The sequence below is a fragment of the Athene noctua genome, chromosome 4 (assembly GCF_965140245.1).
Source record: "Athene noctua chromosome 4, bAthNoc1.hap1.1, whole genome shotgun sequence".
NCBI lineage: Eukaryota > Metazoa > Chordata > Aves > Strigiformes > Strigidae > Athene > Athene noctua.
Window position 1 is genome coordinate 42,733,243 of NC_134040.1, and position 115,809 is coordinate 42,849,051.

General features: G+C 39.1%; 4 protein-coding genes across 14 annotated transcripts; 1 reads left to right on the forward strand and 3 right to left on the reverse strand.

The window, feature by feature from the left end:
* Nucleotides 1-4,824: 4,824 nt before the first annotated feature.
* LARP1B (La ribonucleoprotein 1B) lies at nt 4,825-38,120 on the reverse strand. Of its 3 annotated transcripts, XM_074905107.1 has the most exons (20): nt 37,528-38,120; nt 31,053-31,074; nt 29,510-29,571; nt 28,380-28,439; nt 24,562-24,730; nt 23,007-23,150; nt 20,503-20,646; nt 20,082-20,250; nt 16,166-16,310; nt 15,773-15,947; nt 14,772-14,944; nt 13,941-14,312; nt 12,085-12,208; nt 10,950-11,152; nt 10,449-10,555; nt 9,739-9,899; nt 9,302-9,446; nt 7,955-8,064; nt 7,607-7,734; nt 4,825-6,841 (listed from the first exon to the last, which is right to left on the reverse strand). In XM_074905107.1, the coding sequence occupies exons 1-20, from the start codon at nt 37,804-37,806 to the stop codon at nt 6,608-6,610; spliced, it is 3,126 nt and encodes a 1,041-aa protein (XP_074761208.1). In that variant the 5' UTR covers nt 37,807-38,120; the 3' UTR covers nt 4,825-6,607. The 3 variants fall into 3 exon arrangements, with proteins under 3 accessions (XP_074761208.1, XP_074761207.1, XP_074761205.1); XM_074905106.1 differs by lacking the exon at nt 31,053-31,074 and having other exon boundaries at nt 9,739-9,896; nt 10,950-11,161; nt 37,530-38,120; XM_074905104.1 differs by lacking the exon at nt 31,053-31,074 and having other exon boundaries at nt 10,950-11,161; nt 37,530-38,120.
* Nucleotides 38,121-42,537: 4,417 nt separating this feature from the next.
* ABHD18 (abhydrolase domain containing 18) lies at nt 42,538-67,134 on the reverse strand. Of its 5 annotated transcripts, XM_074905109.1 has the most exons (15): nt 64,241-65,394; nt 63,283-63,391; nt 59,983-60,067; nt 58,807-58,907; nt 58,447-58,483; nt 57,426-57,430; nt 56,989-57,067; nt 56,819-56,903; nt 56,031-56,058; nt 54,084-54,222; nt 52,011-52,100; nt 51,195-51,296; nt 48,666-49,044; nt 46,334-46,496; nt 42,538-45,306 (listed from the first exon to the last, which is right to left on the reverse strand). In XM_074905109.1, the coding sequence occupies exons 2-15, from the start codon at nt 63,372-63,374 to the stop codon at nt 45,255-45,257; spliced, it is 1,437 nt and encodes a 478-aa protein (XP_074761210.1). In that variant the 5' UTR covers nt 63,375-63,391; nt 64,241-65,394; the 3' UTR covers nt 42,538-45,254. The 5 variants fall into 5 exon arrangements, with proteins under 5 accessions (XP_074761210.1, XP_074761209.1, XP_074761213.1 ...); XM_074905108.1 differs by lacking the exons at nt 57,426-57,430; nt 58,447-58,483 and adding an exon at nt 66,741-67,134 and having other exon boundaries at nt 56,031-56,056; nt 56,817-56,903; nt 64,241-64,372; XM_074905112.1 differs by lacking the exons at nt 56,819-56,903; nt 56,989-57,067; nt 57,426-57,430; ... (3 more) ...; nt 63,283-63,391; nt 64,241-65,394 and adding an exon at nt 54,625-54,713.
* Nucleotides 67,135-67,541: 407 nt separating this feature from the next.
* Nucleotides 67,542-81,026, forward strand: MFSD8 (major facilitator superfamily domain containing 8). Of its 5 annotated transcripts, none has more exons than XM_074905113.1 (12): nt 67,542-67,716; nt 69,030-69,115; nt 70,136-70,179; nt 72,727-72,967; nt 73,255-73,368; nt 74,737-74,881; nt 75,520-75,593; nt 76,685-76,793; nt 77,886-78,020; nt 78,409-78,512; nt 78,611-78,870; nt 79,632-81,026. In XM_074905113.1, exons 1-12 carry the CDS (start codon nt 67,613-67,615, stop codon nt 79,845-79,847), a joined length of 1,632 nt encoding a protein of 543 aa, XP_074761214.1. In that variant the 5' UTR covers nt 67,542-67,612; the 3' UTR covers nt 79,848-81,026. The 5 variants fall into 5 exon arrangements, with proteins under 5 accessions (XP_074761214.1, XP_074761215.1, XP_074761217.1 ...); XM_074905114.1 differs by having other exon boundaries at nt 76,688-76,793; XM_074905116.1 differs by having other exon boundaries at nt 75,520-75,578.
* A 2,075-nt stretch (nt 81,027-83,101) lies between these two features.
* On the reverse strand, nt 83,102-101,252 carry PLK4 (polo like kinase 4). The gene is made up of 16 exons (XM_074903896.1): nt 101,129-101,252; nt 100,168-100,263; nt 99,067-99,162; nt 98,860-98,974; nt 95,895-96,924; nt 93,782-93,882; nt 91,869-92,248; nt 90,900-91,004; nt 90,430-90,532; nt 89,465-89,614; nt 88,414-88,544; nt 87,627-87,718; nt 87,110-87,251; nt 85,298-85,438; nt 84,302-84,408; nt 83,102-83,572 (listed from the first exon to the last, which is right to left on the reverse strand). Exons 1-16 carry the CDS (start codon nt 101,156-101,158, stop codon nt 83,473-83,475), a joined length of 2,919 nt encoding a protein of 972 aa, XP_074759997.1. The 5' UTR covers nt 101,159-101,252; the 3' UTR covers nt 83,102-83,472.
* Between the last annotated feature and the right edge of the window lie 14,557 nt (nt 101,253-115,809).

Genomic DNA, 115,809 nt, shown 5'->3' on the forward strand with positions numbered 1-115,809 from the left:
GTACAGTAAAAGGAGTATGTCTCGTGGCACTAATAGGACAAGAACGCTGGAGATCTGTACATAGGTATCACTCAACATATTGTAGAAATTTCACCGTCTGTTCTGCTAAATTTGTAACGGTGGCACTATTAAGTTCCTGACGTGCAGCTTTATGGCTTACATCTGTACCTCTGTTTGCAGATTGCACCTGTGATAAGTCTATAGTAACAGATTTGTAGATATACATTCCGTTGAACTGTAAACTCTGAAATTCCAGGGACTACTTCCTTTTTATTACTATCTGACTGAAAAAAGATTTATATTGATGTAAATGGAACAAATAAATAACAATCCTCCATTGAATCATGTGTAACTGGCGTGGCCTAGAAGGCAGGCTCTTCCTTGCATCTCCAGGCTTGGGATAGAACATTTCTATGACTAAAGCAGTAACAGCGCTGGAGCCGTTTCTTCCCAGGAGGGAGGTTACAGGTGCAGGTTCTTGTACTGGAGTCAGGCTCTGCTCCTCATCCCACACGGCCAGACACTGCCTCTGGGGCCGTGACCAGCCTCAAACAGCGGCGTCTGCCTGGGCAGACAGCAGAAGCCACCATGGGGTAAGGAGGCGCTTTCCTGCACAGGACAGGAGCTAGGAGTACTTAAGCACTGTTATTTATCTGGATGCTTCACAAGGGATTTTTTTTTTTTTTTTCCCAGACTGAATCTCCCTATAAAAGGTTTTACGCTACATTTACAGGGTGCCTTTCACAGCTTTTGTGCCAGCTGTTACACCTCATCATGGCGCCAAGGTGCACGGCTGTGGAGCAGGGAAAGAGGCTTTACCCAACTATCAGATAAGACCACTCGATTAAGTATCTTTTTTTTCCTCAGACTTCCACATAAAAATACACATACCCTGTGTTAGAGCTGCTACTGTACAAAGTCATGGCTGGAGGTTCTTAACACTTGTGCTGAGTTAGTCTGCTCTTGGCTTGTAACAGCTGTTAGTATTGCCACATCTGGCACAGCTGTATCATCAGCTCTTTATCATGCCTGTATCTGTTTTATGTAGAAGCTTCCTGCTAGAGAAAGAAGGGTAGTTTGACACAGGCCCCAGCACAGCTTTTCCTTTCCCTTGCTGTAGGATGTGCAGTGAAGTTTAATCACAGTGAAGTTACAGGAAGTTTTGTTGGGTTTTTTAAAAATCATTTCAAAAGAACTGCTAAGACTTTTACTTTCAGGGTTGGTTGAACAGCAAGATGGATAAAGGAGGAGTTTTGCTTTGAAGCAACTTAAAGGTAACTGTGAGCAATACAAAACTCATCCTTTGGCAGCAGTATGTTCCACAGACTTAATCTTGTGTTTTGATGTCAAGTGGATCTAAATTAACCTCATTCATCCTACATGCAGTCACTAGTGATTTAAAGCTGACAACCTAAAAAAAAAAGTGCTTTAAAGCAGACTAGAGCTTTCATGTTTATAAAAAGTTGACCTGTAACAAAGAATCATTTAGACTAACATCAGATGCAGCAAAACTTCAGTGCAATTAATACAATTTTATGGAGGTGTTCATCCTTACATACCACTTGCGTCAATCACTTGGTCAAAATTCAGTATGAGTTAAAATGACAGGCAGGTTGATACTGACAATGTGTTAAATCTTGTTTAAGCAACATAAGGGACTTGAAGGGAGTATTTCTCATCATCTTTAGAAAGAAAATACATTTCCAGTTTAATATACAACTTGTTTTCCCAGGCTAGACTTAGTGTTAAACTAGTTTGAGTAGTCATTTGTTTTGACACTTCTGCCTCATTTGTACACCGCTTCCCAAAAATGCCTTGTTGTGGCAGGAAATCTATTTTAAAACAGTAACATGTTGTTACTTGATCTGAGCATGAATTTCCACTGAGGACTACAGAATTATCCTTTCAGATGCTTGCATTTGTCTATATCTTGACTGAGCTACATCTACTTTTCCTTGGCTAAGGTTTAAATTTTCTGCCCTTCAGAGTCAGACACAGCATGTAAAAGCAGTTTGGCACTCTGCTTCTGATCTTGTTTCACTTTAAATTTCTTAGTTCTAAGCTATTTCTAACTTTTGTGTTTTTCTTCCTGCAAAATCATTTTGATTTTACTATCTTCATTGTAAAGGTCAAGGAAAGTTAAATCTTACTTATGCTTTGGGTGTCTCTGATAATTGTTTTATCTACAATAAAAGTTTGTGGGGTTTTTTTTTCTTCCTCCAGGGAATACATGCATTGTTGTGTAGAATAGTTAAAAATACTGATCAAGACCTAGTGCTTTGAATATAATGGTCTTCCTGGCTCTGCTAGGGGGTTGGTTTTATTTTTTAGGACAAAGATGTGTAGATTTTTATGAAATGTAACTCACTAGTTCAGCCACTCAGTACTTAAGTGATGCTGAAGTTCATTTATTAAGCTCCAAGCATGTTTGAGGTGAAATCCCGTGGCCTCAGAGTCCTTCCTGCAGTCTTGGTTCTCTCCCATTTTAATGTTGGAGACTGAAGTGTAGGCTGTAGGCGAGGGCCCTGCCCTCACTGTTCTGTGTTGACTTGCTCCAGCATGAAAGGAATGATGCAAGTGGGGCTCTGGATTTGGCTATTCACACCTTTTCCTCCTTAACACTAGTAATAATGTAACTGGCCTTGAAGGATTATTTTTTTTATTTAGTTTCCATATTTAAGTATGAATGTTACTGGAAAATCCTTCCTTAATTTATGGTTAAAGATGAATGTTTACAGATCAGGTTCTCAGCTTGCTTTTGATGGCACAGGTGTGCCAAGTTTGGTTCAAATGCAGGTGAAGGGTTATTTACCTTAAAAACCAAAAAACCAACAAAGAAACCCAGAGTGTTCCTCACCTTTTCCCTTTGGGCATTCTTGTGCTTTTGTGTATTTTTTTCCTGTACCACAAGGCAGCTGTGTTAATGTTCCATTGAGGTCCAAGTCTGGCACTGCAACCTCTCCGCAAAATTTCATTAACAAATCAAATTTTTTCTAGTCTGGTTACAAAGTTTACTTGGGTTGTTTTTGTCTGTGACAGTCATACTTTAGCAACCTGTTGTGTTTTCTTGGTAAAGCCTACAAGTGTACACTCTGAACATCTAAAAATAAAGTCTCTTTTGGAGGTGTGAAGTCACTTGACCACAAGCATCTAGTTACTGTTTGTATAAAAACTCCCTTTCTCCTTTCACAGGAGTGAAATCCCTTTGCTTTTACATGTTTGAAGGCATGATTTTTTTTTTTTTAACTAGAAAGAAACCTCAACTAATGAGCTTTAAAGGTACTAACCAAGACACTACCTTAGAATTAGTAACAGAGATGTTTCAACTTCTTTTAAATGTTACAATGTTGCTATTTAAGTTGTACTGGGAAGTTTCTTGTTACTTAGGTCACACAACACTAACACCTCAGACAAGTTCAAAGCTGTAAATCCATTATAGGCTTAGGTTTTGGGGTTGGTCCATTTGCTGAATTTTCACAGTGGAGTTTGTGGAAGTGTTTGCAAAGGGAACTGCATTCCTTACACACACCCCCCCTCCCCAACCCAACCATCGGGGCTGAAGACAGCAAAGAACGCTTTTACGCTTACAGATAGAGCGTAGCAGTGGGATGCACCAGTGAAAGAACATCAGCTAACGCGTAGTCTCTTCCTCCATCGGAACCGAGGGAGCCGAGCTGGTGCCCTCAGTGCCGCAGTGCTGCCTGAAGCACCATCTGCAGGGTAGAGGCTGCAATGAATAGTGACTGCTTTCTAGTCACACTCCTGCTGTGTCTCCCACAGAAACCCAAATCCCTGTTGAACTTGGGGAGAAGCAGGTGTGCAGACAGGCTACTGCTGCTCATGACAGGAGAACATACCTGGTCTCCACTGGGAACAAGAGACATCCTGAGTCTGGCCTTCCTTCCCTTTTAAAAAGCCTTTAGGATCCAATATTTTGGAGCATGACAAAAAAAAAAATCTTACTGAGTTTGGGCAGAGTGTTTTGAAATATTTGTACAGCCATTTCTCAGCAGAAGAAATGAAGACAAACCTAAATGAAATTCTTTAAGCACCAGGGAGACTTTTTAGACAAGGAAAGGTCTAAGACTTGCCAAGTGTTCAGTAAGAAACTACTACTGGGATACAACCAGTCTTAAAGACAGATCAACTGAAGGTTGGCTTAAATGGACATAAAAGGCATCGGAAAGGATGTTGGACACATGTTCAAAGACAAATTTATGGCTCTGCAGCAGGTATGCCAGTTGTGGAAAGGTGATTAAGCACATTAAACCCTATAGAGAAACAAGCTGCTCAGCCAGCAAAGGCTTTGGGGTTTACCCTAAAACTCAAGGGTTTTGGTCTCAGCTGCATGTGCAAACAGCACTAACGCCAGTACCATATTTTCCAGCTATCTGCAAGGGGAGAGAGGGAAGAGTCAAGCCTAGGGGAAGTGAAAAGGGGCACCCCTGAAAGGCAGCCAGATCTGTGCACGGACTTGGGGGGGGGGGGGGGGGGGGGGGGTTGTCTTACTGTCCACCCAAACAAAGGGACACTGGCTAAGCAACCAGCCCTACAGAGGCCAACAGGGCAGAGAGCAGGTAAAGTATTCATGCTCTTTGCTTTCTGCCTTATTTATCATTCACCTGTCATGTTTTTCTTTGACAAATACCCAGCCATACGGAAAAAAAAAATGAATCGATACTGAAGCAAGCTGGCTCACTTTCTAAGAACCACTTCAGCCTTTAACAGGCTGCGTTTCCCTGACACCTTAGTGCACCACAGGCAACAAATTCACATGCAAATCTACAGCCTTAGCACTCTTGCAAGTTGTTTTTTAGGGAAAAAAGTTGATGTACAACACTATGAGGGTTTTTTTGGTTGTTTTTATAAAATTTGTCAAGATATCACAAAATTACACACACTAAAAGCTTAAATCTGCACATTTTCCAATGAAAAAGTGAAATATCTTCAGTCTATTTCTTGTATATACAATTTCAATCCAAATTTACATTCGCATCATTTTTTTGGATAGCAAAAGGCATGGATCAAACACAGGATTGAGATGTGTCACTTCAGCGTATTTATAGGATATTACTTAAATTATTGGTATGTGTTCATTTAAATTCATTTAGAACAGGCCACTTACAAAAGGCTCAATTTTATATTGAAATTATATTAACTGTGGGGAAGGCCACTGGTAAGAGACTTCCTTTACAATGCAAACATCCATAATGTGTTTAATTGAGATTCACAAGACAATGAGTGAAAAATTAATGGACTTGTTATAACCTCTGAGATCTGGTTCAGGTTTAAAACCCCATAGATGGCTGTGCAGTCAGTTAGGACACCTTCATGGATTAAGGCATTTGTGCTAGACAACTTTTTAACTTTACAGGTTAACTGAAGTCGTTTCTGCAGTTAACTAACAAAAAGCTGAAATTCTTCTCACCTACCCTTGGAAGAGAAAAGTTACTCATTCAGTTCTTTTTGAGTCTTTAAACAAAGTAATGAAGTTAAGAAATTACAGGATATAAACACTGCCATCTTTCAGATATGGAAATGGATTTGTATTTGAATAACTTACATTCAGTGAAATTTTATTTAGACCTGTCTGAAATTATGTAGGCTTAGCTAGCACAATTTAATCAGAACTTCATTCAGATATTGCAAAATAAAGCAAAAAAAAAAAAAATTTACAAGGAACACTTGTTTCCCTCCAACCTAATTTTTATTACTTGAAATATGGAGAAAAAAAAGTTAAAAAAATTATGCCTCTCCTGTTAAGAGTACTTCATAATCATAAGAGAATTCAAATGAAGACACCTCTCAAGCCAAGAATAATTTGAATAGCTTCCTATTTTAACAACCTGCACAAATGGTAGATGCTGTATGTTAATTTAAGACACTATGAAATCAACAGATCCATTTCCCCCTGTATTTTTCTGTTGCTTGAGTTATTAAGAACCAGTACTGAAGGAAATACCTGCAAAAGTATCTCAGTTATGTCCATTCAAACTCCATACTTAATAAAATACTAACTATGGAGACCCTGAAAAAAAATAGAAACTATGTCTTTAAATAGAATCCAGAAATGTAGTTTCATATATAGCTGCACATTCTCGAGTGTGCTTTTGCACAAAACCATCCTTTTTAATAGTTAGATTCAAGAGCAAACCAATCACATAGATCCTTCCTTTACATTTAAAACTCTACATATAATATTTTTTTTGCTTTGGTAAAATACACATAATGGGAAAATCTGGGTAAAGAAAGCACAGTAAATAACATGGGTATGTCATACCTTTTTTAAGAAATATGAGCTGAAATGTAAGGCATCCCCAAAGTATTTTTTGCATATGCAAGGAATGCAGTTCTTTGTAAACAAAAGCTTGAGGGAAGCAATACTGAAGCCAAGGAATCTTCCCTAGGGTCCTTCCGATGATCCCAAAACCAAGAGCAACTCTCCTAGGGTAAGTGTTTTGGAGCTAAATCCTGTGAAAAAAAAGAGAATCCAATCCTTTGTCTTCCTATGCGCTTTTAATCACGTATTTGACTGGCTCGCCTTGAAGATCTCCAAATTAAGAGAGTGAGCGAAGTTGATTTTTAAGGGCACAAGCCCATCTTATGTCTATTTTTCCGGAACATCACTTTCTATAGATTTTGTGGCAGCATGGCTACGGCCTACAGACGCTTGGACAGTATTCCCACTGGTAACGTTTCCCTGTGCCTGGGACTGACAGGCAGCCGTGGGCTTAGCGGCAAGAAGTGTTTTAGAAGAATTAGACTGATGTCTGCGATGACCTGAATCCTCACCTGTCGCAGCAACCGCCCTCTTCCTGCCAGGTTCTTCACTAATAGGAGGCTGAAAATAAACATTGGCAACCTGGTAAATGTTCTTCCTTTTCATATAAAGGATCAAAAAAGACAGAACATTCCATAATTAGGCCCCTGGTTCAGCCTAGTAATCTTAGTTATTCACAACTCATCGATGATATTCTAAAGTTTTCCTGGCCGGTTCACTACAAGTGCAAGTACCTGACATACTAAGGACTTTGAACAATCTTACAGCATTATTTAATTGTCGCTGCCCATACATCTGCCACACTCCTAGAAAACGGAGGATTAGAGAGGATGATGGTACTGCAGTGCATCATAACCCAGTTAGGGAAAGCAGGGCAGCACTATACTCTGGGATCACTCCACAGGAAGGATACATTGAATTTGGCATATTAAGTCTCAGCAAGGACAGTGCCATCACACTTCATTAAGAAATGCCAGTTGGGCATTAATTCATTTGCCAAATTCTTAAACCGTATAGAAGTGATCAGACTTACCAGATAACAAACAAGCTATTTTTTGCCATTTATTTCATTACGCAATGAAAAAGAATCGATACTTTTTACATTTTAGCCACCGTATCTCAGCACCATGCTTTGTTCAAAAAAGAATGTCTAGGAAAAAACCCTGCATTTTTCATTTGAATTTAGTTTTTTTAATCATGCTTTTCTAGTCATTGACAGGGTTTATAAAGCTGCCTTTCTGTGAAATGAAGTACTGTTCTCAGTTTACCTTGCAGTAAAAATAATTGTACACCAAATATTTCTTTAAAATAGGTATTGAAACTTACATCCACTCTGAAGTCCTCCAGTCTCTTAAATTTACTAAGATATTCTTGCAGTTTAGGGTCAATGGCTGGAGTCTTGTGCTGAGAGTATTTTAGATAAGCCCAAAATTTTTCCAGTCCATATAGCTGACCTAATAATAGAAAAAGATAATTTTAACAAGTTACAAAGGTGAGATTTAATTAAAAACTTAATTATTCACTGGTAACTCTGTTTAAGAGAACTGTAAAATAAAAGGAACATGAACAAAAGCTGCTCTTGGGTTAGTTAACAAGTCAGTGCGCCAAGGAATTGGGATTATCTCCCAACTGAAATCACCCCAGTGTGAGCAGTGACTGGCCTATGATAATTACCAGCTTCATAGTCTCTCTTCGTTTCTTCCTGGAAATCCTTGAATATTTCTTGCCTGAATTTCTTTTCTAGGCCATAGCTGTAAAATCTAAACAAGCATTCCAATCCGTACCTGTAACAAAACAAAGAGGTACAAAAATCTTATACGTACGCTCCTCATTCCCCAGAAGGATGCATGTTTTCAGTTTCTTTTTGCATTTAAGTAAATGGCACAGGCTCATTTTACCCTTCTCCTAAAAAACACTTCCTCTTCACATCAATTTCTATCAATCTATTGTTCTGAAACATCTTCACAAATAACCAAAACTGATTTAGGAAAGTCAGGTTGGTCCCACAGATCCACCTTACAAACTTACAGGTACTACACACACATGTACAAAATGAAGACAAACACTCCCATGTTTTCGGTACATTCGTATACAGTTTCAACATAAAACCACTCACAGTGGGTCAGACCAAAAGTCAGCCTAACCCACCATCAGCACAAACCCCAGCGTGCAGGGCAGGACTCAGTGTTCCCTCAGCTCCTGCACACACAATGCCAGGATTTCTGGCTCAGTATTTCATGAAGCTCTGGCTTTGGCTGCCACACCGTCACCAGAGCTGCCCTGGGCCTCTAGATAGCTGGGACCTCTTTCTCTTCTGCGTTCATCTGCTGCCACCTTAGTCCCCTTACAAGCCTCCTGAAGTCTCTCCTGGTGAATGTATCCTTGGATAATCGGAGAGCATCAAGAAAGCTCAGCACAGAGACATGAGGTATTACTGAAGCCACATTTGCACCCTGAGGACTGCAGTCTCAGACAACATACTGAACTTCAGGACTTCCACAGCTGGTACTTCCTCACTTGGCATTTAAAATGTTGAGCGACCTTGTCTCTTTGGCTAAGAGAAAGAGGCGGGGGGAACTGGGTGAGAAGAAGGGCATAATATCAAAGAGCTAAAGGGGCAGTGATGATTTCTTTGTGGTCATTTTTCTGTTATTTTTGTAAGGCAAGAAGCAGTTTGAACAAGTTGAATGAGGTTAAGAAATTCTTCACCTATGGAAGGAAGAATCTTATGAGAGTTAGTAAGTACAGAGCTGACTCGTCACGGTCACCAAGTGACAGGATTTTGTAGAATTCAGGACCAATTACAAGTCAGGAAATGTGACACATTTAGCTATTTATCTGCAAATACATGCAAACTGATTTTTGGTATTAAAACAACTTATGCAGACTGCTATTTTAAAGATTTACAAAGAGTGAAAGTCAATACTAAAAATGTTCACTTCAGATATATGTAAACTTCACAGTCATTAAAACAAATGGTAAGACCTCAACAGTTATTAACTTCCAGGAAAAAGCGAATACCTGTAGTGTTCTTTTGCATCATCTAGAGCAAGTTGTTTGAATTCTTCATACATTTTCTTGTTAAAGTGATCTCTCAGAAAAAAGGACCAGAAACGAAAGAGTGTGTTCATTTCTTGGGACTGACCAATTCCCAACCGTTTCCTCTCTGGGAAAAAAAAAAGAAAGGAAAAAAAACCAAAAAGCAGAATATTTTCAAGTGCTTTTCCATTAGCGATACACACATAAGATCTTTCAGTAACTTAAAACATGTTTGAGGGTAATTTTTTTGTCAGGGAACGTAAATGGAATGCAGAGCTCATGAAATAGAAACATCAAATAAATTTTATTTGCCTTTCACAGGAAAAATTAAGGATAAGGAACAATGTGGAGAAAACTGGTATCAGATGACATCTGGTAATTTCTAACTAAAATTTCAGGAAGTGCATTTAGCAGCTTACCCATTAGACACCTTCGACGATATTTGTGGTACACCTGTTGAGTAAAGCCATTTTCCTTTAACAATTCATGAGAAGGATGCTGAAATTTTGGAAGAGAATTTGGGGTACACCCATAACTTCCTGCTAGTGGAGCTCCTTCTGAAGGCGAAGCATTAGAACTGCTGAAAAAAAAAAAAACAAAACCACAAAAATCACCCAACCTATTTCTGTCCCATAAAGAGTGCTTTTCTATAGAATCTGTTTTCAACCATTCTACTAAGACTATCTAAGAACTACCCAAGAGCTGTCAGAACAGTACAGTCACCTTGTGACCACTACAGTGCATGCCTGCTGTCCCAGTCATCTGTTTTCTGGTGCACCTCAAGAAAATCAGATTCTGTACCAGTATGTCAAAAAAAGGGCAGTTTTGGGTGATGTTAATTAAACATTACTGTAATGCCTGATTTTAAATAACTACTTGAAAGCAAAATTACCAAAGCGAACATCAGCACTTCAAGCAATATTAGGGCTACCATATCATCGATCAACAAACAACGTTGTGACCATAGTCAGCCTAGCTAGCTTACTTCTGTAGCCTTCTGTCTGTCTTGACTGCTCTTTTCTTGCTTCCACTGCATTTGTAAATTGTCCTTTATCGTAGCCTATTTCTCCATTAGCAGTGAGAACTAACGACATTGCAAACCATTTTTCTACAACAACAAAAAAATTACCTCACAGAGGAAGTTCTTGGCCTGTGGTCTCTGGAATCCATCACCCAACCAACATGGCATTCTAAGGGAGGGTTTGTACTGTGTCGTGTTTTTCTTTTTCTTGGAGTCTAAGAAAGTAAATGAAGTATTTATTTCCCTAAATTGATTTCACTCATTCTCTCCCTCTTAAAACAAAGTTCTAAAAATTTTAATATCCAAACACATTATAAAGTCACAACACTCCAGTTTCATAACCTAAAGATTAGTCTTACATAACAAATTTAAAATCTTTAGACATTACACTTTTTTGGCAAGGACTTTTAAGAAATGTCACAGAGAAAACTCGGAAACCATTTGTAGAAATAAAAAAGAACGTATACAGTATATATTTTGAAGAGAAGCAGTAGAAAAAGTACAAGCATTTCGGTTTTTCACCTTTTCATTCTTGTTAAATCATATGCAGACACATGAATTTTATAGGCTTTTTCTAGTTTTCGAAAAATATGACATCTTTCCATTTACCTTTACGTCAATGGATCGTGCTTCTTTAACAACAGGGTAGAACCTGGGTGTTTTGTTGGGATCTTGTAGCCTTGGGGTACGAGGTGTTCGCGGGGTGAAGCCAGGGTGAACGCTGGGGGAATCTGGAACTGCTGTTGGCAGTGATCGAGCTATTGCTGCTGTCGGAGGCACTTCAATACTTAACAAATCACAAGCCAGCTCCTCTGCTAAATCTACAGGCAGGAAGGAGAAAACATATGTTTTTCAAAAGAGACTTCAGGATTTCAAAGCCTAAAGTCCACTAGTATCTAGTATCTTAAAGGCCTGTTTCAAGTGAATTACATCAATCCCAAAGGACAATCAAATTAACAAAAGCACTTGGTGTAGAAGCAGTACAAACTGCTCAAAACTATGAAATAATGCTTCAAGCATGTCTTTGCTAGAAAATTCAAACTCATGTCTTTCTTACCTGCTTGTTCTTATGTATCTACACTAGCAACGTAATGGAAAATAAACACTGGAGAAAGAGCAACCACATTCTCACTTCTTGGCGAGATGGTGGGTTTAGTGAAGTGGTTTCTTCAACTACTTCAAAGATGCTATTTAGCATGTATCCTAGTAAATGTTAATACTACTACTGTATCAGAAATACCTCAAAAGATAAGATGTAGACATTGTGACTATTCAGTAAGGTTCTAATACAAGTAGAAAATTATTCTAACCTCACTTCATTCTATCCCTAGTTCCCATAAAATACTAGTTTCTAGAAAATATTTCACAACATCACTAGTTTTGGGGGGTTTTGGTGGGGTTTTCTGGTGGTTTTTGGAGTTGGCTTTGGGTTTTGTTTCTTTTTTTACACATTGTAAATGCTAGGTTACACAAAAGGCACATGGTGTTGGTTTATGGTGACAACAAAATAGAACACTGCCTACTGATGCTCATATATATCCTGCAAAGTATGAGTACTATCTTCCAATTCAATGGAAACCATGCTACTGGTGAACAATTGACAATTTTAAAAATTATCAAAGAAAAAGCCCCTTGGACTGCTGACTGGACCAAAATTAAAATATTACACAAGCAGAAAGAGTTACAACACCTACAAAGTTGTTCTTTAGTACAGAGATCAAAAAAACAAATACATATTATTTACCTTTCTGTAACCCTGGAGGTCCTGGAAGAACTTCTTGGGTTGGATCAGCAACTGGTTCTGGTGCAAGATTATAAAATTCCTCCTTACTAATGAGATTTAGCTTCTTAAAGTTCTCGATCTCTTGCTGAATTAGAGAAAGCAAATTGTAAGCACAAAGCAGAATAACACCATCCTGAGAAACAGGTGACTTTCATAAAAGAGAAAATAAGCAAACCAGAATTGACACACAACTACCCATATACAGCCAGTACAGATTTCTTTTGAGGAAGATGGAAGGTGTCTCTAGCATATGCTGTAAAAAGGTTGCCATGAACATGGTATAAAACCTAAGGCAGCTCCCACTGCACTAGCTGAAAGAAACAGTTACACCAACAAATGGGTCAATGGAGATAGGTAAGATCCTGCCCCTTGCCAAGCCCAAAACCATCCTCCTGCAGTAAGCATGCCCAGGAAGGTACCAGCAATTTAGGGGAGCAGAAGAGGCCCTGCTTTCTTCCTCTGGCTACATCTAAAGAAAAGCCAGTATTTGTAAACAAAGCGTTCAGCTTTTTTTTTTTTTTTTTTTTCTCCTTTTTTTCCTTTTTTTTTTTTTTTTTTTTTACTGGTGGCTTCAACTGCAAAAAGACAGGATTTTCCAAGTTGTGTGGCAGCATCTCAAATCACTCATGCCCCTACTCAGCTGAAAGTGGGGTGGAACGTGTGTGTGTGCATGCTGTCTGAAAAATCTTTGTTGAAATCATTGTCAAGAACATGACAGCAACAAAACCAAAAATATTTTCTCTTGCTGTGTGCTATTTCTCACTGTCCTCTTACAGTTTGCTGGTTTTCTTGGTCTATTTGTTTTTTAATAAAAAACTCCATATTCTGAATTCTACTTTTATTTCTTGCTCTTATTCTTATCATTAATTTCTGTCTTTGTCAGCTCTTTTTTGTACCCACATGCTCCATTTGTCCTTTAAGCTATTTCCTCTCTCCCCCACCCCCCAACCCACCTTTGCCCTTGTATAGAGATAAGCTCCTTCCCCTCACTGCTCAGTGTTTAGGTAACTTTATATTTCTACATGCATAATAGCTGCTAGTGATACTGTGGGATTGCCTACCGAGGCGTCACTCCCTGGGCTCCCTTGCACAAAAGGGGTTTCTTAATAAACCAACAGCAATAAGTGGCAGGACTGCAGCGTGCCACGTTGACCTCTGCCTGTGCAGTGCTGGAGTTCAACTCATCTGTAATTTTACAGCTGCTTAGTCTATTTTAAAAAATAATTATTAAAAAAATAAAAATCACAAAGCTGACAGTCTCCTTGCAAACTTTGAAAGCCTTGAAGACAAGGACTCATGCACAGTCTAAGAAATAAAAGGGTTTCTATAATAAAGTAAGGTATACAATCCAAAGTTTCATTTGGTCACAGAGCTATCATTCTAACAAGCTACAAGGCAAACAGAACCTTAATATAAAACAACTTTAAAATGACTGTATTATCTTCCTCTCTTATTATCTCATCTCAGAAATGTGCCCCCTTCCCCTCTGGTAGGAGTTTGCAAATGTTATGAAACAAACTATTCATAGAACAATAAAACACTAGAAAAGTTGAAGCATCTCCAAAATGTTAAAAATAATTCTAAAAAATACACATTGAATGGTTTTGGTCAAGTCTGCGACAAGAAAAACTTGCTGGTTTTGCTTTCAACTGTTTAAAATATTATAAAAATAAAGAGAATTCAATAGACCTGTAAATTCAATTCCTGTCACTCTTTCTTTCAAGAGAGTGTAGCATTTTACAATGACAGCAGATGGCTGAGAGATTTGGAACTGTTTGGACAGGCATGATTTTCAGGTCAAACATGAAGAGACTTACCTTCATCATAGTGTCATTTTCACTCCGCTCCATCCATAAATCCTGTTCATAATAATATAAACCATCATTAATAACTTTAGCAAGTTCTGACGTAATTTTTGCACGGCATACGTGGTTTCCCGTACGATCTCCACCAGTATGTTTTCTCATATATGGTGGCGTCTGTGTTACAATCAATATCTTGTTTACGTCCTGATCATCAATTTCATAATCGGAATCACTGTCTGACCAATCAGTAAATTTATTCTTCCGACCTCGAATTTGTTCCATCTCTTCATCAAACAAAAAATCAAGTTCTTCTTGTTCTTGTTCCTCTGGACGTGGGGTTGGCTGTTGTTGGTCTGATGTTTGATCAGGTGTAGGAACGCTTTCCTAAATTGGAAAAGGTGATACATTTTGTATTTGAATTGGATAGTGATTACCCAAATGAGAGACAAATAGAACACTACAGAATATTTTCAATAAACAAAGTACAGGAATTAGAAACAATACAGACACTTTCAGATGTTTATTAAGTAAATTACTGTTCTAAATACTTCCCCCATAATATTTTAGAACAATTCTCAATGCACGTTACAATATATTTTTCAATAATCAACAAGTACAACTTTCCCTACACAGAAATAAAACCCCAGAGTATTTCCTTTTCATTTTATAGAGCTTTGGATCAGGATTTTAAATGCACTTAGCGAGAAGTACACATACTAACTGCATTGCATTATCAAGCACCACATGTTAAGACGTGAAAAATCTTGGTTTACAGTATAATCTGGAAGTTGGCAGGTTTTGCATTTCTTTATTTAAACATAACCTAAAGGTTTTTGATTTTACCTTTAGTTTGACTGTGGATGCACGATGCCTCTTCTTCACTTCTATCCAAGGTTCGGAGTCCAAATCAGGCAAACTTGTAGACAATCCTTTAGACATTGTCTGAAAATTACTTGTTTCAGTGTTTTCCTTTGGACTCAGCAGGCTTCCCAGTCTTGGAGAACTTGGTGCAGATTCTAGCAGTGGAAAACAGTAGTTCAGTTCCTGCTGTATGTTGTTTTGGTTTGTCTGAGTTTTTTTTGGTTTTGGTTTGTTTAATTTTTTTTAGCTGTTTCACTAGTCTTAACTGCAGCTACTATTTTTCTACCTTTCTAGTTAAATGTAGCACTGATCAGCAGAATTTATTTTCATTTTTAGGAGACAGCTTTTCACAGTTCACTCAATATTTTAGGAAAAGATCGATTCTAGCAACTTATTTATGCGGAAAGTTTCTAACAGTCTGAAAAAAATTACAGTGTTGTTCAGAGAACAAGAGCAACATCATTAGGGACATGTTTTCTCTACACCATTCCCTAGCTTTATTGGACGGGTGCCTAACTCAGTCTTCATTCTTCTCATTTAATTCCAGCCAACATTTTAGTAAAAGATTTCCTTGCCAAGGGTTGTCAGCAAACAAAGCCATGTCCTTACTAATAATGTGACTGAGATCCCCATCCAACACCAGGATGCACCAAGTAAAAAGTTACCTTTCAGCTGCTACCAAAAAGAAGCAGATTGTATGACTATCTTACGATTGCTCTTACTATTTGTACTCCTACTACTAAAGGACTGTTATCCCACCATACTATACTCTGGAGAATGGTCACAGCCATAGCACATAAGAGACATTTTTATCTACTTCACATCAGCCATGTGACTTGGCAACTGCAAGGCTGACAGGCATATCAGCTGAATAGACCATTACCAAATGTACAACGTCTATTATGAAATCAGTATCAAGAGGCAAACTTCCTAAGCTAGACAGACAGTCCTAAACTTATGTTTCTATAAAATAAATCCTTTACCAGTATGTGAGCCAAAAATTTGGCCTGGTATGAATTCTGGACAATTGATGAGCTGAGAAAAGTCAGTTGGTGTCAGACTGCATGGAGGAGGACCTGGAATTGGCCACTTTTCTGGATCAACCCTTTTTCTTATCCTGTGATCCACAGTTTCAACTTCTGTACTGTCCTTTAGGGCCTGTGTGACAAGCATATTTATTTATTTAAAAACCTCACATATCCAGCACCATCCACAACAGAAAAAAACCAACCCACAGACTTCGCCATTTATAGCCTCTTTCTAAAATCCTTGTCATTGCAAACAGAAGTCTTTCTTAACTTTGTAGCACGGGCTTTAAATGGCAGTACAAAATTAACCAAGTAACTTTCTACATCTGTACTTCTGAATTATTTTACCTCCAAAATGAGCGCAGCATTTGTCGTCAGAGCTTGCATCCGACGGAAGCTAGCGATCAATGAAACAGGCAGAAATCCTTGTTGGTCCATCTTTCTCCTCAGAAAGAAGTCTCTTTCCAAATTTTCTGTGCTGAAATAATACTCACTGCAGAAAGAAACATACAAATATGAGCCTATTACAGGTTAAAGAAAACCCTAAAATAGCAACTTAGAGATTCCTTGTTAAAGTCTTCCAATAAAAACAGAGCATTATTTGTCATCAAAAAAATCATTCAACAGGTGCATCATTATAAGCAAGACTTACAGAACAGCATGCATGCTCGACATATTAAGAAAGACTTATGATCCAGTACAGTACACAGGGGTATCAATCAAAGCCTTGTTACATTTGCACAGATGAACTCCATAAGGAAAAACTATGCTCTATTTTTCTTTCACCCATCCCCTCCCTTATTACTTACATGAACAGAAGGAAACAACATTTTCTTAGCCTCCATATAGATGAAGGACAACTACTGCTTACAGTCAGGGCATAACTTATTTCCCACACAGCAGTATCAGTGCACCTTCATCCTGAACTGTATCTTTTCTTTTCCCAGTTGCCAGTACATTAGGAGGTTTAAGTATCCTATCTGAGTGTTGAGGCACATATATGTACTCTGAATCATAACTTCAAGCATGCTTGTGGGAAGATGAGAAAACAAAAATAGTAATGTTGTATTTGTCATGAAACTGTACCAAAAGGCACAACAGTTCATGAAGAAAGGTAAAGTCTAAAAGAAGGGATGATATTTAGTGGATAAATTGAAGAAGGACAAGGACCATTTCAGGAACACCATAGAACAAGAGACGAGGGACACAGAAACAGCAGACACAAATCTTCTTAAACAATGAAGCTGCTCTATGAAACGATTAGGGTGTCAAGATGTTTATACTTAGTGAAGAGAAAAAGTAAAAATTCAAATCACGATCTGTCACACAAAGCAAGGGAATGAGAAAACATCCTATGAAAAAGAATAGAAAAAATCAATTTAATCACGATGACTAAAATCTAGACCTTTCACAGAGTTTACACATCATACCATGAATTTGCATATTACATCCAAGGAATACTACGCCTCATCAGGTTCAGGAAAACGCAGGGAGTGAAATATTTAATGGAGAGCAATTAAAATTCTATGACACACAAATAGAGGTAGTGCAAAAATAAAACAAGAGAGCATTAAAATGCTGAGGAAAAAAACCAGACATGCAAGTGTAAATAGAATTAATTCTCATTTCAACAAAGTATTGAATGCTGTCTCCACTGAAGTTGGTATCAAGGCCAAAGTAACCAAGAGGAGAGGACTCTGATGCCATCACTGACCCAAGGAAAAGCTTGATACCATTTTCTCTTAATTTTCAACAGCTAAAGAAATTTGAAGCAAAAGCTCTCTACATGAAACACTCAGCTCCAAAACAGAATGAATATAAAGTGTCAAAGTTGGACAATAAGACATACAACAAATGAAAACATCGCCATTAAAACAGAGCAAACAGAGAAGAGAATAAGGCTTTCAGAGAATTAAGCTCTTACTCAGAGCTAAGTAAACCGATCAGTGAAGCAACTGTGCACAAAGAGAAAGTTTCTTTCAAGAATATCCTGTTTACTGTACTGAACTGCTAGGCTTCTTTTCCCCTCCCAATCTAGAAGATAAGCAAGCACAAAAGCCATATATCAACATTTTACTAATGTTACCTTTACAGTCATACAGTAAAGGTAAAATCTTGTAACGATTCACCTAGTTAAAAATTCCACAAGCAGAAATGGACAATGACTGAACTTGTCTCAAACTGCCTCACTTGATGTCCATCACTCTAGAAAAAGGAATGTGAAAGACCATTAATGATAAATGAAGACAACGCACAAGTTTGCTCCAAGTAGAGGGACAAACCTAAACACACACACCCCCTCCAGCTTTTCTCTTCTTTTTCATTTTCCTCAGAATCCCTTCTCTTATTCTTGAATTGATGCAGACTTGGAAACATGTCTGAACTTTTATTTCTTTATTTTTTAAAGAAGGAGGACTTTAAACGGAGTTCTACTGCATGTTGCAGACTGAGTTACTAAGCACTGAAACTTTTCAGGCTGACTTCAGTCTGTAATCAAAAATGTTAAAGGTATTTTTGTATGCAATACAAATATTACTCTCTTGTACATCAGGCTGGTTCTTGGGACAAGTATAAACTGTTTTGACAGCAGTGTATTTCTTATTGTAATTACACATCAACCCAGTTGGACACAGTCTCTAAGATTTTTTCCCTATTAAGCAAGTAAACTGCTTTAAAATTCATCAATTCACTAGAATTCAAACCAGTCTCACTGCTCTAATAGATGCTGATTTATCTTGGACTCCACAAGGAACTCTGAGACCTAACAGTTCTGTGTAGCTTTATTCTGTATATACTTCCTTCTTTGGCATAATCACTTTGATAATTTGGTTATAAAATACTGAAGGCAGACAAAACCATCCTCATTCAGAAGCTAATAATAAGTAATTGATTCATAAAGTCTCTTTCCCATCGCTTTTAGTGTAAGAGAAGTGAATAGATAACAAAGCCTTTTTTTTTTTTTTTTTTAAAGAAGCATAAAAATAGTGAAGTTATGCTCTAAACCTGCTCAAGAATCTCCCTCTCTCTCATGGAAAGCAAACTCCATAATCAAACTGTCAGGAGTTTATATCAGACAAGCAACCAATGGCTTTGGTTAGCCAGCCATGCCAAGTCTTCTATTGACACCTGCCAACCTCCTGTTGCTAAAATAAAATACAAATATAACCAGAAGTCAGGTGTGACCAATGCTGTAACTGACATTTTTCTCAGCAGAGGGGGACATCATCATGTCCTACCTTAGAAGGTCTGGATTCTACACTGCATGCCCAGAAATCTGGCCAACAGTGGAGTGTCTGTGCTCCTCCCTCACTTGTCTGAGGACAGTGCAGGCCGATTATCCTGACATGGGGGTACATGTCCACTGTCAGGTCTCATAGGGGCCTGGCAGCAAGAGTAACAAAAAAGACTGCAATAGAAGTTTTGAAGTTGATAGCCACATGCCAGATACTTTCTGCCCTTAAAGAGGCTTTTTTCTTCCTTTTTGCGTCAACTGTAACAAAAGAAGCAAGAATAAAATAAGCAAGTTGCTTTATGGAATACAAGGGCAATCAAAAACCACCACAAAGGCATCGCAGAGAAATGCCGTTGCAAGCACAGAAGATGAAATATCTGCCAGTGGTGGAAACTGTCTCTTTAAAATGAACTAGTGGTTTCCAGGCCCTTTTTGACTTGTCTCCTGGTGATAATCAGTCTTCCAGATGGTTTCTCATTGCCTAATGGTGTACACGAGAAAGTAAACATTTCAGATTATTGAAAAATCAAGTATCATTGCAAAACTACTCTCTTTCAGTTAAATGTTTCAGGTGAAACACTCTGAAAACACAAAACTAACAGGACTTCTCAAAAGTGAAATTGAGAGCAAATAAGGGAAACGTCTAGCTACATCACCCAAGAAGAGCTTTATAGGCAAACAGACCAACAGTACTCAAAAAGCACAAGCTCAGAGACATCCATATCTCAATTACGTGACAACATAAAAAGAGGGCTATGTACCATAAATAAAGCAGGTATACAAGTTAGAGCCAGACTACAGCACAAGATGCAGAACAGCTTCCTTAAAATGCCTTCCCATTGCTCCAGTTTTTTCCACCCCACTAATCAGTAAATTCAAACCGACACTGGTAACCGTCAAATCAAAAAGTTAAATTGAAATGCCTTAATCTCCATCTTTATATGGATAATAAGGATTAAACAATGTTTGAAATGAGTTATTTTATCTTAACTAGATCTCTAAAAGTATTTGTACATTAAATAATCTACTTACATTTGATGTTTTATATATTCTTTGAGAAGTGCTTCATCCACAGAATACATCTGCACTCCTGTTCCATCACCATAGTAATACATCACACTAGCATTAAGCTCAGGTTGAAATACTTGGTCAGTTCCTTCACCATACAGCTCTTGATAACCAACTGAATATTCAAAGTTCACTTCAAAATAAAGAAGAACATAAAAGAAAGGTGATTAAAACTATTAAGTCCAGCAGACAAATATTCTAAGGCATGATACACGCTGCTATTTTTACTGTTGGTTTTCAGCATCTGATTTTAAAAAGACTCAACCTACTTGATCATATTAAGTTACAGGACATGTTCTTTGAGACAACTCTTACTTCATGTACAAACCGTAACATTATAAACATAATTTCAAAATTTTTGCTAAGCATCTACTTCTTTGCATACTTCTAGGGTTTCCTCTGCCTCGTCCTCTTCCTCTGCCTCTACCTCTTCCTCTGCCTCTGGAAAATCCTCGAACACTGCCACCCTCACTTCTCACGCTGCATACTTCATCATTATCATCTCTCTTTTCTCTATCACGACGCCAATCTACAAGAGAAAAAAAGCACAATACTTGCAATCATCATTAAATATTACAGTGCCAAAAAGTCCCCTGTAACACAGAGTTCTCAGCTGGTGCCCAGGCAATCTGCTGACTCAGTCCTGCTGGCTGAAGCAGGTCAGATCTGAAGCTACAAGGGTGAAACCAGGCCTAAAGGGCAAGCTGGGCAGAAGCTGTTAGCAATAAAGATGAGCAAATGGGCTTGACTAGCAATCAATCTCAAATGCTTCTGAAGCAACTGGGCACTCTGGTGCCAGCTCAGGGATGACAATACCTACAATTGGTTTGGGACAGGAATGAATGACCACGCAATTTTCCTTCCAGGCATGATAATATATTCTCCTTCTGTGGGCAACTCCCAGTACCTAGGAAGAGCTGCCAGCTCTTGATGATCCTGCTTGGGGTGAGATTTCCACAGCAGTGGCTCCCTGGGGCCTCCCTTTTGTTCCCAGAAGCAGCAGTGTACCACGCCCCTGACTGCCCATTTAACAGCAATCTTGATTCTCTCGTGGTCATGCCACAAACTGAGATTTTATGATAAGGACCCCATTTTGATAACACATGCAAATCTATGACGACTCTGTAAGGTTTTCATACAGATATGTGGGCTGCACATAGCAGAAGAGAGCAGCAGAAGAAGAAAGGAAAGCAAGCAGGTCCAAACCAGACCCAGAGACATTGGTTCCACTCACCACAAAACTTAAGAACAGGTGTAACTCTCACTTTAGTCATGAGAGAAAATGAAGCCCCTTCTCTTTTCCTAACATTCTCAGAGACTTCCATCTCCAGTCAGTCATGCTTGCTTAAAGTTTCTTTAAGTTGCAGTTGGATGGTCTTCCAGATGCCAGGGGACCTCTTTGTCAGAGCAATGCCTGGCGATACAGTCCCTACTTGATCAAACTGAGAGTTGCCAAATTTAACAAAGGTCTGACTAAAGATATGATTTGTTGTTCTTACTAGAAATCTTGTTTTACTAGCAACTATTTTTAATGAACCCTACAACAAAATACGTATGCTCATAAATTCAAGTTCCTGTACTTTATTTTCTGTCAAATAAGACTCTGAATTTATGAATAATCTGTATGCGTGTGTCTCACTGAGAATTTGGACCTTAGCCTTTGCACTTGCTACCCTCAACCTTAGAGGTCCAAATGCACAGGCATTATTTGAACTATTTCCTCAAATCAGTTTCATTTTTGAACTCTGAGTACATGTGGCTCAGACACATGCAGAAGTCCTACATACAACAGCAGCTTATGAAAGTGTTATATTTAAGCCTGAAACAAGTTTTTTATTTAAACAAGCCAACGTTCCTCAATGGCAAGAGATGTTTTACGTTCCCTCACTCTGAAACTGCTCGAGTCACTACAGCCTTGTGGTAGAGTTCATGCTACAAGTTTCTGGTCATTTGACTATTCTGAGGAATAACTGCTGAAGAAAGTGATACACTACTAAAAATCCTCCCTTGGCCTCTGTCCACTCCTCAGACATTCAGATCAAACCCTTACATCCATATTCCTAAAATGACTTCATAAACAAATCCCATCTCAGTAGCATCCAACACTTATTATAATGAGCATTTAAATTGTTAATGTATATTGCAATTTAAAAACTTAAATGCAAATACATAAATCAAAGGGTTACATTCAGCCTAAGATTTCTGCCATCTGACAAGCTGTATTCAGAACACCCAAGGACCAGAAGCAGTACCAGCCATGGTGCATTTCTTCCTCTGTTGTGCTAGTACAACTTTTTGCAAGGCGATACTGAGAAATAGGTCAGGGAACTGGGGGAACTGATCCAACTTAAAGGAAAAAAACAACATCAGTAGAATTGCCAAAGCAGAGTTCAAAGTGTAGGTCCACAAGCAATTGCTCTGGTAGTGACAAGCTGCAGCAATAGCAGTACAGCAGGACAGAGCAGACGCCTTATGAGACTATTTCCAAACTTTCTGCATCGTAAAGCTGTGGCCCAAGACTCACAGCCATGAAAAGAATAATATACGGTGCTCTGATTCAGAACACCAGCACACACTGTACAGACAGACAGTTTCCAAACTCAGTTACTCATCAGAATCAGTGATTGAGACATCACAACTCTGATCAATTTGTAAAAAGGTTTGAAAAAAATCTGACAGTAAGCGTTTAAACAAAACTTTTCAATTTAAAATTCATTAAACTACAGTATCATTTATTTATTGCTGGTTATTGGCAAATATTAACACTAGGTTTTACTTAGTACAGGCAAAGTCAAGCTTCAACATAAACTGCCAATCTAATGCCTATTCATGCAGTCTTATACTTTATTTGCCACCAATATGAAGACCCAGAGATTGAAAACTACTTACTTCTTGTCTCATTCCGCCTGTTGTTATGAGGTATTAGCTTGTTTGTTTCCAGCAGAAATCTTGAACTAGTTCGAGAGCCTGGTCTTTCTTGACTGTCTGACCGTACATCATCCAAGTGAAGTGGCACCCATTTCTGCTTGTTACCTTGAAAAGTTAATATATTACTCTTAATTATAGCACTACTTGAGGTATTAGCTCCTGAAAAGATTCTATAGAATTCTTCTTGTAGAACTAGCAACTACTAGTTAACTTCAAAGTTTAAAAACTGGAAGAAGCTTAACATTGAAATTTTAAGATACGATGAATGACTGAACAATAATAAATGCAGTAAACAGGAATTTCTCAAACTGAAAGGTAGCCTTACCTAAGCTTTAAATATATGAAATGAAGGTGAGCTTATTAATTTAACAAACTTTTAGATGTAAGCTCCGTTACCAAGAATTTATAGCTACATAACTTAAATATAGACAGTAAATTCATTACTATACAATTTCGCAGCCTGCATATGAAACTTAAAGGTAAAAAATAACATATCAAGTTGACTACTAAAATAAAGATTTCAATCACCAACTATAAAAATTTTCCTGAGAATTTAGCTGTGGTACTGTATTTTTACCCTGAGATATTCAGATTAGGTTAATTCATGTCCACCAAAAATTATGAGTAAAACTATTGTGTTGTAGGCTGGCCTAAAATATCTACTAATCATTTATTTAATGATAATATTTGCTGTTCAATACTTGATTGGTATTGTGGGCTTCATACCAAGAAATATAAGCAAATACATAAAGTGCGTTATTCACGCTGGGGGCAGGGGTGGAAATAGCTTCTACCTGTGGAATGCTTTGCTTTAAATTTCCATTTAGACTGAAAAAATTAAAAGCAATAAAGGATTTGGTTTTAAATATGTACATAGGAAGATTAACAAATCTAAACAACAAAGGTCTTTAGGATCTGAAGAAATATCAGCAGGGAAGCAAGAAAAAAAACAGCTGATGGCAGCAATATCTTAAAACCCTCTCAGATGTTTCTCCAGCCTACTCACGTCTAATGACCAAATGGGATACAGGTTTGCTTATTATTTTTAATGTAACAGATTGGATCAAAAGGAAGTGAATAACCTGGTTTAATTTTCAAGCGATCACTTCAAAGTGTAAGCTAATAGTAAAACATGAAAATTAAAATGTTAGTATATATAGTAACACACACATATATATGAAGTTAAATTAACACAGCGCTATCTAGTTCATGAAATAAAGATGTGAGAGACAATAACGGTTTGTACAGACATTCTAAAATTTTCCAGAAACTGTCAGAGCTCCATGGACCATCAGTAGAACATGAGCTGCTTTTTCCCCAGAATCCCTAACTGACTGAACAGAACACTCCAAAACTAGACAAAGGAAGCCTGGTTTAAACTTCCCAGCAGAAAGCAATATATCCTCCATCACCTAGAAAATGCAAAATATAAAAAGTTTCACCAATTCATTCAACTGGAATTAATGTAACTGTATCAATGGTGACTTACTGCATTACACATAGTGCCCAGACTGACCTTTTTTCCTTTGGTTATTAGTTTGAGCTTCATCTTCGCTAATATTATCTCCTGGACCATCTGGCTTTGCCTCCGGGTTGTCCTTGATTCCATTATTGCTTTTTTGATCAGATTTCTCCTCCTTTTCTCTTCTACTTGTTGGCTTCCTACTGTGACTTACAGTCTTACACTGCAAGAGATACCAGTAATTATTTCTGACAGTACAGCTGCTGGTAGCAAAAGGTATAAATTTCCTTTACCTATTAGAATTCCTTTATTATTACCTGTTCTCAACCTCTTAAGTAGGGTGAGTTTTAAGAACTGTGTTGTTTTGAAAAGTCTCATTTTAAATAGCTCTATTTTCTGCTAACTTGGCAAGACTATAAAAAGAATTTTTAGACTAAGGAAGGTTTTGTTTGGTTGGTTTTTAACTGAAGATGTAGAATTGTGGAGTGCACAACAATCACATTTCAATATCTCAAAATCGAAATTTATTTGATAAGAAAGAAATATTCACCAGTACCTACTGTTCAGACTGATTATCTTTAAAAAGCTGTGCTTAGAGAATACTGAATGGTAAACCAGAAATTGCCATGATGCTGTACAATCTCAACAGCATGCCAAATGTTCCTGTAAACTGTAAGGAGCCATAGGTCTTAACTCTGATATTTCTGTTCCACTAAACCAGAAGAACCAAAGACCAGAGGATGTGGAGATCTATGATTACAGATTTAATTTTTCCCACATTAGAATATGGCATTTACTGGGAACTGTGTGCCTTTGAGTAGTGCCAGCATTCTGCAGATCATCACTTCTTGGAAATCCCACAGAATAAAAGATTTCCAAGAAGGCAAAATGAACAGCATTTTAGCAACTAGTGGAAAGTTTCCTTCTTCTCTGGTATTGACACAGGCTGCTGGATGAAGTTATTGAGAGCAGCCTGTGGAGAAGGACTTGGAGGTACTGATGGATTAAAAGATAATATGAGCCCACAATGCACGCTCACAGGCCAGAAAGCCAGCCTGGCCTACATCAAGAGAAGTGTGGCCAGCAGGTCGAGGGAGGGGATTCTCCTCCTCCACTCTGCTCTTGTGAGACCCCACCTGGAGCGTTACTGTGTTCAGCTGTGGGGCCCCAACAGAAGGAGGACATGGACCTGCTCGAGTGGGTCCAGAGGAGGCCACAAAAATGCTCAGGGGGCTGGAGCACCTCCCCTGTGAGGACAGGCTGAGAGAGTTGGGGGTGTTCAGCCTGGAGAAGAGAAGGCTCTGGGGAGATGTTGTAGCTGCCTTCCAGTACTGAAAGGGGCTACAGGAAAGCTGGGGAGGGACTCTGCATCAGGGGGTGTAGGGATAGGATGAGGGGTAACAGTTTTAAACTGGCAGAGAGAAGATTCAGACTAGATATATGGAACAAATTTTTCTTTGAGAGTGATGAAACACTGGAATATGTGGCCCAGAGAGGTGGCAGATGCCCCATCCCTGGAAACATTCAAGGCCAGGTTGGACAGGGCCCTGAGCCACCTCATCTGGTTGAAAATGTCCCTGTTCATTGCAGAGGCATTGGACTAGATGACCTTTAAAGATCCCTTCCAACCCAAACCATTCTACGATTGAATATCTACCTGCAAAATTAGGCTTTGCAGACATTGCTGCCAAACAGAAAGAATTCTTTGAACCTGCTGGAGTACATACAGTAGACACTGCAGTACTATGCTGTAATTAGTTTGAACACAAAGCCTTCCCTTAGACAAATCAATTGAGACTAAATGCAAACTAGATGTAATGTGGTTTAATAGACACTACATGAATTTGTGTGCTGAAATTCTCACACACTTAAGTCAGAAAAGGTTAATTAACATCTATGCAATATAATCTAAACCATCTGGTAAAACAAAAAATCTTTTTAAAAATACTCTTGAAGCAGTCTATTTCAGACAGAAAACATCAAATGTGTATCTTCTTATGAAACACGACATATGTATCTCTTAGCCACTCTGTTTAGTACTGTACAGATATAATTAATTGTATCAAAATTTTATATAATAACCAAGTAGATGCTAAAGACCTGCAGTACTGAAAAGAATGCAAGAGATACAGGTGCACATTTTCTTAAGTCACTAAAATCAGTATTTCCAAAGAAAAAAAGAGATGCTGAAATAAGCATATTCTAGACTTAATCACAAATCAACACTGGCATTTACAAGTATTATTAAAGGATATAAAATTTAATCCTTTAAGCCTGTGAGGCTATTCAACCGCACAGATCTAAGCTTGACAGACCCTCTCCTTTTCTGAGCATCAGAACATGATAGAAAATATCATTATTTTTTGGACACAGTTACAGTTTCTCTGCACTCCATCTCACGTTACAACAGTAGGCTCTGAAGTTACAAACAAAAAGTATTGTATAGTGAAACTGACTACACAATCTTCAAGAGCATTTTTGAGCTATTAGACTGTAGCAAACAAAGAGGCTGTGCATCTGCAGCATAAAAAGCACAGATGAAATTCTTTCTAATCTTATGAGTAACTAAGGAAGCAGACTGATGCACAGCTGAGAGTTGCACACCTCTAATGCCACCAGATAAATTAGCAGCTTTAGGATGCAAATCATGCATCCTTCATGATATTGTTAAATATATCACCACTGTCTTCTTCTGAAGTGGTAGTCTCCCATTCACATCTCAGCAACTGACAATACTGATGGAGAAGCTTATAAATACTTTAAAAAAAAACCCAAACCAGAATCAAGGATCTTGTATAAACCACGATGGGATGTATGCACACACTAAAGTATTCTAACTGATATGTGAGCAACTGAATGAGCACTAATTTACTGGCATATAATTATTCGGGTTTTAAAGATCCTTCTAGCAACCTCAAAGATTTTCTTCGAGATCCTGTAGATCAAGCTACTAGAGGACACAAATTCTACCTAGCAGTAAACACATTGTGTCAAATCTACAGACATCTATAATTTTGACCTGCAGTGCTAAAAGGAGGTTAAGAACCTGAAAATGTTTTGCTGCTGATATAAACAACAAAGTTATGACAATCAATTGAGGGAGAAGGGAGGGTGTCTTAAACTGAGCCTGCGGGACAAATAACTCACGCCAAACTACCTTAATACACTCTTTTTCCCTTTTCATTTGGGCACTTTCAATTATACAATGCACACTGTTGAACCCAAATCTTCTGGCTTCCAGCACCAAGAAAACAGTAAAAGCATCACGGGGTGCTGAGGAACTAAAGCAAAGAGTGAAATGGCACCTCAGGGCTTGCCATAATCTGTGCTCTGTTCTTGTTTCAAATAGCGTAAAAGAGGTGTAAGATATATTATGCCCTTATCACTTGAGATAAAGTGAAAGGAAGATAATTTGATGGAGCAGATGTTAACTAAAGATCCAGCAAGGCAAAAATATATCAGAGTACTCAAGGATAGCTAAGTTGTCCTAAGACAACCTGCACAAAGCATTCTGAGCCACATGGGAGGGCAGCATATTAACAATCCCAAAGGCCTTCTCATCTGTGCATAAACTTCCTAAAGAGTAGAAAAGGGAAATACAAGTTTTAAAATGGTATACAGCATGTTTCTACCTACACATCCATGGCACACCACTAACGATAAGTGGGGTGTATATGTGTGGGCTTGTGAAGGGTTCGGAAATTCCATTACAGTGCAGACAGTTAAGCACAGACCAGTATCCTGAATTATTGACAAAATTTCTGTTAAAACCCTACAACACTCAAAGCACATTCTGGGGGGAATGGTATTAAGCAGAGAAGTCAATATGGTTTTTCAGAAAAACAATACTGAAGATAACAAAGGATACTTACTTCATTGTTTGCTATTTCGCTTGGTGTTGGCCAGTTTGTGATATCACCAAAATCACTAGCCTGCAAAGATGATGAACAGTTTATACTACTTCCTAGATTTAGTCCTTTTTAAAACATGGAAGTTGTCAGCCATGACTCAAATGGCCAGACTACCCCTTTGAGCAGAACTGTTACAAGTAGCAATTTCTAAAAACTGAGGAATACAACAGAAAACAAACAACTTTTGAAAACATAACATGATCGATTGTAGAAACAACTATTCATTGCAGTTACATCCAAATCAAGGTCCAATACATCTTAGCTTGTCATTAGTCTAACTGTCTAAAGAATGCCTTCATGAAGAAGTTCATTTTAAGTGGGCATAGCCAAAAAAAGCAAGCAAGCAAAATTTTCTACATTTTATTATAAAAGAAAATAAGAGTGCTTATGACTTTCATGTGAGCACACATGAAACAATTGTCACATTAAACGTTGTCTTACACATAGCTTCCTATGTGATTTAAAAGTATCTACCACTTAGAAGTCTTCTAGCTTTTGGAAGACTGAGCCAGGTATTATTCAGCCTAAAAAGGCTTGGCTGTACAAGATTTTAGAAACTTAATTTTTCAATAAAAAGATTCTGTGTCTCCTGTTGTCATAATGGTAATTTTATAACAGCACATAAAGCACACACAGCACGTAACATGCAAAAAGGATTCCCGAAACTGATCTAGCATCACCTGTGCTCAAGTGATTTTTCTTTGCAGTCCCTTCATATTTTTATATAATCCCATTGCTTTTTGAAACAAAAGTGACTTTCCTTATCCCTCATACACACACCATTTTAGCATCCCCTCTAATTTTAAATTTCTTAACTTTTCTCTGACTTCGTAATTATCATTACCAAGGCAGAACATAACACTGCTAGTTGCAATTTCAAAATATCTTGCTATCTATCTTCTTTAGGAATATCAGCTATTTACCATATTGAATATTTACAGCCAGAAATGCTCCTCTGAAATTATTTCATTTTCCTACCATAGTATCAGCTCAGCTATATCATAGTTTAGATTAAAAGGTTAAACTAACTGGGACTTTAACACAATCAGTTCAGCAACTCATAGCTAAATGTCCTTCCAGCAAATACATACCTTGCTGGATTTCCTTGTCCTGGGTTTTGCTGCTTTTATAACTTTAGTGGAATCTTCCAGTTCTGAAAAGGAAGACAAACATTTTCAAATGAAGAATTAGACTGCACTTTAAAAGATCATGGAAGGCATAATTTAATAACTCTGTTTAACTTCTATCATGCTACAAAGTTTTTTTGAGGCCTTGGGATTGAAGTCAATGAACATTCTCATAGAGTAACTAATAGTACATGACATTGAAAAACTCCCATTCATAATGATTGTAAATAATCTTGAAAACTAGGTGTACAGGATACTGTATAACACAGTATTTAAGCATTTGCTCAGCTATGAGGTGAAGACTATCTCAAAGCATTGGTATTTTAACCTCGTAAGTAGCAAAGAAAATGAGCCCCTGAAACACATTTAAAAAGTTATCCTATTAGAAGCTGTATTTATAAGATAAAATTAGTTTACGAAATATACCATTATGCACGCATGAAAAATAGATGCAATTACATGTGCATAAATTCCTAGTAATTTCCTTTTATAAGCAATTACTCAAGTCCCAAATAAAATTTAGCCATATTGCTCATAATCAAGCCAAAGCATTGGAAAAAACAAATATATAAGGAAAGATGAAAAGAGAAAATTACTGTAAAAATTACATTAAGGCTAATAAATTTTAATGTCCAAATTCCACAATGGATAGGTTTATGATAAATATGAACATTTGCAACAAAGCTGACACTCATACGTTTTCAGAATCATCCCGAATCAAGACCTAAATTTTATAATAGTGATCCCATCTGATCTCCTGAGCAAGAGTCCTTTATACCTCTACTAGTAATATCTGCCAAGAATTAATATAATGCTTGGAAATAACTCTCTCTCTTGTATATGGCAACATTAATGGGCCTGATGATCTAGGATCAATAACCTACACTGACTACATCTTTTAATACACGTGCAATTACCCTTCTGTATATGAATTTGATTTTCTTATTCAGGGCAATTTCTCCCTACCCATCTTAATTGTGTTCTGCTTTTTGCATTGGACATTCAGGAGGAAAAAAACCCACTAGTTTCAGGCAATTTTTCTTGGAGGTCAGAACTGAGACAGAGGAAATCACCTCTTAACTTCTGTTAAGCGCCGTTTCTGTTTTCCCAATGCATATTTTCCAACAGAGAAGTGGTCACAACCTTTCCTTGAAACTACTTATTATTTTATTGCAAGACAAACCTGAAACACTGAACATGACTGAAATCACTAGTGGATTATTATTTCATACAGGGATAACATCACCTCCTCAACCCTCATCTCTTTCACATCCAGTGACTAATCTTCCTTATCACAGCTTCACACTGAGAACCCCACCCTTGTGTCCCAGTGACTGAAAACCCTCTCTGTCTGCTTCCCGGAATATACAGTGAACGTTAGAAGCATAAACTAATGCATGCTCCATATTCCACTGTAAATTATATTAATATTGCCATATACAACTTGCACATCACAGAAGACATGTGAATTCTGTGACTCCTGATCAGCCTTTGACCTTTGCCACACCATTTACCAGCAGGTTCTTCTCCTCTCCTACAGACCTGCTTTTTAAAACAAAGACAAAACGTCCCCCCTCTCCTTCTTGTTATTCAGCCTCAATTAACATTAGACTGAGAGCTTTCAGAAACACATAGTGACTGTGTAATTCTAATTTTTACTTGTCATTCAATAGTAAACTAATTGCCCTTTACAAAACAAGACAAACAGCTGTAGAGGTGGAGTAGCAAACAAATTTGTAATTTTCTCCAACAAAACTGCCAATTATCCATAAAGGTAAACTGACTGGCCATAACATTTGTCCTCCAATAGTCTGTAAACACACATCTCTCTCTAGGTGTTCAATTACCTTACTGAAGCCCTTTTTTCCATCTCGCAGCACTTTTACTTAAATTGCTGCTGAAGGACTGCTCTGCCAGAACTTCTACTCCATGTGTCACCAGGGCGTAGTAAGGGATTCAAAAATAAAAGACTCAATGTCGCTGCACTATCTTAGTCATGGGATATTATTCCAGGCGGCAGGAGAGGCTATCTGAATCGAGGAGAATGAGACCCAACTCGTTTTAAGGAATCTCTCTTATCTGTATGTAGTAATCCAAGACTTGGAAGATGCATTTGCACACTAAATGAAAAGAAAATTAATATTAGGCAACACACCGCCTGGTTGATGATGCCAGAGATCTCACTGCACTACATACCTCACTACCCAAAAACAACGACAGAGTTTGCTGTCCTCCCAAAAGAGCCGTGCTCAAAACCAAATTTAACCGATCTTTCTTGACCAGCTTTCTGGGGCTTATCACATAGGAGTTGGATTTTAGTGTGAAGCATGAAAGGGAAGATAAAGGGGAAGAAAGAAAAAAAAAAAAAAAAAAAAAAGAGTTGGAGAGTAAAGGAGCAAAACATCAGATCACTTAAAGGTTTTACCCAGGTCACATCTGTTACATTGTAATGAAGGGGCCTAGAGACACTGTTCAAGGCAAAACTTACTCTAGAGTGTGTTTAGATAAAAGCTCTATGCTTAACATTACTCTGGTGTTTGGTTCCAACATTGTTTAACAGTGCTGAATACGCCAAATGGCACCTCTAGTATGTTTCTCCAGCAGAACCCAACAGGCCCTTGCAAATAAACTATTTCACTTATTGTTAATTCCAACCTAACTGTATTAAAATGGTTTATTCAGTCACATGCTACAAGGTAATCTGTTCAGTAACGGCATGCTGTGTTGATAAAAGAACTTAGTTATCTTCAGTTACTTTACTTTCTGGGTTTCAGCTCAGTTTTGAGAGGGTGAGGAAAAAACCCCAAAAACACAAAAATCAAGGATGAGAAAGTTGAAGTGCCAGTCATTATCTTTCAACTACCTAACTCCATCCAGTAAAGATGTCACCCACACGAAAATAGAAATCAGCCTTCAAAGCCATTTTTATTATGGTTCTTCCAAGCCTCTTAATACACCACATCCTAACACGAGATATTTTCTGCAGAAAAACATGGATGTGCAAACATGCCAAGTGGAGTATGTCAAGATACATGGGATGAAAACTCTGGAAAATGAAAGATGAATTTTGGAACCACCAAAATAGCAGCAATCCTCTGGGACAACGCCTGGGACATGGAAAAGCAGACTGGACACAGTGCAGAGATTAGAGAAGCAAAGTTTGTACATTATCACTGAGGTATCACTGATTACAAGACAAATTACATTTTCAGTAGTAGCACTTCAGAATGGATGAAGTTTGGCAAATAACTAATCAGCAAGTAATTTTCTCTGATGGAAGGGATGATATAGCCAATTTATTCTGAAAACAAAGTCTATTAATAAAAGGTGGTACACATTCTAGTTCTGATACAAACACAGTTTATGCTGTAAGGATTTCTAGACAATTTTCAATTTCCAGAATGCATGTGTGTTCCTTTCAGGAACAACATCACGTAAATACCAGAAGTGCTTCAGGAGGTGGCTGAAATCACCCAGCAGAACAGCTCTTCAAAACTTCAGTGGAACATGTTTGTTGAACTTGTACAACATTTTCTTTTCAATGCTCGGTTTGAAACTTCACAGTATAATCAATTTTTAAACAAGGTAAACTATACTTAAACCTCTTTTTTCAATAGATAAATGTGCAAGTCTTGCAAACATGACAAAACAGTCCCTTGGAGTATATCATAATTTAAACCTAGAGGATAGATTTAGATCCCCAAAAAACCCCCAACATCTATCACACAAAATTACATACACAACTAAAATACAGACAGCAGGTTTGTAAAGATAATGTTTTTAATCCCTTCAGGGTTGAGGTAACTGTCAATGTTGTATCTTCTGATAATTCTTTAAATAATTTTTAAAAGCTGCTATTAAAACACTCAGGGAATTGATAAGAATATCTGCCTTAGATACAACAAAAAAAATTCATAACCAGATCGTTTACCAATTTACTAAACAAAAGCTTGCTATTCCTAGTAACACAGCACACCTTTACTAAACTGTAAATTTACAACCTGTTTTGGTAACAGACTAAAGCAAATTAAGTTATACAATAGCACTACAGCGCTCTGCTGCCAAAATATCAAGCGGATAAAAGGTGTTCTTTGATGCCCAGAAATAAATGCAACGAGGAAAGACAAACCAACAATATAGAAGACTGAAGTGTGCAGTTATTTTAACTCACTACATCATTCAAGCACACTAGGAAGTAAACCCACTTTAACTACTTATGCAGCACAGGTATTTTGCTTCAGTGAATACTTTCATAAATTTCACAAACAATTTTTGAATAATTATCTAATCATAGAATCATAGCATGCTTTAGGTTGGAAGGAATCTTAAAGACCATCTAGTCCCAACCCCTCTACCATGGGCAGGAACACCTTCCCCCAGCCCAGGTTGCTCCAAGCCCCGTCCAACCCGGCCTGGAACACTGCCAGGGAGGGGGCAGCCACAGCTGCTCTGGGAAACCTGTGCCAGTGTCTCACCACCCTCACAGGGAAGAATTTCTTCTAAGATCTCATCTGAATCTGCCCTCTTTCAGTTACAAACCATCACCCCTCATCCTATCCCTACACCCCCTGATGCAGAGTCCCTCCCCACCTTTCCTGTAGCCCCTTTCAGTACTGGGAGGCTGCTATGAGGTGCCCCTGGAGCCTTCTCTTCTCCAGGCTGAGCAACCCCAACTCTCTCAGCCTGTCCTCACAGGGGGGTGCTCCAGCCCCCTGAGCATCTTTGTGGCCTCCTCTGGACCCGCTTGAGCAGGTCCGTGTCCTTCTTCTGTTGGGGCCCCAGAGCTGGGCACAGCACTGCAGGTGGGGTCTCATGGGAGCAGAGCAGAGAAAGAGAATCCCGTCTCTTGACCTGCTGGCCACAATGAATCATTAGAGACCCGCATCAGCTGTACAAATCACAAAGACTAGAGAACTCATCATTCAGATTCCCTTTTGCAAGCTTACAAAAAGGGCAGCTCTTTAGGTTTCATCAAAACAAGTGGGAAAACTTTCATAATAAAATTATTTCAACAACTCCATTCTGGGCAGATTGTTTATATGAAGGAAGGGTAACCAGCCTCTTCTATGAGAGCCCAGCTCTGAGGGGTAGCTGAGGAAAAACAAGACTCAGAGGAGAGACAAGGAATACAGGACTAATACTGTGTTGTTCCGCAGTTTCCGTACAGACACATCTTGTTGGCTCAATTTTAAAAAAAACTTATCTTGTCACCTTGTAAAATTTATCTACAGGATTATAAAGGATTTTTTCCTTGCAACCGTTCCTCTCCTATTACTCACAGATCTTCACCTTGAAGAACTGGAGACTTACTGCAATATATTGGCTGGGTGCTACGAGGGAAGGCAAGGGGAAGAAGACACACCGCCAAAGTACCTTTCATCATTTGACAGCCTATGCTAAAGCTAACTCCCTGTGTTCAAGATCACTGGGATTAGACAGAAGTTTATTAATTTCACTAGCAATTTTATACTGCTACGAGTCTTTCTCCATGAGTTAAATGCAGATTAGGATGTAAAAGTAGCTGTGTAATTCTGAAATTGGTCTGTTTAAAAGAGAAGTTTAATAAAAGGCTTAGTCAGAAACACTGGACTGTGGTAACAAACATACCATGAAAAATTCAACTGTTTACATCAGGTGTTTGATTTACTATAACATGATTAAAATCTACTAACATATGTGAGACAAAAATGTAAGAAGTCCTAGTAATAATATTTTGACCGAATTTTTCTGTCAAGAACTTTAAACCTTTTACAGTACTTTATTCCTTCTAGTGTCGGGTGACCTTAACAGTTTCTTTCAGAAAGAAGAGTCAGGTTTGCCTCTGCTACAAACTAATACTATGCTAAATTGAAAGTCGAAAGATGACACACAGACTGGGATCAATTTTCTCAAGTGTTTTAACTATCACTGAACATACCATACGTGCACGTCTCAGGAAACTTTCAACAAATTAAGCCAGGATCAACAAGTCAAACAGGATTCAGTCACTACTTTGATGTGAGATTCTTTTACGTTTTATTATCCTCTTTACGGATAGTTTTACATTCCATCCCAGCAGTATTTCTGCTCATCTACTTATTATTTCACATGACTAATTTCCATACTACTACATTCATAAGGGCCTTGTGTGACTGATTTTGCTTTGCCAACATGCAATTAGTTAGTTCAGAATACATCCCTCGTTGCAGATGGAGGCACACGGCAATCCCTTCCTTCAAACAGCCAGGAAAGACCAGCTGCTTTGCCTTTCACAAGGAAAAGAGAGGTGGCACCTTCACGGTGCTTTTGGTGGTGGCCAAACCAAAACACGCACCCTGGTACGTGTTCCTCACTGATGCCATTACCAGCAACAGTGACTCCCATATTTGCTCAGTTATACACTTGCCACTGAAAAAGATGCTCCGGTGCAGCTATTAAACTACTCAGTTTAGTATTAATCTGATAAATGATAAGCACAATTTTTATGCAGAAGAAAAATAAAGTTCTCTGAAATCATCAAATCAACCATATAATAGGCACAGTGTATGAACTCACTGCCTCTTTTCCCCTCCTTCCTTCAACAACTATTTGTGTGTTTTATCTTAAGTGGAAAAGTAAACTGTACAGAAGGTGAAGCACGAGGTGCTAATGCAACAAAAGAAGCTTTTCCAATGCTTCTGATGTACCTTTATTATTACTGCCACAGCAAGGCAAACGAGTGACAAGTTCTCTTTCATGCATGGGCAAGACCACAAGCTGCTGCCAGGCAAGCCAAATTGTAGAAGCTACGCATAAATAGGTATTTATGAGTGCGTCAGTACACACAAACAAAACAGTCAAGATGATAAAGATGACTATATATGTTGCCAAAAGGTTTGATCTTCAGCTAAGTAGAGATTCTGTGGTCTGGAGAACTCTTTTGCTTGCATGACCTGTGCACTTGAAACTATAAATTATATATTTCTCTTTGTGCAGGAAGTACATATTTAATTCAAGGATAAAAGTGACTGTGAGATCACAAAAAGGTTTGTCAGGTGCCTTCAGGAGCAAGTGCCGAGATTGAAATTCTCAGGAAACACAGGTTGAAATACGTATTTTGAGGTCAGCGGTTTACTTCCAGCCAAGAACAATACTGCAGGAAGCTGCTAACTTTTCCGAACTCTGTTACTAGCCTAAGCATAAAACCTGGCCATTTCAAGTCAGGTCTTCAATGACCAACTCTGTAAAAGGTCGGTATGGAGCCTATGAAGTAGCTTTCTCTTACGTGTAGCGATTAAAGGCCAGAAAATTATACCACGGCTACTCTCGCTCCATGTCTTTCTACATAAACGATTTGAATCCTGACAGCAGGCAAACTGACTACTTTTGTTAACGTTTAAAGCCTCTGCAATCCAAATCTTCTGGAAAGCAAAACCAAGTAACGGATCGTACAGAAGGCCTTGCTATATAATTAGGCAAAAAAGACCTGCGGTAAAGCAACCGGGATTTAGCAATATTTCTACAGAAAAGCAAAGCGAGACAAGTAGCTTACCAGCCCCCTTTGCCCGTACTGGAGCCCAGCGCCGTGCGGGGCTCGCCGGGGGCGACCCTGTGCAAGCCCCGGGAGCCCGCAGCCAGCACAGCGGCTCCCTCACCCTGACGGCGTCCCCCACCACCACGCCGAGCCGCCCCGCTCTTGGCCGCCGTTCCCCGGCCCCGAGGCGGCGGGCGGACCCCCCCTCCCCTCGCTCGCCTCCCTCCTCTGCCCATGTATGTCAAAAGCCGGAGCGCCCGGCTCGGCTCCCGCGGGGCTGGCGCCGTCGGCCGACCCGCTCCCGGGCCCTGCTCCGGCTGCGCGCTGCCCGCCCTGGGGAGCGGGGAGAAACACGCGCGTTTCGTTCCTAAACCAAAACAAAACCAAAACCAAGCCCCAACCAGAACACCGGGCAGCGCCCGGCCCGCTGCCCGCACTTTCCCCCCGCCGCCGCCTCCCCGCGCCCGGCCCGGCCCGGCCCGGCCGCCACACCTGGGTCCTGCGGGACGAGCTGCCCGCCCGCCGCGGGTGGGGAAGGGCTGTCCCGCGCGGGTCTGCGCCTCGTCCACGGGTTCTCCTTGGGCGGCGGGGCTTCCTCCGCCGCCCGCCGTCGGCCGCCCTCCTCCGCGGCCTCCTCCCCGCGGGGCGAGCCGGGCTCCGGCCGCTGGGGCTCCTCCGACTCCCGGGGCCGGCTGACGGCCGGGCTGCCGCCCTCGGCGCCCCAGACCCGCCGCTCGGCGGGCGCCGCCGACACCTGCGCCGCGGACATGCCCTGCCGCCCGCCGCGAGGGGCCGCCAAGCCGGGGCGGCCGCAGGGAAGCCAAGGCGGGGAGGGGGGGGGGCCGAGGGGGCGGCCCGCCTCCTCCCCTCGCCGCCGCCCCGCCCCGCCCCGCCGGCCGAGGCGCCGGGAGATCCCCTGTCAGCTCCCCCCGGCAGGGCCGGGCCGCGCCGCCGCTCGCTCCCTCCTTCCCCTCAGCCGCTCACTCAGCCAGCGCCCCGCGCAGCGCAACCCGTTCCCCGAGAAGGGGAGAAGCGAGCGAGAGCCACCCGCGCCGAGCGGAGCCCCAGCCGAGCCGAGCCGAGCCGCCGGAGGGCGAGGAGGCGCTGCCGGCCCCGCTGCGCCTCGGCCGCCCGGCGCGGCCCCGCCCGGCCCTGCCCGCCTGGAGGGGGGTGCGCGGGCGGCGGCCGCCGGAGCCGCCGGGCGAGGGGCGGGGCCTGACCGGGAGGGGGCACCCCCGTGCGTGATGACATCAGAGGCCGCGCTCGAGCGCGGCGGCGCGAGTGCCGGCCCAGCGCCAGTGGCGGGCCGGCGGCAGCTTCGGCGGCGCGGCGAGCGCGCCCTGTTTGTTAGAGAACTTTGTTGTTTGTTGCAGTTCAGCACCTTTGCTCGTAACGTTCCCCCCTTCCGACCTTGCGCTAATTAGAAAGTAAGGAAAAAATAAACCCCAAACCCGACCTTCCCTTAGGTGGCCGAGCGGGCGGGCAGTCACCCACAGGCACCCCCCGCACACGGACGAAGCAACCCGGCGCCCCTCGCTACTGCTACAAACCAGAATAATACTGCCCCGCAGCTGCTTCAGAGCTTGGAAAACCTCATCTGAACCGGTGGTTATTTATTTATTTACTATCAAGTCTACTTCGGCTGAAAGCAAAGGGAGGCGAAGAGGGCAGACACAAGGCAGAGCGGCCGCTGCGCTCCTGCTCTCCCTTAGGCACGCCCAGGTAAAGCCGGTTTAAGCTCTCAAGTACCGCTTCCTGGACAGGCCGTTTCTGTAGGTCTTTCCCGTACTTGTACAACACAACGAAGGGCTCGAAATACTGCAGGCGGGTGAAGACATGTCGCTGAAGGGAAGCAGCACTGCCAGCCCAGGGAACACGTTCAAGGGGTACATGAGAACACACCCAGGTCCAAGCAGTGAGGGAATTGCCCATCATTTAAGCGTAGCAACAGACTGGTACCTTCGCTAGCACACCACATCTCCTCTACCTTCCTACTTCCTGCCAAAGATCTCCCAGAAGTCATCTTGTAGCACACATGCACCCGTACCAGGCATGATGGGTTCGTTAGGAGGCTACACCCCCGCTTCTGCCCCTGTGTCATCCCAGAACCGCTATGGTCACAGAGCAAGGAAAGCCACCAAAGCGTGAAATTCATCACCCTTTTCCCTCTTTGCAGTCTTCTCGAGCTCCCATAATTCTCCTTGGTTACACCTTAAGACACCCTTTCCTCTCCTGTTTCTTGCATACAACTCTTGGCCCTGTTTTACTCCGTTGCTTATAAAAGATCTTCCAAAAAAAAATTTCCAACATCTTCAATGAACAAAGCAAATTATTAAATAGGCTTTTATAAAGCTAGTGAAATATTTTTAAAGTAGCGTCACAAGTAACCAAACTTCCAGTGCTCTGCAGCAGCAAAATAGGTTCTGTTTTGGGGTAACATTATTCTCTGCTTTAATGAGATTGTATGCAGTTTTACCCCTTCATCAGATTAAAACCCACACACCCCCCCCCAAAATCCCAACAAACTCCCATTATAGCCCACGCTTCTTCAGGCAGTTTTTAGGATTATTCTGGAATGGTGGAACAGAAGCCATCTCCTGTAACACCAAGCACTTCAACTGTCCCAACTGGCAGAAGATGCTGGTGGATGCCTCCCTCCCAGGCAGAGTGGTCAGGTGCGATGAGATCAGATCACTTGGTGGAAGCCCAGGCCTACCTCAAAGAAGAAACCCCCCAGGTGCTTGCTGCTTTGTTTCAGATATTTGGAAATTAATGACCTTTTGTGGGAAAGGCTTGAAATTAAAACATCTACCGCAATTGTGATGCTATGATAAGCAAACCACATAGATATTTTCATGCACATTTCTGTAACTGCATACTTAAGCTCCAAACATGGTAATAAGGGAGGAATTTCTCTTTTCATATATAGAAAAAAAAAATTACTATTTCTTCCAAGCACTTTTTGTACAAAAAGTGACGTGTGTATTCTTTCATCATTTTAAATTTATACCAAGAGGAAGAAAAAATAAAGTAGAATGATTAAAATGAAAGCAAATCTTCAAACTCTTAGAAGCATTTTTCTTTGCAACTCAGAACTCAATTTTTTCTCATGCAAAAAATTTGCAAGTCAAGGACATACCAATTGCATATTGCAGTGACAAATTTATTTAAAAGGGAGGAAAGCATTCTTAGTGAATAATCCTGACTGGGAAAAAAAGTCACTGTCTGTATACGTTTACATCTGCATTCCCCAAAACAGGAGTATCGGTCACACTACCTGTTCAAAACAGCTTTCACATCTTTGATTTGGTTTCCCAAACTCAGAAGTTAAGCAGAGGTTAGAGTGATATGAAAGTACAGAGGCCCTACCTAAGTGACTGGTAAGAGGGGGATTAATGTCCTGTTTCCTCTTTTTCTCGTACAAGCATTAGAAGATAAGGAAGCAGGTGTTTTAAGTCAGCCAGGACTTCAGGAACACTGCAATACTGCAGTGCAGGAACCTGAACAGACCAGGCAAAAAGCAGAAAACTGATTAATTAACTGCGGGGGGAGGCAAAAACACCAGTAAAGGTGACCAGTCACATGGCAGCTTGAGAGGTTTTTTACCTACTTGTTTTGATAAATTTGTGGTAGTAGAAGGCTTACTGTATACTTTATTAGACGGACTGGGCCTGGAGAGTATCTATAAAAAGCTTTTACAGTTGTGTAAGACTCATCCTTGACTCTTTGTCCACTTTGTATCATCCCTCTTGTTACTTTCTAGCAGGGCAAGTCAGACTTTCTTGGCAAAACTCACAGTACTTTTTCCTTTAAGTGCACAGTATTTAAAAAGCTCATGTTTGAAAAAGAGGCTGATTTACACTGCATGAAACCAACAGAATAACAGTCATTACAAGCTACTTTACATTTTAGAGTTTATGTTTTATCTTGTGTAGAAGCATCCCAGTACACCAGGAAACAGTGCAAATTATAGTGTTGCATAATATAGTAGCATTTTACTCATGTAAAAGGGTTTTTTTGAGGAATTACGTGCCTACAGACCATACAAACCTCCTTTCAATACTATATAACTTATCATTACAGCCAAGCTGACAGAGAACCTGACAGTTTAAGATAAAGAAACTTCCCTGCCCAACCAACCGTAATTAAGATCAACATTTTTTTAAAAATGACACAAGACAGAAAGAACATTAAAAAAAAAAAAATTAACTGCCTCAAAATGTTAGCAGCTACCAAGCAAAAATAGCATTCTGAGGACCCAAGGATTTTCACTTTCTAATCTACTGTTTGAAGACTATCTATATAAATGCATATGACATTCCAATAGGAAAAAGCAACAAGACTCCATTCCTTCATATAATGGTACCTTTTTGCAGATGTTCTAAATAAAAAATGAATGATCTATCCTTGCTTAAAAAAAAATAAATTGCAGTGCAGTCACTTTTGAGGGGGGTGTTTTTTGGAATTCAGGAAAAAAAGAATTACAAAAAGCTCCACTTGACAATGATTAGATGCATTCTATTCTAGATGGTGATCAGCACTGAGGTGCCAGGAGAGAAACAAAAACAAAACACTAAAAAAAAATTACCTGGGTTACTCACAGGTAGCAGGCCAGACCTAACCTCCTACTACCCTGAGCCTTTCCTTCCAAATGTAGAGAAAACGCACTCCCCGCTCTGTTTGTCCTCCTGGTGTTTTGGCAGTGTTAGTATTAGTATGCAGAGGTGTTACCACGGCCTTCACTTTTCAGACAGTGTAACTAGGCACCAAAAGAAAACTGACGGCATCTTGGACCATGTACAACTGGCAGGATTCAGTCAGAATGGCTGCTCCAATTCCACAGAGTAAGTCACAACAAACTTTCAAGTTTTTTTTTTTCGCATATAAACATCACCAAGACTCAGAGATGCACCTGCTGGTTACACTTGCAGCTACCTGTTCAAAGCAGCTGTTCAGCAGTCATGTGATACTCCCATTCATATGACAGATGATGAAATGGCCTCCTCTTCTCCCAGCAGAAGCCCTCCAAAACCCTAACACCACCTTCCCACCTTGCAAGAGCAACCATCAACAGCAAGGGCTGCTGGGCAGTCCTACAAGATGCTGTGAGTTGATGATGGTACCACACACCCTTGCTTGGAACATAGCAGCAAGCGGGAAGAAGTTGTACAGATTTTGGACCCTTTTAAAAGTAGAAGGGATTTTAAGTAAGTCCAAGCAATTCTAGCACAATGAAGCCATTGAAAAGTATAAAATTGAAATCACAACAGTATCTTAATTAAATGATATAAGGTTATTTTCTTTACTAGGTACTGCATGTAGAAAAACATGAAAATGGTATCACTGTTTGTTATGTGAGGTTTTTATCTTGTACTGTAGGTTAACTACTCTTCTTGTGCTACAGTACTAGCAGGAATAAAAAGGATTACAAGATGACAGCGAGATGCATTTTAAATTCCTGTTAACAAGAAAGAAAAAACCCTCACACTTAATTGTTTTTTCAGGATTTTTATTGGAAAACATTAGAACCAAAAAATTACCAAGGCCAGTTTTACAATAAATTTAAGACATACAGAATGGTTTACCTGCTATTTAGATTTAGTGCAGGAACCTTATTCCAATATTTTTCTCATGCAATTGCTGGATTAAAATCACATTCTCATTTAACATCAAAATGGATTACTAATAATGCTTTCTTATGATTTAACCTTAAAATCTGGTTTAAAAAGTCAGTTTTGCAAAGGTTAAAAACATTTCCACAGCAAGATTCCCCCCTTCACAGACCAGCTAATACTTGCCTGTGTCTGATAACTGGCAGAATAGACCACAGAGCTCATTTTTCCTTTTTGTTATTCTAACCCGAGAAATTTCTTAAATGCTTCTTACTGGGCTTTCATATTTGGCAATGTCACTTTCATTACATAGCAAAGTGTGATTTCTCATTCTTGTCGGAGACCAGTCTTTCACTACTTATCCCAAAAGACACTCTCACAAACAGGAGTTACATTAGCATAAATCTGCTTCTGTGAATAGTAGGCCCCTTTGGCAAGTTAAACCTTGTTAGTAATACCATCAGAACACTAACCTCAGGATGTCAAGTTCCCATCAGTTGTGTAATTCCTAGTATTGTGCGCTTTGAAAATATTTACTTTGGCATGTTATACTTTGTAGCATAGAGAAATTGATTTTTTTGTGCTTACTCCCCGCCTTACAAAATCTGTCTTTTCTCTTCCATTTATTCAAGCCCTTTCCCTTGCCACCAGTTATCTCCCTTTCTCATAGCTGCAACAGAAACAGGACATAAAGCACAGAAATACATTTAAAACGTGAGATCAAAAAAAAGTTGATGAGCAGCAAACAATGCAGTCTTGTAAAACACTCTTAGTTGATGAATGAGCTTGTAAAACGCAAACCCTGTAAATCTTTTGGTAGAGCATCCAGGCCTTCAATTTTAAATTTGTAGGTTTACTTATATTTCATTTCAAACCTTCCACCATTCAGTGTTTTACTACATTTAAATGCACTAGTCACTTCATACTTGCTCCCAATATATAGAAAACCAACACGGTCTAAAGAAAAGATGAAAAACCACTTGAAACAAACAATTTAACTTCCAACAAAATACAACTTCTTTTCCATTTTCAGTAAATTTGTATGTTAAATAATTTGGCTTATTAAAAATTGTTGCATTTCAGTTTTACCTAATCTTATCTGATTTTCAAGTGAACCATGATTTCAGCAGTTACCACTCCTGTCTAACTAAATTTCAAGAGAATATATCTATATAGACTCGAATTTTGTTTGCTTCATACTTTGCCTATTAAAAACCATTATGCTAACCATGGAGATCAATGAAGTGCTTGATTTGAAAGGTGAGAAGTCACATATCCTGAGAAATGGCTGGATTTTTCTGTTTGTTTCTGTGTAACTCTGGTCATTACTGTACTAAAATTAATACTGAAATGTTCTGGGTTTTCCACTTCTCTGCTGACTAGTTTTAAAAGAATGTTACAGGAGATTAACACAAAATAAGATGTGGACAGATACCGTACACAGCTGATGCATGAAAACCTCTTATCCTACCATAGTTTGCTGGCATTTTGATCCCAAAAGAGGAAACAACAGACTCTGGATTCTCTTTAATGCATTCATAATCCTAAATTTTTATTTTTCTACCCATTAAAAAACTGTAAGGAGGTAACTTAATTGTTTTGATAACCCTTAGTTTCACATACATTTTTATTATTATATATTGAAACTGTATTTTCTATATCAGCACTGAGTGCACTTTAAAAAGGACCTCTGTTGAAATATCTTCAACAGGTCTTTATAGCACCATATAATCTCATGCTGATTTAACTGCTTAAAATCAGACTCTTTGTGCCACTGCTTCTACAGAAAAATGATTACATTCTTACTTACTCTGGCATTCTTAAAAAAAAAAAATCTAGAAGAAAAAGTTTGTTATCCAACTGAATGCATGTAAACAGTTAATTACTAGACATTTCATTTTCACTTATTCCAGTTTTGTGCAACTGATCAATGAGTTGCTATATGATTCCTCTGGAACAGCAATGTTTAATTCAGTAGCAGAAAAATCTCACGGACGCATTGAATGAAAGCGTCTCTCTCTTCACTGAATACTGAAAATTTCTTTTTACAAGATTTGATGCTGCCCCTTCTATTATAGCTAGTTTTCAATTCATACTAGAGAAAATTAGTGACAAACACAAGAGGCCAAGTGCTGGCAAAGCCACAGTACAACACAAGAGGAATAGCAAGGGGATACAGAGGCAAGAGGAAACCCAGGTACCCGGAACAAACTAGAAATACACTAAACGCAAGAGAGCATCTTCACTCTACAGCAAATTTTACATTCTTTCAATACTTAGCTTGTTTTCAGCTGATACACAATTCAGAATTTATCCAGAATTAAAAGAATACACAATGTAATTAAACATGAAGTACATGAACTATTCAACATGCTAGCAAATGCTGCCATTGCTTTTTCACAGGTAATACTGAAGCAAGTGTGTCAGAATGGCATTTGGTTGAAATTAAAGTAATGCTGGTACTTTACCATTTTTGATAATCGTTACCTAGAACAGTCAAAGTCAGTGACCATCTACTCAACGTTGCAAGAGCCTCGTTTTCCAAATATGAGTTCCAGTAAGCAGAAGTACGAATGAGATCAGTTTGAACACATTATAGAGATTTTTAAACTGCATATTTCTGAAGAAAGCGGTCAAATGCATCATAAATCGCTTGTCTAAAACAAGGGAAAAAAGAAGATAATTTGTATAATTTGGGAAAGGACAGATATAGAAGTGGTGTATTTCCATATATTTACAAAGCTATCATCAGAATTTCAAAACAGCATTCAATAAAAACAGGGTATTAGATGGTCTTTCCTCCTTCACTTATTTCTGGATCTCTCACTTCAATCCAGTAATATATTTATGTTTCAGGAAGGAGTGGGACTGTTTACCAACCTATGCAAATATTAATGAATTAGTGCAAATGTTAATGAATTAGGAGTTTTCTACACAAACATGTCAGGAAATGGGTCAAAGAAACATGCATAATTTATAATTTTTGGGCAACTGTCATAAAATAAGGCTGAAGCTTTAAATAGCATTAAGCTAGTGGTTAGTGTACCTTGACCGGGTATATTGCTATTCCTTTTTTGTTGTTGCTTAGACTTCCTAAATGGGATGTACACTCTTACTAATTCCTTGTATTTTAAAATTAACAGCACAAACATTTAACTTTTCAAAACTAAGGCACTGCATTTATATAACTGATTTATATAACTGTCTTCAGAAAGTCAATTCCTAGTACTGCTAAGGCAAGAATTCATGCAAGTACTAAGCATCTGCAGTCAAGCTTATATTTTAATTCTCATCTTAATTCTCATCTTCAGTTGTGAGTTTTTTTTTAGTTCTCAGAAGACATTTGCAAAAACACTACCGCTGCACAACACAAACGGTCACTGCTTAAAAATATTTTCTAGCGTCCAGTGAACAGACTTAACTAAAAGCTTTTATAAGAAAATAAGAGTGAGAAGGATCATTCTCCTGCCATTGGCTTACTGAACAAGCTGAGTTATACTGCACCTCATAAAACGGAAATGCTGACGTTCTCTTTAAATTATTTCAGATCCAATAACTTGTTCTTCAAGGCAGTATTTGGTATTTGTTGCTTTAGAGTAATTGCAGACTTGCTTTTAGAAAAAAAAAAAAAGTGTCTCAAAATCATGGTTCTCAACTATTTTTAAACTTTCTTCTTTACCTTACCTAAAGAGTCCTTGTTTGAAGAGGTAGGCACTGACATGACCTCCATCCAGATACCTGATTTCACATCCAGGCCAGATTTCTTGAAGACTGCGCACCCCAGTTCGAGGAATATATGCATCTTCCTTAGCTTGTACAACTATGATTAAACTTGGGTCAACAGGAACTAAAGAAAAACAATCAGAATTTAATTAATCTATGGTAAGAAATAGAAACATGTCAGCTGCTCTCTAGTTCTAAAACAATTAAAATTATTCCAAGCTTTAACAAAGTTGTATTTTCTAAAGTCTCCAGCAGAATATATTTGGGTTTTGACATTACAGTAGTGTGGCCCTAAGTAGAAAAACAAACTAATCAATCCCCTTCCCTCCCTTAAGGCAGAAAACTTCACAAGTCTTTGAGGAATGATAGGAGAATTGTCTTTCCTCTTGTCAGCAAAACTCTCCAGCATCCAGGTAAGTTTTCAAAGATCTCTTTTTTTCAGTGAAAAGAACTAGGAGACATCTGAAATTCGATAGCACAGAAGCTTCATAAAATTTTTTTCCCTCAAGGAGAGGAGAAAAGGCAACTTTTCATATGAAAGGTCAAAGTGCAGTGTTCACTTTCTATGCTGCTTCCTACATGTTTTAATTACCACATAAAAATCCCAGCATACTGTTATATATATTTATTACTCATAACCAGAACTGCACCAATCAGATTACTGACTAACAGGAACAACATCAAAATGATGCTAAACACAGAACAGCTCTCCTCCACAAAGAATGTATGTGCTACGGTAAAGAGTGACCAGCCAAGATATTTGACAGTGGGGTGTGACAAATAATTTAAAGCCTCTCCTTTCATATATACTAGATCATGTATAGAGGATATGTAATGCTAAGATAGGCTCGGGTCTTCCATTCAACTTTCCATGGAATCTGAATGTTAGGCAGATTTTCTGACACTCCTCTCTAGACATGCTCCAAGGATACCCTAGCAGGGGATGCAATGTTTGCCAGAGGATGGAGAGACCTGTGAGACAATTGATACGAAGGTCTACATCACTTTGACAAGTGCATTAGGATCACAGATCCTCTTAAGTTTCAAGACAGGTCAATGCTTTAGCTAAGCGATACCTGGATAAGTGTCTAGATATACCAGAATGTCTGTACTTAGAATAAAGCTTACAGGTTTTTTTTTTCTGTATACTGAAATAACTTTTAAAGCTTTAAGGAAAGCACTTCATGCAAGTACTACGCATCTGCAGTCAAGCTTATATTTTAATTCTCATCTTCAGTTGTGAGGTTTTTTTTAGTTCTCAGAAGACATTTGCAAAAACACTATTTGTCACAGAACAACCCCAGCTAGCAGTGATCTGGGGCACTGTCCAAGTCAAGAAATCTATGCTAGTGTAGAAATCTGGATATTTGGGTTTTTTTGACATTTACCAGTGGAGTACTGAATGACAGAATTAAAAAATGATGTGGCACAGGGTCTCAGGATCAAGAATGTTTTGACACTCAAAGACAACTCTTGTCAGAAACCTGTCTGAAATTGAAGTATGTTCTAGTACATGCTGAGAATCCTCAGTGGGTACACACACAGTTGAACCATTTTTTCTGAATGGACAACCACAAAAGCAATTCCAAGCCCTCACTTCCAGCAAAACCCTTTCAGTCAGCTTTAGGAAGAAATCACTTGCTGCATTGCCTGCAAGTGGGTCACTGAAAGGGATTTGTCCTAGCTGCCACAAAACCCAGGTTCATCAGAGTTAAGGTTTGCTGAGCTACAGCTCCCTCTGCATGATACCTATGCCTGTCTTGGGAAACACTATATTCACCAGACCACATCTTCCCAGAAGGACTTCTGTGCATTTTCACTGATCACACTTGTCTAAAAGTAGCATTTGGTTCTCAGCTATGTACGCCACTCTCTATGTGAAGTCAGATTTCTGCTTTATGAGATTTACTTGAATCTGCCTGAAAAACCTTATTAGCAGATTAATTAGATCTAGATAGTAACAACATCACACAGATGCTTTTTCTTTCAAATAATACAAATTTATACTAACTCGTATCTGAAAGTAGCCGCAGCAAGGCAGGAAAAAATGAGCAAGGATACTGAAAGGCAAATTTTTAATTCACTTTATCATTGTTTGCCCATTAAGAAGAATGAGAAAAACAATGAGGCAACGGAGTGATAAATTGATGCTACTGAATAACATTCAAGATATTTTCATATTTTAACCAAGGTGCCAGCAGGTTTACACAACGGAGAATGAAAAAAATACCTTTCCTTCCATCATATTTTATTTGGTTTTCCAAACTGCACATTAAAACAAATAAATCCATACCTGAGAAGTTAGCTACATGGGTACATTCATCCATTACTCCTTTCATGAACCTTAAGGATTCTCTCTGTAAAGTGTCACTCTTTCTTCTTTTATTTATCCTCTGTCCTTGTTGGCTGGTTAAGTTTTTATTGCTGTTGCTACTGGTTGAAAATGTTTGATTTATGCACTGCATTTTAGGAGAATCTTGTATTAAGAGTCTTTCTGATGAGGCACTTAAAGTACTTTTATTTGTGGTAAAGCTATGAACAGCTTCTGTAGATACAGTCTTGTTTGAGGAATCAAGGTCAAACATTCTGGAAGTCATGTCCACATCCTCCAGACTGTTCACACTGTCAGGGAAGTTTTTAACAAAGTCTTGTCCCATTTTGAAAGAATCCGTCTAAACAAAGACAACAGGTCATTCATTAAGAGTTTCTCTTTTAAACCAGTTGGTTAATCTTATTTTTAAGATCAACTCAATATGAAAAAAAAAGCTATAAACAGCACTGCTCACAGTACTTGTTATTTTCAGCCTTCATATCACTCAATTAATTAAATCCTGACCATCATAACCTCTTGATAATTTAATTCTACATTTCTGTCAGCTTATATAAAATGCAGGAAGTACTTATATGTGGTAGCTTATGATACAAACATTTGTCTGTTTTTAAATCTGTATTAAACTGAATTTATAATTGCAGTAATTTAAGCTTAAATTTCTGGGCAAATAACTCATAAAAGCTATGCATTTTTCAGATTTTTTTTCCCCACTCTCAAAAGAGCAGTAATATCTTTTTGGCGAAGTATTAAAAAATTAACACTTACAGCACTTTTTCACAAACACAAAAGATAGGCAATAGCAATAAATAGATGTGACCAGGTCTAATGTTAGGTTTAGGACTGAAAAATCCACTGTCTCTATAGTATTAGGAAGACACAAGCTGAAAATCTTGCATTGTTTTTTCTTTTCATGTTAGAATCATGGAGTCATTTAGGTTGGAAAAGACCCGTAAGATCATTAAGTCCAACCCTTAACCTGGCTGCCAAGTCCACCACTGAACCATGTCTCTAAGTGCCACATCTACACGACTTTTAAATACCTGCAGGGATGGTACCACTTCCCTGGGCAGCCTGGGCTGTTTCCTCTTGTCCTATTGCTTGTGACTTGGGAAAAGAGACCAAAACCACCTCACTACAACCTGCTTTCAGGTAGCTGTAGAGGGTGATGAGGTCTCCCCTCAGCCTCCTCTTCTCCAGACTAAACCCCCCCAGTTCCCTCAGCCGCTCCCCGTACAACCTGTGCTCCAGACCCTGCACCAGCTCCGTTGCCCTTCTCTGGACACGCTCGAGTCATTCAATGTCCTTTTTGGAGTGAGGGGCCCAAAACTGAACACAGAAATCGAGGTGCGGCCTCACCAGTGCCGAGTACAGGGGTCAGATCCCTTCCCTGTCCCTGCTGGCCACGCTATTGCTGACACAAGCCAGGATGCCATTGGCCTTCTTGGCCACCTGGGCACACTGCTGGCTCCTGTTCAGCCGGCTGTCAATCAACACCCCCAGGTCCCTCTCTGACTGGCAGCTCTCCAGCCACTCCTCCCCAAGACTGTAGTGTCACATAGGGTGGTTGTGACCCAGGTGCAGGACCCAGCACTGAGCCTTGAAGACTTCCGTCTGCTCCACCAGTCTTCCTGGAGTTTATTTTACTTCAAAATGGCAAGCGCCTAAGTAACTACCTACACCACAGCCCCTCTTCTCCTCTTTGAAAAAGCACTGTCACAAAGCAAAGAATTTTAGGAAAAAGGTTTTTTTATCAGAATTGGCTAAAGACAGTGTTGCAACATATGAGCAATTCTCAAAAAGTTATCACTCCAGTCTAGATGAGTGGCAAGGCAACAAAATTCCCCTTGGGAAGAGTCTTTCAACCATAGTCAAAAAGAGTCAGGAAGAAGCAAAAAAAAAAGCAGACAAATTATATTTCATAAGGAACAAGAAAGTAATTACAAAAGTTCTACCTCATGTTTACTCCAACCTCCTGTGGAATAAAGTGTAAAGCTCAGGAAGGGCTTGCATCACACACAAAGAGACCTAGCACTTTAAATAAACTAGACAATAACTTAACATTGCTACCCATTAATAATATTCGACAGCATGGAATATTTGAAAGCAGTTACTTCAAAGGGCAATAAATCATGTTTTTATATTTGCATGCCAGGCTACTGGCTTTCGAGACTATAAAGCCAGCTACTGGGAAATATTATTTACAGTTTCAGTGTTTTGACCAAATTAATTTTATGTTGTAGATTACACTGTGTGGTCATGGAAAAAACTTGTATCATGGGCTATACTTACATTATACAATCAAAATATTAGCTTCTGTTTTTTGGAAGGATTTCCTTCAAAGATTAAATTTATCAAAACCATAAGGAAACAAGAGGCAAGCATGTTTTAGGTAACAATTGGCTACTTCTACTGGAAGTAAAAAGAAGTTAGATTATTTGTTAGACATGCACATGTAAATATTAACAAATAGGGAAAATAAACTATACTTACACCACAGTATTCAAGCATTTGAATGATTTCTTCTTCATAAACAGTTTGTGTAAAATACTGTTTCTCTAGCTCTCTCCAGTTCACTGCCTTGCTCAACACACCCTGAAGATTATAAACACAAGTGTCCAGTACACAAGTAAAACCCTGAGATCACTCTAAAATAATGATACACAGAATATTTATCTGTTCCTCTCTGTAACTTGATTTTTCCAGTGGAATTCTGCCCAAGTTTCCAGATAACCCTTAGAATTACTGGAATCAAAGCATAAGCACTTATTGTAATATAGGACATGGAAACCCACCTCCTTTTAAAAAACAAGCTAAAAAAAAGAAAAAAGAAAAGTAACAAAAAAGAAGCAAAACCCAGTCCACTTAGGGCTTACACACACCTAGACTGGGCTAAACCAACAATGTGTGTCAAAGCCGGTCTATTCATTCACCTACCTCGGCAGCAGTAGTGAAAACATGGCAGTAGCAGCATTATTACGTGACTACTTAAGCCAGGCTTTGTGCAGAGGAATACATGTTTTCACAGCTTGCTCCCTCACTCTCCCACATTCAGACCAGGACTCATTGTCCCACAGACCAGCCCCAGCCCCTAATGTGGTACAAGACCCACTGCAGTAGCTCAAAGCGACCCTCCTTATCATCGGTGGTCTATCGTGAGCAGGAAGGGGGAGTTTGTCACTAGTCACTAATAGAGGCCGAAGGGTGATGAAATGCCCTAACTGAAAAGGTGAATGTGGCCAACCTAAACCTTTTAGCTTGCAAATCTGATTACATTCTAGTATATTACCAAAATTAGATGTTAATTACCGTAGTGAAGACTGCAGAAGCTGTTGACCAGGAAAGACACGGAATCAATGGCAATGGTTTAGGCCAGTTTGTCACTGCCAGTGAAGCCATCTAGAATCAAAGGCACTTATTACACACTTTAATGTGGAATTCACAATATGGTAAAAATAACTCTCTCACCTTCAATGTATTTTTGACAGTGAAGGACTATGACAGTTGGATATACTTTCACCTATATAGAAGATACAGACTACTCTTCAGTATTTCCCTAACAATAAACATTGCTCTGGATAGGACTAATTTCAAGGCTGAATGGGTTTTTGTTATAAGAATTCCCAACGGAATACTCATTCTGAGCTTTTACTTGTTTAGAACCATGAAAAACATCTGTAAAGCCTTTTCATCAAGCTCCTGCAGGCTTATTTCAAGGCAAAATGAAAGCAATCTACAAGAAGGACTATTAAAATTCTATACATTTAAAATTTGCACGCTGGAAACAAAATGTGGAGGAAAAGTAATTCAGCATGTTGACTCTTTTTCTGTCCTTTAAAGTTTAAATTATCACTTTTTCATCAGTTCTCAGAACACAAATTTGTGAATATTTTGTTCATCCCAGAAAAAAACAGAGCAAAGAAGCTCAATGTACAGAAGTTCCTTATATGGTATGCTCCTGACAAGTTATTTTATTGCTCTAAACTGAAAATAGTGTAAACCCCTTTATAAAATACCCCATGTCTGCGGATGGATACAACTGAACTATAATTCTAATTATTTCTTATTAATAAAAAGTTACAAGGACACCACATATCTATGTGCTGGTAGCCAGAAAGTCTGACTACTTTCTTCTTAGCTCCAGCTCTCCCCATCAGTAGAACTGAATTATTGCTACCTACCTTCTGTTGTAAAACACATTCTACAGATGATCAACATTAAATATGATTTATTTCCCCGGTTTTAAATTGTATCAGAAGACCTATAAGTAAGTCAGGACTAGCCGGAAATGTATCTTCCTGGACTAAGAAAAAAATGTCAAAGTAGTTTCCAAACTCACTCTCTCAGATCCTGCCTTCTTCTATACCCCCACTGTGTATGACCCTTGGTATAGGATACAGTGCTCAATTATTCCCATAGCATCTGCACAGCATCGAAGTGTCCTGCACAGTTAGTGGTGTATATACCAGTTTGAGAATTCCAATCCAACTTCCAAATAAGACAGGGAAGGCACGTTTAACATAGAACTTGTTGTTTCATCAGTGACGTTTATGTGAATCAAAGGCACTTTGTACATTTATGACATTTTTTACATTTACACAGTCATAAAATTGTGCTTTGGGGGAAAATTATTTTCCTTTCAGTAGACATTACCATTACCAACATTATTTATTTAGCTCCTAACAACAAACAAACAAGAATCAGCAAAACAAATGTATATTGTTTTAATAAGCTTCATACCTGTGTCTCACAGACCAGTGATTATCTGTAGACACAAGCAGTAATATTTTAACTGTGTATTAGTCTTTCAAGCATCTTACTAATACACTGCTGTATTAGTTTGAATATGCACCACGTCATACACAAAATGTTATCCACCCCACCACAGAAATCTTCTCTAATCAATACCAATGACTGGGGAAAACACAGATGAATTGAGAACAGGACACCAAAAGTCACCTCAATTACAACATGCCTACAAAAAGCAGGCATTTCATACAGTGCATTCAAACACAAAAGTTCAAGCAAGAAGAATGGAGAAAAAGAGGGAGAACTAGCAATTGATCAGTACAGACATTCTTTCAGAAAACATTTCTCCACCCCTTGTGGAAAAAAAGATAATTATGTGAGAAGCTTACATTTTTATTAAGCCTGTCAGGAGACAGCTGACAAAGGGCTCTGATTTGTCAACACTTATTGAGGATTATACTAATTTAGCACCACAGAACATGAGAATTGCAAATAATTTGTTTCTCATGACTCTAAATGTTTATTTTAAAGTACTTCTGAGAGGAACACTATAAACCAAATTATTTCCATATGCTAAATGATCAAATGAGAAGTTAAAACAAAAATTACTGAACAGGAAATATAAAAGCTTACATGTCCTCCCATGGATATTCCAGTCATCCCTAGCGGTCCATAGCCTTCTCTCTCTAGCCAGTGCAAAAGAGCTGCCGATTCTAGTACAAGAGCTCCTCCCATCACAAACAGGTCCGAGACATTTTTTAAACATGACCGTCTTTTCTCCCCAAAAAAGGAAAATATAGGATTTATTTTCTAGGATTAGATTTTGACAGTTCTCATAATTCTATACTTTTATACAAAGCCTGATCACAGTCCCAGAGAATTTTGGAGCTGAACTCTTGTTGATTAAACAGGAGAAAAAGCAAGTCCAGATTCTCTGGCACCTGTACTTTTTCATCTAAATGAGAACTAGAAACAAGACACCTGCTAAGCTTCTAATGTTATGTCACTGACAGTCTGGTCTTCTAGAAACAGATATTACCAACATTAGAATCTCATTGGTAGTCATCTTCTGTTATAAAGTATCTTTTAGAAACAGAATCAAAGTGATACAGTCCTAGACATACACTATCTCACCGGCAGAAAAAGTCCTTTTTTTCTTTTTTTTCTTATTTACCTGTTTTACATCACTGAAAAATTGCACACAACATTTGAAGAGCAATCAGTATGTCAGCTTTGGAAGCACTCATCAGTGTCACTGTAAGACTGAAATTGTGAAGGGGGAAGTTTGTCACGGTACTGAGAAATTCATGGAGTACTGCAAAGCATTAAAACACAGAAGAAACAAAGAAAAAAGTAGAAAGCCATTCAACTGAACCATCAGAGGGACTCTAAAAAGTGACAAAAAAAAAGGTATTTTACAGAGCAATTAATACACCTCTAATGTGGGGAGGGGGGCTGTGTATTTTCAGTCTCACACAGCCAGGCTACAGAAGGCTCTGGGCCTCTTCTGCCAGCACACAATCACATTTGAGACACTCTAAAGTGCAAGGACAAAGCTTACCGTGCAAGCCGCAGGAGGAATGAACATAGCTGCTGCAGACCAGTATTTATAGGCTAATGTAATTCTTTCCTACAGCTCTGAGATTCCTCAGCCCTCTCCAGCTGCTATATTTATTAAACACTGTTACTAGCGTATTAACTAAAACCACTGCTGCTGCTTTGTAACCTTGTATTGAAGAGGGACGGTTACTGGTCAGGGTTATTAGACTGAGCACTCCCCTTTCAAAGAATCCTTCTCTACATTGTGCATTACTAAGCTGTCAAGACAGATAACTGAGAACAGAGTTAGAAATATCCTTGCCAAAATATTTAATTTATTCTTCTGCATCAGATCCTCAGTAACTGGAAAAAAAAGCCACCACTGGATGTATTCCAGCACACACTCTCTCATGTAACTTTCTTATAATCTTACACTTCTAAATGCAATAATCAATATATATATTACTCCAGTGGTTCAGAAAATGTGAAAAGCAAAAAAACAGGACTGCCTAATTAGGCTTTTAAATTCACATTTAAGAAACTCACTGAGGAAACCAAGTCCTGTAAAATACTGAATATCGCAGTTTCCACTAACAAACAAGCAACACCAAATTTATTTACATGTCTGTGGTCCCCTTAAAATATCTTGGAAAAACAGAATCTTAGCAATTATAACAGGCAAGCACACTATCTGAACAAAGATTATTCATAGTTGACTGAAATACAATTGCAGCATTTGTACATGCACAGTTGTGAATCAGGAAAATAAACTGATATTTGCTTGCATTCACACTCATCTCACGCTACACTGCAAGTTCATCGGGTCCAAAATTTCCTGATCACTGTGATCTCTTAATACAAAAAATGTCAACGCAGCCTAGCAAAGGGTAGACAATTTCACATTAGCAGGTTACATTTGGTCCATGCTTGAGACTTTTTTTTCTTAATAAGCTACCAAAGCTTATACCACTTTGAGCTTCTCGAGAAAAAAAAAAGGTATTTTGAAAAGACAGTATCTGTGAATGTAATGGTAATACTTACAATTGATCCTTAGGTTTTCTACAGCCATGTAGAAGACTCAAGTTAAAGAAAGTAAAAAGATTATATATAAAAACTGGTAATTAAAGTAAAAAATAAAGTAAAATTAAATAAATCATATACATAAATAGCACACTGATTAATTAAAATTTGGGACTTGAATTTCGAATGTTTAACTGGAACTAAATCAAGTTAAATGTAGTTTGATGATGTAGTTCACAACGTAAGATTTTACCTCTGTCAGGTATATGGGTAGGAAAAAAGTTACTGATGAGCTAATGACAGGACAGAACTTAACTTTTTTTTTAAATCAATCTTAAATGGTAGCAGTAAGTTTCTCAAAAGTACCTGAGGTGTCAAAGGGTTGCATCTCAGAAGGGAAGACAGGAGAGGCAACTCTCTTTTCTGTCGATTAATGCATTCAGAAGTCACACAGTATGATGGAGAATGAATGTACAGTTGCACTCTGTCATGACTAAAGGAATCCTATCAGTACTTTGATCGGTACACAGGTCCATATCAGAACTTTTATTCTAATAACTACAATAAGAAGCTGTAGAAGACATTTTCAAAAAACCTCAGAAAAGCGATACTTGGTGTAAAAGTAGCATGTTACACTAACTGTGTTCCACATCGTGTTTTGCGCAATAGTCATACTTTGTTCTTTGCTTCTGTCCACGGAGAAGTGCACTGGAAATTGATCCACAAGGTAGATATTATACCAGTGATACATCTTCTACCTTCTGGAGAGAATGCTGAGAATAAGTATCTTGATTTTCGCAAAAGGATATAATAAGGATTTTCTAGCAATAGGGAAGCCATACAGGCTTCTTTAATCATTGGACGTGCCATTAATGTGCGCCTCCTCCAGAAGTGCTAAAGATAAGATGTACAAAGATATATTAAGATACAATCTGATTAATTTCTCAATTTCAAACAATTTTACATTTTACATACTCACATGATCTCCAGTGCCTGCTAAATGAATGCACACAGGTCTATGCTTGCTATTCCATCTTCTGGGTATGATGAACTGAAATCTATGAGAAACAAACACCTATTTTAGCATAAAGAGTATATTTATTTACAAGCTGCACCAGAAAAATTAATCTTAAAAAAGAGTATTTTTGTAACCTATCCAGGCAAACTGCCTGCGATTCAGCAATATCATTTTTCACAAACACATCCAGCAAAGAAAGGAATCCTAAAGTGGGACAGAATAAATGCCAAACAAGAAAAGGAGCCAAGCTGAAAGATCATGTTCCTAAAAAAGACCACTACCTCATCATCACAAATTAAATATTGCAGAGTAGAGAAACGGAACTTCAGATGAAGAGTAGCCTAAACAAGTATCACTAGCTCTCCTAGGCAGCACTGCTGTTTTTCTCCCGAGGGCACAACGGCTGAAATTGAAGATTAAGATGAGCAATATATTTTAAGTTTTTAAAAAATCAAAAATTCAACATAAAAACCATGTTGGCTGGCTTGGGCTGGGATAGAGTTAGTTTTCTTCATAGTAGCTGGTATGGGGCAATGTTTTGGGTCTGTGCTGAAAACTATTCTATACACTCAACATCAATCACTTAATGTCTTCTGCTGCTACTCAAGTAATTTACAGTCTAACTACTGTGAAAAAAAAAAATCCTTTCTGAACCATTAGTATTTTCCCCACAAGATGGAGCACTGTTACCTACAGCAGTGTTACACTTCAGAAAAAAATATTCACACAATGCAGAACGATCTTAAGGGAAAACTGTAGAGCATTTCAAAACTGTAACAAAACTGTCCAATGTAACAATCAACATAACTTGACTACAAACTGTAAGAGAATATAGATAAGGAAACGATCAGTAGTACATTTTTCAGTATGGTACTAATTATTCCAATAATATTAAGAGACAGTTTCGTTCTCTAACCAATGGAGAGGTGGAAGAGAACTGATCTTTTGACTATCAAACTTCTGACACTCTTTAGTGTTGCATGTTTAAATACACATAAAACCACCAACCAGTAATATCGATAAAACTGACAAGGCCAGTATCAACTTGAACTGACAATCTTTTAAATTATTAAACAAAGCTTGGGAAAAAAAAATCCATCATGAAAGCTTTAGCTCTAAACTAAAAGCAAACAGAAATTATGCTCCATTGTAAACCAGTGCTAGTGTAAAACCAGCAAAAATGCCATTGCATATCTTCTGATCATTAGGGAACATCCAGCTTTCTATGAGAACTTTTTTTTTGGCTTGCCAAGTAAGAAAGACATCAGATTGTCTTGCTGCAATTATGAGTACTACTTCAGTACACATATAGTATTTTTGTATTCAGTGTAAATGGAAGGCTGGAATGGTTCCTTCAAATACAATATAACATGCTTCTTTCGTATAACAGCTTCTCCCGCTACATATAAAACAAACAACTACTGTCCTGGCTATAGTATCCTTCATTTCCAGCATCCTGCTTATTTGGAAAAAAACAAAGAAATAATTTTTAAAACCCAAGGTATTCCATAGCTTTGTGCAATACGATTTCTACACTCAAGAAAAAGAAGTCCCCTCGCAAAGGACATACACATAGATTAAACAATCACATGAATAACATTTATTTTCACTTCTGAGATCAAAATTATTTCCACACATTAGTACAAAAAAAGAGTTTGAAATATTTTACAGATAATTTGTATTACAATAAATTAGCTTCACAATAAAATTACTTGTAGACCATTCTTCTTTCTCTGCAGTACTAGTTTCAGAAAGAAAATACCACTTGGCTTCTCTTACCTTGCTACAAGAGATTCGACTGGCAGGATACCTGGGACATAATGAGCTAACGGGGAAATGAAATGCCCCTCGAGGATTTTACAGTCAGATTGCTCCTCAACCTACAAAGAGAATGGGATGATAGCAGTATGTTTCACATCAGTGTTTAACTTGCTCAGTTAACAAGCAAATCTCTCAAAGAAGAATAATTTGTTACAGGACACAAAGGTACTTAAAAACCCCAAAGCTAAGGTCTATTTCAAATACAGGGATACACGTATTATCAGAGTCAAAACATTTGTTTCAAACTTTGCTTTTATTAAATGACCTATAAAAGGAATCAAGGAATAAGGTTTAGTGCTGTCCCATAATACATACTAAGTTTCAAGCATTTTTTGAGCTTTAAGATCTGACATCCCACTCCCCAACTATTGTATTACTGGGAAAAAAATAAAACAGTATCCATACAGCCACTGCTTTATTTTCTCAGTTTCATTCCATTCTCCACTAGTAGCTAACATGACTGTTCATTTTCCCCTCCCTTCCAACCCCACATCCTATTTTTGCCATTGTCTCCTATTTCTACCCACTGCAGTTCAACTAAAAAGAAAAAGAGTATCAAAACAGCAAACTGTTAAAACAGTTAAGCTTGCTACATCACAGACCTACAGTACATTTATTTGACTTTAGAACTACTGTTCATTTCTGACCCCCTATTCACACTTTCTGGGTTGAAAAGTCTTCAGGGCAACGATTACTTGTATCTGCACACCTCACCTGGAAGCACAGAGCCTCCTTTTCCCAATCAAGAGCATTTCACATTACATTGATTTCTTTTACCTCTACAGCCTCACTTCCTCTTCCCTCACAGATAAATTCTAATGTGCTTTTCTTGATACAGAGCAACAGGGAACACCAGTGAAGTCAGTTGGTGCCATCTGTTAGGGAAGTGGTGACCAGCAAAAGCTAACTGAACATTGTCAGAGGTGCATTCACTACTCCAACTCCATGTACTCCCTCGCAGCAAGTCATGCTGGGATAATGTCAGAGATCAGGAAAATATAGATTCACATAACATCAAGATTAAATTCTTCTATCGTATAAAAACAGCCTTGTAAGTACTAAGTTGATTTCACTTTCATATACCATCAGGACAATAAATTTTGTTAAACTGCATCATCTCTTGCTTTTAAGTACCTTGTCAATGAACACTGGGTAATCTTTCGAAACCAGCGTCTGGCATTTTTCCCTGTTTCCAATAATTTTTCTGAATTCAAATATTCTGTTGAAAGGAAACAAGTAGAGAAGATTCAACTTTTAATCTAAAAAAAAGAGAAGATATATATTTTTAAAACGTCAGGAGCTAAAGTAAGCCACAAAGAAAACAAAATTTAGGAAGCCAGCTTTGTGTTTACAGATTAATCAGGCTACCATAGGGTAGATAGAGAAGAATGTTTTTGAGTTTAAAAAAAAGGCTCAGGTACATTACTTGCAGTTGCACAGCTCTTAAATAGTATTTTACACCTGATATGTTGAAAACTTCAAGTTATTTTTCAGTGCTAAATTAAGACATAGCAACCTCCTACACTTACACATCCTTGTAGCCACATTGGGGCAATACAGACTGAACAGGTGAAAAACATGCTGTACTGCCAACACCAAAGCGTAGCTGCCAATGATCTGAAGTGTAGCTGGAAACAAGTTAGTAGCAGCACTTCGGGCAGTTCATGAATGACACCAACAGGAGGGTGAGGTTGACAGTTGGAAGGTAGTGCTACCATTTGGAGTGACCTGGATACACTGGAGGTCAACAAACATGCTACAGCTCAACAATAAAACTGCAAAGTCTTACACCTAGGACAGGACAGCCCCATGCAACAATACAGGCTGGGAACTTCCCAGCTAGGTAGCAGCCCTGCAGGTAAAGGCATGGGGTTTCTCCAGAGTCAGCAGCACATCCTTGCAGCTAAGACCAATGGCATACCCTCCGCATTTAGCAAAAGGGCAGCCAGCAGGTCAAGGGAAGGGGGTTTGCACTGCCTGGTGAACAGAAGGCTGAGGGGCAAATCTAGTTGCAGTCTTCTGCCACTTAAATGGGCTGTAGAGTCTTACAGAGAAAATGAAACAAGACTCAGAAGTATATGGTGAGAGGACAAGAGGCAATGGTTGCATGTTGCAACAAGAAAATCCTACTGGAAGTGAAAGATTTTCTTCACAGTGACAGAAAAGATTGCCCAGAGAAACTGAATATTTTCCATCCTCAAGGGACTTTCAAAACTCAAATGGATGAGGTGCCAAGTGGCTTGAATCAGCTAGGAAGTTCTCTTTGTTCTGAACAGGGATTTGGAATAGATGCCCTCAAGTTGGCCCTATCAACCTTAAATACTCTATGATAAGAATAACATGCTCATTCTTATGGTTGTAAATACACACAACAATGTCACCTGAACAACTAGACCCACAGATTTGGGTGGAAAGTATAGATAGAACAGTAACTAGCATGACCTGTTCACCTCCCTGACACCAGAGAAAACCAAACCAAAAGGACAAAGAAAATCCAGTTTATCACCATATCAAAAATAGCTCTACCATATAGCCTTTGATTTTCTTATACAGAACAGTAAGTACTGCTGAGAAAATAAAAGATATAAGATGTGAGCAAGCAGGGCAAGCTAAATAAAGTTTTGCTTGACACTGAATTCTCAAAAAACACTGCATTTATGTATTTCCTCTGAAGTTAGGATACTAAAGGCTAAATCTTGCACATGTTGAGAATTTCAACTCTTGCTAGTGAGTTGAGGATAAAGCACTAGGATATAAACAGTCATCACCTCAACAGTGTGCACATAAAACTTCAGATTACATCTAGGCAGGGTAGTCTGTAATATCAGCCAAGCTCAGTTGTTTGAAGCGTAAGAAATTTAATAAGTTCTTCTAATGGAGCTTTACAGTGATCAGTTAAAGAAAAAAAAGACAACACTGACACCGTTTCTGGCATGACAGGACACGCATACTAGGGAGTGATACTCCCTCCTCCCACCAGCCAGTGTGAGGAGTCAGGAGGCGGTGTTCTTCATCCAGGTGAAGCTAGGCTGCTGGGGAACAGTTCATCTTCTTCCCATTCAGAGAAATACCTAGAACAAATTCTTCTTCCACTTTTCAGACCAGCAAGCCTGCCTCATGTTTCCCCCACACATTTTGATCTCATGTGAGAGGTTTTTTCCCCACTATGGAAAAGGAAGAGCCATAGTTGATACCATTAGTACTATGAGCAATGCTTCTTTACTACTGTTTGACATTAGTGTGATTACCCTTATAGACCTCATGCAAGAGAAAAGCCTTGCCTACCATTGCAATAGCTGACAGCAGAATTAGTCAGAAGTTTCCCTATATAGATAACAACTGTGTTGAGGGGAGATGGGGATGGAGGGGAGTGAAACTTCATAATGTCTCACCAATAAATAAAGTTTTTAAGAGATGGTTTTGATAACATTAAAACGTCCCATTTCAGATACATACACACAACCAGAATACAGAAATGCTGCAATAAAATTAAAAGCACACTTTTTTTTTTGCTTATTCCAACAAAACTAAAGTAAGCATTTAAAAAATCCAGCATTCTCATTCTGCAGGAAAGTCTGCTACTTCAAAAAAATCAGCTGAAGACATACAAAGCAATCCAAGTGCCATTTCTACACGAGATGTTTCACTTGGACTTAAAAATGAAAGACAACCCCCCCCATAACTCCACTGCCATCCAGAGTGAACAAAATTTTCTTTCAGTATCTTGTTTTAAATTTTCTTTATTGATTTTTCAAATACATAAGAATTAGCTTACTAAATGCAGATTTATAATTTCCTATTTAAATATTATATGATCCAGAAAAAAATATATATTCAGTCACTTCATTTTTAAACTTAAGAAATGTAAGTTGTCAACTTCCAGGTGTTACTTGTAATAACAACAAAAATCAGCAAATATCTAAAAATTAAAGAGATATTTCCATTTTTTTCTTATTTTCAAAACATCTGAAAAGAATGAGTTAACTACTTTGGGCTACAAGAGAAACTTTTGATTACATCTTACACTTTTAAAGCTCATTATTATTAAGCAGATACAGAAAGCTAGCAAGATCCTCTTTAACATTAAACTGAACAATTCCTCTGCAAAAATTCAGCAAGTCTGGTGTTTAGAAAACACTTTCAGAGATGCTGCCTGAAGTATGTTATCATATATGCACAAGTGAAAAATGTAATCAGACCCATATACATTCTCTGAAGAGCCTCTTTAAACACATTTAGCAAATCCCTTTAAGACTTTTTAAATCCAGTTCCTCCCTTGCTATGGAAACACATGACTTCCTGAACAAAACAAACTATAACACATCTGGGCGGGCTTTTTTAAATACAGGATAGTAACAACTGTTGGTACTTCAAAGGTTGTTTTTTTCTTTAAATACAAACTACTATTTATGTTGTTATTTTTTAACAAGTCACCTTTTCAGATCCTCTGGCTTTCCCCATCCTCTGATGAAAAGTTTAGTGAGGAGAAGCTTTCTGTACAAGACATCTAATTTACTTACACCCATTAGCAGCAAACTGACATCTAGAAAAAAGAACAGGTAAAAACAAGGCAGTTAAAGGGCTTAACTTCAGTGGCAAGTTCATTGATTGTTACACAAAGTAGGTTCTTATTCTCGTATTCATATTAAAGAAAAGCCATACCGGTTTATTCCGAGGAATCTAACCTTGACACTCAGGTCAATTCTTTTCATTTTAAACAAAATACAAAGGCAGTTAATACAAACTTTAGCTTTTTTAAGAAACTGGAATTCAGGAGTAGGAATTTAACGTGCTCAATATAACCAGAAATTTATTACATAATTGATGACAAGTTAACTAAAGAGGCACACAAGGTCACAGAACTACACCTTCAGCAAGTCCTAACTGCATCTTACTTGAACTGATAAAACAAAGAGCAGCATTGATCTCTGTCCGGTCAATATAGCTGTGATGGCAAAAAACTTTTCAGCCAACATGGGCTTTCATAAACACATCCTGGAATGAAAGCTTGAAATAGTATTTGGTTTTAAACTAGAAGACTAGATCTCTAGCTACGTAATTACTAGTTTACAAAAAAGAAAAAAAAGAGTAGCTCCCATCACTGATGCACAGAAAGCTTATTTTTGTAAACTTGTCTTCACTGGTGTCTTAAACATATACCCTAACCCTTATTTTTTCCACTCCTTTACAATTTTTGACAGCTCATTTCTTATGGTTTTGAAAGTGATGCTCCTGATGCCTTCAGGATAAAGTAAAAAGATTAAAAAAAAAAATCACACCATCAAAATCCTTGCCAGTATCATTTACCTTTCAGCAAATACACTACCTCAAATATAACTAAAGCCAACAAGATTTTAGACAAGCTAAGTATTATTTTCAAAGCAATACTTACTGAACAGGGAGCCACTACTGTCCTTTTCCAATGAGGAAGTAAGTAAAACCCGAAAAAAAAAATCAAATCTGGTTTCTTGGTCAGCCGGATACAGGTTATTCAACTAAAAAAAGGTCCAGGACCTGTGTACACCTAAGAAAACAACAGATTTAATAATCAAAGACTTAGTAAGTTACCTTCAACTATTTTATAGTATTTCCAGATTCCTCCATACTAAATGGTCTAAATAACTTCATCAGACTCCAAAATAATTAATGGGGTTTTTTCATTTTAAACCAAAGTTCATTTATTCTGCCACACTATACAGTCATTCTTCAGATAAAGTTGTCTGAACATAACAAGTTAAAATTGTGGTCAGATTAATAAATACATTCCTTTGCACTTCTAAAAAGCCAATACTTAGAATTAATATACAGAAAAAAGTAAATCACTAACACCTCAAGTAAGTTACTTTCAAAATAGAAATTACAGACATTGTAAGGTACTTCAACACTAGAACAGCTGACTGTGTGATCTTATGTGTGGTCTAATAGAATCACACCCTCAACACAATCTTCTTCCTTGCCCTCTCTGGAGATATCCATGTGCCATTGGGCAGTCAGATGGGAAATGTTTGCCAGTCTCCGCAAGGTCCACCCTCTGCTTTTTGGAGCGGGGAGACAGCTTGGTGTTTTCCTGATGCTAGAAGAGAACTGGGTGTGCAGAGAGGACCCTCTACAAGGCCAGGAAGACAGTTTAGAGTGAATGCACATAAGAGTAAATCTGTGCTGTCAAAAATACACTAAAACTAGATTTGCAGTTCTATCAGTATACCACTTACCAGTAATTGTGAAAAAAACGTTAATAAATGTTTTGATGTTTCACAAAGAAGCCTTGCATGTTTTGTTTAGTTGTTCTTTGGGGTTGGGGCTTTTTTTCCTCTGTGGCTTTTTGTTTGGTTTTGTTTTTAAAAATCCTCTCCAAAATAAAAGCCAAGTAAGAGAGAAAAGATGAAGATGTTGATTTTGCTGAGAGCTTGAAGGCTGGCATGATGAGCTCTCTCTGTTGCACGAAAGGAATGCCAAAACAAGTTTCTAGACAAGTACATTATATTTAAATGCAACATTGATTGAGGTGAAAGGGTTGGCTCATCCTGCATTGTATTTCATTGATTGAATAAAGGCTCTAAAGTAATTCAGGATATTTCAATTAATCAGGTTCTAAGATTAACCACTACTGGAAAGAGTACAGGAAACACTAAAACAAAGAAATATTTCAAGTACATGAAGCATGTTGCATAGAACTTCTCAGAAATATTACTGAGAGAAAGTAGGGGTCATTCTCCCATTTTGTTTATCAAAAGAGTAGGCCATGCTTCAAGTCACTGCCCATCAATGTTTACATGGAAAAACAATTACAAATACTTTTACTGTCAGAAAAGGCAAACCCAATTGCTGGAGGCTGAAGTTTTGTAACTTCACAGAAGAAGAAGGTATTTTAACAGTGAGAGTTTGAACTTGAGAAAAGAATCAGCAGAGCTTGTTTCGGAATGTGTCTGGATTTCCACCACTTGATACCGTATGTGTCACATCACAATCCCTTTCTGAGACAGGTCAGCTGAAAGCAGTGACCGGAGAGATACACACAACCTGCACAGTTGTGTAGCCCAAGAAACTGCACCTGTGTTATCAATATTCAACAAGTATATTGTTAACACAGTAAGCTTTACATAACTGTAAATTGTGAATAGAAATTGTATCACATACAAAAGCATATTAAGAAGTGATCCACTAAAAAAAAAAAAACAACCCCCAACCTACATTTTAAAATAGTATTTTCCAGACAAGAATACAAGGAAACCTAAAGATAAATTATAACTAGGCTCTTGTTCTAGGAAGTGTTTTTCTGTGCTTCCAGAATCCTCATACTGCACAAGTTTTTGGTGTGTACACTTGTTTCATAGAAACAGACCCAAAGATTCATCCAAACGCCAACATATAAAAGGTCAGCTATTCCTTTTTATCCAGGGCACGCAGCTTAAGTTACAAGAACACCACCACTGGAAAGTACATAAAGACTTTATTAAAAGGCCCAGTCTACTGCTTCTTTACATGGAAAAAGAAACAGCTCCCACCAGTAAGTCAATCTGAAAAAGCCAAAAAGGTGTAGCTATTTTACACGGCTGACTCCTTAACTTCCCTGTTCTACTACTTCTTTATTTCAAAAAAATCTCTCTTCCAGTTAACGTCGGGCCATGCTTTTTTTTTTTTTCATTTTCCCGCCAACAGAAGAAAGATTGCTTAAAAAAAAAAAAATCAAAATCAAAGAATTCACGGCAACAAGTCAGAAAGAAGCCCCACAACCATTTCACGCGGTGGGATGCAGAGAAGCCCGCGGATAAACAAAGCGGCCTAAGCCAGAAGCGTTCCACCGAGGGCCGAGCAGCTCCCTGCCCACCTGCCCTTCCTCCGCTCGCCCAGCACTCGGCTACCCGCCATGGGGAGCTCGCCCCAGCGCTTACCCGTCCAAAGTGCAGAGCTCTACAGGCGGTGCCGTGGCCGCCGCCACCTCCCCGGCGGCTGCGGAAACCCCCTCAGGCCGCCCCCAGCGGGACCCCACCGCGGGAAGGGGCGGGGGGGAGGCTCCCAGCGCCCCGTTCACGCCCCGAGGCGCGGCGGGGACACGGGCGCCCGCGCCTCCTCAGCCCCCGGAGGCGGCCCACCGGACACGGAGTCACCTCCTCCCGCGCCAGGACGGGGGCCGGTAGCCCGCCGCGGGGCGAGGCCGCCTCAGCCGGCGGTGGGGACGTGCCCGGGGCCGGGCACAGCCGGGAGGGGAGAGCCCCAGCGGGGCACAGCTCCTCCTCGCCCTCCGCTGAGGGCCGCACGGACACCAACCGCCGCTCCCCGAGCAAGCAGCCCCCCTTCCGCCCCGTCCCGTCCCGCCCCGTCCCGCGAAGGTCACTCACGCGGCGGCCGGCGCTGCTGGTGCCGGGGCACCACATGAATGGGCGGGCGGGAAGGGAGGGAGGGGGAGGGGGGGAAGGGGAGGGGTGGGGAAGGGCGGGGCCGGCCTCGCGGGCGGGCGGTCGCGCGCGCGCACGCACGCACTCACGCAGGCACCCGGCAGAGATGGGCGGGAAGCCGCTGGCCCCGCCCCGTGCACGTGACCGGCGGCGCCCCGCCCCGCCCCCTCAGCCCGCCGTGTCTCGCGCTCGGGCGGCCTCGCGGCGGTTGGTTGGCAGTCGGCGGCGGCGGCCCCGGCCCTCGCGCCCGGCCGGCAGCGCCCACCCGCAGCGGCAGCGCGCGCGCCCCCTGGCGGCGGCGGGCGGCCGGGGGTGGATCCCGGCGCGGATCCCGGCGCGGCGCGGCTCGGAAGAGGCCGCGGCTGGGAATGGCGGCCGCGCTCTCCAGTTCGGAGGTGGCTGCTGAGGGGCAGGAGCCGTTGCTGAGTCCCGGGGAGGCGGCGGCGGAGGAGGAGGAGGAGGCGGAGAGCAGGTAGGAGCGTGCTCCTTCCCGCGCCCCTCCTTCTTGTGCGGCGGGCGGAGGGTGTCTGCGCCAGCAGGGTGCCTCCCGTCCCTCCCGGCTCCGGGGGTTGAGGCGACACCCCGCGAGTCACCAGAGGAACCACCCGTGGGGGACGAGTCCCTCTCCCCCCTGCGTGGGTGCTTCACCCCGCAAGGGCAGCCCAGGGCTGGGGGAAGCTGCCCGCCTTCTGCAAGGAAAAAAACAGCTTCTTGGATGTGTGGAGGTGCCTGCTGCTGCCGTCCCTGCTGAAGTGTTCTCGTACTTGAAGCGCAACGCTTGATTCCACCAAAATCTTGAAAGTAACCAAACATGGCATATGCACAGCATATGCAAGAGTTTGAAGGACTTCTTCCTATGGACAATAAAATTACAAATTACGTTTATAAACATCGTTTATGTGGTTATAGTTTCACTGAACCCAGACAGTTGAATAGTGTAAACATTTCTGAAGAAATAAGCGTACAAATCACGCTGTGGAGTATGAGCTTTAAAATTGCACGTATGCCTAAATCTTACCTATGACCTATAAACAATGTTTATCAACTGCTTTATATATAAACTAGGTCTGCATCTTTTGGACAAAGATTATTTGTATTATATATAACATAGTATTATATATAACATATTATATAACATTATATATATGTTTAGAGTATTTCAAAACCAAAAGGAGGACGCTGAAATGTTCTGAAAAAGCACGTAGGTCTCAGAAGGTGTTTATGAATTTTAGAAAAATAACTTACAGCTCACAATGTTTGTAACTTCTGATTTTTTTTTTCAGCCCTTACAGTCTTCAGAAATCTGTTTTACACACATCTTTTACATTGTATAGTTAGTTTCTACTGGCTGTACCTTTTTGTCTAATCAATACTTGTTCAGGTTTGGGGGTTTTTTGCTTTAAAGTCACAGTTCTGAGAAGATGTCTGGAATTTTATGGTTTAACACACCTTTACCAGTGATGCTCTAAAGTGTCTATGCACAGAGACTGCAGAATTGAAGATGTCTTTAGGTAAAGATCTCTCTGTGTAACATTTGAATGCAATAGTACATGATAGCGTTTCTAATAGTTTTTTTGATTTTTCAAGCTAGTATTTTTTCAGTGAAAAGTTAGCTGGCTTCTGAAATAAATTTATTCATATTCTTTTGCTGTGTGGAAGTCCATTTCTGCATAACAATTTACACAGTTGTATTGAGAGGATTGTGAAAATGTTTTCAATACCCTGTGGAAACAACTAGGAGATAATCCGCTAATGATTTTTTTCTCTCTTCTGGTTTAAAAACAGGGATGTTGTGGAAACACAAGAGCATTATAAGAGCAGGTGGAGATCTATCTGGATTATGTATCTTACAATGTTTCTCAGTAGTGTAGGTGAGTAAAGACAGGTGGATTTCAATGTTACTTGCTTAATTAATATATTTTGGTTCGAAAAATACAGGGTTTTCTCGTTTTCAACTACCTAGCTCCTTTACTGCCACTGTTCTTTTATAACCTTAAAAAAGGTGCATTTTTTTGATTCTTCAGAAGGAAAGACATGACCAGCAAATCAAACAGAAAGTTACATTTAATAAGATAAGTTAAAAAATACTCTGTTTTGAAACTAAAGAACATGTTTCTTAAATCTTTGTTTTATTGCTTTGTAATGGTTTGGCATAAAAGGTAGTGACAGCGTAAGGTTATTGTTCATAACCAAACAAAACAAAGGTCATACTTTTATCATCCAAAGTGAAACTTCTAGGAATGACAATAGAAGTAACACTGAGTTCTTAAGAGGCAAGATCTTTGTGGGAATGTATGTTACCTGTTTCAAAATGTGTATGAGAACTTGTTTTCTCCTGTGGGATTTTGCATATCCACTGCAGAATGAATTACTGTTTCATTCCTAAATAACTGCCTCTGGGAACAAGACTTCTGGTGACTTTTGACTTCTGGTGATTTTCTGTGGGCCTATAAATGGTCTTGAATATCATGGGATACTTCATTGATTTTTTTTTGTTTGTTTAATTTGATGAATTAAAACATCTTTGATAATACAAATATGTCTGTATATCAAGAAATTCTTTTTACTCTGGGGACCTCGATGTCTTTCCACTGGGAGGAAAAATCCCGTGCAGTTTGCTTGGCACATCAGTTTCTTTACATAGGAGTTTTTTTGTTTTGTGTGTATGTACCTATAAATGTCCTTTTAAAAATGCTTCCTCCCATTAGGAGGAATTATCACTCCTTAAAAGCACATAATACGTAGTTTCTTCAGGTGACAGACTGATGCACAGTTTTAGACTATAATACACTGAGGAGCAGAGGAATGAACCTGTAATTGTTTCAGTAAAGCTAATTACCGATAAACATGACACATAAGTTAACTTCAATTATGTTTTTACCGCATTGCAGGTTTCTCGATTGTCATTATGTCTGTGTGGCCGTATCTTCAAGAGGTTTGTAAATCTGTTTTTTTTTAATTAATAAGAACAGAAAACTCCTGCTCGGGAAGTATGTAGTATAAAACTTGACATTTTATTTAGGAAAAGGGAAGTGTATGGTTATAAGAGACTAATTTTGCCATCTGCTGAGAAACTATTTCGTGTAAAATCTGTCAGATGATTTCCTGAATTGATAAAGGTACATCATAATCCAGAAATGTTTGATTTTCCTGTATAATTTCACTGTTTTCTTGAACAGTGAACCGGTAGAAATCTCTTTATTTGAATGCATTTGTAGTGTTAAAACATAATACACAAGGCTTGTCTGCATTTTGAAAAAAAAAAAAAAAGCTCAAGGAAGTTGCTCTGTAAATCACAGAATCACACAGAATCATTCAGGTTGGAAATCATCGAGTCTAACCATCAGCCCTACTCTACAAGTTCTCCCCTACACCATATCCCCAACATCTCATCTAAACGACCCTTAAACACACCCAGGGATGGTGACTCCACCACCTCCCTGGGCAGCCTGTTCCACTGTCTGACCGCTGTGAAAACTGTTTTCCTAATGTCCAGTCTAAACCTCCCCTGTTAGAGTTTAAAGCCATTCCCTCTTGTTCTGTCACTAATCACCTGTGAGAAGAGCCCAGCACCAACCTCTCTACAATGTCCTCTCAGTAGCTGTAGAGAGTGAAGAGGTCTCCCCTCAGCCTTCTCCTCCTCAAACTGAACAGTCCCAGCTCCTTCAATCTCTCCTCAGGATTTGTTCTCCAGGCCCTTCACCAGCTTCGTTGCCCTCCTCTGCACTCGCTCCAGCACCTCGATATCTCTCTCGTATTGAGGTGCCCAAAACCGGACACAATACTCCAGGTGTGGCCTCACCAGTGCAGAGCGCAGGGGGACTGTCACCTCCCTACTTCTGCTGGTCACACTATTTCTAACACAAGCCAGGATGCCGTTGGCTTTCTTGGCCACCCGGGCACACTGCCAGCTCATGTTCAGCTGCTTGTCAGTTAGAACCCCCAGATCCTTCTCTTCCAGACAGCTCTCCAGCCACACCTCCCCAGGCCTGTAGCCATGCAGGGGGTTGTTGTGGCCCAAGTGCAGGACCTGGCACTTGGCCTTGTTGAAGCTCATCCCGTTGACATTGACCCACCAATCCAATCTATCCAAGTCTCTCTGTAGAGCCTCCCTATCCTCATGCAGATCGACACTCCCGCTTAACTTGGGGTCATCTGCGAATTTACTGATGATACACTCTATGTCCTTATCAAGATCATCAATAAAGATGCTGAACAGAAATGGTCCCAACCCCAAGCCCTGAGGAACACCACTTGTGACTGGCTGCCAGCTGGATTTAGCTCCACTGACCACCACTCTCTGGGACTGTCCAGCCAGCCAGTGCTTGACTCATCAGACCGTTCGCTCATCCAGGCCATGGGCAGACAGTTTTTCTGTGAGAATTCTATGGGGAACTGTGTCAAATGCTTTTTGAAAATCCAGATATATAATATCCACATCTTTTCCCTCATCCAATAGTTGAGTTATTTTGTCATAGAAGGAGATCAGGTTTGTGAGGCAGGACCTGCCTTTCATAAACCCATGCTGACTGGGCCCGATCCCCTGGTTGTCCATTACATGACTTTTAATGGCACCCGAGATGATCTGCTCCATGACCTTCCCTGGCACTGAGGTCAGACTGACAGGTCTATAGTTTCCTGGATCCTCCTTTCTGCCTCTCTTGTAAATGGGTGTCACATTTGCCACCCTCCAGTCCAACGGGACCTCCCCAAATGTCAGATTGTTGCACATAGACCTTCTTGATATTCTTAGCAGGGAATTGCCTGTGTTCTTGGGTAGTGTTTTCAGATGGTTTGGGTTTTTTTTCTCTTTGTTATGTTCTTGTTAAAAGTGGCATTAAAGGTCTCTAAAACTTTAATTTAATCTGTGCCAGGATTTTACTGCTCCTGGAGTTGTAGAAGGCCACTTTCAAATGTGAATTTGGAAGAAGATACCCTGGGTAGGGTCCTAGAAGTATTGTTAAAATTGAGGTTAGTGCTGAATTCTTGGAGAAGAAAAGAAAATGCATCATAAGCCTTGTAAATCAAGACAGATTCAGGCATCTGCGGAGATGACTTGCTCCTGGCTTGTAAACTGCCCTACCTGTATGGGCTGTAGCTCGTAACATCTGCAGCGCCCTATGAAAACTGGAGTTTGCTGCAAGCCACTTCCAGTCTCAGAAGCAAAGCACTTTTTCTTGGTTTGCTGCATTGCTGGAGACAGTTAGCCAAAGTTTACTGCCCCAGAGAAAGTACTATGTGGAAACAACTGCTTCTGAGACCTAGAGTGGTTTGTTTATATTAAACATCGTGGAGTGCCATGCAGACACTTACTTGTTTAGCGATAGCTTAGGTTTGACACTGCGTTGCATAGTGTGATATACACTCAGAATTGCAGTGCAGAGTCTTAGGTATTTCAGGTACTGATTCTAAAATGGTTTTGTCGATATTATAAAATACTCTTAATACTTTACCCATAGAATTGGTTCATTTGTTTCCACAGATCGATCCAACAGCAGATGCGAGTTTCTTGGGTTGGATTATAGCTTCATACAGCATTGGCCAAATGGTTGCCTCTCCCCTCTTCGGCTTGTGGTCCAATTACAGGCCAAGGAGAGAACCTCTCGTTATTTCAACTGCTATTTCAGTAGCTGCTAATTGTCTTTATGCCTACGTCCACGTACCTCATTCACACAATAAATACTACATGCTGATTGCACGTGCCCTTGTGGGATTTGGAGCAGGTAATCACGGTAGAATTTACGTTTCTAAAAATTACTAAATTCTATGTCTTGTGTAAGATAGTTAACATATTTTAGTACCAGATTTACGATTGTGAATGGTAACTTATTACTTAACAAAGAGTTGGCCAATACTAGTTTATAATAAAATTATGCAATTGTGTGGAAATACTAGAGGAAGTGCTGGGTTTTATTTCCTTGCAAAATAAGAGCCCCCTAAAATAAATGCAACTCGATAATTTAAGAACATAATATTTACACGAACACTTTTCTGGTTTTATTTTTCTAAGGAAATGTGGCTGTAGTTCGATCATACATTGCGGGTGCCACTTCTCTTACGGAAAGAACAAGTGCCATGGCCAATACCAGTGCCTGCCAGGCAGTTGGCTTCATATTAGGACCAGGTAAATCTTCTTTCCTCATCCCCTAATACTTTTTAGGATGACATAGGGTGTTGGAAGTCAGAATCCTCAGCAGCTGTATGTTGGGGATTTTAAGGCATAAGTTGTCAGTAGTATCAAAATTGCATAAATGGGATCCACTCATATATACTTCTGTATGTCAATGTAAGTGAAATATTCTGGTCCAAAGAAATTCTAATTGTTTGTTGTTAAAAACTAGCTGGTTTGGATTGCTGACTGCAGGAAGAACAAGTTCCAAGATGCTCTCTTGTACCAGTAAATAGTCTATGTCCAATTGCACTTTATTCACGGAGAAGAGAATTTAACGTTACTGTACTTGGGCAAACATTTCCACCTTTTCGAAATGACTGAAAATTTCACCTTGCCTTCAATGTTGTAGAAAGTAACAGCCAACAGATCTTTCTGACCTTGTAGTGATGACCAGAGAATCTTCATATTGGAGAAAATTTTAAGACACAGCACTGGTGTTACAGAGAGAGCTAAGGGAGCAAAGAGCTCAAGGGATGTTTGTTAGATCAGGCATAAATATGGCTCCTGAGATAGTCTGTCTGCTTCGTGGGAGAAATGCATTAGACTTGCTTTGTGTTGTAAAGGGAGACCAGCAATTTTGCCCTAAGCAGCCTCTGCTGATGAGTTGTCTTCTATAGCTGGAGATAAAGATTATCCAATTAGTAGAGCTGAAGTGCTCTGCGTGGTTTTTTCTCCAGTGGATTATTACTGGTGCTGTTGATAGACCATTAGAGGCTCTACAGCAGCAAAAATCTGCATTCTTTGTGTGACTTGCAAAAAATATAAATTTAGGTAATTCCCTTTCCTAATTTGATAGGGACTCTCAGTCTGTTTCCTAACAGTAGTTAGCAAATTACCTGATTTTACAGTCTTCTGCTCTGCAACAATTTAAATTTTACCAAAAAAAAACCCCAACCCCCAACCAAACAACTTCTATTCCCTCTAGCTTGCCCTTGGCAGGAGGGATAGTCCAGTCCCAGGACCAAGGTTTTCCATGTAGAAGGAAGAAGAAAAAGTGAATCAGCTGTCTGCACATGGCCAAGAAAATTAACTACTGGTACACTCAGAATTCAGTTCCAGTTCTTTAAATGTCAGGCTGTTATTTATACAGTGTATTTGTATGTAACCAAGTAGTTTTCCGGCTAGTTGAGATCCCACTGGTTTCCATCAGTTTATTTACAGTAGGAGTCTCCTCAAAATGTAAAAGGTTTGACAGGTAAAATACTTAAATTTTGCTTAGCAATTAGAACAACTTTGCTTATGCAGTTTTATGTGTTTATATGTGTTCGAATATTTTCTTAATGATTCTCAAGATTTTCTTAATAAATTTATGTTTTGAAGTTTTTCAGACATGTTTTACACTTATTGGAGAAGAAGGAGTAACTTGGAATTTAATTCACCTTCAGCTGAACATGTATACGGCACCAGTTCTGTTTGGAGCTCTCTTAGGAGTTATTAATATTATTCTCATCTTTGTCATATTCAGGTAACCGAGACAAAAAAGAGAAGTATTCTACCTTGGTTAAGTGAGTGGCTTGTAACAACTAATATGCTGCTCAGAAGGAGGAGTAATAAGCCTAAAATTTGGAGTCCTAAATCTATAAGCTGTTACTTACTTTTCAGGATTTCTATCTCTTTAATACATATCTCTTTCATTATGCTCGTAAATTAATAATAGTGATGTTATGGCTAGAATGTAAAATGATTAAAACAGACAGAGCTGTTAGATTATTAGCTTAGCCTTGATATATTTTTAGTGTTGATGGTTTCTGCCCATGTTTTTTCTCTAAAGAGAAATAAGGTTAGCTTGTCTGTAGGGTTCTTACTGTCTGTGTCTTTCCTTTAAGAATCTTGAGGGAGGATTTTTATGTATTATAGCATTGGTGACAGGGAGGGGAGGAGAGAGATGCACACAGATATGTGATATTCTCCCACTGAGTATTTTCTTTTTGAATATGGTCGTGTTCACTGCAGTCAAGTGTGGACTACACAGATGATGGTTAAAGGAGCTGCAAATACTTATATTCCAAGGTTATGCCATTTAGAATTGTTTTAGTAGAAACTTGACTCAATAGTAGATCAAATAAATATGTGTATTAATGAAAACAGTTCTTAAATTTCTAGAGAGCATCGAGTGGATGACATGGGACGGCAGTGCAAGAGTGTCAATTTTGAAGGAGAAGGTACTGAAGGAGAAGGTATCTTATTTTTCTCGAAAGCTTACTCCGTGATGATAATTTTGAAGTGCTCTGTTATTATATACAAGCATTTAGACATATTCTAAAGTCTGATGGATTGGGAGCTCAAAGTGGAAAATAGGCTACATCTTTTTCTAACTGGTCCGAAAATTGTTTCATGTCCATGTTGTGTCCATCTGTGTCCATAGTGCTGTCTGGTAGCAAAGAACTTAAAAAAATACAGACTTTTCCAGATTTTCAGTCTGGAACTGTCTCTTCCAAGAGACAGGGCCAAGTGAATACGGACATTAAAAAAATCTCCCTTCTACTGTACAGTCATACTTCTCTTTTGTTCTGTATCATGCTGAGTAATATTGTTGTGTATCAGCTTTCACATATGGCATCTTATTAAAAGGTGTATGTTGGATAAGTAAATTCGGTCAGTGAGACTAAACTACAGTAATTGCCACATACAGTGCAACGGCTTATCTTCAACAGATACACTTTTTATACGCAGTTAAAAGTTTTTAAGGTGTTGTATCTTTTTCACTTGAAGAATAAAAAGTGTATGAAAGATGATCTTAAATCTCTTCTAAAATCTGTGAAGTCATCTGTTTCAGTATGGTTTTCTGTTTAAAAAGGGAACTGTTATGTGCACACCTCACATGGGTGTTTTGTGTATAATGGCCAGGTTAGAGGAACAAAGGCTCTGTGGCAGTGCAGAGAATTCTACTGTTGTGCACTTTTCACTTTGCAAGAGGAACAGAAAGTGGTTTGGTCTCCATTGTAAAACCATTTAAAGTCATTTGCTTGTTTTGCTGTCACTCAGGACTTGTCAGTCCCAGCATTACAGTGGGACAACAGATGGTATAACCAATTTGAAATAATTTTTTCCTCATTGTCAGAGGAATTGAATTTCAGCGGTTCTGTTTTGATTTAAAAACATTGTACTTAGACTGTTAAAATATAACTGCCTAGCTGCCCACCAACCTGCATGTTAAATACTTAACAGAGTAAGGAAATCATTACTGTTTGTAATTTGTGGTCATGTAAAAAAAAGCTCAGTTTGAAGCTCAGTTTGCTGTTTAGATTATTATTTTGTTTTGTTGCAGAAGATGGTGGTCTGGATCAGGACACAGAAGGAAACATTGACCATGTTGCTGTGGTGGCAATCAATTTTCTTTTCTTTGTCATCTTGTTTGTGTTCGCTGTCTTTGAAACGTAAGTTTGTCTATTTTCTCTCCAAATACTTAGACATACAATGTAGTTAGACTGGGTGTGCATGTACAGGTTTTTCTGTTGCACTCATTTCCTTCACTGTACTCTTCAGAAATAGAAGTCCAAAACTATATGCAATCAAACTGATGTATACTGATACAGAGTAGTGAATTAAAGGTCAGTAATAACTGAAAATATGTAGCATGCAGTCTGTAGAATATGAAACTGTAATGTAAAAGCTTTTGAATGGATGCAAACCCATATCCTCAATTTTTTAAGTGTTAAAAAAGTAGCTTAATTTGAGCTACCTGAAATCTTCAGAGAAAACTATCCTCACTTGAGTACCTTGTTCTATACTTTCTATTTTAATTTTATGTAATTTCTTAGTATGATTCTAATTAGCTCCAAGAGCTCCAGTGGAGCTTTTAGTAACAATTATTTTAGTAGTGACAAAACCAATTGTTTGATATAGCTAATGCAATTGTATTCTTAAATACACTATTTTACGTGACTTTTTTTTTTACCTAAAGAGATATGTTATTCACTCCCAAATTTTCTGTGTATAAGAAAATAAGTAAAACATCCCCTCAGACTGAAGTGTACTTCCTTTTTTAAATTTATAAAATACTTTGAGGATATAAGGTTTATCTTTAAGGTAGCTAAAATTTGTTTTAAGAATATGTCTCTGTCGTAACTGCATTAGTATTAGAAAGCTGAGTTCCTAGAGACTGGTTGGTTGCTAAAACTGAAACAGTATTAAATGTTTATTACTTTTATAGCCACAGGGTCTGATTTTTTTTTTTCCTCTCTATTACTGTTGCTTTACTTAAACTCCATCATCTTTTCATAAAATAGATTAATGATGCTTCAGAGTATGGCTGGTGTAATGCAATTGTGAATTTTGTCTAGTGGATTTAGTTTTAATAAATGATGCATGACAGAAGTAGTTCATAATTAGCCCATGTTTTCTGGTATGTCCATCAGGAGGAAAGGGTCTATACCACTGTGTTTGATATTTGGGACAATGTATGTATGGAAACAGCTGTATAGAAGAAACTTTTTTTTAATTAATGTCATTTTGTTCTGTCAATTTAGTATAGCTACTCCATTGACAATGGATATGTATTCCTGGACCAGGAAAGAAGCCGTTTTTTACAATGGAATAATCCTTAGTGTGGTTGGCATTGAATCGGTTATTGTTTTCATGGTGGTTAAGATGCTAGCTAAAAAGTAAGTTTTTTGGTGTTTATCAGAATTTTGTTAACTTATTTTACCTAAGTGTGAAAAGCTTTACAGCAAGGCCAAATCTGCATTACTTAGATCTTTTACTTGTTAATGAAGTTGGGTTTGCTATGTTAGTCAAGTACTTCCAGTTTTGACACAGCCATGATGTGGTTTATTCTGTTAACATAACCCCCTTCCTTGTTTGTCTTTTACCCTTGAGTCCCAAGGAAAACAGGTTTTAAGTTACTGTGATTTTGTAATGATTTTGTAATTTTTCATGCAGGTTTGTTGGTCAGGCATCTTTTCCACAAATTAATGGGCTATGTCATTAGAACCTTCATACATTTTACTTCAATTAACTGATATGTTTAGGTGTCATTTCATTGTTTGATAGGACTGGTGAACGTGCCATACTCCACGGAGGCTTACTGATTGTCTTGGTTGGCTTCTTTATCTTACTGCCTTGGGGGAAAAAACTACCAAATATCCAGTGGCAAGGTATAACCCAAGTCATACTGAACTATCGTTGGAATGCTTTAGTGAAAGCTTTATACAGTGTTTTTTTTCTTAACAGTACACATAACTTGTTTTTACAGAAATAAAGAACAACTCCATTCCCAGAACAGCTCCCACTGAAATGTTAATGCCTTTCTGGAGTTTGCAGGCAATGCAGCCTCCATCCAACCACACAGCAGAACCCGTGGGCTGCCCTGTCACACAGTCCTGGTGCCTCAATACTCCTGTGATCTATCTGGCCCAGTACATCAGCTCTGACATACTGATAGGACTGGGCTATCCGGTTTGTAATGTCATGTCCTACACTTTATACTCAAAAATTCTAGGACCAAAGCCTCAGGTAAGCATGATGCCTACACAGTGTATTTCATTTGCTCTCCAAGACTTGCACCTTCTTTATTAGAATGAGGGATCTAGCTGAAATTCCTTTTGAAACTTACTACTCTTTGGCTGGTGACAGTCAGGGCAGAAGTTTCCAGGAACTCTCATCTTTTTTAAAATCTGAGGTAAGTCCCTAGAGGAATTAGAAAGCAAGGCTTGTACTACAACTTACAGCAAATCTTGGTGAAAATTTCAGAGTGACTAAGCCCAAATCTTGTGGCTTTCACAACTGTCCTGGAAGAGTCATTTTTGTAACAACCAATTATATATTTGGTATATCAGTACAGAATATTGTTCCTCTTACTTGGTATGAGGAACTTTGTATGTTATACAAAGACTACAAATACTATGATAGCTCCAGTTACTGACATTTTACAGTGGTGAAACACATAGCAAGCTGATATTGCTACTTAAGAAAAAATTTTCTTCCTTTTTCATCACTTATCTCATTTTTTCCATGTTCTGTTTTGCTGTAAGAGATTCAATGGTTTGAGCCAAAATGCCTTTTTAGTAGAAATCTCTAGAGTACGTAGCTCAGTGGAGCCTTTGAATTAATGCACAGAGAAGCTGAGCAGTACTTTTGGAGACAAAGTAGTAATGATACGAAAGATAAGCAACTGCTTAAACGCTTCTAAATTTTCTGTTTAGGGTAATTGGTGGGAATTACTGGCAAACCAAATAATTCTTGTATCACTAACAGAAGCTTTTGATCTTCTGTAGGGTGTCTACATGGGATGGTTAACTGCCTCTGGAAGTGGAGCACGAATACTTGGGCCTGTTTTTGTGAGCCAAATATACACTCACCTGGGACCACGTTGGGCATTTAGCTTAATCTGTGGAGTAGTTGTAGTGTCTCTCTTACTCTTGGAGATAGTTTACAAGAGACTAATTGCATTTTCTGTGAGATACGGAAGGATGCAAGAAGAGAATTGTTAAATATGTATTTTAAAAAACCCATAAAAAACAAGTAAAACCAACCAGAAATAATTCTTAGTTATTACTACTTTTAAATGAGGAGTACCTAACCACTGACCTTGTTGGCTGTATGCTAAAAACTGTATACTTGTACTTACACATTGACAGAACACATAACTTGGTCATATCCTAATACATGGTTACATCTGCTGCTATAGCGCTTCTGCATTCTGCTTTCCTAGCAGCAGAGGTGGGGATGTGAACAAGTTAGATCAATACAATGGCACATTTGTGTACTGAATGCAGCTGTGAAGGTCACAGGTTACATGCATCCTTTCCAGAAAGAAGTAAAAGAAATATTATCTTGATTCTGTGAATCAGGATTAGTAACTCTTTTGTAACTACAAGATTAGTTGAGCTGCACGCACTTTGTATGGAAACATCACTACTTAAGTGAACCTTCTGATGTTGTTTGCTAGCTTGTAAGCACTGGCTAATACAAGGTGTCTGACTTTGGAAACTGTTAATGTATCAGTACGTCTTCTCCAGGATTTCAAATGGAGTGTGACGGAATCGTAGAGGAAGGCAGGTGCCTACTTCACAAGCAGCTGGTGTGGGATTTGGGTACTTGTTGGTTAAGAGCCACTGAAAATCACACCCTCTGTGGCTGTTACTTGAACTACAATGAACCAACTGTATGTGCAATTTTTCTTATACTGTTTTGCTGAATGCATTTTGTAGCAAGAAGGATAACCTGCACAGGGCTGAAATATGCACAGCTTTTCTTAACTTTACTACAAGGAGGAAATACTAAGCACGATAGTTTGCACTTCTGTTGTCATTTATGAGAATGAATGCACTGTGCTGAGCAACCAGGAAACTGGTTCCTTGGGTTTTGATTATTATCTGTAGACATGTATTTTTCTGAATTTACGTTTGAATCACTGTTTATTTTAAAAAGTAAAATAATAATTTTCCTTCATAATGGGGCCTAAGCTCATCGGTATGGGTTTATCTGTTTCAGTACTACTGGGGGAAAAAAAATTGGAGTAACTCCAGTATACGATTTGTAGCTGCTGTTTAATGTGTCTTAATATTTAATGCTTACTGAATTTAATAAATGTAATGAAATATTCTATGTAATTAATTGTTCAAACGCTAAAAGACTACTGAATTAAAAGATTATTTTTTCAATACTCACTGAAGGGAATACAGAAGTTTTATTCTCTCTCAGACTTTCCTGCTGCAGAATCACAACATGTTACGAGAAAGGACTTTGCTTTTATAAGCATTTCTTTTATATGCTAATTCATAATAAATAGTACTAGAAGTACTGTGTTTTGGTGGTGAAATCAGACTGCAAAATGAAGCACCAAGTTACAGCAATGAAAAGTTATTACTTCAGTCATGAGAAACTGGTGTTACTTTAGACCCAAGAAATAGGCAAGTTTTCAAAAAAGGCTAACATGGTTCAGATTTTGTGTTCTACAACTCAGTTTGTGCTCACTGTTAGGACAAAAGTATGTGTGTTGCAGGAGGTTTATTAATGGTGTTCTTCAGGCTAGCTGACTTGTAATTGAAGAGTGAGAAAATGTTTGGCTAGTTGGGGGGATTATTTTACCTGTAATTTATTTATAGAGTTAAAGATGAGATTCAAGTCTCTTCATCCACAGTGAATACCTCAAGAATAGAAAATACCCCTCAAAATGGGTAGCCCATGCACATTCACATGATTAAAATAAGAACGCAAGGTTTTAAGCTCTTTGGCCATGAGAGTTGTTTTTATTTTCCTAGGTCAGCTGTGTTATAGGTTATTACTCACTTGTTATGGATTACCATCCTCTTATTCTTACAAAACATGTTCTTGCAATTCACAGGTAGGGCTTCTGTTTTTTCTTTTTATTTGGGTTAGCAATGCAATGTAACTGCACTCAAGTCACACGGTTCCTTACAAGGTAGCTGATTGTTCTTTCTAAGCATTTATACCTTTCTGCCCTCTGGTGATAATGCAAGTTTTTAACATGCAGTGACAACCCACATCTTAGCAAGCTTGACTTGCTCCTTTAGAATTAAGATTAAATGACTAAAAGCATTCTAATAAAGCTGTATTTATGTGCATGTGCACATGTTTGTATCTACAGGTATATTCAAAAAACTATGTATGCCCTTATGCAGACTCTATGTGGTGTATCAAAGACTTGTAACAGTTAAGTTACTTTACCATGCTGTCATTCCAGCTGAGTAAGAATGTCCAAAATGAGAAAAATGAGAAGGTGCAGTTCTCAACTGAAAGAGCAGTTAAAAATTCCTTTTAGAGAATAATTTTTTTTAAGTGCTACCTGTGCATCTACCTTGATATTTCTAGTGCTAAATTTATTTGCAAGCTATGTCCTTGATTTGGACATGACAAAATAATCAAAATTGTCTCTAGTAGAGACTAGATTGATAAGGAGAACTGACTTGAAGTCACAGCTATTTCAGCTCCAAACTGAGCATTCAGATTCAAAAGACCTGTACTGGAACACCTCTTTCCTGAGGGTTTTACAGCTCAGACCGTTGTGCCTAGACCACATGCACAAGCCCAAGCCCCTGTCAGCTCCTCTGAAACTCTCCCCCCAACCTCCTTTTTGGATCCCACTCTTCCTCTCAACTTAAAAGAAATACATAATCTCTCCTACCTTATGAGGAAGTTGAAGGCTTAAGTATGAATATAAGCACCATCAGGAGTGTTAGCACACTGGAAGCAAAATGCTTAAAACCTGCTACTATTAATGTTACTTCATTTTGTTGCGATTCATGTGTAAAACGAGGTAAAAGTATCTAAAGTTAGTAAAATTCCTACAGAGTAACAAACTGAATCACTTCCTCCTGTCAAACATGCTCCTAGTTTTAGTCAGCCGTGGGCCAGAGGTAAATATTGAACATACAAACCACAGCACAATTTTTCAGTTCAGCAAGGTAGAAGTAACTTTGTGTACTTCGTGTTTTATACTGTTTCTCCCCAGGCTTCACCAGTCCTAAACTCCCAACATAAAATGCTCTAAGACAGCAGATCAGGATGAGCTTCTGCTATAAACTGAGCTTAATACTTAAGAGGAAAGGGCTCTCAAACCGTCACCTGAACATGAAAAACACATCTGGACAATTACCACTGCATTTTATTTTTTTTATAAAATGCTTGTGCAGGGAAGTTAATGCTGCTGCTACAAAAAATAAAAACAAGCAGTTATAAAACATATACATATTTACATATATTACTTGTAAGATGTAAAAATATAAGTTATTTACAGATACAGACACTTCAACAGCACAGATGCATTTTCCTTGATTGCTGGCAATGAGGAAGCAGTGGGAGAAGAAGAAAATACATGATTCAGATTATTTCCAAAAAAGTTGATGATACCTAGAACTAAGTTGCTCAAAGTTTTGCTTGAGCAAGTTTATCCATCATTTGGAGGAAAAAGCATGTTTTGTAAGATACATTACAAGCAGTTTGCCCCACAAACAGAGTAACCCTTCCCTTCCTATTTTTTTTATCAGCTTTCGGAAGAATTTCTGCATAAGCTGAGTAAGATCCGTCACTTTACTTGAAAGCCAGTGAGTGAGTTTATTAAGTTCTTGTGTCTCGACACCTGCTTTGCTTCAATCAGTGGGGACTAGCTGGATTGGTAAACATCACAAGAATAGAAGACAGACAGTGCAGCTTCTCTTTGATGTATTCTGGCAACTTATCATTTTCTCCATACCTAGAAAGGCAAATAAGCACAGAAAAACATTAGATGCTTGAAATAATTTGTTTTATTTCAGGGTAGTATAATTTTTTCAAAACTTGCCTGTAAATAGGCAAACCACTAAGCAGATTTTAAGTGTATCTAGATATATTAATTGGAGCTTGATGGGTTAAATCTAGGCCCCCCTTCTCTCTATGTATTTAGCCGAAAAAAGTGTTTCAGATGAATAAAATACCTAAACAATCTTTAAAGCTGCAATATCTGAACAGACTGTACACAACTGTCTCAAGCTTTGCACAGAGAGAGCATGTTACTGAGTTGCTATATTTGTATGGGAAGTGCCCACACTGTCCAAAAGATATGCAAAACTCCACCTGAGCACTTTGGGTCTAGGCATCACTGTTGACATGCTATCTCCATAATCTAGCAGTATCTTAAAAAAAAAAGATCGAAGCCTTACTTTTTTACCCATCCCTCTTAAATACTACACATGAATAGTGGCTATACTCTGGAGACCAAGTAGCTGTGGTCCCAGCTTTTTTTAATTCATTTGTTATCCAGAGTTCAATCTATAGATGTTTCTATTTATTAAGCTTATATAAGCTAATCAACTGAGAAGTGATTGAAAAGCTAAGTTTTAATATTTACAAAACAAAATGAATAGCAGCTATGAAGTTCACCTTAGGTATAACAGCCTTGCACTGACAGTGAACAGAACTTTTTTTAGAGCAGTAAGAGACTCACCTCATTGTCTGGCCATCTGGAGATGTGTAAGTGATAGAAGAAACACCTGCCTGGGCTACCAGCTGGGATCCATCATTAAACTGAACCCATACTGCTCCGCTGGTCAGCTAAACAAGACGTTGCATTATGGTTTGAGAACAAAATACAAGGTTACATAACTAGAATTTCTCTAATAATTGAAAACGGAATTTTTCAGAATTGCTGATGTGACTTGGGTATCCTGGTCAGTCTTTTAAAGATAAAGATTGCATGTATACTACTTCTGAGTAAGCAGTCTCAAGAATCAGACTTTCTAATGTTTCAGATACTCAGTCATCTTTTTCAAAGACTGTTAAATAAAGAACCTTTAGTTTAACCACTCCTAAAGAAATTTTAAATAGGACTAAACATAAAATAGAAGGCCCATTTGTAAGAGTTCACAACTACATACAGTTTAAAGTTTATAAACTTTTTCTGTTAGGACAGGAAGCTTACTTTATCTGGATTGCAGAGAACCATTTTTTAAATCTAAAGCTGGTCCCACAGAAAAGCAGAGGAAAATTTTCTCTGTAAGAAAGCAGCTCTTCCTAATGTATAGGCAGATTCATTCTTCTAGTACAGATCTGGTACCTATCTGTTAAAAACCCTTTGTCATGACATCTTTACATCCACACTGGTGAACAGACAGAAATTTAACAGTTTCAAGTTTTTACTAGAGTCAAATTTAAATGGCAGAAGGCACTGAAATAGGCAATAACCACCACAGGAAAACTGTGATAACTGAAATGCTAAACTATTATTTTGGTTTCTTCTACCAATATAGTTCACCGTGGTATTTATCCAAGATGCTTATTTGGAAGGATCTCTCCACATACCAATTTTCAGATTTAAATTGTAGCAGAGCACAACTGAGTGTAATCAAACCAAGTTTAAAAGTTAATGACTTAAAAATACATATCTCAAGTTTAAGAGGAAAAAAGAATAGACTTCCCTCCTTTATTGGTATTCATCTCTCACCTGAGAAGCCCAACCAACATTTTTCACAAAGACAGATTTTAAAAGTTGGGCTGAATTTGGACTGCATTCCGTTTGGTGAACAGAGGAGTATGTAGCTTCAGCAGCGTTAGTCATAAATGGAGACTTTTCATATGACACCACCTAAAACCCAGAAACGCACAGTATTAGCAACCTTAGTATCAGTCCAACTGATTATGTACCAACTACAGAGGTCAACTACCACCTGTTTTAACCTTTTCATATATACAGACAGATTTAGCCTATATGCTTCTTTTAACAGCATTACATTATGAAAACCCTGGAGGACACGACTTTCTCAGTATTATGACAGTTTTTCTACTGTTTCCCTGTACTCACAAAGCAACTGCCTTCCCTAAGCAGACTTTCTACTTAAACACTTTTTTTCCTTATTTGACTGTCAGAAAATCTTGTTCATCTTCAGGAAAAATGATTCAATTATAAAGTAGCCCTCATTCAGATGACCACTTAGCCAGTATTTTACAAAAATACAGACACTGATTGTTAACTGGAAACTAGAATATTAAACATTTAGAGTTCTACAGCACATAGAGTCTGTTATAGGTTTAGATACACAGAAAGTGATTAATTAAAAATAACAGAAGATCAAACACTGGAGCCTTTAGGACAAGGCCACCACTACTGGTTAGGAGGAACATGTCCACTTCTGTAAAAGTTCTACTAGTCAGATACCTCCTCCCATAGCAACAGGGATGAGGTGGTGTGTTTAGCAGTATTTAAGACTCAAGGTTCAGTGAAGAAATACAAGTCTGGTGCCTCTGAAATAGGAGAGCTTGCTCAGGAAAGTTCAGGATCCAGATAATTACAGGAACCTGAAAGAAACAACAAGCTGTACCCTCAGGCTATACAGATCTAGTTCGAGTACAAAGAAACTGACACAGAGTCAAGAGGAACATGGAAAGGCAACCAGCTATTGTGTTATTTTGCTTAGAAATCCCTACTTCAGAGGGGAACACAAACACTGAAAGTCTTATGGAGACCTAAGTGTTTGCTATATGGCAAACAAAGAATGAGTCTGAACGATGAATGCTCAAGTTAAAACTTTGGAGATGGGTAACCTTAAGTCAGCGTAACAATCAACACTAGTACTGAAGCCCTAAGGAACTGTTGTTGCCAGGTTCATTTCAGTCAAGAAAAACCTGGCATATTCTGCACTAAGGACATGTGCTACACAATCAAAGGACAGATGCAGACCCACATAAATTCAACAAAGTTAAGATGGTACAAACTCAGTGTGCCAAGACCCCAGTATTATTTAGTCAGCTGGGCAAGTTGTATCAGGGCTGCGATGCAGCAGTTTAAGCTTGGTGGGTCTTTTAAGTGATGAAATTACACACAAAGCCTTGTTGGCTATACATATCAATGTATTTACCCTTTTTTTTTATATACACACTAACACATGATTATTTCATAACAATAGCCTCAAGTGCTAATATCCCTTGTGACTACCACTCAACATACAGGCCTGAGGGCACATCAGAGCTCTCCAAAGTAAGTGGAAGATTGTGCCATACAATGTGAGTAAGAAATTTTCAATCTATGTTCCCAGGAAGCATTTGTGGTAAAGTTTTGGAGGATTTTGATCTTTCAGATCATCTTCAATCCAGGTATGGAAAGTTAGTTGAAATCAGAGTTAACATTTCTAGTCAATATGGTCACAAATGGCTAACAAAAGCTTACATCCATACAAATGTAATTCTATTAGTTCAAATAAAACAGCAATATTCAAGTTCCTACTGGAGAGAAGTCTCCACTCTGTTCCTGTGTACTTACAGAAGGAGTACAGTTTGGAGTCTGAACAGAAGCAGAACTGGCAGCTGTATTTCTATCCAGTACCATAACTTCTTTTGAACAGTTTGTATTGTCCAACAGTGGAGGTGCTACAGCCTGTGGTGACTCAGTATTGCCAGGTCTTCTGGAAGAATGGGACAAATTGGAAAAAGGTCTTTCCAAAAGGGACTAAATAAACAAGTGAGGAGACACAGCTTTTCCTTCAGTTTACTATGGACTGTACAAAGCACTTGATGGCACTAGTGTTCTGCAGAACTGGTTTTACACATGCCAACTGTTAGCCTGGTGTAGTCTAAATCCAAAAATGTATTTTGTCCTAGTATCAAAGGAGGATTTGAAGGGCCAAAATAAAGTGTTCATACATGCTGTTGTTAATATTTATCTCAAAAGTGACTAGGAGCCTCTGTTAAGCAAGCCTGGCTTCTGCAAACCTTAGCTGCATAAGGCTGCTTAGTGGGAATATTCAAATGCCTAAGTATTTTCAAGTGAAAGATACTACCTTCCAACAATTATTGGAAAAAATGGAACACTTCCACTCCTTTTTTCTTCTTCCAAAACAGCAGATTCCAATGCAAGGCATATACGATGTCCCTGGAATTAGAAGGAGCTTGTTAAAGTTTTTACCTGAGAACAGTCTAACTATTTCATACACGTTTAGTGTGGCAGGTGAGCCTACACAAGGAAATGCTTATGACAGTGGTACTGAAGATCAATAATAGCTGCACTCATGTGCCATGGAGGCAATTAAAAAAAGCTATACTACAGCAAGACTCCCTTGTAACTTCAGCACATCTGGAATTACGCTCCTAATAATCACATCTTCCCTTTTAGCAGGACTGAACAGGGGACTAGAAGACCCCTGAATACTATTCCAGAAAATAAGAGAACATAAGGAAGACTGAATAGGAAATCTGTACTATATTTTTACTGTTTAAGTTCATAGAAAAAAATTGCTTTTGTGACTGCTAATTGGGTATCATAAAATAAGAGATGGAAAACACAGCAGGCAGGCCAGTTAAACACCTAGCAGGTTTTTGTGTTGGGTTTTTTTCTGTGGTGGAGGGGAGAGAATAGGTTTTTGCTTGTTTGTTAGTTTGGAGGGTTTTTTTTAAACGTGTCTAAAAAGCAGCTGCATCCATTCTGTTTAATCCTTTCACCAGACTGGCACACCTGCTTCACACACTAGTAGGACTTTCCTCTAAATCTTCACTGTGAGGCATTGTTACTATTACCTCTACACTGATACAAGCTCTTCCAAAAACCACTTTATCAACCCTCCTTATTACCTCATTTGCGTGATCCATATAAACTTGCATTTCCTTCTTCAAACCTGCTTCGCTTTCTCCTTTCAAAGTGAAGGATTTCCCTGATTTTGCAATCACACGAGTTATACCAGCTGTCTTGTGTATCTTTGCTCCTGTAAAAAACCCATAGACTTTCAGCATGAATTGTATAAAATACCAGCATCTATAAAATACAAATTTTTGCCATTACAGTCTATCCTACTAACGTGTATCTCACTGATGGAATTACTGCAAGAATAAAACCACTCCTGCATGAGCTCAATGTCTAGCAGAAATAAAAAGCAACTTAAATTAGGACTGTGGTGTTAACGGAATACCCTCTGTGGCCAAAGATTATGACTTCAATGGGCATAATAATGCAGTTATTACATATTTTAAGAACTATCTTTCTAAACATTAATCTTTGAGACAAAATTAATATCTCCAACAGTATTGCCAAAAATTGGATAAGTAGGCTCCATCAGTACTTGAATACAGTTTTAAAAGATGCCCATTCTCTCAGCAGACATTCCACACTGAATCACAGAGTTGAGCCTTTTTTTGGTCATAAATTCTGTTGGGATATATCTATGCATGTGGCAAATCTTTTAAACTAGTTGGCAGTAGTCTACAGTGAGAAAAGAACTGTCGGCGCAGGATAGTTTATGAAGGGCAGAGTTGAAGATGACAGCCGAGTGCTTTCTGCAGTGACTGTTCTTGGTAATACTATTACCTCCATTAACAATGGCAAGCTTAGACTAGGGATGCACCTTTCACTAAGGAGGTTAACTGTCAAATGTAGACGCAAAGAAGAGCTCATGAATGACAACAAGGCGTGACTTAAACTTTTGTAACACATACTCCCTGAAGAAGGTATCAGTAAGGAACTAAATAATAAACTGATCTTTGAATGCTAGAATAAAGGCAGTGGCAAAGTATGTTTCTAATATTTTCTTCAACCTGAAGGGTTCATTGTTTAGCGTTTGGCAATATTTTAGTGCAGCGTTAATAACACGATACAACTATTTGCCTAATTGCAGAAATTAATACATACCGTCATAAAAACAAATTTCAACATCTGCAGTGGGTGAATTTTCCATCAACATGCACTTGGCATATCTTGTGTAGAACGTAACTTTGGGGGTTTTTGTTCTTACCAACTGCACAAACTTGGATGCATACTGGTATTTTTTCCAGTACTTTTCTAAAAAAGATAATTTAAAAAACTTTTCTGAAAAAGTCATCAGATTAAACACTGTGCACCAGCTTGGAGAGAATTTAAAATATGTATCTGATAGCTGAAGGTGGTAATATTTAAGTACTTTACAGAAGTATGTTTAAAGAAACTGACCTACTTCCACCATCTTTTAGAAAAGTGGGAATTTTCAATAGCTTTACTTGAATAGGTTCAATTAACATAGTTCAGAACCTCAACAACATAGTGAAGTGCTGCATATACCCTTTAACTACATATCATGGTCCAGCCGACTTCCTGGCCTTAGGTTAAAACCTGCCTTTGATCTCTAATTAGTAGAGAAGTCTGCTTGTCTCATAAGAACTTACGGTTAGCTTACATTTGTTCTTCAGCTGTCTGTATTAAATACTCTGTCAATGCTTTCAAATTCAAATCTATTTTTTCCTTCCCCCCACTTTACAAGTATTAGGAACCACAAAGTTGCTGTTTTAAAAATGACTTGATAATGTTTCTTCCACTCATATTTGAACAGCTTCCAGTATGAATGAGGAAAAGAATATGAAAGCTTTAATTTTAGCACACTACATTGTAAAAGGGTGGGTGACTCCTTATAACTTCTGAAAAAAACAAATTAAAACCTTTGAGTTTATACTTTCCTGTAAAGTTTCAAAATACAGCTTCCAGTTAATCTTAGTTTGAATCTTATTCTGAAAGGAGTTTTATCTTCACAGTTATCTAAAAAGAAGTGTCTAAAAGCTAAGTCTCAAGCAAGATTCACTTAATCACATAAACTATCATCATTTTAAAAATAAATTTCAGGTTACCTGGCAAGTTGTCTAAATTATACATACAGATGTCTTCAGGAGGAGCAGGAGGTCTGTCATCAAGAAGGAAACCTCTTCCTTCATTTGGATGATAAACTGCAATCTACAAAAAGGGCAAAAATTATAGTTGTAATTTACTACAGCACTCCCTACTTTTAACAGGTATGGAAATAAGTCACAGTTTAAATAATTACCATAATTTACCATGAACAATATATTCCTCTAAGTAATTATTTAACAGCAGCAGTTTTTCAACAACACTCCACCTATTCCAAAAGTGAAATTTTTCTCTGAAGTAATTGCTTGCTACCTGTATTGTATGGCTGTACTGTGGAGGAAAAAAGGAGTTTACAGCTATGCGTATGTGAACATTGCATTTCCAAAAAACAATCACTTAAATGAAAAGACAACTCTGAAAGAAAATACTCTAAGACTTTTATACAACAGTGAAGCAATTGAAAAACATTTACCATATTTCCATCACAAGATATTCTTAGAACTTCTTTCACAAGTTCTTGTGAATGGTGTTCTTTCAGGAACTCCATACACACTTCCCCAGTATCTAGAATGCTCACCTAAAATATATTAAATACAAAAGTTAAGCAAAAAGACCTTTGCCTTCTGGCAAGATAAGATACCACTTCTTTCCACAAATGCTTTTTTTTTTTTAAAAAAAAAAAAAAAAGGTTTTCCTCCTCAAATGCACTGTAAATGTACAAATGTTCCTTACACTAACTTTTGCTATTAGTGCTATCAAAACAGAACACCACTTCAACATAACTGAAGGTTATAAACTGGTCAGTGAGGGTGTGGCTTCTGAAGTGACAAATCAAAGACGGGCCACCTCTGTTTTTTAAAAAAACAAAACAAAAAAACAACTAATTGAAGGGGTGGGAGATGAGTCAGACAAAGAACAAAAGGCAAAGGGTGATACCAGGAACAAACCAGCCAGAAAATTCATGTGATCAGTAAGAGTTAATGGAATTTGTTTTGCTTTCCCATGCCCAAGGCAGGGAAAAAGCAGTACTATAGGAAAAAGATTCAAGTTTTTACTTGAGACCAAGACTGTTTTAATTTCTAATCCAGTAATCTAATCTGCAAAAATATTTGATGCATTTGGCACAGTTAAAATCTTAAATGCAACTGCAGTACAGAGTTTTAGAACTCTAAGAAATAAATATGCACTTAATATTTGTTATATCTACCTACAGTTTCTTTGCTTGTGAGCTAAAAGCAATACCATGTCGCTATTTGCGGGAAGTGACCACAAGTATTCCATATACAAAAACTAAGATGCATTTTACTAATATAACTTTAAATTAAATTATACATTACACTGTCTATAAGCCAAATGCTTCTAGTTTACCAAGTGATTGTCAAGAGATAGTCAGACTAGATTTAATACTTCAGTTGCTTCCATTTTAAGAACTGATACCTACCACTGCATTTTTTGTTTTTTGCCTGATTGGTTTTAGCCTGTGAGCATTGAGAGGTGATACTGTACTTCGCAATGTAGGTTTCTGATGTGCTGGTGGTTCTTTGACCCATGTTTGGTTTTGTTCAGAATGTGACCAAAGGCCACATGTAGAAGAAGATGATAGTTGAATTTTCTCAGATTTGGAGATAACTTCAGGGATGTACTTCTTTGGGTTTCTCTGGTTTAAAGAATGTGGACAGTCGACAGATGCATCATGACTCCTTATATCTTTTAAGGTGTTCCATGCATTTCTTGATGCATCTTCCTGTACATCCAGATGATACCGAAAACCTCCATGTGCATTACTGTTGCCAGTTAGATCTGCGGGTGGTCTCAGTGGAACTAAGGTACATGGTACATTCAAAGAATCACAGTAAGAAAAAAAAGCATTATCATGTTTTTAAAAGCTTTTCAAAATATCATCTTAGCTTACATAAATTCAGTTCAAATCATTAGGCTATGACTTCAGTACCAATCAATTCCAGTGCTACTTAAACTGTTATTTCAGTTATATCAATGATTTCAGTTAATCTATATCAAATAATTTTGCAAAAGCACTTATAAAAACAAAATACTAATATTTCAAATAGATACTTAAATAAGAATTAGTTTACAAGAGTTAGTTTAACCTGCTGAAACACAGTTTACTTACTGTTCAGATAACCACTGGTACCAAGTTTCATTCAAGTTCCAGCTTAATTAACTAGCGTTTTAGCACTTAAGATGTTGAATGCATGCTCCAAACCCCTTGCTTTATTTCCAGTCACTTATTAAAAGGCAAACCCCTGGTTTTATATTTAAGCTTCCTTTAACTGCTTTCCTAGTTTTGATATTTAAGCCCTTGATCAACTTTCACCTCGCCCACACCAGTATGCACTTGTGAGAACAGTTGAGAAGGGACCAAAAATGAAATAGGATTATCCAGACCATATGTCATATAATTCCAATTCCCTGTAGACAGTAAGGGAAGGAGTCCAGTAATATCAAAACAAAAAAAAGGCCAGAATGGATTTGCAATTCAGTTTTACGATTAAATTACATTATTCGTGATTAAATTACATTATTCGTAAGTGATGTAAGATGATGCACGACAAAGAACACCTCCTTCCCTTCTGTGTCTTTTGTCCTTTCCTCCACCCCTCCTCCTGCAGCCTCATTATCTTTCTCATTCACTGAGGTTCCATTTTCTCTTAAGGAGTATTTGCACAACTAAATTAACAGGGCAAAAGTCACCTGCCAATCTTTTGTCGCGTACTTACACATTTCAGGTTATAATTGAATAATTATGACAGGTTCTAGAATTGCATTTTCCTTTTTTTTTTCTTTCTAAAATACTAAAAAAAGAGACCTCATTTTCAGAAGGTAAGTATTCAAATTCAGTGTACAATTCCTTCACTTTTATGAAGGCTGTTACATACGTTTATTATACCCACCCAACAGCTCAAGAGGAACACTGACTACAAAACCTTCTGAAATTCATTCCTACCTTGGGAAACCAAAACATTAGACCTTAGTCCAAAAGGAAAACCAAAACAACGTTATATTTCAAACAACAGGATATTTCTTGCTTAAGAATGATTCTACAAATTAGTGATGCTGGAATAATTTTGCCTCTTTCAGTATCTGTGTCAACTTCCTGCAGTGAGTTTAGGGTCTCCCATGTTCTTCATTCAGAAACACAAGTCTACCTGCAGTAGCCTCTGTTACCATCCAATCGCTGCTATTCAGGATGCCAGCTTTATACTCTGGTATCACAGTGGCCATACAGATACCCCTTCTGTCACAACTCTAAAGATAATAATAGAAAAACCCCCAGAAACTTTTACAAGTCACTACTCTAACTCCAGTGCAAAATACAACTGCAGAGTAACACACCATTTGTTTGCATGCTTCCAAGCCACTGCTGCATTGTTTCAGCCTGGGACTTCTGCTCTAACAAACCAACCTGGGGCTTCATTGGGCAGAGATAATTTGAGCTGCAAAATAAAAAAGTTACACATGTAATCAGACACTGTACAACAAAAGTTTGATGTTACAGCTGCAAAAATCACACCACTTCTAGAACATTTAAGAAACGCAGGTGGCATTTTGCATCTCTAGACAGCACAGAACATGCTTTTTTTCATGGGGAACATTCATTGGGTAAAGCATAAAAAAATAAAATACTGCTTCCAAATGGAATGAAAAGGTATTAAATTTTAGCACAAGTTTAAGCCTGTTAGCAATCATTAGTAGACCCTTGGAACTGATATATATGAACAAAAAGAGCCATTGCTAACACTGCCAGCAGTGGCTGCTCTTACATCTAGTTCTTAAGCACAGGAAGTTCTTCAGTATAGGAAACAACCTCAGAGAAGACACAGGGATGATGCTTATGACCCTAGTGGATCTCATTCTGCGTAACAAACGCACAGCTGAAATATGTAGGCAATCTCATCACCTAAAATAATTTCAGTTCATATAAAATATAGTAAATTCAAAAGATTATAAAGATTTTTTTACCAGCTTTTTTGACAATGGCATACATGTAGTCACAGGTGAACTCAAGTTATAAGCCATACGTAGAAGAATAAAGAATACACACAAAAACAGTTACTGCAGAATCATTGATCTGTTGTAAATTCACACTCTGCTCCCATGAGGTTTTCTATCTCCATGGGCTGTATCTGTCTGTACTTTTTTTTGCAATGATCCTTTGCATTGGCAAGAACTCAGTTATCACAAAAAAACCTTCAGAATATAAACATCTAATTTAGGTCTTAGAACCTTGCATTTAAGATTGTGGTGCAGGCTAGCTATAGATGTAAGGGGCTCTCCTATAATCAACCCGGTAAAAAAAAAAGTAGCAGCCATTCAGTTAATCCCCATGCTCATAATAATATTGTCACATTTACATTCAGCATGTCTTTATGAATTCATGGGGAATACCAGTAAGCATTATGTTAACATTTGCAAAATTTTTTTTTTTGATTCACCAAACATTTCTCGAACTAGAAAGAATGCACATGCCCACTGAACTTGCTGAACAGAGGCTACACAAGAAAAACCTCTTACTCCATTTACTTTTTCTACAGGGCAAAGTGCTCATTTGCATTTCCCCTGAACTGATTTGCAAAAAGAAAAACATACGAAACCATAACAAAGTTGCAACTTTTTAGTGTTGAGAGAAATGCTAGAACTAAGATATGCAATAGTCCTTATATTAAAGTAAGAAAACATTCTTTGATATTCTGCTGATGGAAAAAACAAACTTCTGAGCACAGACAGATTAAATTTATCACAAAGAAGGGCTCTTCTTGCATAGCAGTGCACAGAAGGCAAAGATGAGGCCTCCAGCACCTCCAGCACCACAGCAAACATCCCAGCATCGCTGGGAGATTTGATACCTGAGCTGGTTTTATCAACTGGGGAAGTCCATCAATGAATAGAAAGAAGCCAAGATTTTCACCCAGAAACTATAACTAAGGCCAGAACTAAGTTTCAAAGAGTTAGAGTTTTATTTTCCTTTCTGGGGTAACAGTTTTATAATCCATAATCTAATTTTGTACTTTTTTTTCCCCCTTTGCCTTGTCTAAGCATAACAGAAAAAAAACCAACAGAGCAGCAAGTAAAAATGTTGGTTATCACACTCCAAATGTCTTCTACCCTAGACTGTCTCTCTTCTACAAAGAGCTATTAGCAATGCTCTCTACTACACTTACTGTGGAGAAATAAATCCTCAACTTGCTGCACATAGAAGTAAATCAATAATGGAGTATTTCCAGGATAAATAAAAGCTACCATCTAGCTAGCTGATAGGCTGCATCTATGAACTTAAAGACAGGGACAGTGGGGAGGTAAACCTCTACATAGCAGTATCATCTCCTATGTGGTATTCAAGCTACACGTGTTGATACTTTGGGCACTTACTACAGCTTTGTTACAGGAAAAATCATGCATTTAACATAAGGCAGCTCTAAATTTTATCTTAATAAAAACTGATTCTTACTGTGGTTGATCTTTTACAGGTGGAGATATTTCTTCAAAAGAACCAGAGCTACTAGAAGTCTTCTCCTTAAATATTTCTCCTATATCAGTATAGCTGTTTGCAGATGAAAAGCATTCTGTATTTTCCCTTGTTCCTACTTTAGGCTTCGAAAGCAGTTCCATAGAGTGACATCTGTCACCAATATTTGACATGCCTTGAGTCTGACTACGGGATGTGCCAGACCTATCTGAAGAGTGGGCTCTTCGGAGGTAGCGTGAATGTGGTCTCTCTTCAGCAAGCTGCATGGTTCTTCCCCTGCCACTCAGGCCAGTTTCCTTTCCCTGAATCCCCCACTGATGAAAAGACCCACTTCCATCTACAGATGAAGTGTTGGTGGAATTCTTGTTTTTTGGAAAAAAAGTAATTTTATTTGGGAGCGGCTGTCCAACTAACAGCTTCTTCTTCTCCTTCAGGCAACCGCTGGTACTGATGCTGGAAGAACCTGTGAAGGTTGTAGAGATGGTGCCATTTCCACTGTCCATGGAATCTTCTGAAGTTCCTGAATCTTTACTCCGTGCAGAGCTACACCTGGACATAAAAGGATGATCCAACACTGAGGAAAGGCTCAAACGATCTGCTGGATTTTTGCGAAGTAACCTATGTATAAGGTCTTGTGCCTCTCTTGATAAAAAGGCTGGCATTTCATAATCTGCTAATACTACTTTATTCAGCGTGTTCTTGACTGTGTCTGTGTCAAAAGGTGGCTTTCCGATAAGAAGAGTGTAAAACATACAGCCCAAAGACCACACATCAGATTCAAGTCCATGTGGACTCCTTGTGGCTATTTCTGGAGAAATGTAATTTGGAGTTCCACACATGGTATAATGCTTTTCATGAGGCATTTTCAGCTGAGTTGCTAGTCCAAAATCAGCAATCTTGACATTCATATTATTGGTGAGCAAGATATTAGAAAGGGTGAGGTCCCGGTGCAGTATTCCATGAGAATGAAGATACAGCATACCTGTGATAATTTGATGCAAGAAGTGTCGGGCTGTCAAAACACAAAACCAGATGTTTTAGTCTACAAAACCAGATGTTTTAGTCTACAACTGAAATCATAGCTGTGAAAATAACTTTTTGAAGTCTACTATTGGACCAGCTTTTATTTCTTTAAATAATGAGGATGTTGAAAGGATGTTTGTGTCATGCTAATGAGACTGGAATTAACTTTCTAATTTTTGCTTTAATATAGCATGAGTATGTTCTAAGACAGTTTATAAAAGAAATGTTCTGTAATGCAGTAATCAGATTTGTTTCTGTTAACAGAATAACATAAACAGGACAAGATATTTTCAATTGGCCTAACCTCTTTAAAATTAGAATTTAAAAAGCTATGTTGCTCCACACTTTCAGAAACAGCAGATACATGAAATCAAACAGCATTACTATGTGCAGATTATAGAACATAGGAGACAATTTGGATTATATTTGGTTTATCATTAGCAAACTGGCACGACTAGTAGAAGTTCCTGAGAAACTTAAATACTAACGTCACGATACTGGGACAATCTTTCTAGTACATTAGAATTTTATAGAATGTTCATGAGTTTTCGCTTACAGCAGGAATAACAAAACTTCATCCAGGCTGAAACAGCATCATCTGTTATGATGTTGCAGTTACAGCAATTTTAAGAATTATTCTTTCTAGAGCAAAGCATTTACAATCCTCCTTCTCTTAGTAGAGGCTAAAGACTGGTGAGTAACAAATGTTAGTAGAAACACTCCTCATAGGAAGAGACTTCTTTATCCAGGTCAGCGGTTTTTGAGCTTTTAGAACTAAGGTACCCTCAGATGAACTATTTCTGCTGGAGCAGATCTGAAAGAAACAGATGATGCCTGTATAGCAGTAGCCCTTTAATCCAGCCCTGTGATCTGGGCTCAATAAAATCCATATATACGTAATAGCTTCACAGAATTAGATTGGAAACTGATCGAGAAACAGGTGAACTGGAAGAACTGATCTAGAGATGACCAACATGGCAAGTCTGGAAGCAGTAGAGGCAGTAACCACTGAATCCAGATCAGCTGAAATCAGAACAGCTTGTTTGGCTGTGGTCTCAAAACATCAGACACAGCAGCTTGCTTCGCTGTTTTTTTTTTTTTTTTAATTGCACTGTTCTGGTTAGACTTTCAGTGGTCCATGTTTCTGTAACTGAAATCTTCTCACTCTCAACTGTAAGAAAATGAAACAGTAGTAAATTCGTAAGTGCAATTAATTTTTTTGCAAGACTTCTTTCTCAAAACACTATTCAAGAGCCAATTTAAAGAGTTATAGAATTACTCTTACAATACACTGACAGAAGGATAGGATTTTCAGTGCTTTCCATAAGAAACAGAAGTAAAACCACAGTAGAATTTCTCCTCAGATGCCAGTCCTTCAAAAATTCTAGATGGATTATCAAATTGGATATATCCTTGCTAACTCAGCCCTTCAGCAACATGGTTACCTGCATTATCTTCATTTCCACACACAGCTTGCAACACAGGAAGTCTTTCCAACAATACTACATAAAGCAAACTATAATCTGGAAGGCTAACTGGTGACATGTAATACAGTAATACTGAGGTGAAGAGGTGCAACAAAGAACACAAATCTGTGGATGTGAAGTTGTCAGTTTTCCTCTGTGGAACCTCCCAGTCTTGGCCTGTACTTCAACATAATGTAGAAAGGTAAGATCTACCTTCTAAATTCACTGTATTTTTTTAAAAAACCCAAATAGCACAAACTACTGTGAAATGGCATAAACAGAAACAAAAGTATTCAAGTGAATATGCATTACAGTAATTAATCCCTAGATTACCGTAAGATTTTAAGATATAGAACTGGCTCAGAGTGATGGCAGTTTTAAATAGCCTTTCACTAGAATTAAATATTTATTCAGACAAAACATTAATGCAAAGAGAGCTACATAGAAAAACATCTCACCTTCTTCTTCTGAAAAGGGTTTCTTTCTGTTCTTTATGTATCTGCTCATTTCACCATTGTGACACATCTCAAGTATCAAATACACATAGTTGCTATCTTCAAAATAGTTATAAAGCTAGAACATAAAACAACGAAAAAATTGAAATACACTTTGTAGACAATACAGCAAGTCACATATACAGTCCTCTACAAAGACACGATTCTTACCTCAAGTATAGATGGATGCTTTAGTTGACAGTGTATTTTCACCTCATTTTGAACCCTCTGTACCATTCCAACCTTGTGCATGGCTTTTTTATCTATCTGTAAATGGATCACAGAATATTTTTCAAACACTGCAACACTGATTATATACAGGCTAGTTTCAAGTGAACTTGAAATTTTTACATGTTCAATGCACTTTTGCATGAAAACTTCTAAATATAAGCAAGTTTTTACAGTTTAACCTACTATATGCTTTTAATGAACAAGTATCTTCCATAAGTGGAGGAACACACAACTGTCTGAAAGTAGACAACTTCAGCACTTTCAATGCTAGCACTAATTAGAAAATTTTCTGAAATACTTAAGCAGAGAAACCTAATTCTGATTTTGCCAGGCACATATGCTGAATATAGTTAATACTAAGAAAGGGACTAAATAAAAATATTATAGATAAGGCAGATCCCCTGTGATGCATGAGTTTCCTTCACAAAGTTTGTCCTGACAGTGAAGGAAACTTTTCAAGGCATTTTTTCCAGGACCTCTCCAGCCACACAGATTCTAAACTAAGTTTTTGTGATGACAAATTTCTGAATTAAAGTTATAGGGCTGATTGTCCACCAAGTGTTGAATATTTGAGCTTAAGTTCCTTTAATAGCACTCTAGCTTGAAGTCGTGCCAGGGGAGGTCTTGACTGGATATTAGGAAGCATTTCTTTCCAGAAAGGGTGGTTGGGCGTTGGAATGTGCTGCCCAGGGAGGTGGTGGAGTCCCCATCTCTGGAGGGGTTTTAAGAGTCAAGCCGACATAGTGCTGAGGGATCTGGTGTAGTTGGGAACTGTCATTGTTAGATTAATGGTTGGACTAGATGATCTTCAAGGTCTTTTCCAACCTAGATGATTCTGTAGTTCTGTAAACATTTCTATTAATTATCGACATAGTCTATTTGGTGGTACTGCATCTTTCAGTACCGACTCCTAATCTACATATCGGTTACATACAAACAAGCAATTAGGCATGAAGGTTCAGCCACATAACCCCAACCTGTTGCAACTTGCCCTTGTTCACTTTCTTGGAAGACACTGACTTCCTTGGCTGGCTGTCTTACCATTTTGATAGCCACTTCCAGACCGGTTTTCAGGGATACTGCTCTGTAGACCCCTGCGAAAGAGCCCTTCCCCAGGAGGTTCCCCACCTTGAAATCCTGCAACACGAACAAATCATCGCCGTCAGCCCCAGCCCAGGCTTTGACGCCTCTCTCCTGATGCAGAGCCCCCCACCCCCAAGAGATGGGGCACCCCACCACCCCGCTGCCGGGGCAAACCCCCGGCTGTCCGGGCGGTACCTGAACGGAGCTCTCCGGGGCGCGGCGGCAGTCCGCGGCGAGGCCGCGCAGCAACCCCCGCGGCATCGTCCTCTCAGCGCGGCGGCCGGCTCGCACTGGCTTTGGCGCTGCCCGGGGCGGCGCGGCGCGGCCCCTTCCCGCCGACTCTCCCGCCGCTCCCGGGGGGACGGGAGATGCCCGCCCCCGGCTCCCGCTGCCATGGCAGCGGCTGGGGTGCGACTACCGCTCACCCCACAAACACAGAGCGCCTGGGTCTGCCCACAGCCCGGTTCCACAGCAGCTCCCCGGGGCCATAAACCGCGGCGGGGGCCGAGCTCCCCGCGCAAGGTGCGCGCCGGCAGAACCGCAGCTCTCCCGCCGGGCGCCATCGCCGGGGCACTCCACCGTCGATGGGGAAACACGGCTTCGCAGCTCGGCCCGGGATCAGGTGGCGAGGAAGGGCACCAAGCCCAGCTGATTGAGCCGCTGCGCCTGCTCCGCCACCGGCCCAGCCAGGGAGGCGCCCGGGGTCCGCCTCACCACAGCCCGCCGGGCCGCGGCCGGGAGCGGGTGGGGGCGCAGGTGCGGGCGGGCCTGGGAGGAGCCGCGCTCGGCGCCCCACCGGCCGCCTCCCACAAACAAGCCGCTCAGGAGAGGGACGAGCCCCCGCCTGGCCTTTCCCAGCAAATGGCGGGGCGGCCCCGGCCAGGCCCGCAGGTAACGGGAAGGGGGATGGGCTCCGCACCTCTATTTTCTCGCCGATACAGGTCGCCATGGCGCCGGCCGCTCTCCCCAGGTCCCGCTATGGATTCTCCTCAGGATCTCGACGGCGGCTCCCCATCACGGCGCCCTCCGCCGCCCACCTCGGCCCAGGCCTGATCGTTCCCGGGCCCGGCGGCCGCTCCCCTCCCCCGGCGCCTCCATTTTGAAAAATCGCGCCGTTAGTCTCCTGCCCCGCCCCAGGTCGAGGCTGCGTCTGACGCAATCACGTCACGCAGCGGCGCCCGCCGCGCTCATGGTCGGGCAGGGAGACGCCGCGCATGCGCGGGGCGTCGCGTGCCCGTTTCCCCGGCAGCGGTACGGCGGGCCCGCCCGTGCAGCTCCTCGGCCCGGTGGCTGAAAAACATCCGCTTCTGAGAGCCCTGCGCCGCTTCGGGTGTCACCTCTCAGAGGAGGGAGCGCCTCCCCCCTGCCTGTGGCCTAGGGAGGCTGGGCTTCCTGGCGCTGCCGTGCTCACTGGGGCGCCTCGGCGGGACCCTCAGGCCCGGAAGGTGGGCGGAACCGAGGCGGCAGGGTCAGCTCCGGGCGGACCGGGGATGAGTGTGAACTCTCCTAATAAGAGGAGCAATGCTGCCCCACATGTGGGTATCTCCCTCGCACTCAGTAGAGAGGTTTTGTTATTCCTTAGTTATTATTTTTAAATAGTTGGGCATTAGTAGTGAACTCTCACAAAGTTTAAGGACTTCCCTTTGGGCTTACTACCTTATATATTAAGCACAAAGTGCAGTTCTTCCATCGTACCTTCTCTGATACAGCATCCAGTAGTGGAGACACAGGGTGTTTGTCTCAGCTGTATCAGCTAGAAACAGTAATGAGCTTAGGTGCAGGACTGCAGGGTCTGTGTGCCCAGCCGTCTCCTGTAGGGCACCCACGGGGAGCAGCAGCTCCTTCCACCTGGCATCCTGAGGAACCTGCAGCTGCCCAGGAAACATACCCAGAGCTAGCTGAGAGGAAGAGCTGTCAGCTGAGGTTTGTGCCAAACGCCCTCTCTCCCAGGTGTTCAGCCCACTGGGGGAAGAGGTGTAAACCAAAGCTTTAAAATCCTTAGTTCCCAACAGTTTCTTGAAGGTATGTTGCTGCTTTTTTTCCTCCAAATACCTTAGGTCAGTGAGGTTTTGTCGGCCGGTGGTGGTATTGTGTATAGCAGCCTACTGGAGCACGTTCTGAGCAACTGGATTTAATTCACTTTTCTGCTTGAGGAAACCCTTGGAAGGTCCTCTGATTTTGGGGCTGTAGTGCCAGACAAAGTAACATACTGGGATAGCAGCGTAGCTTCAACGCAAATCTAGTGCAGGATGGTAACTAGTTTTATCACCAAGTGCGCTATGGAGCACTGAGCTGAGAGTGGTGATTCTTTGTCTAATACCTACTTCTTGGATTCTTTCTACACTGTTTCATATGAAATACATAAGTTTTTGAATGCCGACAAGTACGAATGTTAATTAGGACAAAGGAAGTGGGTTTTGTATTGAAACACGACTGAAGTGCTGTAATTGAAAGGGCTTTTAATAGAAGAGAGTGCTTCTGGGAATGGACTGTGGTTTGTGATGTTCGCCATCAGGCTGTGTTTCTCGTATAAAATGTAAGCATGGTATTTTGACCTGCATCTATTAAGGGGTATGTGGCATAATATAGATTGTCCTGTCTTAGCAGATACAGCAGTTTCTTACTAACGGAAAGTATGCGTATGGTCTGAAATATGGTTAAAGTCGATTGGAACAGAAGGGGGAGCTGTTCCCCCTGTTTTCACCGGGGAAAGAAGAATGGGCTCTCCACTGACGTCTAAAATTTCCAACCAGAAGACAATTCCTCTTTTTGCTCTTAACAGGCGTTAATGAAGTGTTCTTTTCTCACGATCTGGGGGTGGAAAAAGGGTACTTGGTCTTTCTGAGACAGTCTTTTCTATTAAGAGACCAGGCCAGCATTCTCCTACTTGTATTGATGTTAATTCTTTGTCATTATGAAGTGACTGCTTCCCTTAGAGCAGCAGGTTTTGTCAGCTTTTAATGATGTCCTTTAAGAGGCATAATTCCTTTTCTTTAATTGTCTGTAGCATCATCCCTCCAAAGACCTTACTGTTTTTCTGGCCTTCACTTTTATGACACATATAACTGGAGTAACAACATGTTTGTTTCCTGTAAGCATGATAAAATGTTGCTCTCTGCTCATTACACATCTTCATTTGCATAAACAAAGTTAACATTCTTGCTGGGTTGCAGTTTAGTTAGAACATTATCAAAGTCAAGTGGTTCTGAAAGTAGAGCCAGAAAGATTTTACATTGCCTTTAATGGAGAAGAATCTAAGCTATAGAGGAGTAGTTAAATTTGGTTGTTTTCCTTGCTTTGAGGTTCTGCTCATGTTTAGGTTTCTTTCAGTTTGAGTAAAATGCTTTAAGTGGAACTGGGACTGTTCGGTCATTCCACAACTATTCTACCAACACCCTTATTCTCAGCTGTGCTTCTGATCTCTCAGTGCCCCTTTCAGCTGCAAGCCATGCTTTTGCAAACAAATTCCTCTTGGGTCTTTAACCTTTTTCAAAGGTATTGCAACTCACACTTCTCTTAGTCTGTTCCCTGGATAGGAATTACACCAATTTTACAGCTGTGGTTATTGTTGTAATTATTATTGGAATATAGTGCAGCTTTTATTTGAATTGTCTTCTACCACAAGAAGGTGTGATGAGTGTTAAATACAGGCAGAACTGAGAGGCAAAGGCAGAGCAGATGGTTTAATCCATTTGTGGGTTTAATTCCTAGCTACATTGTTTTATTTTCCAAAAATGCTATTTCCAACTATTTTCCTGCTGAAATAACTTCTGAACTATGAGGTAGAGTTTTAAAAAAACACGAGTGAAGAAAATCAGGTGTGAACCCCATTCCATCAGCTGTGTTTAGCATGCTCTTCTTGACATAAATTTTTCTTTAACCTGAGGTACTAATACATTGTTGGGCAGAGCCCTGAGTGATATGCCTATTGGCAGACCTCCAAACCTACATATTAATAACAAACTCATCCTTTCTAAGGCTGGTCCCCGTTACCTTGGATTGAGCTTACTCAGGGCTGCCAAAGTCTCATCTATGTTCTCTTACTCTGATCTTTTTCAGCTGAGTGGCAAACCGTTTTAAGAAGCTGAAAGCTAAAAACAGGTTCTCTTTCAGCAGGGTTAGGTTTTACTCAGTGCCCTTAATTAGATCAGCGTGCGATCATGCCAGTGGTAGTGCTGGCGCAGTGGAAGGCGCGGGACTGCAAAATGGAAGCAAGAGGGAGGGTGGGATAGCAGCAGTTTACTCCTGGATGGGCTGATGTTGCTGTGGAATTCCACCTGTAGATAGAGAGCAGTGAGATGAGGCTAAGCAAGGGGAAGAGCAGCATACGTTCTTTCTGTTACATCACACTGTAGAGTTGGCTGGTAAGTCTCCTGTTTCCATATATAACTTTAAAACTGCTGAGTGACCTTTTTGCATTGTGTTTTATGTAGAATATATGCTAAAATAAAATCCTCTAGCTGTGTAGAGAGAGATTTTCTCACATTGTGTTGTTTGGCTCCTTCATTTAGCTTTTGCTTATTATGTCAAAGTAGCAATTAGACCTGGTCAACAGCACTTTATGTCTAATGTGAAACACAGAAGTGTTGTAACAAATTTGTTCTTACGGGCTAACTGCCTTCCCCTGATGCTAGGCATCATTGATGAATTTTGATTCTGTAGTTAAGATGAATTTAAAATGTGAGAGAATATCTTCAAGCTCCATTACCTGACCAGTTCATTTACATTCTCATGTGTTTTTCGATTCCTAGCTAGTGTATTAAAAACGAAATTCATCTTTGGGCAAGTATGCCTTCGAGCAATATTTAGACTCCACTAGTATAGTGAACTGATGCAGGTCCCTTGCACAGAATAAATTTTCCCCAATTTTGGAGATGTTTGCTTTTCCATTTCTTATTTTTCATCTGGTAGTTCAGGTGTTTGTTTATTTCTTGCTTGACATTCAGATGCAGTACTGTGTAAGCTGCCTGAAGCAGATGTGACTATTTGTTTCCACCCTCTGTTTCTTCCTCTGTTGTGCTGCAGGACTGTTCATGTGACAACACAGTGAACCAGATCGAGGAATTGGTTTTGGCTGGGAAGAAGAATTTTTTTTTTTTTTTTCCCATTAGTTTACCCTCTGAATCACTCCACCTCATAAACAGCTTGCTGGCTACTTCTGTACTAGGGGAGTGCTCCGAAGAGTTACACTAGCTAGGGCAGGCTAGCACCTGGGATACAAGGAGGTGCACTGATTTAGCACTTCACCTTCTCTAGTGTTTGCCAGCTTGTGACTATAAACTTAAACAGTTCCCCCACTGCCTGCCAACTTTCACTGTTGCAATTAAATACAGAAGTGGCTTGTAATGAAGCTGCACTTTCTTTAGAGAAGGAGAAGTTACGTGCAGTCATCCACTCCTTAATGGATGTAAAATGGGTTGTGGAGAAGTGTATGTGTCAACTGCTGAGAATCCTTCACTGTAAAATCAAAGTTGTGTGACTGATTAAATAGCTGTGGTTTGTGGAGCTGTGCAACATTAACAGTCATCACAGGTCTGAGTAATTAGGGTGGAAGATTAGCAAAAATAAGACTTTCAATTATTCTTAAGGCTAGATTTTTAACCTGAACAGTGAAAAGTTGTATGAGTGAACTCACGTGCCAAAAGTATGACTGATACATATGGAGAGCAAACTAAACAGCTAACAGCATACAAAATATGCTGCATGATTCTACAGAAGATAAAATTTGTAGGTAGAGGTAATATCTTTTTATATTAGCCACTGCAGTTGGAAAAGTGTACATGCTTTAGGGAACAGGCCCTGGTTTCTCTGAAGTTCTGTTGTGTAGTGTGTAGCATATTTGGGGTTGCGTGGTAGTTTGGAGGTTATAAATAGAAGGTCTTCTGAAGGTGATCATGTTTCTTGCATAAGATTGGGAGGTAGGTGTCATTGTTTAGTTTGGCTTCTTTTTCTTTCATGTCGCATAATCCCCATTAAAAGTGGAGCCAGAGAGTCTTTGGACTTTCAGCAGTTGGGTAACTGCTTCTCCAGTAAGTGTCAACCAGCGACATGCCAGTGAAATGATACTTGGATTAAAAGGAAAGTTGAATCACAATTCTGTTGTTGGGTTGAATTTATGACTACAGGGGTCAGCATCTGCTGTAAGCAGAGCTTGTGAACTAGTAGATGTAATAAATCCCTTCCTAACTCTATCAGAGAGCAAATACACATCTAATCTTGATCTCCATGCTTAAGTGTTGAAAGAAAAGCTAGCTTAAAGTCTTCTTAAAATAGTTTTAAGACAGTAATAGGACTCCCTTAAAACATGCCCTTAAAACAGGGCATGCAGGCCTTCTTCCAACTTTATTGCACAAACAAAATGTGAAGATTTTGAGAGTCCTTTATTAGTGGAGCAGTCTGATTAGCTGCAAGAGTAAAAAGGAACCAAGTAAGAAGGATGATGAGCAAAAGTGGAGTACTCAGAACACAGAAATTGCCATTCCACTTTATTCAGATGACACTGTAACCTTGTAAAGCTGATGGAGCTCTCCCAGCTTTCCCTCGGAGAGTAAAGAAGTGACCACAGATTTTTGAGTAGGTGAACAAGAACTGTCAAGTGTGCTGTAGCTTGCAGCAGTGGTGATGGTTTAGCCCCCACTCAAAGCACTGCATATGTATTGGTGTGTTGTGTCTTAGACACAGTATTAGGCAGTGAGAACGGTTCTTTTAAATCTGATGTCTCTTGGCTTCACTGGCTAATTGTATGAGCATGGGTGATTGCCTTTGCTAATGAAATCCCTCTGTGTGTATCACAAATGATGCAAATCAAATTTGCCCTCGTGTTGGTGGGTTGCAGAAACGTCCATGCAAGTAGAGCTTAGGTCTTTAATTATCTCGCTTGTTCAGAACATCTGATATTTGCTTTGTTCTTATTTAAAAGGGCAGAATTTACCTCAATTTACATCCCCACTGAGTCAGAAAAGCTAGCAGAAAACTTGGGTGATAGAGACTGCTTGGCATGAGGGTATTGTTAGTTGAGACTGTTGTATGTTTGGCTGTGTATGGTTGGTATCAGTTGTTCTGCAGGTTGACAAGCAGAGTATAATTCTTAGTACAGTCTTGTAAATTGCAGATACAAGTTCTTTACATGCAGTCTCTTGATGGGGGGTTTTGTGCTATCTTATTATCATGAAAAAAAAAAAAAGATTAAGGGTCCTGTGGCTTCGGCCTGATCTGTTTTATGCTGTTACTAGATCAGGTCTATGCAAAAAATATCTTATGTCATGCAAACAGTATGATCCAAAGTCGCTTTGTTCTGGACTAGTTGTGTTGTTCTGACCACTGGTTCCAGTACTAATAGTATAACTAATAGTATGTATGTGATGTAGTTTTCTTTCTGTGCGTTAGTTGTGATTGTAAGCAGCCAGTAATTAGACAATTTCTGGTGAAGTATTTCATAGTCAAAATGTGAAGATGATCAAATTGACCCTGTTTTTATTTTTATTTCTGATGTTAAGAATATAATTGGTTTTGCTGGGTCAGATCAAGAACAAACTTTTTGTTTTAGCAGGCCTTTTTCATTTTAATTTTCTTGGTTAAATAAAAAAACCTCTTGGATTTCTGGTTGTAACTCTTAATTTTAGCAAACCATATAAATAAGGAGCAACTACTTGTAAAGCCAGTGCACTTGTATCCATATATTCTTTAATATAGCTTTACACCTGTGGGGTTCATATACACAAGAGTATGTGTTTACAAAATAAATGTGTTTATACACTGACACTGGGAATACTCTCAGAGAGTGCTTAACCACAGGGCATAAAGTTAGATTATAATTTGTAAACTCTGTCATCCTTGGTTGTTCTGCAGTTTTGCTTGCATCTTGGCAACGAGGTTCATGACACTAGTAGTTTACTTAACACATATATTTAACACATATATTTATTTATTTGTTACTGCTACTTTTGACAGATGCAGGGAAGCATTCTCAGATAGGTATCTGGTAGTGTAGTGCCAGTCTAGACAACGAAAGTTGAGTCTTTTCAAAAATACTGTTGGTGTATCCTGGGTAAATGATGAGTTGTGAGCATGTAATGATCCATCAGCTGTGGCTTTTATTTGACAATTAGGAATAAATTAAAAAATCCACCTGGTTTTATGCTTTTCTCCTTCAGTGACACTCAAGTGTCATGAAACATTAATTTTTACTGACATTTTTTCCTTTGTGACAGACATTCATCCCCAGTATTATTTCCAAGTTGAGTTTTGCTAATTGTTTTGTACAGCAAATTGCTGCAGCAAATCATATCCCACTAAACCTTAATGACAATGGGTCATTTTTGTCAAAGAAACCGAAAACAAGGAGTAGTTGGAGAGTTTCTTTTATGCTTCATATTAAACTGTGATTTTTTTTTCAAAGGTTTCTTTCTTGCTCAGGGAGGAGAAGGAAAAGTTTGAAGATGGCAACCAGTGGCTTCATAGATATATTCCTTCCCACTTCCCCTTCCCATCACCACCCTTGCAATACTTTTGCCAAGACTTGATTTCTTTAGCTATGCAAACTAGTATCAAGACTGTTTCACTTGTGCCTTTGTAATTTGAACATGATGAAAGGTGTTAAACCAGAATGATGCTTTCTATTCACTGTTGTTTATTAACTGTGTTTACAGTGCTCAGGTAGTTAAGCAGCAGGGAAGTGGTCAAGCTAATGCTTTGGAACTGTCTACTTTATTAGTGTATAAGACACTAGTGTCATTTTCTCTAATAGGATACTTATAAACAACACTTACGACTTCCTCAAGCCTTTATTTTATCACTGTAAATAGCCAAGCTTTTCTAGTGTCCTGTCATGTGATATGTTCTCTGTTCCCCAGGCCAATCTGTAGCTTTTCTGTGCAATTCCTATATAGTGAATTAATCTTTTTCTCAACATGAGTTGTTAGGGCTGTTGCTGGTATTAAGTTAACACTTAGTGATACTAATCTTTTACTAGAAATACTTCTGATACTTCAGAAGAACACATTTTACTTTTTCAGTTGTGTTATACTGGCAGTTTATACTCTTCATGAGATCAGCTATTGCATTCAAATCCATCCTTCATTATAATTTTCAAATTTAGAAATGTCGTCTAATAGCGTAAGTATTTTTGATTAATCCACAAATGCATGAGCCTTCACTGTGTATTACAGGATTTCTTTTCATCTCTGTTATTGAAATTCTAATGCTCATCTGATTCATCATCTATGACACCCAGCCCTCTGTTTTTATGATGGCTTCTGATTAAATATTATTATTAAAGCTTATTCTTGTACGCCTCATGCTTTTATAACAGGGCCATTGATGGTCTTTTTGATTTTCAGTATTTTACATCTTTGATGAAAAACAATTCTAAGCCGTCTCCATACTTACGTTCCAAAATCTTCACAAGAATGATATTTTTTCTGAACTGAGACGAGCAATAGTTCTGTGATTATTTTCTATAAACAGGTTTTTATGGTGGTTTTATTGGTTGCCAGTGCAAAAGTCAAGTAGTGTCACCCCTCTCTGGCTCAGTATATATATGGCAAGGACATTGATCAAGCTTCAGTTTCCTTTGATCTGTTGAACTGTTTTCTCACACTGACACTATACTCTGTAATATTTCTCCTTCTAATCATACAAGAACACTTTAGCTGTATTTAAATCTGATTCTCCCTCCTCTGGACTTTTTACCCTGCCCCAGTGGAGTATCTGAATCCCAGTCTGGAATCCCCTAATAATTTGACCCTATTTTATTCATAGTCGTTCTTATTTATTTGGTCTCTCACATTATCAAGATGTTGTACAAACTCAACAACAAAATTAATTGCATTAGGATTTCTGCATTAATTATTAAATTATATTTGTCGTTTGGGATTCAGAGTTTATACCAGCCCTTTGCCAGACATATGTTACTAAAATATGCTCAAACCAAGAGAGAAAGAAAGAAGTGTCTCCATGTTACTCTGCTGTGGCTGCCATGAGCAGACATACTCAAATCACATTGTTTTCTACACAAAAGAGAAGGAAGAGTACTGGTAGTGTGTCTGCTGAGCAGCCTACAGCTCTGCAATTCCATCTCCAGGGATCTCATTTCTGTATTAAACATGTCAAATGACAATGACTCTGTCTTGCCTTTAGCTAGGTTCTCAGTGGTTAATTACCCCCACTTTAAATGTATGCATTTATTCTAGAGTGACTTTACTAACTTTGGCTTCAAGCTTTCTGCTGAAAAACAAATTGCTACCGTCATCCTGTTTTAACAAAAATATCAGGTGATACTAGGTCTGATGCTTTTCAAAAGTCTAAGGATATTATGTTGTAATTGGTTTGTGATAGGACTTCTGACTGAATCAGGGAGTACACCTGCAGTGTTTGGCGCCACTTCTGTGACACTGTGTGACTGGTAATTGTGGTGCTAATACCCTTTAATTCTTTCATATCTTCTACTTTGGTCTGATGCCAGATTAATCCCTTCATATCTCAGGTCTTTCCATTAGCCCTTTAAAAATATTATTACAATATTAAATATGTTATTGTTATCTGAGGCTTCCCCAAGTTTCAGCAGTTTAGATAATCTCTTAAACAATCTATGTATTTGAAAAAATGGAGAGGTGGAGTAATTTAGATAATAACCTCTGATTATTTTTTTCCCCCTCCATTTTACTGCTTCAGAGAAGTGCCAGTCTTGTTCTTTCTTTTGCTCCACTTCAAGTCTGGAGCCAAAACAGATGCTCACTTTCATTTTAATCATGAATGAAAACCATACAGTCCTCTGGACAGATATTTCCCAGAGAGACAAAAGCAGCTTTTTTTTTTTTTTTTTTAAATCTGGGTTGTGATTTGAGTTAAACTAAACATTGTCCAATTTTGCATTAATATATACAGGTCGATTTTGGTTTATGATATTTTACTTCCCAGACTAAGAGCATATCAGTAGAACAATTAGAAACTGTAGGAGAGGTCTTTTTTCATAGAAACACTGCACTCTGTTGAAGCTGTTCCTGTTACTGTATTTATTTATTTAGTGCCAAGTGTTATAGAATAAATTACTTTAAAAGTCTGTAGCTTTTCTAGTGTAATACAGAGATGGGCAGCTAATGCCTTGCTGGAGACTTGTAGTATTATTCTCTTACTCAAGAAGGCACAAATGGTTTGGAGAATGACTCAGTTGGATCTTCCCTGAAGAACTGGGAAGATGGCTGTGTTTTTGAAGAAAGCTCATTTAGGCGACATGGCAAAGTTTGATGAGTTCTTTGTTACTTCAGATTTATTTTTTTTTAAGTTTGCATAACTTATCTCACTTATGACTGCTTTAATATGCAAGAATGCTAGAAATAACACGTTCAGCTTGGGTGAAGGGAAGAAGGAAAGGAAATAAACCACATAACACATCATTCACTCTCCTAAGACAATTGAGGTGTGGCACAGGAAGGTGTTGAAAGGATCCCTGTTTGGTTCTGCTTTGATGTGTTACCTGTATATTCTAAATATTAGAATAAATTATGCCTTAGCTTCACAGACATATGCACAAGAGATTGCTGTGACCTGGCAGGGAGTGAGCTCATCAGCAGCATGCTTGTGCAGGGAGTGTATTTCAGCTGCACTGCGAGCTGGTGAAGCAAAGAAGGGCAAGCAAAGCAACCCGAGCATCAGGGCTTGTCCTGCAGGTCTGCCTGTTAGCAACATGATCAAGTAAATGCAATTCTGTGAGACTACTTCACTGGAAACCAAGTCCAACAACTGCCAAGAAGAAGATCAACTTATTTTTGAAAATTTAAGTTTGTAATTATACAGTCACAAAAATTTAGTGGGGTATTTCCTGGCCTAATACCACTCAAATGCCTATTTTGTTTTCCTGTTTATCATGACTACCCTGTGAAGGAAGAGACCCTTCCAGTTACCCTCTCAGTGACACCACACAGGCAGTTTTCTCCAATATTCTTCATTCTGGATGGTAATGCTAGAAAAATTGGGCCGGGAAGGACTCATTTACCCAAAACATAACATTGAATCAAATCCAGGTTATGTTTGCAACATTTTTCCCTGTGTATTTTTTATTCCTTTATTTTATTCAAGGGAAAGTATGTGAACATGGAGGCTTGGATACCTCTCTTTCACTAACTAGAATTATGTGTTTCTACAAAGAATATAAATTTTTATCAAATTAAAATTTCCTTTGTTTTGCTGCCTACCCACACAAATGCTTTCAGAGTTAACCTTTCAGTAAGAGAACTAAGCTTTTCTTTCAGATATGGGAAACCTTGCTCTTGTTATTTAGAATCATCTGTCTGATGAAAACTAGAGAGGTGAAAAGCAAAGTTTCTGTCAGTAACAATTCATTACTGGGTGCTTGTTTCATTCTGGCATTTCAACAGCTTGATCATTAATTTTGGAACATACTTGCTGGATGTTTGCTGTTTACAGTGGTCTTCAGTCTTAACATCGTGTTTCTCGTGTTAAATATAATAAAGTAATAATTGCACTAAGTACATCTTACAGATGAGCATAAAAAGGTCTTGCCACTTATGTGCTTTATCTTAAAAGGCACCATGCCAAAATTTGTGAGAACAAAACCTCTGTATCTTGATTATATCGATGTTTGGAGCAAATCTCATTAAAAGTTTTGGCTTTAACTGTGCTTGATTAGGAGCATATGACCTCTGCCTCACGGTTATTATCCACACTTTCAGTGTCTGCAAATTTATTTTGCTTTCTAAGTAATAAGCTGTCCAAAAAATTTAGTGTTCTCCTATGACTCAGAAGATAATCTGGGGAAAAAACCCAACCCAAACCAAAAAACTCTTAAATTTTGGCTTATGCAAGGGGTATTCCACCCCAGACTTTATCTATGCTTAGTTCAGCCTGCCAGTGTGCCTTGGGAGGAATATTGCAGCATCAATTTACTGCAAGTGCAAAGGCTTCAGTCTACCGTTTCTTTCTTTTTTCATCTTGAGCATCCCGGCATCCAAAGGTGACACTAGCCTCTAGTTCATATGCAGGTGGAATTTTACCTGTTTGTCTTCAGCTCTGTAAACCTTTTCATCTTGTGTTTCTTTACCTTTTCTCTTGACAGCTGAGTGACTTGATAAACTGGAGATGCAACTCCACAGGTACACGTGTTGGCTGAAGCGTATGCTCAGTGTGATTTGGTATGAGGATTCACTAGTCTGTTGGTTTTATCCTTGCCCAATGCCAGCATCATCTCCCACCCCCCCTCCAGATACACTGCCTAAAATATTAGTGTATTTAGGTGTTCACTAGAGGTTTCTTTGGTCTTTCTTATCAAATTTTCAACTGTCAGCAGTGGGTGTAACTGCCAGTGTTGACTGCAAGTTTATTTGCAAACGTATACTGCTCCCTTTAGGCACAATTCCTCTGTTAATGATGTTTCCAAGCCATATGGAATTATGCAACAGTCATGAGAGTAACTACTGTCTTATGTCATATTTTAATCCTTTTTCTAATTAGCATTTGTCCTGATATGTTTTCAGAAGTCAGATCTTTGCACTTACCTGTACACTGAGCTTACTGTAAGGAGATGAAGTTTGCATCTATTTCATAGAATGCAAAAAGACCACTGAATAGAAAACAACTGGACTTTGAACTGCACTTTAATGCCTCCGTGCAGGAAGATAGGATCATGCTTTTGATAATAAATGGAGCATTCATATCTGAGTAGTCTGTTAAAATTTGAAAAAAATACATCTTACTGAGTATAGCTTTTCTTTTAAGACATCATGGCTAAAAAAGTTAATCTGCCTTTGTAGAATGTACTGTTTATTTTGTTCTTCTGTCAAAAGAGAATGAATGGATTTACCACTGTCTTTATGCTTCATGCTAGCAGTAAAACTAACTAAATTGTAGGAGGAAACATATGTGCCTGTCATATGCAGCATAGTGTTATTCGCTGTATTTATTTGTACTATGAACATTTATGATCATCCACTGAGCCATCAAGTATTACCTTCTGTCACATGAAGCACAGAAGTGCTCTGAGTGAATAAATAATCTGAAGTGTCACACAACCTGTGACATTCATGTAACTGCAGAGGCTTGCCCAGCTATAACGTCCTTAGCTTCCTCTAAAATAAGAAGGGCTTAGCAAAAAAGAGAATAAGATTTCTGTAAGTTTCAGCAATCAAACTGACCACTAACTAAATGAATGTGGTTATTTTCCACCATCTTGACTGAAATAAATTTGAAGTACCTGATGAAACCATGCAACTCCTCTGAAGCAAACACAGGATACTGCTTTCCAAGTTCAGAAACTGTAGTGGACTATTTTCAGCTCTAAACATAAGCAGCTGTAGTTCCACTGAAATTAGAGATGTTGTATTGTTTTGTACAAAGGTTCAATTGGATTTTCAGGCTGGGGTTTAAAATTTTCAAAATCTGTGAAGTTGCATTTCTTCTGTGACGTTTCCAGCTCGATAGTAAATAGTCTTACTCATAGCGAATAGGAGGAAAAAGTAAGAATAATGGGGTTTTTTCACCAGTAAAATTCACATACTGTCTGGTTGGGGTTTTTTTCCCTGCATGTTCCAGTCTCAGGAATACTTTGACCTAATGGCTTCGCATACATGCCACTTTGCTTACAACAATGCATGCCTAGTTTTTACTAAAGCCTGAGCTTGGGCCTGTGTCTGAGAATTAATAAACCTGTGTGAGCTTTGTGCTGATGTGGCTGCACTAGTACTTGAATAAGGCAGTTTAAAACTGGCAGGGATATCTTTACAATGTGACTGAAGTTTGGAGGTACATGAAGCAGTATGTAGGCTTAGCTTTGAAACTTTAAACAAAGGCCTATGCTCAGCTTTAATGATTGAACTCTTAGTTCTCCTCCCTGATATTCTCTCCTACCATTAAGAAACCAGACTGGTTTTCCTTGAGAACTTTCCATGGCATGTTTATTGCTTAAGGCTGACAAACAATAGTGTTGCTACAGTGCAGTACAGTCTCTCTTTTTCCTTTCAGTAGTAGCCCAAGCTTTTTTTTTTTTTTTTTTCTTTTTAAAGAACTTTCTCCACTTCAGATTCTGCATGTGGCTGCTCAAGAGAATGACATTTCTCTCTTAACCATGCCCAGAGGAAATAAGTGAATTTAGATGTCAGAATGAATTGTGAGAGACTGGGAGTTGAACAAGTATCTTGAGACCTGTGTATTTTTTTATGCTTTGCCTCACACAGGAAAGGGCTGTGATTCTCATTTGTCTGTCTGATCAGGAGTTCTCCAGAGGGAATGTCTGTTTCAGACAGAAAAAGGAATTGAAAACTTCTTGATCCTGCAACTGACCCTGCCACTGCCATTCAGATCAAGAAAAAAATACAGGACAAAAAATTATTTTCTCACCTACTCCTGTGCTAGTGAAAATCCATTTATTTCAGAGAAGGATTTTTTTATTTAAATCCATATCTTTAAGAAACAAGTTCAACTTGTCAGCCATGTGATTTAGTTTACTCATCTGTAAAACTGACAATGTTTCATCCTTAGCTGAGGAGCGTGGGTGGAGGGGAGTTATTTGTAATGTAAGTGAAAGAAAAATAGTTTGTGCAAAGAATGATTGTTTCTGAAATACTAGTTATTAAATATATTCTGGTTTGA

Bases quoted from the DNA above. Each gene is read 5' to 3' on its own strand.
- PLK4 (XM_074903896.1), bottom strand. From the start codon at position 101,158: ATGGCGACCTGTATCGGCGAGAAAATAGAG. The intron at 91,005-91,868 runs GTAGGTATCAGT...AATATATTTTAG, and splicing joins AAAAAACAAAAAATGCAGTG to GTGAGCATTCTAGATACTGG. The intron at 84,409-85,297 runs GTGAGAGATGAA...CGTCTTGTTTAG, and splicing joins ATGTTGGTTGGGCTTCTCAG to CTGACCAGCGGAGCAGTATG.
- ABHD18 (XM_074905109.1), bottom strand. From the start codon at position 63,374: ATGGGTGTAAGTAAATTAGATGTCTTGTACAGAAAGCTTCTCCTCACT. The intron at 56,904-56,988 runs GTGAGTATGTAA...TCTTATCTTTAG, and splicing joins TAGCAGGCACTGGAGATCAT to CACTTCTGGAGGAGGCGCAC. The intron at 49,045-51,194 runs GTAAGTATAGTT...GTCTTTGTTTAG, and splicing joins AAATGCTTGAATACTGTGGT to ACGGATTCTTTCAAAATGGG.
- LARP1B (XM_074905107.1), bottom strand. From the start codon at position 37,806: ATGTCCGCGGCGCAGGTGTCGGCGGCGCCCGCCGAGCGGCGGGTCTGG. The intron at 29,572-31,052 runs GTGTGGCAAAGG...CTTCCTTTTCAG, and splicing joins GAAGAACCTGCTGGTAAATG to AACTGGAAGATTCCACTAAA. The intron at 28,440-29,509 runs GTATGTATTTGC...TCATCTTTGCAG, and splicing joins GGACAAGGAAATCCAGCAAG to GCTAGTGATTTTGGTGATAT.
- MFSD8 (XM_074905113.1), top strand. From the start codon at position 67,613: ATGGCGGCCGCGCTCTCCAGTTCGGAGGTGGCTGCTGAGGGGCAGGAG. The intron at 69,116-70,135 runs GTGAGTAAAGAC...ACCGCATTGCAG, and splicing joins AATGTTTCTCAGTAGTGTAG to GTTTCTCGATTGTCATTATG. The intron at 73,369-74,736 runs GTAAATCTTCTT...TATGTTTTGAAG, and splicing joins TGGCTTCATATTAGGACCAG to TTTTTCAGACATGTTTTACA.